We start from the raw sequence: 141887 nt of genomic DNA on the forward strand, positions 1-141887 counted from the left end.
TATCTACTTAACGCTGATAATATACTTCTGCAGAGGCATTATATATTTCATCAGACAAGAACAAAAAGACCTCTGGTTAACACCAAGAGATAGTTTTACTTCTGCCTTGCTCCGTTTACTTCATCAGTAAAAGACTGATGTCAGACCTGGCAGACAGGTCAGCCCTGGCATCTTCGAGCACCAATGAAGAGACTGAGAGGGTGTCTCATGATTCAGATTAGATTTCAATAGAAAAGTCTCCTGCTAATGAACTAAGGAGCAGGTTTTTTTCCTTGGTGTCTTCTTTATGTAGGAAAACTGGGTATTTATTTTAATGTTACTTTTTAATTTTGATATGTATTTATTTTTAAAACAGGGGAACTTTGTAATTTATTTATAATAATTACGTATTTTAAAATCTCACTAGCAATATTGTCCTTCAGTGTACAATCTTAAAATGGGTTCTGGCTCTCATTCTCATAAACGACTTGCTGGCTGGCACTTAGCCTATTTAAACATGTATGCAGGAATGCAATTTTCACCTCCAAGTGTTAAGCATCCCTACTGGTTAAAAATAATCCTTGCAGAGAAACCGTAGCTGATGACTACCCAGATATAAAGGCAGAAATATTTCTGTATTTCTCAGCAATTGCACCAAATGTTTTCCACATCTTTTAGTATATTTTACATAGGTGTGCTATACTAAATAAGTTGATAATAAGTTTCACAAAGTGAAATAGCTGTGGAAAAGAGCCACTCAGCATGGACAAGTGTTAGTAGAAAATGTTTGGGGCAGGAACCTAAACACATATCTTTGGAATCCAGAGAGAACAGAGAATTATAAATACCAACAAAACATCAATATGGCAAAACGACCTTTTGTTCTAGATGAATATGTTCAACAAAGCTCTGAAGTCTGAATCAGATTTAAATAGTCATATCACCAAATTGAGTAAGAATTAAGAAGGTAAATTAATTCCTAAGGGAAATCACTGTAGATCTCATTAGTTCAGGAACAAGATACCTTAAAACTTTTAATTAAAGATAATATTTACTGCAAATGAATAAGAGTTGGCAGGTTTCAGCAGAAACCATAATCTCATTTATGCAAAGTTTTCTTATATTAAGGCAGACATCATTAATCTCATTGGAGATGCCCTCCAGACTGACAGTGCTGTAGCACCGAGGTGATTTCTTACAGAAGTCTTTTTATCTACACAAAAGAAATCTAACTCAAGCAGACACAAACCATAAGAAGGCCTGAGCAATTAGAGATATCACTCTGTGCAAATAGAGTACTGACTTTATCGTGTTAGTGAGGCTCTCATAATGAGCTCACTTCTAACGGGGCCCATCTTCCCACTAGCAGCCAAAAAATTAACAATAACTGGAACTCATATTGCTTAGTTATCTGCACAGCAATCCAGCTCTGGATCTGCTCTGACTTGGAAAGAAATTTAATCTTTTGGAGTCGGAGTCTGCATAAAATTAAGTAGCAAACTGTAGATGAGCTGATGTACTCTGAACAGCTGTTGGAAAGCTCCACATTTCTGTTTCATCGTTGCAAAGAAGCGGTTTCTTTTTACAAGGCTGAATTCATACAAAGGCTTCACGGTGCTAACTGAACTTGTAGTCTGTTTTGTATCTGTGTTCAGAAACTGTAAATAGCTACTGTAAAAAAATACCTAGTTAGGTTTTGGTAGAAGACCGCAAAAAAGTTAACCACACTGAAACAAATACTTTGAGGAGATAAAGCTCCAGGAGGGTAAGAATTTGCAGGATTTTGTATTTGACGTGCTAGTTATGTTAAAGAAAATTCACCTTGCTGGTTTGTAGCGGGTAATAAGTGAACATTCTAGCATACCATGTAATGGATATTAATGAACTGCTGTAATAGAAAAAACAAACTGATCCAGGGCATCTGCCTATTCATCAAAATATAATGACAAGTAATTAATAAATAAGCACTGTATATTACCTTATCACTATGGCACAGCTACTGCTTACTGCATGTCTAGTATCAATACACTCTAGCTTCAGAGGAGTTTTAAAGAGCTTTAAAATCTGTGGATTGAAAGACTAACCACAGTGGAGAGGATGATATTACTACGTTTGTAATACTTTTGTGTGTGGTTTGAAACAAAGCTTGAATTCTCTCTCTGAGCAATAAAAAAGTTCTTTGATAACATCATAACTGGCACAAGATTTCGTTATAAAAAGCCCCAAAGCAGCAGAGTTCACTTCCATGACTACCGCCTGATTTGTTTTATTTGCTAATCTTTCATCAGAAATGTACAAACAGTTCACAGACTTCACCTGGATAATCAATGGGTAACCCTTTTTCTGTCAGGCTTCCCTGCCCACCAGTCAGTCAGTATAAACGTTTTCCCTGTAACAACTGCTCAAACTTGGGAGTGCATCTTAAGGCTGCAATATCACCACTTGCTAGGATCTAAAGAGAAGTCTACATCAGTAGACAGCAAAATCAATGCTTACTCGATTACAGATATTTTTCAAAAATATTGCAGGCTCAGTTCATTCATCTTTTATGTCGGTTTTCCACTTTGGGCCAAATACCAGCAGAGCTGTTTCTGCAGCATGATGGATCTTAGCAGAACGAAGGATCTACTTTCATGACTGCCATATAAATACTCCGATGCTCTTTAATCCTACCTGATTATCCCAAGCACATTTTCTATATTTCCCCTAAAATCTGGGATATTGAAAGAGATGTGAGGAGAGGAAGGAAGAGCCTTCACCTGCCTCTCGGCAGGAGACTCAAGAGAGGAAACAACCCCCAGGCTCACGGCTCTGAGAAACTTTGCCATCTAGACCAGGAGAATTTTGCCAAACACATAAACTTTCCTCCACAATTCTCCCATTTATATGAAGAATGAAGATGACATTCCTATACCTTTGGTTCTTTCAAACTGCCCTCTTTCAGAAGCAAGTTTATATATAACCATAGTTCTCATACACACCCCTACATGTTCACAACCACTCCGCTCTTCGGGAAACATAGATAACGCTACCCATGTATTTGCTCCGTTCTTTTACTGAACCTTGCTTTGACAACCATGCCCAGCGACAGGGTTTGCTGAGCAGTTTCTCCTTTACAGCCGGCTGTGGGACTTGCTTCTTGCTGCCAAGAAGACAAAGAGCTCTTTTCCCCTTTCTGTTTAACCAGTAATCCTAACCATTCTCACCTCCAAAGCCGGTACAGTTAAGCAATACAGAATGAAGTGCTGGCCAGAAGGTAACTACCGTAAAGCCTCAGAAATCGGATATACCTTGTGAGTGCTTGGCTGGTGTGGAGTGACAGGTAATCCCGATCCACAAACGGCTGTGACAGCCACCCACAGCCAAAGCAGCAACTGCGGTCAGATACCCTTCCTCCATCCCGGCCTCAGGTTTTCCTCATTGCTATATTTTGCTGGAACAGCTATTTATGGCTGCTTTTAGCATAGGCCGTTGATGCTTTCCACTGAGGTGCCACTGCTCGTCCCACGGCTCCCGCTCAGGCAAAACCCTGGTTTCCAGCCGCCGGGAAAGGGGAGGCAGCCTGCCTCGCACAACACGGTCGCTTTATTTTACTGCCACCTACTGGAAAAAATATAATAATTTTTAAAATTGCTAAGGACGGGGCAGCGGGCGACAGCGGCGACCCGCAAACGCCTGACAGGAGCCGGGGTGGAGGACGGGCCTACTCCCCGCCGGGGCCTGCAACCCCAAGCCGGACCGGGCCGGGCCCCGCCGCCTCACCGGGCAAAAACGGGGCTCGGGGAGAGGCAGCCCGAGGAGCAGCGTGGGGCTCCACGCGTGGGGCTGCGCCCCGCTCCCCGCCGGGCCCCGCGCCGGTCCCCGGGCCGAACCTTCTGGAGCCGGGCCGCGGCGGCGGCGGCGACGGCTGCCATGGCAACGGCGGTCCCCACCGAGCCCCGCCCCTCTCGGCGTCGTCACAGCCGCGGCGGCCAATAGCGGCGCTGGTAGGCGTCAGGTGGGGAAGCGGGTGTCGCTGTGAGGGAACGGCGGGGCTGGCGGCGCTCACACCGGCGGGGAGCCGCAGCCATGTTCGGGGGCCTGGGGCGTTGCTTCGAGGAGGACCCCTTCTTCCGGTGAGGGGCCCGGCCGGCGCCCTCCCGCGACGCGGGGAGACGGGTCGGGCTGGTGGGCGGCGGCCTCTGGGGCCTCAGCGCCGCGGGGGGGCTGCGAGGTGGCGGGTCGGGGGTGGTGGGTCGGCCGCCGCCTGAAGAAGCGTTTGGAGGGTCTTGTCGCCGTGGGGGACGCGTGCCTGTGCGGGGTTAAAGCGCCGGTGTGGTTCACGGCCGCGCTCCTCCAGTTACCCGAAAGAAACGAACGTGCGGAGGAGTGCCCTTTAAAACTATGTAGGGGTTAAATTGTTGCCAGTGATTTTTAAATACCAGGGTCGTGTCTCTTACTCCCCTCTTCAGTAATGCTTTGTAATGTTTCCTGTCTCATGGCGCAGTGAAGAACTTAATCATAATTTCATAGTGACATCTACTGAGAAAAAAAATCTTCACCTCCATTTCTTTGAGTTTCTTGATGTTGTTTTTTCTTCGGTTTCCTAAAAAGCGGACAGGTGCTGGATGTTCTAGCTTTTCTTTTTTTATTATTTTTTTTTCTATTGACTGTTTCTGAGCTCCTGTTCTTGATGCATACGCTAAAGATAACACCAGCTGGTTTTGCATTAAAACTTTGCAAACCTGTGTGTGAGATCAGTAAAGGCAAACTGTCAGTCCTTGTACTGGTTTCCTGAGTGGATGTTGATGCTTTAGCTCAGCAGGTGGGTTTTTTTTTAATTTCTATGCCATAGGCACAACGGTTGTGCTGGTGGTAGAGCACCTCTATGTACTCAACTCTGAAATCAGTTTATTCCTGGTGGGAATCTTCTTTTGCCACTGAAACTTAAATCTAGGTAGTGTGTCTGTGCAAATGCTCCCCTGGAGTGCTGGAACAGCCAAAACTACTGAATTATCTACTCTGGCCCCATTTGACATCTTTTGTCAGAAACTAATCTGTAGCGGGTGCGAATGGGATGGGAGAACTCAGAGGACCCTCAATTATTTTAGTAAGTACCACGTCTTTAGAAAAACTATGCGGAGCTTAATTACAAGCAAAGATAAGGGGTAATGCTGGTGGGTGGATGAGGGGGCCCTGTGATGTCGGTTTGTTGACTCTATCTCTTAGTTACAGGATATTCTAGCTGAGGCTGCGTTTGTACCTCTTAAAGGAGAATCTACTGCTTCGCTGCAAAAGCACATTCCTAGCGGTGGGACAGTTTCTAAAGCTGTGCAAGATGGATTAGTACACTTGGTTTCTAGGAATATGCACGCTATTATAACAACTCATCGGTTACATGCAGGATACACTATGCAGGAACCTTCGCCATGCAAATCCTCTGCATTAAATTAAAACAATAATGGAAATTCTTGTTTGTAGTAATTTGTTATGTGCTTTTGAAATATCAGTTGCTTTCCTCTTATTTATTCTTTTTATTTATTAATTTTTATTGTAGCCACTAATGTAGTTTAAAATTGTAGGAGAAAAAAAGATTGCAGAAGATAGAGGAAGGGAGCGTGCATGAGAGAGATGAGAGTTGATATTAAGATTCATTTTCTTGGCACTGTCCTTGTAAACCTGTTTTGCATGTAGTTAAGGAAATGAGCTTATTACTTCAGATAAGATTAGCTTCCAAAATAGTGTAATAGTAAGCTTCTGTTGCCTCACAAGGAGAGATTTTCACTGCTGAACTGGAAATAGTGCCTGAGTTAAAAGAAATGTCTCTATCTGTGAGCAGCTGGCCTGGGGAAACATGGGTCAGTCAGCCAAAGTGCTGCCTGGGCCCAGCTGAGTTTCATCCTGAATAGCCTGGACAGGTGCAGAAGTGGTGTCTTCTCTGCCAAGTGCAGTTGGCCTCTGTTTTTAATTTACCAGTGCTCAGCTTTTGTTTTATTGTTCCAGGTGTTATCTCCAGTGTGATTCTGCAACTTCAGGCTTACATAACTTCCTATGTTAAAAAAAATATTAATTTAATAGGAAGTACAGTTTTCAAAAATAATAGACTGAATTTATTGTTTTAGGACACTACTTCAGTGCATGTTCCTGGTCAGTTGAGAATCAAGGAGTAACACTGTACTTTTACTAGAACACCCTGAAAAGGTTTCAGCTGGAACATAGAGCCTTAAACTTTGGAGCTTAAGCCTGAATCATACAAGAGCTTATCAAGTGAGATGCATCTTAGTGAAAATCCTCGCTTGCATATGCATTAGCAGTATCAACCTTTTTAATGTCTTTTTCTCCATATAGTAGACACTTGTTTGAGACTGTAACAGTCTTGGAGGCTGAAGGTTTTTGTTCCCTTTATTGATTCCTGCAAAAACCCGAATGTCATGTTAACTACTTATGAGACAAAATTTTGTTAATGTAGGATAGTGGAACAACAAATGTATTAATTGTATAAATTCATTCAGGGCTTAATTTTGAAAATAACTTACAGTGCTTAACATGGGCACAAATTCTGTGTGCAAACCCTTATAGAACCCACTCTCTTTTTCCCCCACCACTTTTGTGGTATAATAATACAAGCTGTGCTGAAATCCTGTCTGTCTGATCAAAAGTATCTTCCCCCCCTCCTCCCCCCCCTAAAAAAGGTCAAATTTTAAGTCAGATATGATCAATAGTAATTAAACTAGGGTGCTCTCCACCTGTTGCCATCCTAGAAAATCTGTGATTTGAACAAAGAACTTCAGATCTTGCATCCTGTACTGGAGAGACTTTAACTTGTTTAATATATTTTTTTTTTTTTTTTTTTTGTAAGGGTGATATATTTGTTTTGTAGTTATGGTTAGAGTTTCAGTCATCAGAGCCATAAAGGTGATAGGTTTAATTCCTTGGAAATCTTGTCTTCCGCACAGATTCTCTGTTGACGTTCCATTGTTTTTCCCCTACTGAAATTGTAGTATTTCTTTTGAGGCTTGACAACACTGGACCTTTTTATGAATGGCTCCTTAAAATGTCCCTAGAAAATTGGGACATTTTATTTCTGTTCCTAAATATGTCATTCCAGAGCATATGTCTTACTTCCCTATCTCTGATAGTAAGAAGATGTATTTACAAATTGATTCACAGACCTTTACTTTTTTAAAAAACAGCCAACAACAAAACCCCACAGTTTTAGATGCAGGTATGAGTGTACCAAATAGATCTAGCAGAGGTTGAATGGCCAGAGAAATTGAAATAAGGCAAAAAGGACAATTTCACATGGTGTGAAGCATTATTTCATGTCAGGTGAGATGTATTACAGCATGTTATGCACACTGAATTCAACCAGTTTTTATTATCTACATTAAATCTATGGAATCTTGTTTTGCTTATGATGTGTTGTAGATAACTTATTTTATGAGCATCCTACTTCTTTTGAACTGGAAGGGACTGGGGAGAAATTTTGTTACGTGTAAGTTACTGGTGGAATACAGTTCATATTTATTTATGTTTTGATTACCAAACCTGTCTGAAGTTTCTGGTGTCAAGATAGATTTGATGGAAGTATGCATATACTGTAGTAGCGCTTGTGTGCTTCCCTCATCTTGGCTTGTGCAGTGGCTTTTTCCATCTGTTTTTCATCCTGTGAAAAATGAGGGGACACTTGCTGTGTGCAAGCTGCTTATCACAATAGGACTGAAGTTAAAGCTAGCAGTCATGTGAGCGGGGTAGATTAGGGTCTGCTTAATGGCAACGGTAAAGATACTTCTTAACTGTAAAGGTCTGTTTGCATTAGAGTGAGTTAAGTATGTTGTGTAGCTTAAAGGGATGTTGTTGGGTTAAAAAACCTTGTTTGAAAATTAATCCAGTGTTATGTTTGTAACCTTATTTCCTTTTCACCTAAACAGAAAAAATAAATGCAACTTTAGCACAAGAACAGACAGTACAAAGCAAAGAGATCAAAGTGGCCACATGGTGTGGAAACTAGTTTTCATGGGACTGAAGATAAGGGGTGGGGAGAATAGAAAAGCTGTTCAGGAGGCTTTCAAGAGGTGATTGGCTATTGAATAAGTTGGAGGAACAACCTGAAGCTCTTCTTCATGGCGGCATGAGATGTCATGGGAAAGGCTGTGGTGTCCTGGAGAGAACGAGGATGTGAGGTGTCTGGGGAGTGCCAGGAAATTGATAGGAAGGAAGATGAGGTGCAATTAAGTCTGAGCAAACATACCTGGGAAATGACTGTTAACACTAATAAAGTGGCTTTCAGCAGAATAGCAAAGGAGAAAATTAGACTGGAGATGAAGGGAGGAAATGAAGCATGTTTTTTGTTTGAAGTAATAATTTGTAGCCTTGGACCACAGGCTTCGGTAGTGATCATGTATTGTGCTTCTGACAAAATCGTATTTCGTTCCTCCTTTGGCCTCAGTTTGAGATATTTTGTTCTTGTCCAAATTAGAGAATGCAAAGAATTAGGTAATACTGGAGAGCAACTTCAGCAATATTTCACTTGCAAGCCAGGCTTTGGGATTACTGATGGGGTTCTGTAGGTTTTTGGAAACAGGTTGAGTGTATACAAAGAGAAGAGAAGAGCGGGGAAAACTAACAGGAAAGCAAAAAGCCAGTAAGAATCTTTCTGCCTAAGCAGACAAAAGGGATGTGAGAACATGATTTGTGGAGGGAGAGGAAAGGGAAGGCAAAGATGCAATAGTGGGTGACTAAAAGGAGATGAAGCTGGCTTGAATTTAGAGGATGGTATGTGTTTTTGAGCACGTGGGTCAAGGACGATGAAAAGTAGAATGGGAGTAGCCAGCAAAATAAATTTGGGGAGCGAGGGGAAGAATCTCCTGGGACACGATGAGTTCAGTGAGTAGTACTGTGCTAAGCTTTGGAAGGTAAAAGGGGAAAAAATGAGAAAAAAAAAAAAAAAAAAAAACAAACCAGTTCTTTTAATATCGGGGGTTGGAGGTAGAAGTAGTGAGAAATATAAGTCAGTTTTATAGTTCCTGGCAGATAGTAAACATAGGCTGGAGTGAAAGATGTCTGCAAAGGATGGACTATTTTTGGAAATGATGAGGAAAGAAAAAAAGCAATATGGACACTCAAGAGCATAAGAGAGCAATGAATACAGAAGAACTAAAACACCCAACCAACCTGTGAGATGGGAAGAAAAGTGGAAGAAGTGACAATTTGTGAAGAACAGGAGATTGCCTAGTTGGTTCTTTATTCAAATTCTTTATTTTAATAGGACCCATATGGGATGTTTTAAAAATTTCAGATCCATTTTACATAGCTTGGAATAAACCCTGATGACTTTCTATGTGAAATATGTCTTTTTCAGGGATCCTTTTGCCGCACATCATGAATATATGCGGCAGATGATGAGAAGCTTTTCTGATCCTTTTGGACGAGATCCATTTCTCAGTATAACAGATGGTGGGGAGAGAACAGTAGATCGAAGAGCACACCAGGACTCTCAGGTTGCTCTAAGAGGAAATCGCAGAGTAAGTATTTTCTTAATCTCTAAGGATTGCTACATGGAATTTACATTTACTAGTAGTATAGTCGGCTTCACATTTCCATTTCTGTTAAATTTGGTCCAGTGGAAACAGAGGCCTGGCTCAGCTATTGCAACCTTGGTCAGATTATTTCGTCACTGAGTAAAATGTGGATAATATCTCTCTTTGTTCCTTAGTGACCTATTACTCAATGCTGACAAACTTCAGTTAGGACTAATAACAAGTCTGTATGTTATTGAACCTTGACTATACAATATTTAATGAAACAAACTAAACATTTAATAATGTTTAGTTTAATAAATATTACGTATTAAGTGTTTCTATTACAGAAAGGCATTAAAAATGTCCAACGACAGAGCCTTCTGTGAACGCTTATTTCCTTTTTATGCTAACTTTACTTAAAAAGGTACCTTGAAATGTTTATGCCTTCACTCTGCATTTTATCTTGTGTCTAGTTTCTTATGTTAGTTTGATCTAACACAAACCTGTGTTTCAACCACCTAAATAGTATCTACACAGATATTTTAAACCCTGTTTCAACTTTGCAAATGAGAATAAAGGCTTTGCATTCTGTATTTCGTCTGATTCTTAATGTTTCCTCCAGATACAACAATATAAGAATTAAAGATCAGAGAAATTGATATGAAACCCAGTATTTCTGAAACTGAGAAGTTGGCAATGATCTGTGTTTTACATGAAGTATCTTTTTAAACACTCTGGGCATGCAGGACAATTATATCTAACGCTTCTGTAGCTAAACCTTATCTAATTGCTGTATTTAGAAAGGATGTATGTTTGAAGTTGGTTTCTCTCCCTCCACCAGACAAAATATTTTGCAGCTGAATGATCTCTTACTATAACGAATCGCATTTGATTTTTTAAAAAACAGTTGGAGAGAAAACAGATTACAAGGTCTTGTGGAACTCAGCCAGGTTTGGTGTGGGTTGTTCAAACCTAGATAGTTAGAGCTTAATAAACAAAGCTGAAACACGGACTGTCGCCTACAAGTCAAAAGGGTAACTGTCAGATTCTTTCCTCTGTGCTCATACATTGCTGGTTAGTTTCAAATATAGATGTTGCTGTATCTCATTAGGGCATGATCTTTCCTTTACCAAAGCAGATTCTCAGGCCTTGGTTCAGAAGGTGCATAAAAACAGATCAAACTTTTTTCCTTTAGAAAAAGAATGTCAAGCCTTACCCTAATATTTTGTGGGGTTTGTATCCCTTGTTCTTGGCAGTGAGGGGTAAATGTGAGACATAGAAAACCTTTATGTGTGGTTACAGGATTTAAAGGTGCAAGAGCGCTGTGTTATTTTGATAAGCACAAAAGAATTCCACACCTGCTAAAATCTTTCCACTATCTTTTAATCTTCCTCATGTTTCACCTAAGAGTTGTCAGATGTCACAGGAGACTCAACACTGATTATTTGAGCCTTGTTGTAGTCTCAAACTGCTTTTACTGGTTTCCTTCCAGAAATTATTCAAACACTTAAAATAATTAGATTTTTATGTAGGAAAAGATGGATATCTTTATTGCCGTGTAAAATACTTTGTTAAAATTACCTCTACTGATTACTGATACTGTAATTCTATGTTTAAGTAAACTATAGCATGCTGAAAACTGCTTTATAAGGAACAGAATTTGTTGCAACACCTCAATGTGCATTAATATTGTATTCAAATTTGAAAATACTTTTCCTTTCTCAAACAGGTTTGCAGTGTCAGTTTTTAGCCATTTGGAGGGAGGGAAGGGGGAAAGGATATGAGGAGGAGGAGGAATGGGGTAAAACATCTGAAGAGATACTGTCATTTGGTTTTGTTTGGATATCTGATCGTCATATATATGAGGCAACTATTTAACAGCTTTTATAGTATGTATTCTAAAATAGAGTTTATAAACTTTTTATGACTTACAACTTTATTTTTTCCAAGGATACCCTTTTGCATTTGGTATATTCTGTTCTGCCACTACATGTTAGACAGAACTGCAATCAGAGTTCATAAAGGTATTCAAGAATTGGATAATTCCTTCCTTTTGTACTTAGAGTTATTGTAAAGTGTTTGGTTCTTCTGCCTAACCAGTCTTTTCTTTAGGTGGGCTTTTATATAGCTCTCCAGTCTTAGTTTCCTGGAAACGTCGATGTGTTTTCTAGCATCTCATTGCCCTGTCATATAGGGATATTCAATTTCAGTTGGTCAAACAGGAACTGTATTTGCTGGTGTTTATAGCTACATCTATTTATACAACTGCAGAAGATTATAATTTACTCATGGGGGATTTGTCTTCATGTGGTTCTGTATATGATGATAGATTTACCTAGAACTTCTTTGCAATGACCTTTGAAACTTCTGACAAGTTAGACTTCATTTTGTTTATCACAAGGGATATATGGATATTTTACAGAAATATCTTTTTATATTTGCATTAATCTCTTGTAATACATAAAGAGTACTCGTCAACAGGTCAGCTGCATCACTTAACTTTTTAAGCTCTAAAATGGTATGCCATTTAGGTCGCTATGGTATACAAACATTTCTCAACTTCTAGCTTTAAGTGCTTCTAGCACATACATGTGAATATGACTTAAGTGTGGTGACAGCTATCACTTTCCAATATCATTGGTATAAATATATTACTTGTATAGAGCGGAGACTATTTCATATTATATTGTTGTAGCATGCTATAGATTACCAAGGTCCACTTGAGTGACTGTTTTTATTTGATCAGAAATGTTTAATATCACCTGCTGTATATGAAAGTTACTTCTGCTGTGTCTGATAACAGGTATAGTAACTAAAAGACGCTGGTCCTTTTTCTTCCAGGCAACAAGCTGCTCCCTCATGCCCTTTGCAGGCTTTGGTAGAGGGGTTAGTATCTCAGGAGCAATAATCCTTGTAGCTCTTGCTAGCATGTGCATACTGTCTGTATAACCAAAGCATGGACAAAGGCTAGTCTCAGTGTGCTTGCAAACTGCTTTTGTTGGTGTTTAGATATGTGGAACAATATAATTTGAGAAATATTTTTTTAATTATATTTTTTCCTTATTAATTGAAAATGCTGGGGTAGATTAAATATGCTGATATCAAGATTGGAAAAGTTACTACTTAGCAGCTGGCTTTTCTACTTGGCGATGTATCTGTTGGTGCTTTATCTCTGGATATGAATGAAATAATCCCTGGAGAGAGACTCAAAACTTTGAATGCTGCTTGGAGTGTGTTTGTGTCTGTGATACGGATAAGACCTGTAGCACTGGTCACAGCTAGACAGGCCAGCTTCTGAAGACAGAATTTGCACTGGAACTGGGCTTGGAATCATTTTCAGCTGTGGCTTGCAGGGGGTCTGGAATATCTTGTAAAAGATCTGTAAAAAGTTTATTGCTAGGAGCCTCGTGGAGCTTTTTGCATCCTTTGGAAGGCTTTAGAGGGTCCTCAGATTGAAAAGTGGTAGCTTAAAGAGTGTCTCTCACTTGCAGAGCAGGTAAAAATAAGCATGGGTCTTTGAATTTTCAGTTCTAAAAGTATTACTTGCTTAATTATCCCTTCCAGAGGCACAAATTGGCATCTTGCTGTATGCAAAAAGTGTATTAGCTAATCAAAGTTCTTTTGCTATTAACTGCACAGGCTATGGTTTTACTCCCCCTGCCCCAATCTATGGCATGTAGTTCCATAGTTACAGCTGATTACTATGTAATGTCATTGGTCAACATGCAGATTTCTAACTGTAGAATGCAGTTTTCTGGAGTTACTGATACTTGTAATGATTTGATGCCCTAAATGGTGTGTAATTATTGCCCAGAGGTTTTGATAGCCCTTAAGGATTCAGATTTCTTGCTACTCAAGAAACAACTGAAGATTTTCTATACCTGAATTTTACTTATTTTTGTGTGTAAACTGCAGATTTTATTTTTAAACTTTTAAATACATACCTATTTAAATGAATTTATTTAAATTTAATTCTCTATATTTCCAGTAGTTGGAGGAATGTGGGGTGTTTGCTATTGTAATTAGCGCCCTGGTGTTTCGTAGCACCTTAGTAGTGCAAAGGACTGCTATGTGCACCCCAGCAGCCTGCCTCTTCCCAAAGCTGCTGGCTTTTGCAGGGCCCTGGGGAGCTGTTTCCCCTGCTCTTCTCATGGCCTCGTACCTGTGGACCAGAGTGCGGTGGTGGTGCAGCAGCTCTCCTGGGGAGCCACGAGGCATGTGCACGTCTAGAAGCTTACCAACCAACCAACCAGTGTGTGGTGCTCCCTCTTAACTAACTTACTCCAACCACAGCTGCTCATGTGGGAAACCAGGCAGCACAGTAGGGAGTTTGAACGGGTCCTGAGGAAAAGCTCACAGTAGGAGAGGAAAGTCCTGGCGAAAATCATCTTTATCACCACCTGCTGCACTGGAGAGGAGCCCAGAGGAGGATGCTCGTTTGGGACAGCATTGCTGTCTTCCCAGATGGTCACTTAGCAGATTTCACCTCTTCCCTACTTTCTGTCCTCCCATCTCTCTAATTTGTTTGTTTTGTTTTCTTGCAAAAGCAGCTTTTATCAGTATGCTCAGTATATGCCATCAGCTACAGATCCTATTAATAAAATTCTGTGCATGGCAGCCTGTCTTAGTATCTATCCTTTGTGCAACACTGGATCTTCTACTTTCATGTCAAAATAACAAATGAATGTTTTGTTGAATACACCTATAGCATTAAGTAATTAACTGCCCTTGAAAGACCAAGTTATGGTTCTCTGATTTTTCCACACTGGCCTTTTATGAGTAATGTACACTATTTCTGCAAAAGAGCAGCTATATCTGCCGGGATGCATTTTCAGTGTGATTCCATATGCATTAAGGGATCTGCGTAATAGAGGTAGTTTGATCTTCAATAAATTATGAGGTATGGAGGGCCATATAGTACCTTTTACAGCAGAAGCTAGTTAGGTTAGAAGGTATATGGAAATAGTTCTTGTAAATTGGCCACAATATGAGCTTATTTTGATATTTGAGTGTCAAATCTTTCACTTCTGTCTTTCCGGCATCTTTAACTTAACAATCAAGCTCCCCATGCTAGCTTTCGATTTTTCATTTGAAAAGGTGTATTTTGGCTTGTCTATGTCTGTGAAAAACTTTTTTGATGGTCTGATTTGCATTGAAGATGCATGTAAAAAAAAAACCAGCCTCAGAACTTGCAGAGTGAGAAAACTGTTTTAATTTTCATGTCTCTTCTTTTAGCAGGATGCAGATTTTGGGGAACCTTTTTTTGCAATGGACAGGATGATGTCAAATATGAGAAACAGTATGCTGGAAATGCAAAGAAAATTTGTAAGTTTTCTAAAATGTGTTCTAAAATTAATTGTATTGGCGAATGACAGTTGTTTGAAATATTACTCAAAGTACTGCCAAGAAAAAGGTTACTAGTCTCAAGCAGATAGTAAGAATTTTTTTATTCCTCAGACTTTATCATTGTTATAATTCTCTATGCTGTCGCTGATTATTTGCTAACAACAGTACTTTAAATATGCTTGATTCTCTGGGGGTTAGAGCTGTTGTAAGTTATCTGGTCTCTGGCTGTTGCCAGAGCTGACACCTTAAGTGAAGGAGCAGTTTAAAGTGTTACTGTACACTTAAACAACAAAACCACAAACGCCTAAATGCCACCCTACATATAGACCTTCCTCTGATTTTATTTTCAGTACTGCTTCTTTCTTCTCAGTCTCTGAAGATAAACACTGGTATCTATTAAGTGTTGCTGGGTGTATTTACTGTGTTTCACTGGCCTTGTAAAATGGCTTGTAACCATTATTGCTTAAGTCCTAGTTCACCTGAACTCTTTACACACATTATTATATACTGTATGTGGCAAGACTGCTGTTACAGGTTATATCTTCATTGCTAAACTATGCCAGGGTGAGCGTTTGAGCAGTTGCTTATTGCTGCCCATGCTTTTTATCTGTTGTCATGTTTCCTGGCATGGGGAGACCTGTGGCCAGACAAGGCTCGGACAAGAGCGAGGGCAGATCAAATGCCGAAGTCTCTTCCCAACAGGCCGTATCTATGGTGCCAGGACTGAGAGTTAATTTTTCAGAGGGTTATTCTTTTCATAGTAAGATAGTCTCGGATTGTAATAAGTACCTGTTATCCACAAGTTTTAACTTTTATTAATAAGAAGTCTACATCGCTTGTAGGATGACCTGTCCATCCATCCAGATGCACACACATTCAGCTCCTCCTCTGTGATGACCTACTCCAAAGTAGGGGATGAACCACCAAAAGTTTTCCAAGCTTCAGCTCAGACACGCACAGCTCCAGGAGGTGTAAGTAGTGCTGAGATGCAGCAAAAAGGTGGTATGTAATTACTGGAATCCAAACTTATTGGAATAAGTTCATCTATACTAAACCAGAGTTTCCTTCAGGTTGTTTTTACTGGAGACAGTTACTGTTATAATTTAGAAAAATATATGTCTGTTTAAATATTGCTCTATATTAAAGGCTGCTTAGGCTGAAGTGCTGCTTTCTTCCTTGTAATTTGTATGCTTCTAAGTATATGTCTAAATAAATTGTCTGCCTATCAAAGACTGGAAAAATGGAGTGCCAGGACAGCTGATTCTTCAAGGCGGTCTCCAGTGTCTTTTTCTTTGCTATAATTAATCTTCTTGTACATGTAAAATTCTGTCTAAAATGTAAGATAGCAAGAGGCAGTCTATTTGCAAAACATGGCTTCGAATCATCCCCTTTACTGGGGCACTTTTAAATGCTTATGTAATGCTTCAGATGGAGGTGCCCTTTCATTGACTTCCTTGCAGCTGTTGCGTCTAATTCTGCTAAGAAATTTGAATTTGAATTTGAACCCTGAAGCAAGGTTCATGAAAGACTATATGCGAGCGGTAAAGGCCGTTGGGCATGATTGGCTGTGGGTTATGTTCAAGCTCAAGCAGACACTCAGTTATCAAAAAGGTTCTAATAATAATACCTATGAACACAGTGATAAGCGGTTGCCTGGGTTTCAAGCCAGGCAACACGACAACCCAGTAATTAGTTGTCCCTTCATGCTGAGAATATTGGCATCGGCTGTTATTCATTCTGTTGTCAAGGAGAATGTTGAAGACTTGTCTGCATGCTGTATATTTAGACTAGGCTTTTTTTCCTGTATGTATGTTACTTAAGGAGCTTTAGGTGTTCTTGTTTAATCTTCCTGTCTGTTGGCAGAAAGAAAAGAGATTTCATCTGTACTTTATTGGTGTATTTTCAGCCAACGCAGTAAATGAGACATCAGGAAAAGCCTGAAAAACCTAACTTTTGAAAAAGAAAGATATAAAAACTTTGGGGAAGAAAACTGGATTTTTCTTAGATATTTTTACCTTTTTTTTTTGGTTGGAAGGACACTTACTTCCCTTTTTTGTACAGGTTAAGGAGACAAGAAAAGCAGTCAGGGATTCTGAAAGTGGACTGGAAAAAATGGCTATTGGTCATCATATTCATGATCGTGCGCATGTCATTAAAAAATCAAAGAACAGGAAGACTGGTGATGAAGAAATGAACCAAGAATTCATCAACCTGGATGAAAGTATGTCTTTTTATGCAGTTCTCTAAGAGGCTTTACACTGTTGTTTCACATAGCAATTTTGAAGTTGCAATTTGAGACATCTTAAAGGGACTTTTTCAGACAGTCTGAAAGTCTGCAAATCAAGTTTCCGTAGTTGATAGAAATTTGGACAACCTAAGTTTAAGTAACCAGTTAGACTTGAACATACTGTGGTGTTGCAGTTGGTACTGTTTGTTTGTACAACAGCTGCTCATATTTGAGAGTACTTTTAATGATATTTTATGGTTTCAAACAAACTTTTAACAGGATTTTACTTTGTGCTGTGTGTTTGTTTGTGGCTAACATAAAATTCATATTTAAGAGATGTGTTGTTAAAATGTGCGTATACTTTTACAATATAATGACTTTCAGGTTTTTTAATTTTGATCTTCCAAACGTAAGCCTACTGGCAGTGAGCTTTTAGTTGTCTTTTACAGTTACCCTAGAAATAGCTTGCAGGCCATGTGAGGAGTCATGGACCACAAGTTTAAAAAAACACTGTTCAAAAAACCTAATTTTCACTTCATGTTTTTTCCTATCTTGCTTGCATTTATTAAAAATAAGTGAACTTTAACTGTTTTTTAGCTGAGGCCCAGACCTTTGATGAAGAGTGGCAGAAAGAGATTATGAAGTTCAAGCCATCTAGAACTAGATGCAATTTAGAAGCTCCGAAGTACCGAAGTATTCGTCACATACCCAAGCAAGATGCATCAAGAAGGTAAAAATAGTTTCCTACCAGAATAAGGAAATACTTGCAACAGAATGACAATTCAATTCTGAAGCAATCTGTTTATGAACAAACAGTGCTTACTGGCAATCTGAGCAGAAATAGCGTGTTTTATTCCCCCATTTCTCATGATGCCACAATAACAAAATACTGCCTTACACTATTTATCTAAATTTTGAAGAGAATCGGTATTTTTGACTGAGAATTAATTAATGAATTGATAGGCTAAAATGGTGAGTGATTTTTCTGGAGAAATATGCCAGTGCTCTTAGCTCAACTATGTACAAATGTTGTAGCTCCCCCCACAGTCATTAAACTGGGTTAATAGCATTAAGGTATAATCCTTGTTGAGGGCTCGGTTGATCTGTTCTCTTGTGTAAAAGGGAAGACACCTTCCATATAGTTGGAGACAGACGCACCCCTCTCTTCAGGGTTAGATTTCAAATGCGATCTCTTCTAATCCGAGGATCGGGAAGTCTGTGTAGGAACAAGGACTTTATCTGTAAGTGCAGGAGCTCCCCTGTGTAGACTGCTATCCGCCAAGCTTTGGGGTTTTTTCCCCCCCCTCTTATTGACATAGACATCACAACTTCCACTGAAACTTTTGTTGGTTGCATGTTTGGTAGTGAGTGCTACAGAAGGTAAATGCTCCTCTTCTGTAAACTATACAGAGCGCTTTCCTTCTGGTGCCTCTTCAGTTCTTGAGGTTTATTACAGAGGCTACTTTACTTTCCATTTCAGTTTTCAAACTAAGCTGATTCTTCCTTCTCATCCAGTGCACGAGATGAGGAAACAGTCCAACTCTATGCTGGTAACAATGGAAGTTGTTTTGGAGGGACAGTCAAATCTGTTTTACAACTAAAATAACCATACCTCCACATTACTAATTAACAAAATGCATATTCCCCCACCCCCATATCATATGGTGGTTGTGATTGTTGTTGTTGTTTGTTTCAGAGAGAAACCACTTGCGGTTGCAGGTTCCAGGGAGCCCAGAGCTTCTTTGGAGAATCTCAATGTGAAAGGAACACATGTCCCCATCAAAAGCAGCAAAAAATAAATTGCTTCCATTCTCCGTTTGAATGGAGTTTCTTCAGAGGAGATAATGGTGCTGCATTGCTTATGTTTATATAAGTATACACGAATATATGACCAATCTCTGTTTTTTGTTTTAGTTAAGTAATAGCGTGCCTTGCTACTCTGATCTTTTGACAACTGAGTGTTCTTTAAAACTTCAGATCCTTGGTTAAAGCATCTAGTTTCAGTAAATTAAAAACTGACAAACTTCCACTTAAAAGCACTTTAATGGATTATCACTAATTCTGTGGGGTTTTTTTTAAATAAATACTTTTATTTGCAAGATTTTTCTAATACAACTGTACCAGTCCCAGATGTTTTATTAAGCCTGGTAATGAAACTACTTTATCCTCACACTCTATAACTTCCACAAAAAGTAAACTCTCTTTTTATTTTGTGTGGCTGAAGTAATTATTAATTTTCTAGGTTATACAGCAATTAATAGCAATTTGAATACACTATAGCCACTATATGTATCTCTTTAAAATCACATTGTACATTGTTATAGAATTCCCAGATTCACCTTGATTTTAATACAAAGACAAGTGAGAGGAATACTAAAATGACAAATACTTCAAGTAAATTTTCATTTATAGTCATTCTTATGTTCATAAGCTGTGCTTGCATCTCTTATTTTCTGTGCCTAGACTGTCAGTTTTGTATTGCTGATCCTTGGTATGTTTCCTTGGGCGGTGGCCCATTATTTTTCATTCATCAAGATTCTCTGTAGTAGCTTTTAATTATTCTGTAATAATACCACTGTGTTCTAAGAAACTCGGCTGTTACTATTAGGTTTTAATCAGAAAAATATGTGGGAGAAATTAGTTGAGTGGGCGGTAGCTTAACTGGATAAGAAATGATTACACCATTTCTTTTCTTCTAAAAAGCTGGAAGAGCCCTGTGTACGGGAAAGCATTTCCCCCCTCAACTGAGATGAGATGTGTTTGTAAATCTGACACTTGGTCTCCCTTGACCTTGTTGTTGTTGTTGTTCTTTGGTTAAAGAGTCTTCTGTTCTAGAGGAAAGGCAACTGCCTGACTGAGAACAGAAAAGGTCTTTGTATTACAAGTGTTAAGTTTGTGCTGTTTTGTTATGCAGAATTGGTCTCCCCATGTGGTAGCGTAAATAACTTCTGTAGACTATAGCATATAGCATTAGCGCTATAGCATATATTACAAAGCTAAAACTTTATAGTGTAGCCTTTAAAAAAGGCACTATTTATATGATAAAAGAAAATAGCTTTAGTAAGTTAAGATTAATAGTTGTTTGGCCAAAAAGTAAATGCCCTTTAAATCGTATCTTTCTGCAGATTCCCCAGATTATTTAATTCTGTGTTTCTTAACATGCAAAAATAATCAAAAGTACTTTTGTTGAACTCTGACAAGGGAAAGACAATTGCTTCTTTGCTTGTTTAATGCAATGGTCTCCTCCTGGTGTTGCAGCAAATACAAGCGGCAGTGAGTTTATGCTACTGACCCACCCTACGAGCAGCCGAGCTCAGCGGGCGGTAGGGGGGCAGCAACCCCTGCCAGAAGGACAGGCTGAAAGGGTGCGATATCGGAGTCAACCTTGCCAGAACCTGGAATCTAAAGGACACTTTTGCTCCTTAAAAAGTAAGAGTACAACCCTAGGGCCTGATCTTCCATATGCTGAAGACAACATTGATTTTGCAATACCTGTCATTGGGAATATAAGGCCGTGGAGGCATTTTCCGGGTATGTCACTTAAATTTCCCTGTAATAAACAGCAGGAAAGTTTTTCATGTGGCAACTGCAAAACAAATGCTTGATTGGAGGGACACTGCTATTTAACAGAAAATAGCAGAAAACATCTGACAACTGATACTTTTGTCTATGCTTTACTGAGACAAACACATATATGTAATTACTAAAACAAGTACATACTATGGTTTTAAAATCGTAGTGGAAAGAGGCTAATGTTCATTATGGATTACTTTGTTATGCAAAAAATGTTCTAAAATCCAATGCAAAAGAAATTGTTAAACATAGAAACATCTGAAACTATAATTCTTTAATAAAGTTATTTATTATTTATGGTTATTGACTTACTCTACACCACAAAATGACTCGTGCTTTATTTATTTTTGGGCTGTTTTGAAACATTCTTATTTGGGAAACCAGCAGTGATGCCATGAGGGAAAGTATGCCCCTCAGTTTCCAGAAGGAAAACATGTATTTACTAAAAAAAAAAAAATAGTTTGCTAGAAGGAAGCAGATGGGGGTGGGACTTGAGTCTCTGCTTTGGAACTGCTCTTGGAGTCTTCTCTTCTCTGGTATGGAAGACCAACTGTTCCTGGTGTAATCCTAAAAGTGAGAGGTTTTGGGTTTGTTTTTTTGTTTTTTTTTTTTTTTTTTAATATTTGAGAATCTAGGTATGCACTGTAGCTTCCTTGAGCTATGACATGAACCTTAGCTGTCAAATAGATGACATACTATCACACATGTGCTCTTGATACTAAATGTGAGAATTTCATCTTTCATTATGGTGGTTATTAGAGGGAAGCCCCACACAGTAACTGCAAAGAGCTGGGAGGTACTGTTTGCATATATGTAACATAGACTTAATTGACACTTTCTTGCTATTATAACACAACACTCAAAATGTTATAAACTGGTACCTGTGCTCTACCCAGCATTCTCTTACACATCACCAGACTGGGTTCTTCATGCACTGCTGCCATATGGTTCTTTTGATGGGGAGCCCAGCTCTGGATTTGGTACCTCAGACTCTGGCCAAGTTGCTTTTTTGGTATAATCAGCTAATCTTCCTCTGCAGTTACAGCACTGCTCTGATGATTCAATGCCCATTATTAATACAGGCTGGGTGGAGAATAGATGGAGAGCAGCCCTGAGGAGAAGGACTTGGGGGTGTCGGTGGGTGAGAAGCTCCCCAGGAGCCAGCAGTGTGCGCTGGAGCCCAGCGAGCCCCCGGCACCCCGGGCTGCATCCCCCCAGCGTGGCCAGCAGGGCGAGGGGGGGCTGTGCCCCTCTGCTGCGCTCTGCTCTGGGGAGACCCCCCCCCAGTGCTGCCTCCGGCTTGGGGGGTCCCCACAGCAGAAGGCCCCGGAGCTGTTGGAGCGGGGCCAGAGGAGGCCCCGGAGATGCTGGGAGGGCTGGAGCCCCTCTGCTGGGAGGACAGGCTGGGAGAGGTGGGGGGGTTCAGCCTGGAGAAGAGAAGGCTCCGGGGAGACCTCAGAGCCCCTTCCAGTGCCTAAAGGGGCTCCAGGAGAGCTGGGGAGGGACTCTGGGTCAGGGAGGGGAGCCGTGGGACCAGGGGGAACGGTTCGACACTGAAATATCTATTTAGACTAGATATGAGGAAGACATTTTTCACTCTGAGGGCGGTGAGCCCCTGGCGCAGGGTGCCCCAAGAAGCTGTGGCTGCCCCATCCCTGGAGGTGTTCAGGGCCGGGTTGGACGGGGCTGGGAGCGACCTGGGCTGGGGGGAGGTGGCCCTGCCCAGGGCAGGGGGGGGCACTGGATGGGCGTCAAGGTCCCTTCCAACCTAAACCATTCTGTGATTCTATGTCTTCACACACTGTCATCAGTGAGCTTCAGCAGCATAAACCCTAATCACGCTGTCAAGGTCACTAAGTAAAACACTAACAGGCTCAGCCCCCAGAACTCCATAGGGGCACCTTTCCCCTCACCCCCTCCACTCTATCGCGATCCAGTATCGCTGTTTCCCTCAAGCTCTCCTCATCCGCTCTCCGACCACCCCCCCCCTTCGCCTCCCCCGAAGCCGCCGTTTTCCGCCCCGGCGGGGGGAAAACGCAGCGCTCGGCCCGGCCCGGCCCCGCTCCGCATGCGCGGTGCCCCGGAAGCGGCGGCGGGGCGGACGGCGGGGCGGACGGCAGAGCCATGCTGCGGGTGCTGCGGGCCGGCCTGGCGCGGCGGCGCCCGCACCAGCAGCAGCAGCACCACCAGGTACCGGCCGCCGCCGTTTCGTGAGGGGCGGCCGCCGAGCGGGGCGGCGCGGCGCGGGCTGTCCCTGAGGAGGAGACCCCGGGGGACGCGGCCCGGAGGGGCCCGGTGAAGCCTGTGAGGGCCGAGCTGACCGCGGGGAGGCCGGACACAAGATGTCGGTTTCCCCGGTCCCCCCCGGCCCCGCGGCGGCAGGAGGGAGGTGAAGCCGGGCGGGGGAGCTGGGGAGGAGGGGACGGTGGCGGGGAGGGGAGAGACCCGTCGGAAGGCCCCTCAGGGAAACGGGCGGGCACTCGGTCGAATGAACTGGAGGGAAAAGAGGGAAGAGCGGGACCGTACAGCGGGATTGGGATGTGGTGTGGAGGAGCCGCCTGTTTTCTTCCAGTGTGGTGCAGAGGTCTGAGGTGACCCTGCGGGAGCTCGGGAAGGCCCTTTTGCTTTAAACGACCAATTCGCCATAGATTGAGTGGAAGCCGTAGAACAGCAGTTTGACTGGAAGTGTGTTCGTCGGCACAGCGCGCTGTGTTTGCTTTGCTCCCAGCTAAAACAGCCATCTCCCCTTGCCTTTCAGTTTCTCCTGACCTGCCGGCACTGTTCTTCAGGAGCCCTTCCCAATGAGAGGATACGGAACATCGGCATCTCGGCCCACATCGACTCGGGGAAGACGACGTTAACGGAGAGAATCCTCTTCTATACGGGCAGGATAGAGCAAATGCACGAGGTCGGTTTTTGGAGGACTCCAGAGCTGCTCTTTGTGGGCTGAGCGACGTTTCTGTGACTTGTTCGAACACATGATGTAGTGCGTGGGGTGAAGGACTGACACGTGGTGGGCCCAGTGAGGCTCTTCTGGCCAAGCTGGAGAAGGAGTCATAAAAATCTGGTGGTTTCCCTGATAGCCCTTTAAAGATAAGTGGAGGGCAAAGGGATAGAAAGTGATCCCTCATTTACTGCAGTGTTCTTCCTCTTTCAGAACACTTCAAATCTTATTTTAAGACTTACTTCTCCTTTGCCATCTCCATGGTAAATATACAATGGAAGATAGATGTTTCTTTTGACGTAGTCAAAGATGACTGTGAGAAACAGAGAACACAGGGATGTAATTTTTAGCTTCCGGTATCTTAGCCTGTTAAATTCACAGTGAAGCATAATTTGCCTCAGATTTCTGATAACCTTTTTCAGGAGTGATCCTTGGAAGAGCAAAATACATTAAAGTTGCAGATAAAGCTGCAAAAAAACCCGAACTTGTTTGTAGTTCAAGAATTGCAAGCGATTCTGCTGTGTCTGCTTTTCTTCACTGCGTGAAAGATGATGCACAGTATTTAAAGCATCGCTCCTGCACATGCAAAATTCTTAGTAAACTCCCTCAAACTAAGCTTTTTCTTTTTCTTTTTTTCTTTTTTCCTAAGGTGAAAGGTAAGGATGGAGTTGGAGCTGTCATGGATTCAATGGAGCTCGAGCGACAGCGTGGAATCACAATTCAGTCTGCAGCGACATACACCATGTGGAAAGACACCAACATCAACATCATAGACACACCAGGTAACGACAGTTCTGAACACATTAAGATCGCTGTTCCTTCGTGCATACAAAGAGCACGGTGCCATCTTTGTGTTCATTAGTCACTCGAGTTGAGCTAATGTAGCTCTTTTTATATAGCTGGAGACTGAGTCTCTTGGCTGTTGCTCTTTTCTGCAGCTATGAGAAATCAATTCCTGATTACCTTCTATAACAGAGTTTTGTGTTACTCAGGACATGTGGACTTCACAATTGAAGTGGAGAGATCTTTGAGAGTTCTTGATGGAGCTATTCTGGTTCTCTGTGCTGTTGGAGGAGTTCAGTGCCAGACAATAACTGTGAACCGGCAAATGAAACGTTACAGTGTGCCATTTTTAACATTCATCAATAAACTGGACAGATTGGGCTCTAGTCCAACCAGAGCTGTACAGCAATTGAGGTATTGATCACTTAAAATTATTTATGAAATAATTCTAAACTATTCACGTAGCAGATTAATACCAAGAATACTGAAAAGCATTCTCTTGCGGGGTCTGTAGTTGCAGTTTTGGAGGATAATACCTGACTTGAGGTTAAATCTTAATCTGACCCATAACAAGTCTCCATTTTCTCAAGAAAAAAAAAGTGTTAGTGTCAGCCCAGTCTTGCAGTGACTGCGACTGGGGGTTTTGATATTTATTGTGTTGATGGAACTGTATTTGGAGCCACTTTGAAAACAGCCTTTTCGTTTTTCCTGGATCCTGGTAGCAAATGTTCTGTAGCCCACAGCAGAGAGATGACATGGGGTTGGACAGTTTCTAGTTCAGATGCCAGATGTCTTACTCGCTCCCTACCTGCAGTCTTTCTGTGCCTAATTTGATCTGGGAGATAAATGCATTAATATGCATTAAAGGAGAAGCAACTCCTGTAATCAAGTAATTAATCTGAAACCAGTTTGCCCTGCCTTCTTTCCCATGAAAATTGGTCACTGTGTGTGTTGGGATATAGAGGGCTGGCAGTCACTCAGGTTAAAATGCAACTAGGCATTTTTCATCAGCATTGGTAGATTTTGGCACAGTCCAAAGAACACAGGGTAGTGGTAATGTTGTAGGAATGGGATGTTGTTCAAAGACCATCTGGAGCACATATATAGAAATGACTTTTCTCTTGAACTAATTTATATTTGCTCACTTTTTCAGATCCAAGTTAAAACACAATGCAGCTTTTGTTCAGATTCCAATTGGGCTGGAGGGAAACTTTAAAGGAGTTATAGATCTTATTGAAGAAAGAGCTATATATTTTGATGGTGCATTTGGGTAAGTTTTGAAACTTGCATATTTCTTAGCTGGAGCTACTCTGTGTGTGTGCGATGCTACCTATAGTTTCTCTTCAGAGTTGAAAAAGCCTGCTCTTTGGAAAGTTAGGGATGTGATTTGTCCTAGGGCTGAGGTATTGCCCTTCAGCTCTCCAGGTTAGAGCAAAATGATTCTGCAGGGTCAGGTTTAGTGATGGGCAGCTGCAGCATGAGTTGTTGGCTAACTGCAGTAGTGTGAAGGGATGGTAGCCACGCTTGCCACCCTGAGAAATAGGAGACTTGCTTCATAACGGGAACTGATAGCATATATTTGGCAGGAGCTTACTGGGATGAAGATAAGATGTGGGTGAGGTTGTTGAACAGGTTATCCTGCATCCTTGCAAACTCCTGCCGTAAGTGGGAAGAAACTCTCTCCTGCTAAAGCATCAAAGATAACATGTTGATATTCCTAAGTGAACGTTCTTTCAATATCCATGTCAGCAGTGAATTTCTCTTGGTCAGGCTGGTTACCACAATGATAAGTGATCGAAAGGTTGATTCGTGTGGCATTCCTTTAGAGTGGTTATGTTATTTATGCGTGTGTAGGCAGACTGTTCGGTATGATGAAATTCCAGCGGAGTTCAGAGCTGAGGCTGCAGAGAGACGTCGAGAGTTGATTGAATGTGTTGCTAACTCAGATGATCAACTTGGGGAGCTGTTTTTGGAAGAGAAGATTCCTACAGCTGCCGAGCTAAAGGTAACTTTATCATGGTTCTTCTTCCTGTCGCACTGTTACATTGCTCTTTGCTGTCCCTGTCCTCCCTCTCCCTCCATCCCCCAATAAAAATTTCTGTAAGTCTTGAAGAAATTTTGCTTCCTTGAGTTTTCTGGTATGAGAGTCACCTCCCACAGGTGGACTCCCACTTTACTCCCTGTTGAGGGCCCATTCCAGATGTGCTTTTTGGTTTGCATTGGAAAGTCTGAGCTTGTGTGTGCACCTTTCAGGGACCAGCAAATGGCTCAAAGGTACATCTAGTCATTGTTGTCATTCTGGTGCCTTGCTGTGTTACAGCTTGATGGGTATGACTTACTTCATGTCCCACACAAGTCAGTTGCTGAGATGCTGTAAGTTGTCTTTGTGCCTAGGAAATCCTGCCTTACTTTGTATTTGCATTGATTACATCCATCTGAGGTGAAATGATCAATACACTAGAAGGGAACTGGAATGACTTGACTGGGAGACTCCAGAGCAAATGAATCCAGGTCAAAATACAGCTTTCAAGATAGAAGAGGGTTGCATTTCTTGAAAGGGGGAAGAAGTGCTACATGATTAATTTTATGAAACACTTCAGTTATGGAATGGCAAACATACCAACGTAAAGGGATGCTTACAGAAGTAATGAGTAACACCATTTTCCCAACATCAGATGGCTGTAGACTGAAAATTATTTGTTCTTGTGACGGTTTGATGTCACTGTTCCTTCAAGCGCATGTCCACATGATAAAAGGTGGTGGGGAGGCCTAGGAGGATCAGCTACAGCTGTACAGTCTTTGTGCGGGTCCTGTGGCTGTTCCCTCCAGGATGAGATCCGCCTGTGCCGCTCTGTGGAGGCTGGGCAGCAGACTAACGTGGATTCCTTCTTTTAGACTGTTCTGTGTCAGACTTGGCAGTCTGCGTGTACTGTGGCAGGTTGTTACATGGGATAGCAGTCAGTTCTTTAAGGATCGTAGTTGCCTAATGATGCCTCGTGAGTTACTGTGGTGTTGGCTTTAGCCAGGACAGGTGCAAAAGCTTGGCTAACTGGTGCGAGCATAAGAGAGCCTGCGCCGCACGTGGACCTGCTTCTGCTGTGCCGTGAGCGTAAAGGCGATCTGAGGACACGTAGCCTTAGAGAAGAAGTGCTAAGCTGGTTTGCGTTTCCCGCACAGCCCCCTGGGGTACGTGTGTAACTCAAGACAGCGATGTCTAGCTGTTGGCACGCAGCAGTCTGCTGGGCTTTCTGTCTTGGCAAACGGTAGCGTGAGGGAACCACACTGAGGGCTGTATGGGTCGCAGCCTGGTCTCAACGCGGTTGGGTTTTGCCCTTAATGCACGCTTGGTGCAAGGATCTGTGTGATGCATCTTGCTGTTTGCCACCACCTCTTGCTAGTGTTGAGAGTTAACTTGAGCAGTAATCTTCTTGTGCCCGCTGTTAAGAGTTACTAATTAACCAAAAATTGAAACTGCTACAGGAGACTGGTTACTTAATGTCATTAAAAATGAGGTCTGAAGAGCCCGTTGCAGTGGGAGAAGCCTTGTGGGCAGACTGTGTTTTTGAAGAGAGCTGCTGTTGGAGCTAGAACAGCTTGTGTTTGAGCAGTGGCATTGCACGGGGTCTCCTTGGGCCCTGGAGCCTGCTTGACGTGGCGTTTTCTACCTCCTTTTGCTTTTCTTTGCCTGCAGCTGGGTGCTTCGGTTGGTAGCTGAAGAAGACAAGCCAAACTGAGGCATAAATGTCATAAGCAGGAGTTGTTTCTCTGAGTGGAGCCTGCTAGGCCAGCCGAGTTCAAGTCAGATGTGATCACTGAGGTTGCTACTTTAAACATAGCTTTGATATTTAAGTCCTCTTCTAAGTATTCAGCCTGTTAGCAGTGCCTGGTTGCTGCTGCGTGGTAGTCCTTTCCCTGTTAGGGTTTGCAGTGCTTGCTTTCCTGGAAGTTGCCCACGATCTGTTGGGATATAGAGGACTGGCAGTCCCTCAAAGCTGATGCATGTTGCAAGTACCCTTAAGATTTATTTGTTTGATTCTTCATGGCCCCTAAACTTTGATTGCTTTTAACTTTGTTACAGACCTTGGGTTTGGAGGTTGGTTGGTTTTTTATTTTGTTGTTTTTTTTTTTTAAATTGTTTTGGCTGTATGGGTGATTTACTGGTGATTGACGTCTCCAGGAAGAGCATACAGGAATCTGTATGTCCCAACTTGGCTTGAGACACAAAAGCACAAGGGGTTTCTTGGATGTACCAAGAAAATATGTCTTTAAAACCAGGCATTTAGTTATTCCAGTAATCAAATACTGTTTTATGAAGCCTGAGTTATTCCTGTTACAAAGCAGCCCTTCTCACTTTGATAAAGACAGAAATGTAATAGCAATTTTAGAGACCTGTAAGGATCTGTCCCTCACCTGGCAGAGGGAATGGTACTGGTGTGAATACGCTGTGCTGCTGTGAAAGGCGAGAGATTTTTAGCAGGAAGCTATTTTTGATAGCTCCTGCTAGGAGGGAAATCTGTTGCCAAGATAAATTTGTCTATTCAGCATGCCTCTGCTTCCCACTTCTGAAAGCCAATTAATTAAAGCTCTAATGGCTATAGTATTGCAGATGCAGGTTAATTTGTACTAATATGTCCCTGAAGATGGATTTTCTTTCAGTGGCCAGCAGCCAAGTTTCCACTGAAAATATCTTTTTGTGGAAATGATGCTAAGTATCACTCCTGGATGCCACAGTCGTAGCATATGATGTTTGCTGAAGATCAGCTCCTTAAACATCCCCTAATTTGATGCTCTTCATAATGCTACACTCAAGGAATGGATGTGTCTCAGGTACTCAGTGGGGCACTCAGTGACAATAATCTTTATGTAAACATAAAAATTACCTTTTTCCCCAAGATAATTGTTAATGAGGATAAATTGCAGTCATGTTGCTTCATTTGAAAACATGTGGCCAAATAAAAACACCATGCATGAGTACAGCAGTATTTCCAGTGCTCTGGTATATGAGAACAGACATGGGCTAGATGAGCAGAATTACTGATGTTAGATTTTTTTCCTTTCCCATTTTCCTTCTTGTTATTTTTGTGAAGTCATTACAACAACAAATTTAAGGAACCGCTGTTCTCTCTGTTAATTATGAAGATAGCTTAGCTGTCTGTACTCTAAATAACTCCCAGATTAGATGATGTGGATAACTATCTTGGCTATCAAGGAGAATTAATTTCTTTTAGCTTATCAAAGGCGACGGGATCTGCTTTCGGTTAGAGTGAGGGCCTCAGTAAGTGTAGGGAGATGGCATCCTCTAGTGGCAGGGAGAGGTGGGACCGAGGTGGCAATCTTGGCTTCAGTAATTAATTGCAGGGTGGGGAGGGTGGCAAATAGCTTCTGTCCACCTTTGTGGAAAACAGCTGTGATCCCTGTTGTGGAAGCTGTCGGTGCTCAGTTATGCTTTGTAACATCATGTGATGGTTGGGTGAAAGGCAGTGAATAAGCATAAGATTACTGTGCAGCTGATCTTGCTCAGTTTGCTAGGATGTCCTGGAAAGATTCCCAAAAGAGTTGGTGCAACTTCAGCAGATCTGTAGATGAATGTAAATAGGTTCTTCTGTTGTGCTTTTAAAACATTCTTCATCAAAAAATGATGATTCATCGAGCATGGCACTTACCCAGATATTCTTTCCCTACGTAACTTCCTCTTTCAGAAGAGTTTTCAAAAAAAAAAAGATATTGAAGCATCTCATCTTACTTTCACGAATTTAAATGTGCATTTTTTTCCCAAATAAGTAAACAGGGGGAACAAGACATCTAAAACGGAAATGAAGAATCCTGACTTTACCAGCAGAGAATCAAGAATCTTCTTCTGAGTGTTTTGGGATTATTATTATGTTTATTTAAGGCATTTTCATTTTTGAGTTGAATTTAAGGTGAGCGGGAAAAACAAATCTCGCACTTCTCTAGAATTCTGGTGAGCAGGTTTTATGGGAAGCTCTTGTACAGGGGGTTGTACAGGAGGCTGTGGGAGCAGCTGCTTTACTCCGAGAGCAGAGATGACCAGCAAAGAGAGAGAGAGAATCGAGACTGCTGCTTGGTTGGTATTGTGTCAGACTCCTGAAGTTGTTGCAGGAGGAGAGTAATGCACTGATATTTTCCAGCTTGCAATCAGAAGAGCAACACTGAAGAAGTCCTTTACCCCAGTACTGGTGGGAAGTGCTTTAAAGAACAAAGGAGTACAGCCGTTGCTGGATGCTGTCCTGGAATACCTCCCCAATCCTTCAGAGGTTGAGAACTATGCTATTCTTAACCAGGAGTAAGTATATTCATGAGCATACAAAATCATCTTGGAATCAGGTTTCAAAGCAGTGTAATATGTAGCAGGAAACATTACTAACAAAATACATAATTTTGAACAAACTGCCAAAACAAAGTAAGCTCATCTCGCATTTGAGGGTTACTTTTTATACTGGTATTTTTAACACACGTTACATGTTAAATTTGAAAAATTATTATTTGATGAGATAGTTCTTTAGAAATATAATGGCAACCCTTAAAGCCATGCCTACAGTAGAGGAGAGAGCACATCTGAAATGTTTTATTCTTTGGACATGTTTGTCGAAGTAGATGTGCCTTCACAGTTAAGAAGCATGAAACCCAACGTTAGAGCCAGTAAATAGCCCTTAACATTCCAGTCATGGCTTAGGGATGGCCATCAGGTCTTTTTAATGTATTTGAGTGGTTCAGATGATATCGTGATAGCTAAATAGAAATTATGCTAATAATTTCTACTGTGACTTTTATGTTTAAGCTTATGACTTTTTCTCCCAGCAGTTACCTGACTCTTTGAGTCCTCACTGCTGCTCTGCCTCTTGCTGCCTCTAACGTCTGCCTGCTAAGGTAGACTAAAACTTCTCATGTGGCTCACGAGCATTGTCAGAAGAGTTACTGCAATGTCTCTTTCTTCACTCTAAAACTGGACTTGCTCATGAGTTGTGTCTGAGTGTATGATTAATTGCTTTCATGGCAAAATAGTTGGATGATATGAAGGACTAGTGATATTTGTCATAGTTTCGACCTCCTTTTTGGGATCCGCTGCGGTTTCTGTGAGGTACTTTCTGAGTATATGAGAGCTACATATATGAGCATCTTTAAATCTCTACTATAACCTGTGATACTGAAGGCCCTTGGGACTTCCTAAGGTTGGGCTCATGTTTAGAGGAGGCTGCCATGTTTGATTCATAACATAAACTCCCTCTCCATTCCTGTTTTTAAGGGATTCTGAGGAAAAAAACAAGTTCTTATTGAACTCTGCACGAGACGATTCCCAGCCTTTTATAGGCCTCGCTTTTAAACTAGAGGTAAGCTGGTACTGGTTTCCTTTCTAATCCAGCAAAACCAGTAGAGAAGCAAGGCATTTCCTGCGAGAGTTGTTTGTGTACGCAAGTCTGCACTGAGCTATTGGTGGCTTGTCATTGATGCCTGGGAAATGCTGTTTGTTTTGGGGGAAAAGCGTGTATTTAAAGCTTTGTATTTTCAGCGTATCTATTCATGCATGTGATGGCTTTTTTACTTGGTCACTGTGCATATGGTAAAGCTAAACTGGAAGTTTCTAATGAAGGGATGCCCAGGACGTTACCTCGCTGACTTTATTCAACTGCTTGCAAGTTTCCCTTGCTACCAGTGTCTGACTTCTGCAGAGCGGCCGCACAAATTGTACTCACGTTGTGTTAACCCTGAAGGAGAAAGGAAGGTGTCCAGATTCATTGTTTGTGATTTGAGTAGAAAACGGAAAGGGGCCAAACAGATGGTACTATCAAAACTTACGTGGAATGAACTTTAAAATCAGTTTGTTTAAGTTCAATTTAAATTCAACTTCTTTTAAAACAACTGTTTTCAACCATAAAATCCACAAATGTATCAAACATTGCCAAATTTGGAAGTTTTAAAACGGGTTATGTGTCTTAAAATTCTTCATGATTTTCTTAGTGAAAACCTAGGATTTTATTTGCTTATATCAGATACTTTCAGAGAAAAATCCTGGTGTTTGAAGTTGAAAACAATGGAAGATGAGAGCGTTGGAGAGGAAAAAGCACATAGTTTTAACCAAACAAATTGTTTGAAACCTAGAGGGTAGCAGTTCAGATTTTCATACGGAAAGTGGCTGGCCAAATTGCTAGTTAATACCTCTTTGGGAAGGTTTAGGACTGATAAAATTGGAGAAGGAAAGAAAATTGCCAGGAGATGCTAAATTCCATTCCAAAGCCAAGGGAAAGCTGAGACTGTTAAAACCAGTTTAATTTACATGTCCAGTGTGTAAATTCAAAACAGAAACATTTTGTCAGTCAGTGCAGATCATGCTTTGAATAGTAGTGGTCTTGACTCCCAGAAGGTTTATATCTGATTTTTAATGACTTCTGATTCCAGGCTGGCCGTTTTGGGCAGTTAACTTATATTCGAGTTTATCAGGGGATGCTGAAGAAATCTGATTATATCTATAACACCAGGACTGGGAAGAGAGTGCGTGTACAAAGACTTGTCCGTATGCATTCAGACAACATGGAGGTGAGCGTGAGCGGTACAGTCCCCACGGATTGCTTTTTGAGCCACTCTTACTAAATGAGCTTCTCACTATTCAGGTGTCTCTGAACGATGCGATATGTCATATTTCTGGTTTTGTTGTTAATTCATACTTGCCTGTAGCACTTAATAGAGCTTTACAAGAAACCGGAATGATCTCTAGCGTGTTATTTCCACCGAAGTGGAAGAATCTTTGCCCAAGAAGCATTATAAAATGGCTTTGAGGTGATAGCTAAAGAAAGCCAGCTGTGGTATTATCCCCATATTCCATACTTCTGGGAGAGGGGAAATAGGATTGGCAAAAAACACAAAAAAGTTTTCTTCCATGTGATCATTGAATAAAATTCTTAAACCAAAAATTGATTCTCAAACTGCTGCAAATCCTACCCTTTCCTTTTTAAGATTCCTGAACTCTACAGCTGCGTCAGGACTGCCTGAAACATAGTGTTGCTTGCTTCGCATCTGTACACTAGAACAAGTTACCATCCAAGCTGAGGTCTTTTTTTGAATAAGGAGATAAAAGATCTACAGAGCATTTTATCAAAGCTGGAATTTTCAAAGGAGCTTCATTTCAAGCTTTTAAACACAGTATTTATGTATCTTCTTAAAAGCCTGTAATAAATGTTACCTAAATAGTTACCTAAATAGTAGGTTACCTAAATAGTAAACTTTTCTTTCTTAAGGATGTAAATGAAGTTTATGCAGGAGACATATGTGCGCTGTTTGGAATTGATTGTGCTAGTGGGGATACGTTCACTGATAAAACCAGCACTGACATTTCCATGGTGAGTACACCTTTCCATCTGTATGCCTCACGCATTGGAATTTACCAGGATTTTGCTGTAAAAGTTTTTAATCACTTGTTCAGTGATGATATATATGCATATACACATTTTGATGTATATGCAACTGCAAACATTTTTTTGTGATTATTTATTACACCTCAAGGAGCCTGAATATATAGAAGTATGGTATGTGCAAGAGAGATACGCTTGACATCAAATATGACTTCAGTGTTAGCAAACTGTTCTGGGCTGTCAGAAGTGGATGCTGCTACCTAAAAGTATTAAACTACGTATTTGTGTATGGATTTAAATACATCAGTTTTATTTATATATATATTTTTACAAAATCTGATAGGAAACAGTCTTCTAACTAGTGTGAAATCCAGAGATCAGCTCTCATATAGGAAACAGTGTTGGAAGTACTGTGGTTGGCAGTACAGCGTCATTACGTTACATCCCTGTACTAATCCTCAGGAAAGTTACCTAATTTTGTTACACTGTAACATTAGATACAAGCTTAGATAAGTAAAACAGTCATCCTTGTTTGTAACTCAGAATTCTTGCGACCAAACTTTTGGGAGAAATTGCATCACCAGGTGTAGTGGAACTCGATTGTATAACCTCTTCCTTTATGGTTGTTGCAGGAATCCATTCACATCCCTGATCCTGTCATTTCAGTAGCTATGAAGCCTTCCAACAAGGTAGGAGCCTGTAAATCAACCTGTTTCTGACCACGACACTGAGTTACCTTTCCTCTGCTGCTTTTATTATTTTATGTGGGTTAGCAGTTAAATATGGAACCACAGACAAAAATGAGCCATGTTCTAAAATGTTCTATCCAAAGTACTTAAGAAGACATCATTCGGATCACTCAGCATGTGACTGTGTAAGATGGTATCACTTAGCCATAAAGGTGCAGGTCTTTGACCTGGGTAGACATGGACTTGAAGTAACTGGAGGGATAAATAAATACAGTTATAAATGTGTTTATAATAACCAAATAACCTCATGAGAGTAGAAGTGCTAAGCAGTTGATAGGAAAACTTGAGGCCTTTTTGTTGTGTGGCTTCTGGATGTTGAGTTAATGTTTTCTTGTGTGTGTAATTGCTTTTCAGAATGACTTTGATAAATTTTCAAAAGGCCTGAACCGCTTTACAAGGGAAGATCCTACTTTTAGAGTCCATTTTGACGACGAAAGCAAGGAGACCATTGTTTCAGGAATGGGGGAACTGCACTTGGAAATCTATGCCCAGGTAATTTGGAAAGCAGATTCTATGGGCTCTGCTTTTGACCGTTTTCCTGACCAGGAATTCTCCTTCCTTTCTGGCTGAGACCAAAATCTCTCTGCAAATGAGCTAACTGATGCCAGCCTTTACGCCGGATTTCGTAATTAGGTGCCTAAGCGCATGTCAAGTTCACAAGATGTTTGGCGGTGCACAACTCCACCTGCTTTTGTGTAAATCAAGGTTATCGTGTGACAATTTTGAGATCTTGCTAGCAGAAAGCACTATGGCATTAACATGAACAACACTAGCTGCTTAGGGAAGAGCTTAATAACTTAGTCAATTTTTGAAGATTTTTCTCTCCAGTGGTTCCGTTTTCAATTTTAAACTATTTAAATGAAACTGCTGCTTGGAATATCTTTACTTTTTGGTCCAAATCGATAAAAAAAATTGTATTAAGCACTACACTTTGCTTTAGCAGTCTTTGCTTACAATGAATTTTACTGTTAGCCATTTCTTCCAGGAGAGAGAAGTATTCTGTTTCTGTGGTTTTAAATGTATCCCTCCATAATAAGGGATGATGCAGGCAGAAGGGAATAGTTACTTACAGTGATTGATTTCTTTATTTCAAGTTGATGTTTACACTTTATTTTAGTTTAACACAATAGATGTATCTGAAATGTTGACAGAATGAAGAAAAGATGGTTTTTGTCTTGGAAAACTTCAACTTGAGTAAAATAATTAATGCTGTTCCCTTTTCCTGTATCTAAAGCCATAGCACCTAAACAAGGATGACTGCAGAATGACAGTGAATAATTTGTAACATTTAAAAAAAAATAACAAAAAACATCCCACCAAGACCCCAAAAATCAATCCGACCCCAAAAATCAATCCAACCCCAAACCAAAAAACTGGTTAACCCTGATTAAGTTTCTCATTTCAGAAAGACCTGTAAATAAAATAATTTCCAATGTACTGTTCCAGTGGAACAAGTCTGTATTTCATTCTGTTTTTTTTTTTCTGCAGCGAATGGAAAGAGAATACAGTTGCCCTTGCACCATGGGAAAGCCAAAAGTTGCCTTTAGAGAAAACATCTCTGCACCTGTGCCGTAAGTATTTGTTCTGGCAACAGAAGTTTTTAAAATTTATTTTGATGCAAAATCTGATTAGTAGCGGACAAAGTGCCTTTTGGATTATCAGATCAAAGCACAATGTACAGGAAATGTTTAATTAAGGAAGGGCTTTTTTTCTTTGTACCTGGATTGCATATCAACCAACTTATCCGCCCTCCCTTCAAATGTTTATTGTAGTATTTGAGCTTCGTTGTGGTATCAGGTGGTCCGTTATTCCGATGCATGTTTTGGCTGGCGGCTGTCCTGTGTTACTTTAACACCATGCTGTGGGTGCCAGAGAACTGTCATTTGCCAGGGAATGATCTCCTGCGGGTAGAAAATACAACTGTAGAAAGTGAGAAAGTTTTTTCTTTGAACAATATTAAACGGAGTTGACGGCTGTAATACAGCCATACCTGGGCTGGTTATAAGTAGGTTGATCAAGCACAAGTAAGAGTGCCAGGTAAGCACCATAACATGCAGTCCTGCTCAGCTGTCCAAATATCTGAAGTTCTCCTGCAATTTTTTTTCAGCCTGTGTTGTGCTCCATGCTGCTGCAACTACATTTTTCTTTAATTTAGGGAAGTTCTGTAGCTCAAGCATGTTTATGTTGGGTAACCCTCTTACTGTTAGTGCTATTGATATTTCGGGACATCTGCCCTTCACCAAACAAAGCACAACGAAGAACCTATACCTTTGTTCTGCAACAAGTTAGCCACTACTTCTTAGGGATTTTTCTTCAGAGAAACTGAACTAAAACCATCATAGATGCCCCAACTGAGCTGAGAGCGCAGGGGGGTAGGAAGCAGTGGAGCTGGAAGTGGGAGCAAGATCTCTGATTGTTATCAGCGGGTGGTTTATGACAGGAGGTTGCACAATCGAGAACTACTTTTTCAAATTTTCTGCATTCTTCTTATGAAAAGACTTGCTCAGATCACAAAATTAGGACGGAGAATGACATTAGGACATAGGAATGTAAATACTGTTCTGTACCCTAATACTTCTGACATTAGGACATAGGAATTAGGACATAGAATGTAAATACTGTTCTGGGAACCGGTTTCAGCTGCTTTCTTCTGGGAGCTACTAGAGTAGATGATTTCTCTGTGTACTGGTCCACCACTGCTGTCCTCTAGCATAGAAGCACTCTGCAGCTCCAGCTGGAATGCAGCTAAGCAGTGTGGGATGCTGGCAGCTGCTGCTTCCCTTTATCCCTGGCCAGTTTGGCAAGAGTATCTCCCAAGAGGAGAGAGCTGTGAACGACCAGGGTATTGAACCTCTGCCTTCCCAAGGCAGCCTAGAAATAGCTGAATATTACTGTCTGCTGACACAAGGTGGAGACCTGTTGTCTCCTGCCTGCGCAGGGCAGGAGTAGATAAGCTAAGGCTGATAGCGATCGTTGCCCTAACCTCACCCTGTTTGCTAAGCGACTTGCAGGCAGGAGATCTGTGACCACCCCACCATCTACATGTCTGAGTTGGAGGTTACACAGTTGGCAGTCTTAAAGCAAAAAACAACAACAACAAAAAAGGTTTTTTAGAAATAAGACTTTACCTGGGACACCATTTCGTGAAGTAGAATCATGTAGTCAAATTCAAGATATTCATCACTTCTTTTCTGGAAAGACAAGATGAAAAGGGCTGAATTTGGGGCTTCCCCAAATTTTATGCTGCTTTGGTTAGCATAAAAACACTGATATATTTCAGACGAAACTGGCAGCTTGTGTTAACAAATAAAGCAAATGGAGCTTAGTCACTATAACCAAACAAAGAGATACTGGTTTGTATTTCTGTGAACTCCAAAATTGCATTTGAGAGACTGAATGTGAAACTTAAAACTGTGCTAATTTCTACCTTGAAGCAGCTAGATATATCTCAACTTCAGAACTCATTCGGGAACAGAACATGTGATTCTACAATGTGTCAGTTTAACCCAAATAATCCTGAATTGTCAATAGCATAAGACTTGGAACACACTCCAGAGGCCTTACAGTGGGTAACAAGTTATCAGTAATTGTGTGAGCGACAGAATACCCACTGGCCTTTGGCACATACTCTTTATGTATCTATTCTTCAGGGAAAGAAAAGGAACAAAATTACTGAAGAGATGACAGCTGGTTTAGTTTAATAGTCTTCTGCCTGCCTTATCCTTAAATTCCTCTGGTTTGTTAAAGAGGGTTTTAAAACTTGCTTGTGCACAGCCCTGCAGCACCTGTGAACTGCTTTCAGATAGCCATCAGAGGGAGCAAAACACTAACTAATCGTGCTCCCAGAACGAATTTCTGCCTTTCCTTCACACCCAGAACTTCATGGGCCTTCACTGGCTGTTCTGAGTGGCAAAACATTTGGGCTCCAAAAGTCTATTCTGAAGGCAACTGCTGCATTGGGTTTTCTAAATACAAAGTCCTGCTTTATCCTAGCTTACATTAGTAAGTTTCATTGAATTTAAAGTTATCTAAATCCCTTTTGAAGTTATTCTTAACTTGCAGTATGTTTTTTCCAAATAGAACAGAGAAAGAACTGGGAGAATCTATAGAATTCTATTAATTTAAAAGCAAAACCAAAACCTTTGCTCTGATAATAACTGATAAAGCAACTTGCTTTCATAACGTTTAAGTCTGTTCCAGGCAAGAAGTCCGCAAGGCCTGATGACAGTGGCAGCTAAAGACTCAATTAATTTGAATAGCTATAGTGAGATTTGCCAGTCATTTTTATTTCTTAGCTTAGGGCAGATCCAGATCTGCTCAAGATAAACACATAACTTGTAACCACTCAGAAATAAGCAAAAATAGAAAGCACTTTGTCCTGAAGTATTCTGCTGCCTTTCTGTCTCGTGACACGTCTTCCTGAATTCAAATTTCTTATGATAAACTTAGCTCATCGTGCTAATAGAAGTGTAAGAGTTCAACTAAAAATTAATTTTAGGTTCCCTCCTGCCCCCCCTAAAAAATATTAAAAATCAGTAAAAGTAAGTTTAGGAAGAACAAAGTAAAAAAAGCTAATAGTGAGAGTGGAATTACATCAGTATCTTCTTTCTTGATTAGCATTTTGAGGTGAACTAGCAAATGGAGACTGCAGCACTGCAAACAAAAGCAGTGTAGATGGTGTTTTATTGAAGCTGAGGTACAGCCCATTGCTATTTGTCTAGACGTGGCTATTGCAGAGATGTCAAGCAGTATTATTGTGACTCATTGCTAGATCATGGTGTAGATGGAGAGATAAAGGACAATATTCCAATCCATGTTATGCAGATGCAAGAATACTGTCAGCTGGGCTTACATGACAGATAAAAGGCAGGAAAGTAATATAAAACCATAATCAACGTGATGACCTCCGAGTGGAAGAGTCGATTTTCTTAACTAAATAAGCTCAGAATACTGCTCTTGCCAAGGAGACACAGCTTCTATAAGCAAGATTTATGAAGAGAAGGAGTCATCTAAAGAAACACTCAAGCATTCATGATTTGCTTGAGGAAAGGGGTAGGTGGAACAAAAACCAAATGCTGGCTTAAAAAGGAACTGGACCAAGAAATTCAGACACAGTTGAGGTTTCTTGCTTAAGAACTTAGCTTCAGCTGTACTCCAGTACGTGCCACAACTCCTTAGCTCTTCAATGCTATTTTTCTTGCAGGGCATTGATGGTAACTTACCACTTGCTTCACATGTTTAATTTGAGCAAGTTGGAACTTAGTGTTTTCAGTGGAGTTCTGCCATATCACATAGCCAGAGGCGACCCACGCTAGCAGGCGGATGGGCTCCATTTCTGGGGGCACGTTGCCGTAGCTGTCTGGCAAACAAAATGAATAATATACATTAAGTCATGGAGTTGCAGCCATTAACAGAACCTCATCACCTAACATGTCCAGCTCTGGAGCCCCCAGCATAGGAAAGACATGGACCTGTTAGAGCAGTTCTAGAGGAGGGCCACAAAGATGCTCCAAGGGCTGGAGCCCCTCTGCTGGGAGGACAGGCTGAGAGAGTTGGGGGTGTTTAGCTTGGAGAAGAGAAGGCTCCGGGGAGACCCTGGAGCCCCTTCCAGTGCCTAAAGGGGCTCCAGCAGAGCTGGGGAGGGATTTTTTACAAGGGCATTTAGTGATAGGACGAGGGGGAATGGCTTCAAACTGGAAGAGGGGAGACTTAGATGAGATATTAGGAAGAAATTTTCTACTGTGTGGGTAGTGAGCCCCTGGCGCAGGTTGCGCAGAGAACCTGAGGCTGCCCCATCCCTGGAGGTGTTCAAGGCCAGGTTGGACGGGGCTTGGAGCAGCGTGGTCTGGTGGGAGGTGTCCCTGCCCAGGGCAGGGGGGTGGAACTAGATGATCTTCAAGGTCTCTTCCAACCTAAACCATTCTGTGATTCTATTAGTAGGATTTGGTGCTAAAAGCAACTCGCTTACGTTCCTTGCAGTGTCAGAAACCTTCCATATAATCTACACCACCACCGTGTCTATTTCTCTCCCACTTCTTAATATATATTCTACAAGGTCTTCACGGCAGGGGTCGCTCTAAAGGAAGAGCAGACCCTAGTGCTACAGTCAGAGTGTCTGATGTACCATACAGCCACAAACAGTGAGCAGGATACTGGTAAAGGCACAGGTGACAGCGGCAGGTGGTTTTCAAGAAGAGTCACATGCAAATCACGTATAGGTTCTGGATTTCAGAAATGAGGAATAAATTTAGTAGTGCTGTGATTGATGTGCCACATGGAATAACAGCAAGTGAAGCAGCACGTGTTCAGAGCAGGGCTAACAGCCTGAGCCCCTCGACCGTGGCTTGTTTGGAAGGCGCTCCCATATGGATCGTGCACCACCACCAGTTGAGCTCAGGTTTGCTTCTGGCCATGGAGGACATTGTCTCCTTCTCACCCAGACCCCTTCTTTGTACCTGGTATGTTTTCTGCCACAAGCTCTTTTTCCAGGCTCTTGATTCGATGGTAGAATGTGTTATCTGCTTCATCTGTGTTCTTTAGTTCTCCTTCAAGTGTGACTTGCACATCTGGAGCAATGTTGTTGTTGCCCAGATGATAAAGAACCTCAGCAGTGCAGTTAACAGTACTGTCCTGTTACAGAGTTAATTATGTGTATTAATATTTGATTAAATACAGGTATAATATTGGTAATCTGCACTTCTAGAATATGGCTTGTAGAGATTCACAATTCTTTAAGACAAGGTTAAATTCACAGTATTTCTGTGACTATACCATAAGGGCACTTTTCGCAGTGATGTAACGGGCAACGGTGGTGGTGCAGAATGTCACTTGTGCTGTCCAGCTGGAGTAATGGGTTCAAATAACTTCAATCTGAAATTGAATGACACTGAAATATCCTTGTCATCCCTCAAGCATTTTCTTGTGTCACGGTGCTAGGTACCAGATGTTCAGGGCTTTTATGGTGTAGAAAACAGAGGTTCCCTTTTGGTAAAGTTAAGCCTTTTGTTTTGGTTTGGGTTTTTTTTTTTTTACCTGATTTGCAGTATAGAAAAATCTGAAACATGATACCAAGTATTATTAACTGACCTCAGCCAGGATCAGCAGCATAAAGTGATGGCTTTTCATTACACGTCAGTAGTGCCAACTTCTGCCCACAGAATGTATTATTTAAATGAATCTGAACTCACTTTGTCAAGGACATCTTCTAACACCAACTCCAGATAGTACTTATGCCCAACACCATCGATGTCCTAAATAAGAAAAACATTAAGAACACTTATTTTGTAAAATGTTGAATTGCTCTGCATTGTGGAAAAGATTCTAGCTACTGTGAGGCACACTGCCCAGTGCCATTCTCTGCGGGGGCACGTACAGAGCCGGGATGTTCTTTTCTTTCTTTCTGCCGTTTAAAGATCGCTCATTTAACATGCACCTGGTGCAGCATTGGGGTAGTACCTCCTTGTCCATTCCTAGGCCTGGATCCTACTAAATTGCCATATTTGGGCTCCCCGTGTGACTCTCTCCAATGTGCTGCTTGGTAAGAGTCTTAATTGGGTTCCTTATATTAAGTCCATTTTGCACTTCATTATGAATTGTATGATGTCATATATTTTATTTTTTTGATATCTCCAACACTGACTCCAGCAAGCAGGTCAGTTTTGCTGTAACCCCTGTTCTGGCAGGTTTACCAGCAAATCCGGGACAGGACAGGTAGTCGGGAAAAGAGCATTCTCCTCCTGAGTGAGGTCTCTCGGGAGGTTCGTTAGGCACCGACGCCTTGATTGCGCACAGTGGGGAGGGTGCAGTCCTGCAGCAGGGCTGTCTGACAGGCAAGACCATGCAGTGTATTGCGCACTGGTGCAGATCTGCCCCACGGTTAACAGACAACCCAAGGGCGACTGTCACCAGCAGGGCTCATTCCTCCATCCGTTGCAGGGCTGACGCACCTGTGGCCACATGCCATCAGCGCACCTTGGTGCAGAGAGTATGGAATGGGTGTACAGAGCTGGTTTTCCAGCTGTGAGGTGACACATCACAGCAAGGAGATGGCATACGGACAGACCATTTTGTAGGCTGTGCCCTCGCCTGTTGGAGGCAGCCTTGCCCTCATCAGTGCTGTGTGGAGTGGTCGACACGGTGGAGGGAAGGGATGCCATCCACAGGAACCTGGACAGGCTGGAGAGTGGGCCTGTGTGAACCTCATGAAGTTCAACCAGGCCAAGTGCAAGGTTGGGGCAATCCCCAGCACAGCTCCAGGCTGGGTGGAGAATGGTTGGAGAGCAGCCCTGAGGAGAAGGACTTGGAGGTGTCAGTGGATGAGAAGCTCCCCAGGAGCCGGCAGTGTGCGCTGGAGCCCAGCGAGCCCCCGGCACCCCGGGCTGCATCCCCCCAGCGTGGCCAGCAGGGCGAGGGGGGGCTGTGCCCCTCTGCTGCGCTCTGCTCTGGGGAGACCCCCCCCAGTGCTGCCTCCGGCTCGGGGGGTCCCCACAGCAGAAGGCCCCGGAGCTGTTGGAGCGGGGCCAGAGGAGGCCCCAGAGATGCTGGGAGGGCTGGAGCCCCTCTGCTGGGAGGACAGGCTGGGAGAGGTGGGGGGGTCAGCCTGGAGAAGAGAAGGCTCCGGGGAGACCTCTGAGCCCCTTCCAGTGCCTAAAGGGGCTCCAGGAGAGCTGGGGGGGGACTCTGGGTCAGGGAGGGGAGCCATGGGACCAGGGGGAACGGTTCGACACTGAAATATCTATTTAGACTAGATATGAGGAAGACATTTTTCACTCTGAGGGCGGTGAGCCCCTGGGGCAGGGTGCCCCGAGAAGCTGTGGCTGCCCCATCCCTGGGGGTGCTCAAGGCCGGGTTGGACGGGGCTGGGAGCAACCTGGGCTGGGGGGGGCTGTCCCTGCCCAGGGCAGGGGGTGGCACTGGGGGGGCTTCCAGGTGCCTTCCCACCCAAACCATTCTGTGGTTCTGTGAAAGCCTGCCGATCTCTCCCCAAGGAGCCAGGCTGGCCCCTGGGCGAGCAGCTAACCAGACTCCCGCCCCGGCCCCCCCCCCGCCCCTCACCTCCCTGCGGACGCTCCGCAGCTCCCGCAGCGCCAGCCCGCACCCGGGGCTCCCCCGCCGGTAGCAGAGGTAGCCGGTGGCCAGCTCCGCCGCCCGCCTGGCGAGGCCGTGGCTCGGCGGCAGCTCCATGGCGGCGGGACCCGCTTCCTCCTACCGCAGGAAGGGGCCGGGCCGGGGCCGGGGCCGCCTCCTCCTCCCGCCCCGTCCCGCCCGGAGCCGGCGGGGCGAATCGCTGCGGGGACGGGACGGGACACGCGGGGATTGTCCCACTGCCGAGGAGCCGTGTGTGTCACCCCCCCCAGCGTGGGGCACGGCCAGCTGGGACAGCGGGCAGGTATTCCTGAGAAACCTCAGATCCCGCCAGTTTCACTTAAAAAGTTCATAGTCGCGATTTTTCCCGCTAATTATGCCCTTGTTCGGTGCCTGCACCCAACATCAGTGTACTTTGTGGGTGGAAACTGTAGGTATGTGCGGAAGCCACAACAAAAAATACGGCTGTTCAGTCAACAACAAGCAGAAGTCTAAAGGTGAGCAGGCTTTATTAGTGCGCAGAAACAGCTGGTTTTCACTGTTGGGGTTTTTTTTTTTTGAGAGAGATTTAACTCATCGCGATCTCTCAGCTTCCCTCTTGCAAGATGAAGGACCGGTGGTGCTCCCTCTTTGGGCATCGCATATCCTCAGCTGCTGTTTGTGCCGCTGTCGTGGCATTTGGCCGTTGTGGTTACACGTAACCAAATGGAATAAAGCAAAATGCGGAATGGGATCTTTTTCCTGAGAAAACTGCGGTTAGAGCGTGGTTTGCGTAATGAGTAACGTGGTATTCTGGGGGGGGTTGTTTGTTCTCAGGTTTGAATATACGCACAAAAAGCAGACGGGTGGAGCAGGCCAGTATGGCAAAGTTATAGGCGTTCTCGAGCCCCTGGATCCGGAGAACTACACAAAAGTAGAGTTTGAAGACAGAACTGTTGGCACAAATATTCCAAAACAATTTGTGCCCGCTATTGAAAAGGTACAATGTGTGTTGCGTGTGCGTATGAGACGAGAAATCCTGATTCTTGTTGTTTTCCAGCTGTGCCATCCACGTTTACTGTGACTGTCTTGCCCCGGGCAAGGAGGCTTTTCCCATTACCTCAGTGGAAGCAGAATCAAATTTGTGTGGCTTTGCTTAATATCTTACATTCCGAGGTTTTCCACTTAATTTAGAAGCCACTGTTTGTTTTCTTTGGTGCTGTGTGCTCACTCTATTTCCACAGCAGCACTGCGGTACAGACAGTGAGCTTTCCTTCCTGCAGTCAAACAAGCCTCCTCCTGTTCGATCTGCTTTTTAATGGCCCTCTTCTGCTTTTCATTGCGGCCTCACAATTCTCGTCTCTAACCCCGAAATATGTAACTTTTTTTGTGACTTCTCTGAGGCCAGTTATGTAGGAAACTGTAATTAAGCTAGATTTCCTGCATGAATTACCACATATTCTTTCTTTTTCTTCTCTTCTGAGGGCTTCTTCTGTACCTGTCTCTCTAACTGTATCATTTATATGTACTACTTTAAGTAGTACCTCACATAATCTTTCGATTTCTATAATAATGGATCAACCGAAAAGAATTCCTTCATTATTCCATGATGCAACACTAAAAGATTTTTGCCAAATCCTGGAAGAAGCATGCATTCTTAAAGGAATCTTGTTCTTCAGTCGAGTGGTTAGAGTAGTTCTTTCCACATGGGGCATTCTTTCAGTTTTTGGTCATACAGTCTCTTAACAAAGCAAAATCCTGAGTGCATTTCTTTTTCTTGTCCTTTCCTTGTTACGTGATTTCTGTTTTTAAAAAAAATACTAGTATCAAACTGAGGTGCCAAAGAACAATAGTACAAAGTTTTCAAAAGCTTGGGAATGAAAATTTTTCCCCACTGTTATTTTCTTCCATCATTTTATCAGGCGAGAAAGCCCATCGGGTAGATACAGGATTGCTGGGTTTTCTTGTTATTGTTGTTTTGTCCTTTTAAGTTTAATGTCCCTTATAGGCTGTCGTTAATGCTGCTCTTTTGTAAGCTTCATTTTGGTCTACAAACTGCTAACTTTGCGATGTTATTTGACAGGGATTCCGAGAAGCCTGTGAAAAAGGTCTAGTGTCGGGGCACAGGATATCTGGAATACGGTTCGTCCTAGACGATGGTGCCCATCACATGGTGGACTCTAACGAAATCTCTTTCATCAGAGCCGGAGAAGGAGCCCTGAAGCAAGGTATGAAGCTAGTTGTTTGAATGTGTTGTCCTGCTGGCTTCTTTATTGTTGGAGCTAAATTTAATGAGCTCCTTTCTATAGGTTCGTTTGTTGCCTGATGTAGTCACACATGTATTTGTCAAATATGTTTGGCCAGTTGTGTAGAGCAGAATATACACAAGAGTTTATAGAAATTTTGAGGGAGGCACAATAATGCCTTTAGTTCTATGAAGGAAATCCTTTTTCCTAGAATAAAGAAACACCAACAGCTTTATCCTTACACGGGTACGAAAAGAACATTTTATCAAACTGCGTGTCTCCCGGCATTACAGTCTTGGGAATGAAAGGCAGGGAGCGGGAGTTCCACACAGTCTGTTATTGATTTCCCCCACTGGTGTAAGAAACACACAGCATTAGCCACAAAATGCATCTTTGCTATGCATAGGGGTATCCTGAATTATACCAGATTTGTTCTTTGATGTTTGCTTATTTAGTTAAGTGTTTTTTTTTTTTTTTCTCCAGCTATGGAAAATGCCACTGTGCGTATACTTGAGCCCGTTATGGCAGTGGAGGTGATGGCACCCACTGAATTCCAGGGAGCAGTGATAGCTGGAATTAATCGCCGCCACGGAGTGATCACAGGACAGGACGGCACAGAGGGTTACTTTACTCTCTATGCTGAGGTTTGTGTTGTTTGCTGATTCCCGACCTTTTCTTTCCCTGCCTTGCCTTTCGACTCCATTGCTGTTCTACTTGTTGACTAATATGTGTAAATCTGTAGCCAGGTTTTTCAGTGGATAAACACAGCGTTAGATTTTCAGTGGAGAAGCATAACATTAATTCTCAACTTGTGCAGTACTGGTGAACCTATTATAAATCTGTCTTGCTCCAGAGAAGCCAACTTACTAACCTAAAATCACACGGTGCCAGAGAAGGGAACGGAACTTGGGTTTCTTGAGACGGGCTGGCGGTGCTGCCTCAGAGGGAAATAAACCTGTGTGGCAGTACAGGTGCACAGAGTCCGGGGGGAAGATCCTTTTGTCCGCAGTCTTCCTTCAGCTGTTGGCTGCATTACCTGTAATAACTGCAGATAAATGCAAATGACTTGTTGTCGCTGTCCCTTCTTTTATGTCCCTTCTGAAAACGTATTTGTCCTCATGTTAGGTCATACAGAAGTGTACATCAAACAGTCGTGGCAGCGTAAATCGTCTCAAGGAAGCCTTAGCTAACGACAAGCCACACAGTGCATCGCTTCTGCTTTATAAATTGTGTCTAGCGCTGCCCGTCCTGAGATATTTCAGTCTTTACAATCTCTTGCCTGGTGATGCAGACTACTGAATTTGGGATGCTCCGCTATCTGGTGCATTCACGCGCAGAGTTTTTTGGGGTTTCCTGCTGAAAACCCATTGTGAATATAAACTGGTTGAAATAAGAGGTACTTTACAAAAATAGATAATTAGATCAGCACTGTTGACAAAGCAGCAGATTTTACTGACTCTTTACATTGTAATTGAGATTAATTGGACAATAGCCCAAAGTTGATGGAAAAATACCTTTTTACAAGAATAATATGCTTGGATTTTAGGTGCCACTGAATGATATGTTTGGATATGCCACCGAGCTGAGGTCTTGCACAGAGGTGAGTACTCTCAGTACTTTTTGCTAGAACATGTTTATTTCTGTAAATCAAGTATGCTAATTTGCATCATCATACACATAGCATATACAATAGTAAAAGTGATAAAAACCAAACCGAATGCAGAATCGGAAAACAGCCTTAGAGTTTTTATTGTTACTTCAACTGCTTTTTAATTAACGTTGCTATCATTAGCTGTGTCATTTTTGGCCAAAAAAATTCTTTTATACTTCGAGGAAGAGATTCAAATTTGCAAGTAATACAAAGTGATAGGTATCAGTAAAGGTATTAAATTCACAGGCTGGAAAAGTTGAGGCATTTAAGTTACAAATGTCTGCAAGTAGACAAGATTTTTGACAGCAGTGCTCATGTTATTAAGGTGTCCTTTTTTAAGGATATATATGCTCATTGAATGCATTTGAATTGGGTGAGTTTGTGTGTTACTTCACAGATTAGGGCGTGGCCTACTGCTTAAATAGGTTTCTGTGTTTCGCATCCTCACTTTGACTCTTCTTTTCCAACTTTACAGGGAAAGGGTGAATATACGATGGAATACTGTAAATACCAACCATGTTCGCCCAACACTCAAGAAGAAATAATTAACAAATACCTCGAAGCAACAGGACGACTTCCTGCAAAAAAGGGCAAAGCCAAGAGCTGACTTTTTTCCTCTTGAGTGCATTGAACAGTTTTTCACAATCTTCTCTAACAGCTCAGTTGCCCAAGCGATAGGAGCAATCCAGGCTGGCTGGATACATGCCGGCTGCAACGGGACTTGGGCTTGTGATTTCATCAGAATCTCCTTCCTTTGTGGTGTTCTCAGAAGCCACCAGGAGATTACAACGGAATTGTTCCCATGTAAATGCTACTCATTAACAAAATATATCAATGATAAAACACTGATCAGAATTTGTCTTGAAATTTGTCTTAATCCATTTGTATTAAAATAATTTTATTTTTTTTACTTGATACATCATTATTTTGTAATGAGGCTAGTTACTGTTTCTCTGGTTTTGAATCTTTTAAATTTTTAAGAATTTTAGTTTAGGAGATTGTTAACTGCTGGACAGGCAGGGGGGTGAACGGTCGTCCAGTACTGAGCAGTTTTCACATACGTGCTCCAAGCACAAATCCTTTAGCTCCTGCGCTCAGAGCATCCAGACCAGGGAAGGAACGTCAGCTTTCCCTCCCCGTCCCTCAGAAACAATGCTCGGAGCCTCCAAAGTCCCAAGGAACTGGGCAAAGTCATCTGTCAGCGCCACTTGCTTGTCACCGCATCTGCTTGGCGCTGATGGTACAAGGCATTTGAAAAGCGTTGGTAATAATGTATATAGAAGTTAACTCTTTCCAAAACGATGAACAATGTTGATTTATTTTATGTGCTCGCTTTCTTGGCTCTTTGTTAGAAAATCAAAGAAAAGATTCCTTTTCCCAGAATCTTATAATCAAGAGGGCGTGTTGCTGATGATGCTCAGCTTGGGAATCGGTTGAATGGATCTTGCTCGCTCATAGGAGAGAGATAAAACCAGGGTGTTACAGTTCATGTGAGAAAGAGAAGATGCTATCATCAATAATTTTTATTTAATTACTGCCAGAAGATCTATGCTGAATTTTCTTTGCGTGCTCTCGCCTCCTGCCCTACTCAGTTTAACAGCATTTTTGCAGACTTCCAGTAAACAGAGAATGAAGTTCCAGTTCAAAACCAGCTACATTCCTGGCACAGGGCTGCGGTTGATGTTTACCAGACGCAGACAGAGCGGCAATGGCCAGGCGTCTTTTCCTCAGCCCTCACGGAAAGGCAATGAAAATTATTTTAACCTTGAAAAAAGTACAGTGTCAGAGATTTGTCAGGGGCATGGAAATGCTAACTAAACACCGGCATAACGGGGTGTACGAGTATGATGTTGCTTTGGGCCAAATCCTTCTTGATTGGCCTAAACCACGACACCTTTACATTCGGAGCTTTACTTCTGTGAAAGTACCCAGCTGGAACTCGTTTCAAGAAAAGCCCTGCAGGTTCTCTGACATTTGGAGATTTTCTTAACTAAGCAAATATAGCACATTTACCAATATTCAAAGATGTCTTATAAAAGCAGTATGAATGCAAGAAATAAATGGGGCGGTTATTATTTTATTTATATTTATGCCTTTTACGTTATGCTTATTAGAGGCCAGTCGCAATGTGAATTCCTGGCTAACGGATTCTGCCAGATGCCTGCTGGTTCTCCACAAACGTAACGCAGCCGATGAGAGCACAGCCTCGGGTCGCTCAGTGCAGGGACGGCTGAGGCACAGCGGGGCCCGCTCAGCATCGGGGCGAGGGAGAAGATCTGCGGGTAGGGGGAAGGCTCATGGACCGTGGGGGGCAGTGGGAGAAGGACGGAAGCACTAGCAAGAGACTAATTTTGGGGTGCCCTGGATTTAGTTTCTTTGTGTGTGATGGGCTTTTTTTCCTCTTGGCTGTAGAGCCTCTCCCAGGTAGGCTCTGCGTGTGGTTTTCTCACTGTGAACCCATCTGAGCCTCGACTTGGATAATGTCTGCGTTGATTTAACCAAGAATCTCGGCTTGAGTAAAAACTGTAGGATTTGAGGTTCTGATCCACTGCCTGAAATCTTGGCCCTAAAGAAGTTGGTGGAAGTTTTGCCTTCGAATTCCAACAGGTTTGCTACTTATCTGGAAGTTCTTGTGCAGTTTCTTAACTGACATAAGTTTACGTTGCTTATTAGTAGTCAAAGTTACACTGATCTGGCAAGTTTGGGAGTGCCTGATGCTCTGTTCCAGGGCCGGAGGGCAGTGACAAAAACCAGGGAAGGAAACTAAACTAGTGGTTAAATGCATTGCTAAAGTAGAGGCCCAAAGTGCAAAATTTAGGCTATTTGCTTGTTTTATTTCTAAAAAAAAAAACAACTTCATCACCAATTTCTTTAAGAAATGTTGCCATTATAAGCTGTGCTTTCATGCTTTTGATGATGAGAAATGTTTTACCAGCACGAAAGAAAACACCGAGAGTATGTGAAATGCTGCGTCACTGAATTTATTGTAATGCCTATTATGTGCTGCTATAAAAAGCTTCAGTCAGTAAAAGTATATCAGACTAATACACTTGTGTAAAACGCCTGAATTTGGGGGGTTAACAGATCACCCAGGCTAAATATCCCCCAGTTGAAGCTTTCGTGTTGAACACCTTAATCATCGTTACCGATTACAGATCAATGATAGCGCAATATACCACGAGTTATAAAGAAATAACCGTCCCAGAGGGCAGAGACGGTGGCCTGTTCTCCTAAGGAAGGTGTACTTATCAATAGGGAGTTCATCTAACCTGGCAGAAGTCTTGCTAATGGGGAAAAAAGATTTTACAAACTCGAGAGTTTGGCACAATCTCAGTGCACAAAGGCAGAGCAGTGGGTCTGCTGTACACCCAAACGGAGAATTTGGTGTGAAAGGAGAAAAACGTGTTCCTGCAGTGGGACTTCGTTATATTTAGGATGGGTACGAGACATGGCGGTCATTGTCCCCACCAAACCCAAATGTGGAAATCCGTCTGCACAGAGCTTTCCTGTCTTTGCACTTCTGTCTGTTTTCGTTGAAGGTAACAGCAAGAACTGCAAATAGACTAAGACAACATCCTCCGTTTCCGCCTGACAAACACTGCCTTGCAGTGTTCTGGACTGGTGACAGATGTGGGGAGACAACAAAACATGTTTTCCTTACATCAATATTTTCTGAGTTGCCTTCACAAATATGAGAGAAGAAACTTATTTTTATGTAATCTCCCACTGCAGGGAACGGCGGTGCGTCAGCAGGACTAGCGCTGTGCGGATGCTGGTTACTGGCTTCTGTAGGGCCGTGCGGGAAGATGCTTCGCTGCCTACGCTCGTCCACATCCTCTTAAAGGCCGGGCACTGGGAGAAGATGGAAAGTTGGGGTCAAACAGCAGCATCGTGAAAGAAAACTCAACCTCGGCCCGGCATAATGGTATTTGTTTTATTGGGGATGTAAATTAAAAAGCAGACTGTATCTATCCCAAACAATAATAAAAAAAAATTTAGTAGACAAATATTTCTTAGTGACAGATCAATACTTTTCTCAAGATTCGTATCCAAATATATTAACTTTGCTTACAAACTACATTACTCTAAGTAACAGTATGTTAGAGACAAAAAATCAACTTGTGTATGTTTATCTGTGCATATATGTAGTAGCAAAGTTTTTCGGTAGTACTGTATAACATGAGTCTTGCAGTTTAAGAAATTAGAGGAATTAATTTTGGAACAAAACAGACTAGTGAAAGCATTCAAATTCACTGTTTGACTGGTATAGAAAAATTATCACAGCTCCAGGTCTATTAACACAAGGATTTTCTCATTTAATACATTTACGTAAACGTGACGATCTCTTTTAAAAATTTTCATGTAAAATCCCAGCAGCTGATCCAGATTCCATTCCAGATCCATCTTCGAGCCCCTGATTGTCTGAAGCACAGAAGTATTTCACTTTCAGAGGGTGACCAGGAAGCCAGGTGAGGCGCATGTGACATGAAATAATTTCCTGGAGAACAGATTTAAAAATACATGTATTTTATCATCTTTGTTATGTTCCTCTGTTGATGAAAGAAGGTATTATACACATATGCTCTCTTACCTGTGTTGGGATTTCATGGAGTAGGACAGTGTAGTCAAACTCAATAAAATCATCTTTCCTTACCTGGGCATGTATCAAAAAGAAAAAAAGTGATCAAGAACACAAGTTATATTGATGAAGTTTAGAGTCTACTCTGGTTTACTTGACTGCATTTAGCTTGCTCAGGGAGCGAGATGCATAGGGCTCGAGATGGTGGTTGGCTGGAGGGAGACAGGATTTTATGTGAAGAGACAGGAAATTAGGAGCACTTCCTGCATAAAAACGGGGAATGCGGTAACTGCAGCGTGGCTCAGCAGTCAGACTGTTCTCTGACATGAAACTAGGCTGACTGAGATGCTAATTAATTGAGTTTAACCCTCAAATAAGTGTGAGAATCTAATCTGACCATTAACCTCTCCTTCAGAGAAATCTCGTTCTAAATAACAAGGGCGTAAAACCCAAATGCTGTCTATCGATCACGGGTGACTGAGGGAAACAGAGCTTTGGGAACTCCTATTCTATATGCTGCAGGTGTAATGTTCCCCAGAGAGCGCGCATCAGGTGCTAGACTGATGCAAACCACGAAAACCAAATTTTGTCCAAATGAGTAAAATTATTCCACCAAAACCCGAACAAAATACTTGTCCAGAGGTGAGGATACTTGTACGGAGAAGCCACAGAGATTTTGGGAGAATTAGACACATTACAGACAGCGCGAGATGTTGATGGTTGTTTTATTCTCTGCTGCTTGGTCGACTGTCTGTTAGCTTCTGTAACGCAGACATGTAATTTCCACTCCGCTTACCCACTGCTTCACAGACTTGACTTGTGCCATGAAGTAACCCAAGTTCTCTGTTGACTTTTCCCACATGATGTAACTGCTGCCAGCAACAGCCAAAGCCCACGCTGGCTCCAGGGCAGGTTCAATATTGCCATAGCTGTCTGCGAGGGAGAAAGAGTAATACAAAAATGATTAATCCTGGCTGTTCAGCAGAAAAATGATACACCACGGAGCACTTCTGCCTGGCGTAGCACTGTTCCTGGGAAGCAACTCTTCCCTCCGACGTGTTACAGTCTTGAACAGAGAACTGAAATTGCCAAGAGATGTTATTCATAGCATCCCCACAGGGAGATGAGAAACCCAATATCCAGGATAGCGGAGGGTCCTTACCTAGCTGGGAGGAAAAGAGGGACTGGGGCACTCTGTTTCCAGAGTGGAAAAAATTCTGTTAGTCATCCCTTGTGAATTTCCAGCTGCCGCGGGGAAAGGTGTGTGGGTTAAGGCAGTTGTTATTACTTGAGGACGTTCTGTGTTTACTTGAATATAAAATTGCATAGGTTTGCATTTAAATCCCAAACACCTTCACAACGTTGTGTTGACTACTGTTGTCGATAAACGCAGCAAGTTTGTTTTCTCCCCAAGAACCACTGGCAGGGCGGCATTGTTTTGAGAGTTAGCCCTATGGTTTTAGGGTGCTACTGTAAATATATGTATCTCCTTTTTAAAATGTGTGTACGTTTGCTTATGTTCTTAAAAGTGCCCTGAGTCTTTGAGATAAAATGAAACACAATGCATTATTTGGAGGAATATACCTGGAATATTGTTTCCAATTATTGGTTTGGTTTGGTGCCTAATTTTTTGGTAAAGTCTGTTGTCCTCCTCCTGGAGTTGCTTCTGGTCTTTGGTATGCATGCACTTGATACTGACAACAGGCGGAGACTTTGTCTTGGGATACAACACTGTAGCAAGGCAGCTCCCGGCATTTTCCTGTAAAAGTAGGATTTAAAACAGTTATCTTTAATTGAGATTTTATTTACCAGCAACACATTCTGTAAAAAGCTCTTGGTAGTAACATGTGAAGTATGCAGGTAGAGTACATACATGTCTTCATGAGACGCTTTGTATGAAGCTGTACAGGGGTCAAGATAGTCTTCAGATGGATATAATGTTTTTTCCAGAAAAGTAAATAGGTTAAAACCACAAAGCTAAAGTGATTTAACAGAAGCTTTTAATTTAAGTATAGCAGAAATGCACTAATTCATCTTGGAAATATGTTTGAGAGTTCTCAAGAAATAACATTAATTGATAACAGGGAGTTTCATTGTATCATACTTCAGCCTTAAAACAAAAATAATCTAATGCTTCATATTAAATTCTGAAAATAATCTGAATTTCATAAAAAGTGTAATGGAAAAGCAGATGCTTACTGTCAAATTGCTAATGACAACTGTCTGACAGAATGAATGGAGAGGGAGGTTTATAATTAAAAAGAAGACACAACTGTCATCTCTTTATTCTCATTTTGGTGTGCGGACACAGCAGGAGCTACAGCTGGATAATGAGGACCATGCTGTCACACTGAGCTCACACCATTGCAGAGTTCTGCTCAGGCGCTTGGTTGCCTGACGTGACTTAAACGAGACAATCTCTTCAGGCACTGAGCGAAGCAGGTAGCTGCAGCGCTCCGACCACCGGGACCCCGACGCAGGCAGAGGACTGATTAGGGGAGACACTCGGGTGATGCTAAGAGCAAACCACGCCCCATGCGGGACCGGCAGGTAGAAGCATAATGGTAAGTCTTTCCATTGTGAAAGATCAATTTACGAAAGCACTTAAATGTACCCTGTTTTGGAGATGTTGAAGTTTGTTTAACGCACGCGGTCAGAAGAAGCATGGAGGACCATAAACTCACCCCGCTTTTGTAGTCTTCGGTAGTGAACTGCAGGTAATACTTGTGCCCAGCGTCTGGGATGCTCTGGAAGAGAGAAGGGTTCAGCCATCAGTGTAACTATAGCCTTTACGTACTGTACCTTGCTGAGGTGTTGCTGTGAGCACTGCGGAGGAAAACGAGGGTGCCACGGCTCCCTCACGGCCTTGCAGCATCAGGAAAGTGCTCAGATGAGATGCGCTGAGACAACCCTAGGAGCAAACACAAGGCGTCTTAACAACAACAACAATAAATAACCTTTACATTAAGGGATTTTAAAGCCTTTCCTCACAGAGATATGCAAGAAGAAAAATGCAGCTTAAAGTCCTTCACAGGACAGATTGATGCTGAGTAACTTTAATGAAATTGCGAATTGGTGTTCAGCTTCCAAGGAGGTATTGTTTGCACAGGCTATCAGAGTGCCCTTGGATATATATATGAATCAAATCTTGCTGACCAATTCACAGCTGAACAGGAATTACACACACTAATTTAATCTTAGGGATGCAAACCTTTCTATTTTTTTTTCTGTTGTGACTGGAAAGAGACTAATTTTGCTACACAGCATGTCAGAGCAGGATTCTGTCCTGTCTGCTTTGTTTCGCCCTGAAAATACCGGTCATTAAGTTGCTCAATCAACTATCTGAGATTGTGCTTGTTAAGGAAAAATAAAAGAATACTCCTTGCTGAAGGGAAGCAGCTGATAGCACTTCATGTAGCACAAAACATCAGAAAAGCCTTAGAAATGTACACCTTTGAAATATGTAATTTTCTTGGATTTGTTTGTTTTTTCTTCCCTGTTGCTGACAGAAATGGTTTAGTTAAATTGTATTTTTGGTGTGGGATATCCCAGACTGTCCTGGCCCCAAGCATGCTGAAACAGAAACTAGCTTTTAATGTTGGCCATGAAAAATATTAATTACCCTGAAACAGGATTAATGTCTCATTGAACAGTGTAAGAGCAGAGCCTAATAAAAAGTATTTGCATTATCTGCTCTTTACTTCATTAGTCAGGCTCATATTTTCCTACCAACTTTTAAATTCACTTTTGAAATTTCTGTATTTATTTTTGAGTGGGGAGTCCAAGTAATGAATAGTGTGGAAAAGGTTATATTTATTCAACCAATTGCTTGTAAAATGACATTTTGTGTCGTTTAACTGTTTGGTACATTTCCAAGCCTTTCCTTTGGTTAAATCGGCCAGAAAAAACTGAAAGAAAAGAAGTCTTTTTGTGTGCTTTACTGTGATTTATAAGACAAGCTTTCTGATATACAAGCCTTTCTGTATATACAAGACACTACTCTGTCTGAAAGTTTGTTCCTTTTGCCTATATTACCTGGTTTGGTAAAAGGTGTTCTCTCTTCTCATAAACCTTTTCTATTTGCTACTGGTGTAGGGTATATTGTTACACAGGGGCACGTGTGAGACTGCATGTAGAAAATGCCTTTTACTGGAGAATGTAAGCTGCCTTTTAAAGTGTACGTTTAAGTCAAATTACTGTATTCCAGCAACAGCACCGATTTGTTAGTCTCATTTGGTTTTAAATACAATGCTCTGCAGATAAACAGGAGGGGAATTCTGGCTGTTTGCACAATTTTGAAGATTAGAACCCAAAGCAAACGTGTGCATGTTTTATTTATCTAAACTTGGGCCTTTGTGTTCCCATCATACCTTCTTCCAGGAAGCCATTAATAGCACAATGTTAGCAAAGTTTCATTGTGAGGGCAAGGCCATCAGCCCAGCACCTGCCTTTAGTACATACACGGCGTTATACGCTGCAGATAAGAGGCCAAATTGGTTTAGTCACTTGCTCTACTCTCATGAAATCCCCTCTTGGAGCTTTACAACGAGGCCAGTCTGGAGCTGGACCCAGTTGACACCGTGAAGGGAATGGAGAGAGGAGAAACTAAGCTCTGATTTAAGGGATGATAGTGGATGGGGTTTCCTGCTGAACCATTTCCTCAAGGGGCACAGCACAGCAGCCTGACTGCACACTCCCAGTTACAACATCAGGGTCTTAACGTCGGTAACAGAAGCTCTTTCATAGTTAAGCAGGATCTTTTCTGTCCAGCATATTCAGTCATTTAAAATATGTTCAAATTTTCTTCCAGTATTATTTGTTCTTGCATTGGTGTCACTCTCTGCTAAACAACAACAAAAAAACCCCAAACATTTTTATAGCTGTGGTAACTTTGAGAATAGTTTTTGATCAGATTCTGACAAAATATCTCAGCAGTTTCATTGCATTTGCTTGATATTGAGCACTAATGAAGAAAACAAAATCAATTGGGAACCCATAAACTTATTACTCGGTCTCTGATTCTTCTCACAAGGATATAGAAAAGCTACATGAGTAATGACTTGCTAAATACTCACTTCAAAAACAATACATAATTCTGTGCTTATGGCGTTTTTGAAGTAGATGATACTCTCTCTTCACTTGCAACAACTCCAGCATAGCAGTAATACTCCCCCAGAAAGCTTTCAAGAGCTTTTTTTTTCAGCTAAAATATATATTCAGCACGGGTACACGTAGAGCTTCTGTGATCTTACCAGGGAGAGCGAGAAGGTACGTCTGGCATGAAATCATTTTAACTTTTACAAAAGTATTTCTAGTTTCTAAGAAAAACATCACTTTTATTTCCACTGTTACTTGCCACTATTATCCCAAAACTCATCACTGTAAACCACCACAAGTGTGAGTTAAATAAGAGCTCAGAAATATTAGACATCAGACAAGGACGGCTGGCTGAAAGCAGCCAAAGATAAAAGTGTCCAAAAGAGAAGAAAACAAGTGAGTAATTCATTTTTCCACTGAATATCTGGGTCACGGGATTGTTTTATTTCCGGGCTCAAAATTAATGCAACTTCCATGACAGATTTTTAGTACTGTGAAGGCCAGAATAGAAATGTAAGAGCAGTTCATTCCAGGTCCCAAAGGAGGTTGTTTTGCAATTGGTTTACACTGCTCTAACTCCCCACTGGTGCGGAAAGGGGTGATCCCTCTCTCACCCCTTGCCACGGGCTTCCATCGCTTCACCTCTGTCTTTCCCCACCAGCATTTCTTCCCTGGGACCAGTTTTGAGTTGCTGGATCAGAGGGCTGACCTGTTCACTAAGCGCGGAGAAGCTGGCGCTGCTGGGAGAGGAGCGAGAGAGGTGTCCTTCGGGGGCTTGCCTAAGGGGATTCCCACCTCCCAGCCCTGCCACCGCCCCGCGAGCCAGCCCAGATGGCCTGTGGCTTCTGGAGACACTGATCCACAAACAGCCAGGTGAGCTCTTGGGCTGCCCCAGGCAAGAGGGAAAAGCCAGCAGAGGTGGCTGTTTTCTCTGCCTCTCTGTATCTAGCTTTCCCTAGACAATTTACCTACCCTGCCACTGATTTTACCTTCCACACCCTAACGTGGGGTCCTGTCTGTTGGAAATAAGTAGAAGTCTTTTAGCTGACTTCTAATATTAGGACCACAGTCCTGATGTTAAACTGTTTTGTATCAAGATGAGCTTGTGAAGAGAAATACCCATCTGTAAAGTTGTATTTTGTAGTCCCATTTAAGCCAACGTTGCAGTTTAGCCAAGAGATTACCTAGCTCTACCTTTACACTTCACCTCCTGGTTCACCTGCCTACTGCTCGGTTAGGATTCCCAGCACGGCTTGGTATGGCAGACTGCTACGTCAGTGTTTTGAAAGTTTCCCTCTTGAATTCTAGGATCTTCAGCTGGCACCCACTAATACTTCTCAAAAGTGTATTTTGAAGTGCAGCTGTCAACAATTCCATGAGATGCATGCTACCGTTTCCTAGAAGATACTCACTTAAGAAAAAACCCACATCAATGAGAAGGGACAACAAAAAGAAAACTGCAGCCAATGGCAAGGTAGGAATTATTATATGTTTGGTACATCTCTGCCATTTGCTGCTAGGAGAGAAAAGCACTGAAGTCGCATTTTACCTGAACTTGAAAAATCCTTCACATCTAACAGAGTTACCATACTGGTAACTGTCTCCAGTCCTGTTTCTAATTACCACAGTTTCACTGGCTAGTGGGCTAATAACGTTAGTTTTAAAATACAGTGTTCATGATTAAATTCCATGATATAGTTATCTTATTTTTACTAGATCCAGAAATATACTAGCCTTTTTTAAAAACAAAAAAAAATATTGAAAAAAACACCCCAAAACAAACAAACAAAACTCCAAACCTCCAACATTTCTTTCCCTTGCATTCACATAATATAGCACATTCCTTCCAGGAAATTCTTTTCATTTTTTTACAGTGGAGGACAGGAAAGAAGGAAGTGACCATGTCTAGTACATTTCTACTCGTTTTCACAGACCATGCAAAGAAAAAGGGGAAATAAACTGCAGACAGGGGTTACAGCAAGCTCCTACAGCATCAAGTACTGTGAGGAAATAATAAGGCATTTCACTTCTCTATAAGGAACCAATGTTTTTCTTTCCCATATTAAAAGGCAGGTGGCTGATGGTGGAAAAAGTCCCTTCGCCTCCCCACAACCAAAACTACCTTGCAAATATTCAGTTACGCTGGGGTTGAAAAGAGGATCTGCACTGACCTCTTACTTCTGATACGTCTCTTTACAAGACCAGTGCATTGCTTCCAGTAGCACACACTGCTCCCAGCGGCCATGCTGTAGCTCTTAAATGAGGCACAAGCATTTGTATATGTAAATATATACACATGCACATTATCCAATAAATACAACAGGAGAACTTGTAGGTTTCAAGAGAAGTATCAAATATCATAGTAAATTTCTGTCACAGATGTTTGCAGCGATTTCATAGGAAGAATGAAAAGTCACACTAGCACATCCATCCTCAGCATCAATCACGCTACATGTTTACTGAGGTTTTGGGGATTGATGATGAGTGTAGGTAACAGTTACCTAAAGGCTACGGTCTCAGATAAATCTGTAGCAGGACATTGTGTTTGCATTCCCAGACAGGCAGCATGACCAATGCTATCTTTTAGCCTTGCATTACACAAAGCAATACAGAAATTCCAAATTGTTATGCAGTAGTTCGTGTTTTGCCAAATTTAATTGGAAATTATTCTGGTCTCTTAAATATTGTGTGCAACTCAAACAGGCTTCAAATTGTTTTGGAACCACTGTCAACTGGGATATGAGTGAAAGATTGGGGGTCAAGTTCAATGTTGTAAGGACCGCAGTGGTACATCCTAAGCATTTAAGCCTGGCTTGGAACTTCTTTCTTGAAAGGGAAGATTTTACACTACAGAATATTTTTCTCAATTTTAGGAGTGAGGGCCTGGATTGAACAAGCTGTGCAGATGCCGAAGGACAAACGTAAGATCTCCTTTTCAGGTGCCACAACTGTGAAAAGTGGAATCCAGTGCTGCATTTGGCACTTCAGACTGTGAATCCAGAACAAGCAGCCCTTGCTTTAGGGACCTGCCCAGCACTAGCCTAGAGAGAAAGACTAGGATGAGAGGGCTGGTCTTAAATCTCATCCACTGTGACAGCTTAGACCTTCCTCAGCTCTGCAGCAAGGTGGTGCTTTCCTTCCAGGATCTACATCCTTGGGTGAACGTTCTCCAGAAGTTTTTGCCTGTTCTCTTACTTTCAGAAACTGAATAAGCTGTAAAAAAAACCCCAAACAAACCTGTAGCCAAAGGAAGAGAAGGGCTGCAGTGGCACAGTGCTTGCAGGCAGCAGCCCTGCCAGTCGGGGCACGGGGTGCAGGTACACCGGGGATGCCCTGGGCACCTCCTCGAGCATCCCTAACAAGCTCTCCGTGACATGAAAGTTCTGCTCCTGTAGCTGCTCCTATCTAGGATTCTCACCCCTTTTTGTCACCTCAATTTGGTAAGTTTTTTTGGAAGATAAAGGCATGTTTTCTGATGGGAACTGTGTCACCTTTTGTTGAGCTCTCGGTCTCCAGAGATAGAAAGCCGAAGTCCTTTCTGTCCCTACTCACACAAAGTAGATGGTTGCTCCAGAAGCGACTCTGCTGAAAATGATTACTTATCTAACTTTTCTTTCCATCATGTGCCCACCACGTGCCTCAGTTTCCTCTTTCCCTCATCTGTTCTTTTGATTCTAGGTCGGGGCGCTCGTAGCAACCTTGACCAACATGCGGGCCGCTGGGCTTGGATTTGGGGGATGTTTAAATCATTAGTGAGTTAATGTCCTTTTGAGGTGGATCCTCACTTCTCTCTGTGGGGACCTGGTGCCCTGAGCCCCCCTGAGAAAGGGGTGGCAAGACAGCGGTGCCCAGAGGGGACCCGGTGCCCCAGGCTCCCTGAGGGAAGGGGTGGCAGGACAGCAGTCCCTTGAGGGGACTTGGTGCCCCGAGCCCCCTGAGTGAAGGGGCGGCGGGACAGTGGCCCCCTGAGGGGACCCAGTGCCCCAAGCTCCCTGAGGGAAGGGGTGGCAGGATAGCAGCCCCCTGAGTGGGCCCAGTGCTCTGAGTCCCCCGAGGGAAGGGGCAGCGGGACAGTGGTCCCCTGAGGGAACACGATGCCCCGAGCCCCCCTGAGGAAGGGGCGGCAGGACAGTGACCCCTTGAGGGGACCCAGTGCCCCAAGCTCCCCGAGGGAAGGGGATCAGGACAGCAGTGCCCTGAGGGGACCTGGTGCTCTGAGCCCCCCTGAGGGAAGGGGCAGTGGGAGAGCGGCCCCCTGAGGGATGCGGGAAGGTGCCCAGTGCCCAGCGTGGGGCCGCGCTAAACTCAGGGCGGCTCAGCTCCGCACCACCGCCCTGCTCTTCTTCTTCTAATAATTATTATTACTTGTACTCTTCCCAGCGTCGCCGTAAAGACAGCGCCTGCCCGCCCGGGGACCCCCTCTCCCGCCCCAGCCCCGCCGCAGCCAACACCCCCCCCCGCCCCGGCGGCTGTCCCCTACCTTCAGCGTGGCTTTGCGGACCTGCCCCAGCGCCTGCAGCGCCCCGGGGGACGCCGCCTGGAAGTTGAGGTAGTGCAGGGCCACCCGCGCCGCCCCCGCGGCCAGGCGGCTGCTGGGGTTCAGCTCCCGCTCGGCGCCCGGCGCCGCCGCCGCCAGCAGCAGCGGGCTGAGGCGGAGGAGGAGGAGGAAGGCGGCGGGCGGCGCGACGCTGAGCCCCTGCATGGTGCTGAGAGGCGGCGGGTGACCGAGGCGGCTCCGCACTGAGGCGGGCTCCGCCGCGGGCCGGTACTAATAGCGGGGGGCCCGGCCCGCTACCTCCCGCCCTCCCTCCGCCCGCTGTCAGTGCCGGGAAGCGCTCGGGGAAACTGTCCCTTCGGCTACTCCCCTTCCTCTCAGCCCTCCCACCTGCTTCAGCCCGGCTGGGGGCCTTGAGGGGAGCCGGGGGAGTCTGAAGGGAGCCGGGGGGCTTGAGGAGGGCCAGGGGGGTCTGAAGGGAGCCGGGGGGCTTGAGGGGGGCCAGGGGGGTCTGAAGGGAGCCGGGGGGCTTGAGGGGGGCCGGGGGTGGTGGTCTGAGGGGAGCCGGGGGGGGGTCTGAGGGGAGCCATGGGGGCTGAAATGAAAACTTCCTGGCAAACCCAAAAAGCAGGAAAAAAAGAAACTGTTTTATTACAGTTCACTGTTCATCTTCATAGCCTGATGCAGACAGGTCTGTAATACTTTTTGCAGATCGCTCTTTTTCAGGCATTGAGGCCTCATGTGAAAAACTGTGTAACTTCATAACTGTAAGAGCTTTCCCAAGAGAAACAGACACACAAGAAAGTCTCACACACCAAAAATGATCGCTGTAATCCAGCTACCAAGAAGATGCTCAATTCATATAGTATAGTTAAAGTTATGACCCTCCAGTGTTAAATTCATCCAAGATTAATTCCAAAGGCTAATACATTCATATTTGCCAAGAGCAAGGGGGTTATTTAATTCTGGAACAGTTTCTGGTGAATAAGGAATTAAGGCTGTTGTAAAAATAGTGCTGTTAGATGAGAAGACTCTTTCATCTTCATCATTTTTCAGGTGAATTCATTTTGAGAACTGAGTCCTTATACTAAATGCCCTTTTTAATCATAGAAGTTTTTTACCCCTTATCAGCTGTCTCTTAAATTTTCTGTATTTAAAAGCATCACTCAGGCTTCAGTCATGTTAGCTTTCTCAGAATTTTAGATTCTACCAGAAATAGGATTACTGCCCTACCATGAGAGCAAACTAGTCTATATTCCAAAAAACCCCTAGTTCCAAGAACTAGCCTGAGACCCCCTGGTCCCCTCGGCCAGGAGAGGTGCTCATGTGAGGTGAGCGACTGTCGCTTCAAGACAGATGTGCAATTATAATAACAGAGAGCAGATACAAGTAATTATGTGGAAAAAACCCCAAACATTTATCTCTTTCTCAGTGTTACAACAACTCAACACTTCCCAAAACTAAACGGGCTTGCTCAGAGAGAAACACACTTTCCCTGAGATACAGCTGAAATATTCCAAAAATTATGCATGAGAAGCAGAAGGAAGCATTCCTCCCTGAAATAAATCTTACTACGTGAAGTTTTTTGGAACCAGTACGGTTGTATGTCTCATAGTGTGAAAAAAATGAACTGAGACAGCAGCCCGGTGGCCAGATTCCCTTAAGATGATTTTTAGGACACAAGTGGGCTTGCTGCCTTGCTACTCCTGGAAGCATCTCTTTGGGAAAGACTGAATGTAGTGTAACATAAAAGACCGCAATACTTCCCAGGTCAAAAATGCTTGGTTTTTTTAATGACCTAGTCTATTACCATCCGCGCAGATGGGTGTTAGTTATGCGCAGCTGGGAATCTATTTTTATGTTTCTGCATGTGTATTGGGGCAAGCTTCTGGCCTGGAACATCAGAGAAGTAAATCAGAACTCTGGTTAAAGACTTGCACAGCCTCTCATGGAGCATTAACTTGCCTTTATTACTGTAACGCTTTTTCATAGAACTTGAAATTCAGTATTTTTGAGGCTTTCCTACGTGAGGGAGAGGATTATTACAATGAAAGCATAACATTCTTTATTACACCGTTTTCTGTGCCATCCAGCTAATTTAATTGCCCTGACTTTGTTGGTGATTACAATTATCCTTATTGAAATACTTCCAGTAAGTAACAGTTTGTATCATCACATTCTCTTGCACACTGTTTTCTTTCTTTCTGTTGGGGCAGAAGATGCAGACATAGTTCCTCCCTTTTATCTTACCTTCCCAGAAACCCTGTGCTGTTTCTGCTTTGTCCCTTCTGCAACTTTCTTTATTCCTTTTTGTTGCTGGTTAACAAATTCTTTGTTACACATTCTTTGTAACAAATTCTGGAGCACCTCAAGAGAAATGGGCCATGTTTTGGGTGCAAATGTAAGATGAAGACAGCTGTATCAGGTCAGGCCAAGGGCTCCTCTAGCCCAGTGTCCTTTAACAGCGCCTGTCCTCCTACCCTAGCATGATTGTTTTTCTGTAATACACAATGGTTCTAGACAGAATTACAAACATGTTCATTCCCCATCTCTTTCTTTGCCATTATTTAGCTTTTTGTCTTCATCCCCAGAGAGTCTGTGTATCCTGTGTGGTAGTTTCCTCTGGGACGACTTGTATTAGGGAGATAATATAATTTGTTCTGGGGAACCAATCGTACTAGAAGACGGTAAAGTTTTCATAAATTCAGACAATTTCAGTAAGTTCAGCATCCAGGAAAAGTGTGCAGCTATGCAGTTTGGGGTTTTTTTGCCTTCAGTCTTAATTGACAGTGTCAATAACTTATGCAGCAAATTAAGTTTCTTTTCTCTAATTTAGGGGCCAAACTTCTCATCTGTACCTGAGTTATATCCCATATAGAAAGGTTAACTTTAGATTAATTTGACATCTCTCCGAGTTTTACAGCGCACTGCTTTACTTAACATCATACCTGGAGTCACACAATTGCTTAATAGAGGGTAATGGCATTTTTAATATATTTTTGGAGGGAAGTGTTTATAAAATTTTGCAGAGGGAGCAGGCTAATTTTTTCCTTATTGAAACACTTGCCTTGTTTGTCTCTAATATTTTCTCTTTAGCTAGAAGAAACCAAGATCCAGTCTTTTCTCATTTATCCTCGCTGTGATGACAGCTCCGAAGTTACTTTTAAAACAAAATACAAAGCGTGAGTCTCCTTAGCTGACACAGGAGATCTAAGCAGCACCAATTGTTTCCTGATGCTATCAGTTCGCTTCATGCACTTCATTTCTCACAGCAGCGCTCTGGAGGTAGAACGAGCGGCTGAGGATGTCACTGGAGTGGAGGAAGCACAGGCCATAGAACGGCGAGCAGCGAGGTGGTGAGAAAAACTTTGGTGCAGGGTAACAGAGGGTGGGGAGGGAGGAGGTGAGGACTGCAAAGGACCAGCTTCTCCAACTCATGACCTTGGTGTACTCATGTGCTGCAGCTGTCCCTGGTCAGCGAAAGAAGTTAAAACTACCCTGCGCAGAGGTTTCACACTCACGGTTTTGATGCCTTAGGTTTTGTGGGAGTTCAGAGGCTTAAATGAGAGCCAAGAGCTTAAAAAGAGGTGACAGTTAAAAAAGAGGTAAGAGCTTAAAGCAAAGTAAGAATTTAAAAAGAAGTAGGAACTTAAAGAGAAATAAGAGCTTAAAGAGAAGAACTTGTAGATCTGTGTCTTTGTCACTCATGCTGGAAAAGCCTGCAAACTCCTGATGCCTGAACCGTGAGGCTTTGAACCTATCCGTAACTTTCTAGGTACTTCCTTTTCCCTCTTATGTTCTCCTCCTTTTCCTGCTTTTTCGGTCACTGTCGCTGTCAGTGATATGGTTGTTTCCTTCCTCCCAAGTGCAACAAAGAGGTTGTGAGTAACCAAGACCTGAGGGTCAGTACAAGGACAGAGAACCTCTATCACAAAGCAGGGACAAGAAGGAATTTCCATGGCAATTTCCTAAATTGCTGTAGAGATTACGTTGCTATAATTTGCTGTTGATCGAATGTGACTCTTAATTTACAAAGAAGCATTTTGACTTGGGAAAATAAAAGCTCAAATGCTGAACAGGTCTAGGTCAGGGCTGGGGGGTGTTCCTAAATATGTACAAACACAGGCATTTGCTGCTTCCACAACATTTAGAAAATGTATTTATTTTAAACCCTGATTTTATGTATCCCTTAAAAGCCAAAAGTACATCCTCTAACAGCCAGGCCTCAAGCTAGGCTCTCCTCACTTGCTTCAGACTTTGGTGACAGTAAAAACGAAGCTCTACAGCATGTAATATCTGAACAAAAGGAGCCAGAGTGAGTGATCTAACTTGAAGTGACATCTATATTCCCGTTAGCTAGAATGCAGGGCATGTGGGTTTTGTCCTTCTAGTATATCTTTTTACTTCTCATCCCATTTGACTTGGTCCAGATTCATAGAGGACGGTAGTCATGTAAGTTACATGTTCATAACCTCTCTCACTTTTCCCTTCTCCGTTCTTCTTTAACAAACTGTACATTATAACAAATTTCCGAACATGAACATTGTGTGGTGGTTTGCATCATGCTTATGTCACATCTGACTTGGACCCTTTAGAAATGGAAATGAGGGTTGTTTCAGGCAGCTGGTCTAAAAAGCATTCTGAGGTTTTCATTTTCTTACCATCTTCTTTCATACATCAAATGCTTGTTTAGAGGCCAGTTATTCCTAATTTGTTTCATATTTGAAGACTATTTCTATATCCTTTGTAAGCATTTTACAACAGACCTCACTGGCTCATAATCACTAACAGATGACTGTAATATAATACAATGAATTTGGACAAACTTCCGTTTATTTTGTTTTGCAACTTTTCCAGTTCTAACTTCATCATCTTGCTGTAGTTAAAAACAAGCTCTGTTACTTGATTTTAAGTGAATTGTTTATGGCTTCCCCCTCCCTCCCCCCCCCCAGTTATGGCTTGATTTTATTCTCAATAATTAATCCCAAGAGCTTATTTTCTGTGTAATTAGTCTCCAAATTTTTTGCTGGATAAATCAAGCTTTGAATAGGTGATCTTGTAATGCATTGCTGGGCTGACCTTGCCTATGGTAAAGCACAGGCATAAAAATATGTATATTAGTTTTAGTGTGGCCCTTTTCTTTCCAAGGAAACTTGGTTTTGAATGCTTCTGACTATTTTTAAATCTTTCTGGTTATGGATAGGATTTTTTTAAAAAGACAAATGTGTATTCAGCATCAGCAGTGACAGAGGCCCTTCTTGCATACCCAGGTAACAGAATTTTCCCAACGGATTTTATATATGTGACTCAACACAGACTGTGTTTCCTGCAGGTGTTAGTGCTCCAAATGTATGAGATGCTGTATTCTTACAAAAGGGCAGGCTATGTTAAAGCCAAAATGAAGTCTCTTATGTTTTGAGTGAGTGTACAATAGACAAGATTTCTAAAAACCCGTGTATCGTGCGTGTCAATTGGCCTATGGGGAAGTTTGCTGCGTAGCTGTAATAGTTCCACAGGGAACTAACAGAAGAATAAACAAGGAGAGAGAAAGCAGTTGAAGCCAATAAATGCTCACTGTGACATGAATTACCTTCATGGTCTTTGACTTGGTCTCCTGTTAAACTTATGGGATTGTTTTTGACCAGAATTGTTAGAGCCAGGAAAGGAAGAAAAGTGAAAGGACTTGAAAGCCATCACTTAAATGCAAGTTATTTGCGTCAGTACAGGAATACCACTTGACATCTAAGGGATTGCAATATCTGTGTCCATTGAGAAGGTCGAGTAAACCCTTCTGGGCAAAAACCTGCAGATTGATCGATGCCGTCTGTTTCCATTGTTTTGTATATTTTTATATTGCTTTTAAAATGCACGCCAACATCCTATAAAAGTGAAACAGTCACAAGTAAGCTTCGGAGCTCTCTTTGAGCTGCTCCTGTGTTGTTGACAAACTTTTCCAGTGAACTATCCATCAGGACTTCTGGTCTTGTTGCTTGGAGGCTCCTCCAGTTCCGAAGTGATGTTTGATGGTGTAAATAATCTTTAATCTCCCATTCTACTCTCTTTCCCTAAGGTCTTTGAAACCAAGTGCCTTTTTTTTCAATACCTACTCTAGCTTTAGTGTATCAAATCAATACCTTTTACAGTGTCACACGTTTAAGTGCAGAAAAAAACTTTGTGAACCCAGTGAAACAGAGAAGCACAGTAATTCTCAAGCACATGAGCATTTATAGGATCCTCTTTTAGTGTACTTCCCCAAATATGAACAGTGGCTGCGGTATAAATGTGCTAGCATCAATTCTAGTAACACGAAGCACGTGCAATTTGGATCCTCTCCCTTTAATGGTGGTATCATATGTACCTGGGGAATTCAGCATGAAACTCCGTGTCACTGGGCTGCATTTTCAGCCGTTTCAAGCGACTAATGCAATACACACCACTGATTCTTCGGGTTTTTTTTGATGGCGTATTTCATAATAGAACCACTTTTAAAGTCATCTACCTTGGGGAATAGTCACAAAGCTAAGATTTACCACATTTACCGCTATTTTTAGTTTCTTAACCTTTATCAAGTGTACAAGACCGATGCCACACGTGTTGCGGTGCTGGCTCCTCTGGAGTGAGTCTGGCAGAAAAGTGTTGATATGAAAGGCTTGGAGAGTGTTTCTTGGGATGGACTTTGCTTGGGGCTTACTGGCTTGAGAAATGAGACAGGCTTATAGCAGACGACTAAATTTAAGAAACAAATAATGGAATCAAAAACTATATTTTGCTAGAAAATTGGAATATAGATGAAATGACCTAAACCCAAGGACAGTGAAAGGCCATATATTATAGCCAGGGAGAGTAAATCATTGCAGATTATTATCACTGTTATTCTGACATTAAGAAGGAGACACAGAACATTTTGCTAACATATTTGGATAATTTGATTATGGGACAGGTATGGAACAGAGAAATCTTAGTTTATAGACTGGCCTCAGCAAACAAATCCCTTACATGCCCAGAGACATAGAATCACACAGAGCCAAGAATAAACACAAGCAATAAATAATGCCTATTAATGAACTGAAATCACAATTCTGCCTTGTAAATGTAACTGTAACAAATGGATCTTGGATGCATGCTCAGGCCTGTTTAAAAATAAACAGAAATTAAAGTGGCCATTTAAAGATGAAGCGCTGATAGGAATACACACCTATTTGAGTGTTTTGTACCACTGATGGCTGTCACAGAGGAAGTCAGCCGTAAGCTTGGGCAGAGCCGTGACGTTTGGTTAGAGTCTTTCCTTCCTTTGTACAGCTCTTACGGCCGTGCTGCCCCTCAGGAGGTGTCTGGACAGTGCTCCAGATCTCCAAAAGACGGGGTCTACAATGAAGCCTCTAAAGCAGTTATTGTATGAAATTCCTCCAGGCAGGTCCGGAAGGATGCTAAGTCACGACCCCTCGCCCCCCACACAAACTATTTTAATTTGTTTGAGGCTAACATTTACTCATAGCTGATAGCAATAAAAAATCCCCTTGAAATACCGGCTTTTTTGACACTGATTTTATAAAGATTCAATGTATGTCACTGTTAAATAACTATTGCAACAGAACAATAATTTTTGAAGTGTTCAGTTGCACAATGTTTAAACAAGGCATTAAATATTTGCACAATAAGGGAATGACGCCTCAGTTAATGTTTTAAATAAGGTGGGGACAAATGAGTGAGTTCAAACACGAAATTCTACAACATTGTATCACAAACCGTCTTTCCTGCAAGGTGACGTGTTTGACAGGATCCAGCACGAGTAACAATTGAGAGGAAACACATTTTCCATGTCTCGCTCCCTATATCCTCCCATTTGTCCTCTCCTTTGTGACCACTGTTCTCTCTGTCCATGGCAGCAACTGATTCCAGGGGTCTGCTCTCCCCGGGAGTCACGGATGCTGAGCTGTAAGGTCCCTGGCTCGTATCCTTGAAAGCCAAAGCACTGGTAGGAGCACAGCTGGGGACAATCCCAAGCTGTCACTCCTGAACTGATTGTCCTGGGCAAACAGGCCTAAAAGGTGATCCTAGTTTATATATTTATTAATAATTTCTGACATCTCTCAGACAAAAGATGAAACGCACACACACAAAATACTCCTCATTGAAAGGTTCCGTTGATTAGCTAAGGATGTTATTCAGGCTGGAAAATAGGTAGAATTTACTGTTAATTCGCTGGTAGGAAGAAGTTTTGTTGCAGGGAGACATTTCAGAGATTGATTGATTTATGTGTGGCATTTTGTCTTCACATACTGAATTTTGTGCTTGCTTTTCTTTTTAAGTTTAGCTCAACATTAAATACTGTAATCTGTATTCATGTTAGTAGATATATTACCCAATTTTCACCTCACACCTATAAAATGGTGTGATGACAATTTGCAGGTCACTAATTTTACTCTTCTGCAGGGTTTCCTGTAACACCAGATGATGCAGTCCTGGAGCAGATTGACCACCCTGATAGCAATAAAGGCAGGTTACTCTTCAGGAGCTTCTAAAACCATCTCACAGAACAAATCAAAATCCATATTGTGATTTTTTTTTCATTGCGAGGTTCATATTTAGTTATTGGAGATACTACTTATGTGGCTTAAAAAAAACACTGGAACTATATTTTTACACTAAGCATGAGGTGAATATGGAATGAAATCATTAGAGCAATTGTCTCCAGTTCTTTAAGTCATTCATAGAGATATTATCTCCTTTACATACTAATGAATGGTTTGTTTTCTCAGCACGTCTCTCATTGGTCAATGACAGTTTTCTAATCACTGCTCCATCTCATGATAATCTCATTTTCTCAGTTCTGATTAGAAATAATTCCTTCTTTGTCCTTTTCTGCATCACCGTATGTTCCCAGAACTTCTGAGAAAATGATCTTTTTTTCTTGATTAGTCATACTGTTTTGACAAATACGTACTTGTTTCCTCACGTAAATGTATAAGAACGATTGTGTTTATTTCTCCCCATTGCGTAGCTGCACTTAGTCAGCAGGGTGATGGCAGAGTCAAAATGAAAATCTCTCTGTTAGGTTTAAGGATTAAAGAAAATAGGGAGAAAGAACATCGCTTACAAAGCACAGAGTTCAGCATGGCCAATGTGGTACTTTTCATGAGCATTGTAGTCACCGAAACACTGTTTATACTGAAAAAAATCCAAGTGACAACCGAAAGCTATGATCTCAGCGGTGGCTTTGATCCCGCGGTAAGACCGACTAAAATATTTTCAGCCATTTAAAGCTCAAGGAAAAAACAGTTTGTGAAGAACAGTGGAAGAGCACTAAACAGTAATTTTCAGCAACATTAACTCCAGTTGGAGACACTACGAGGAGAAAGTTCTTCAACTTTCATTGCTGTTAAATTTAAGTGAGCTTGTGTAATCTGGCAAATCTCTGCTGCCACGAGCTGAACGCTGCACAAGGGCATCACGCTATGACAGGGAGTGAGCTGACCACTTGTGCAGTTACCTCTCACTATGTGACATTGTAAAAATGGTTTTTACTGAATATGCTGAACTAGACGTTGATGTTTAGTATTTTTCCTTTATATTAAGAGCTTCTATGAGAAATAGAGCAAATGAAAATGGGCAATCTTTCATGTCATGCATAGTCTAAATGGTAGTTCTGGTCTGGGAAAATAAACATTTGGTATATTCAAATGTTTGATATATTTTATCAGATTTTTGGGGAAATCTACACCCTAGTCTCTAATTTTACACATCAGCAGATTGGTAGGTCAAAACCTAAGATTTTTATGGAACTTTACTCATATTTTACTGATGGGGAATGTGATATTTAATCAGTTTCCCTGGAAATGATTGGCATATTGGTATAGATCAGATGTTTATGTCCAGGTCCTGCATAAACCACAGACCTGTTTTTTGGTTGGGATTTGTTTTTGCATATCTAGATCTAGACATAACAGCATTGAGCAGTCATCGGGTTTCTCCTCCAATTTGTAGAACACATTATTTTTCGGCTGGTGACCAGCCTTTCTAGCACTGTGTTTGTTATCACCACCAAAATGCACCTAACTCATTAGCTAAGCTTCTCCTGACAGGGAATACAGTGTGATCTGGGAAATTATTCTGCTGTTTCACCAAATCCAGGTGAAATGCCAGGGATTTGGGTTTGATAGCCTCCCAAGCCTTTAAGAAAATGCAATTTATGGCAAAAAACAGATTAATATTTTATATTTTACAGATGCAAATTTGACATTTTCTGTTGGGACATCTCTGTTTCTCCTGCTGACACTAATACATTAGCAATGAAACCTTGGGATATGGCAAGTTCTGATCAGAAGTGGTATGCGATGCATCAAACACAACTCTGTGCCATTTTCCTTTTATGGGGGAGCTGCTTTTTAATGTCAGACTGTCGGTACGGAATCAATGTTAGAGGGAGATGTGCGGTTTGGGTTACAATGTAAAACTATGTCGAGGATGGTTTTGCTAATTTTTTGGAAGAAAAAATGCATCCACAATTGTGGAATTTTATTCTTCCTGATATAATTGTTATTAGGTGTTATTATAATGTGCTGAAGTATTTGTGTTGACATCTCAGATGAAAAGATTTGCTGCCAGTCTAAGAGCCTGATGCTATAATCTTCTGTTAGGTAGGATTGGGCTTCAGATCTGTAATACATTCACAAACTAAACATATTGCCACATGTATATGAAGAAAAAAAAATATATTTTGACAGAGGCATAACACACACCGTTGAAGTACTGCTGTGAACATTGTGTTTAAGATTTCCTTCCTGAATCCCTGATCACATCCACCCTTTCCTTTTGAGAGAATTTTTAATTGCGGGTAGTATTCCATTCTTGGTCTTGTCCAAACAAATCTGGAAGATCTAAGGGAAATTATTGTGTAAAAGAAAAAGGGGGAGAACTTTTACTTTTTTCTGTGTAAGACATGACGATTGCAGAGTTTTCCATACAGATAGCTCAAACCCATATTGACATTTTGTTTTGCCTTTTTTTAATAGTCCTGGCTGACCTTGCTTCCGAAGGGGAATGTGAAAAACAATAGCAGGGGAGCGAATGCTGAGCGTATTTAAGGCACAATAATGGGAAATGCTGATGACCTCCCATTGCCACTGAGTCCTTTTCCTTTCCCTGGCAAAACCTATGGCTCGTCCCCACCACCGCACTACTGGCCCCTGGGTACATGAGCCTCTTCAACAAGGTAATTGTTACCAATATTAAAAACATATATATTCTAGTGGTAACATATTAAGGGTAAGATAAAATCTCATCACAAGACGAAGATAAACTTTAAAATTACGCATAATTTGCTGCTTATGCTAGAGACAGGCTAATTTTTAATAGCGGTTTTCTCTCAGTAGCATCTTCCCGTTTAATTTCTAATGAATGCTTGGTTAAGTACTATTAGCGCTCACTTTGAATAAAAACACTGCTGATTGTATACATGGATTTTTCCTCTTGACATTTGTGAATCTACAAAGCAGGAGATTAGGTTCAAGAAGTCTGCTATCCATTGGCTTCTGTACAATAATAGATCAATTTTAATTGTAATAACTGGACTTTTGTACTGACCTGAGTTAAAGTGAAAGTGTTTTCCAAAGTAACTTGATGTAGCACAGTCACGATTTAAATTGAGAAGCGGAATACAAGTTCCTTTGTCGCTGTTGTTTCTGTATATTCTGCTACGCCATAGTCTGGAGGCTTTCTCCAGAAGGTTGAGCATGTATTTTTAACTGTTATAACTTTGTCACAATGCACAAGCTGCAGACAGAGATGGAGAAAATTAAAGTACTTCCATAGTAGCTGAGGATTTTCAGCAGTCAGTGCTTGGCCCTGCACGGATTGAAATTGCAGGTGTGCCCAGAGAAAGCACAGGCGAGGCAGAACGTGTTCATGGACAGAGAGGAGAAGGCAGGGGATTCTATAAAGCACTGGTGAGAGCAATGGCATTTTGCCTAGTATCATCACCGCAGACAGCAAAAGCCGGGAGGACGCTACTCTGAAACCATGGGCATAAATGCAATCCCCGTTTTGCACTCTGAACATTTGTCAGTATGGAAGCCTACAGATTTAACCTCGAATTACTCATGCAGAGATTTCATTCAGCCTTCTAGGTGGAGCCCAATGTAACTATGTGGTTTTGCAGTACTAAATCGGTGAAGTGTGACCTTGTTTAAAAAAAAAAGTCTCGGTTGTGCACGTGCCCCATTGTGAACACTGGCACTGCTTGGGGACTGGTTGTAGGAGCAGAGTGAAGTCTCACATCTGCCTGTGTTTTACCATAACTGAATTAGGAATAAAAAGACACAAAGAAACACGCTGCATACAAAGGTAGAAAGAAACACCTCTAGCTGGTTTTCCCAAGTGATATTACAAACCAGGCACCCTTACTAACTTCTGGGGTAGCCAAATAAAAATGTTCTTTCGTATGCAACCTTGCAACTATGAAGAAACCCAAAATCTACTGGAATAGATTAGTTTTTGCTAAGATTATACAGCTGTTATGATTTAGGTATTTATTTTTAATAATTTATTTTTTCTAGCCTTCTGGATTCTAATAAGCAACTTTGCATATTTGTAGTAAATGCAGGATTTTAGAAGGAGCAGAGTAAATTTGACTTAGGCATAAAAGCTTGTTTCTTAACAAGACACTTAGAATGGAGTGGGTTTTGACATTAATATTTCACTTATGAAGGCAGCCTATTGACTGAAAGAGGAAATGCCTGGCCATCCCAGTGAAAGAGTCACAAGCCACTTGCTCCTAAGTCAAACAGATTTTTGGCAGGAATGGTCTAACTGCTCATGGTAAGTGTGGTAGAAAACATTTTCTTATACCATTAATGAAGGTTCCTGAAAATTGAAGTCCGTATCATGACGTGACGCAACTGAAATTAAAGAAAGTTTTAAATGAGCTAGAGAAGGTAACAGAAATCTGCTGTTATATTACAAATATACGAGATGGTGGAAGATCAACACCAAAAATCACAGACAGTGGGATGGGAACGGACCTGAGGAAGTCACGTAGCCCATCTCTCACTGACTGACTCTCCTGAGAATAAAGTTTATTGTTTATCACAGGAAAAACCATGGGTTTGTCAGGGTAAAAGTTATAACAACCTTAACTTATGATATTGCCCCTGATCTTGGCCCACAATTTGTATGACCCTGGTGCGGACTGCATACATGTGTTTGTGCGTGTTTGTAGACATATGTATTTACCAGATACTACAGATATTGTCAAGTCTGTAGGTAGCTATATCTGTTTAAATTCTTTGTTAGACACTGTGCAATTATATCTGCCAATACAATTCCTCTCTGTTTTGTTCATGAGGTTTCACTGTGAGGATTTGGTATGACAATGTTTTTTTCTAAAAGCTCGCTTTCAATCACGGCGTCATGAGAGAGCTTGAGAAGGGAATGGAATTTTAGATAGGAAAGTAAAGGTACAATCTAACCTATTGAGATATTTGTAATCCATCCTGACCAGTAGCATATAATATTTTCCACTAGTTCTGTGAAGTGTTAGGCAAATGAATTTTTTTCCCTTCAGTTATTTTTGCTGTGTTTCCATCTACCAGCAAAGTAAAGAGGGAGCATGAGTTTCAGACAGTCTTGTTCAGGATAGTCTTGCTGACATTTTAAGCAATTCAGGTTTCCCTGACTGATTTGCCCAATTAAATAAAAACACAGAATTGAAAAATATGTTGGGTATTTTTGCATTTTTCTGAAGTAGGCTGCGGTAGACTTTTCTCAGACTGAAAAAAAAGGCGACCTGTTTAATAAGCCAGCATGTGTCCAGGCTCTGAAGCAGCTTTGCAGTTGTTCATCAGAAAAGGAACTGCAGACATTAACTCCTTGGTTTTACCCCTGTTTTTTCTTGCTTATTCCCTATCTGAGAGGTGATGAGAACAACCAGCAGCCCCTTAGGTGGGAGTGCAGGAGCATCCGACAAGCCGCAGGAGTGAGTTGCTGTTTGGGAGCTGGACTTTTGATGAACTGTTGTTGGGCTCTACAGTTTATGCAAAGACAACAGCATCAACAGTAAACTGTCACTTCGGGGCCAACATTTAGTGCTAACTCAGAGAAACTGCAGGATTGCCGTGGCAGATATTAATAGTAAGCATACAAAATAAATCTTGAAAGAGGAGCATACCTTAGTTTAACAATGCCTGGTTGCTAAATCTATTTGCCGAGTACCCAGTGCATGCATAAATGAAAAAAGCATTGCAACAGCACAAAGATATTCTTACGCATTCAACACATCGTGCTGCGTCAGCAAGACCATTTACCACCGGACGCGTTTTCTTTTCTTACAGACCCCCTCTGCCCAAACTGTGACAAAGCTAGGTGCTGCGTACATCAAGGTTGGGGTGGTACAGTTGTAGGCAGAAACATGATTGTAGGCTTCAGCAAAGGGTCCCCCTCACCTTCCAGGGAGCCAATTATGACATTTGGAGCCTGTTTATTTTTCTGACTTCCTTGAAGACATGTGTTGTGAGCAGTGATTCATCCACCAGTTCTTCCCAGTCCTGTGGGACCTGTGAAAGGGTTGTTTAAAATCATTGTGTTTCTTTTCCATTTCCTGGAAGCACTCGGTGTTTGGGGCAGGTTGCTGGGCTACACGCCGCTGCTGGACACCTTCCACAGCCGCACTGGGGCCAGGGCTGTCTATTGAAATGTTATCTCCTGGGTGTAACGTCCGTGACATTATCTCCCTAAAAATCCGAGCCCTTCAGTTTTGTAGGAAAATTACTTTTCCTATGGGGGACACAGGGTCTGAGGCTGTCTGTGGGAAATATTCTCACAGTCTGTGGGATAAAGGCTGGGAATGTGCTGAGAACAGCATTGCTCTTTCAGGTGTCGGTATAAGAAGCTTATAAAAAACCTTTGGTCTTGCTTGTTGAGCAGAAAGTGCAGTAAAATTGGAGCCGGGGCTAGAAAAAACTACACTAGAAGCTGAAAGGATGTTGGGACAGATCAGGATGGAGGCAGCAGGGTCCTTTACGGAAGATCCCTATAAAGAGTCACGCTTGAGTGAAAGCTTTTATCAAGGTGTTTTGGTTTGCTGTTATTTACATTCACAAAAAAGCAAAGTCTGGAAAGCGTGGAATCCTAAACCCGAGGGCTGTGTTTTCTGCTAAAGCCTCTTTTGCAGACTCCTTCTTGCAGGGTTATTGCAATGAGTGCAGGGCTCCTGGCTTTGCTTTCTTTTTCTGTGGAGCACAGTAGTTTTCAGCAGCAAGTGAGTAATGCTGCCTTCACCTGTGTCCAGGCTGAACTTGAGTGCTGTGTATCACACACGTCTTGTCTAAAGCTCTGCTGCTGCCCGAGGATCAGTACTCCATCCTACCCCTCACCGCAGGGATTTTTGATGCTGCAGCTCTGCCTGGGCTGATGCATTTAGTAATTACCTAATAACCAATCTGCTAGTGGTAATAACCACCAATGTCACTTTATTTTGGGCCAGTTCTTCACAAGGCTTACAGCAGATAGGGATCTCGGGATGCTGGAAATGTTTTTCACTTTGTCAGTCAAAATATTTTGGCATGTGTAATACTTTTAATAACCATGACAGATCTGTTCGAGCATACTAATATGCCGAGAAGAATTTGCTCAATGCTCAGCAAGAAAAGCAGAGCTGAGCGCGGTAACAGGCAGCCTTTAAACGAAGAGAAAACTTGAATATGTAGATTTTAGGCAAAAATTTATACAAAGGTGAAGAATTATGATTAGTTTGCAGTGTGACTTTGGTACATGTGAATTGACTTTGGAAAATGAGATTTTTGACTCCTAAGCAGTGCAGATTTTTAACACCTGACTATCAAAGCTATGTTTTTGCTCAGTGTGAATAGTTGTGACATTTGTTCACTAAATCATCTAAATCTAAACAGTAAAACATCTAAATCTTACTCAGACATACAGGTCTAGATCCTCAGTTGCACAGAGGTGCCTTTCAGGATCCAGGACTAATTTATTGGAGAAAAACGTAATCTTTGGGAAAGCATATACACACTACTCTGGGCAGAGGAATGAACAAGGACAATGCCACTTTTTATGAAATATAATGACATTAAAAATATCATTGTAAAATGTTCCTTTTAAAAAAAAAAAAACAACCATATGATCCTGGCTCCTTTGTGAGGTGAGCCCTGTGTCTGCAGCTTGGCTGCAAGAGGAGAAGGAAGCATGGATGCTCTGTGCTTGCTGGTGCCAGACCAGGGTTTCGATGCCAGTGCCTTGATCCACCCCTCTCACCTCCTACTCTACATCTACGGACTCTCTAATTCCCTGGAATAATCAGATTTTAAGAAATTATAAGAGCACTAATCGTTTGTTTCTTCTCTTTTTGTAGTGATGTACACTCCCACGCAGCACAGAAAGGCCATCCAAAATAACACGGTCGTTACCAAGGCTTGGAAAGACTTGGGGGGATGCATTCCCCAAAGAAATTAAGAGTCAGTTCTTGTTCACCAGCGAGTTCTATGTAAATTGGATAGCAGGGCATTTAATTGGAGATCTCGGAGCCTAAGTCTGCCCCAAAGCACTTATTGTTTAGAGTGTAACTATAAGCTGGACGAAGTGTGATTTTATACAGTTTGCCAAGGGAAGCAAACACTCCAGATCTTGTGCGAGGGCCAGGATGCGATATTATTCCTTGGCATCATTCTCAAAAGGAGGGTTTTTATCTGTTCCCTTTCCTGAGTTCAGTTTTCTCTTTCCATTTCACGTTCCTTATAGTTTTACAAAGCAGTATGCTTGGCATTAGTTGTTAGATGTTAGATAGCTGAAATAAAAGTGTCATAGCAGTTCACTGCCATGTTGTATTTTATTTGAATGCTTTGTGGTTGCAGATCTCATTGGTATGTCCCGTGAATGGACTGCTCAAATTCCCAGAAAAAATTTTGCATTTGCTTTCCAGATAAGAGAAAAGAAGAAAATTTGTATTTTGTTTCTCTTCAATTTCTTCTAAACTAAGACTGCATCTAATGGTTACCACGCAGACCCTGGGCTAGATCGGTGTGAGGAAAGAATGTGCAAGCATCTCTGCAAGGAGATGTGCAAGGATGTGTTGTTGGATGTGCAGGGGAACTCTGAAGAGGGAGCTGGAGTTCACCCCAGCTCTGCACAGGGTGCAGAGCCTGCGGGCAGGGCAGCAAAGGAAGCTGAAGCTGTTCTTCACGGCACATGCAGTCACTGACACACAGAGCACCTGCGACGGAGGGAATTCCAACAGCTTGGGATAGGTGAAGCCAGTACAGGCCCTTTCCAAACCATCCCTCCTAGGCCAAAGGGGAACACTGGGAATGTTGAGGGGACAAAGAGGAGTGCTCAGAAGTTTCCCGTACAGGCGACTGCATGGTGTGAGCTCTGCGCTGGAGGTCAGCTTTCTCTTCAGTCTTGGGCTCTGGTTAAAAAAAGCAAACAACTTGTTATAGCTTGGAACGTCTGATATCTGCACGTCTGAATGGTGTGGAATCAAAACAGAGTTCACAGGAGATGGCCAAAGCAGTTCAGCATAGTGTGAGTTGCCTTACTCATCCATGTGAGATCCTGGTTTATATGTCCAGTTATGGTAATTTAAATATTAGCGTTATTGGGAATTTCATTCCTGATGGAAGCAGGGAGAGGGAAGGTCACGGCCTTCCCATGTCACTGGGATCAGTTTCTTGTTGTGTTGCCCTACTGCTGGTGTTAAGAAATTGATATAATTTAGGATTTGCCTAAATGGAAGAAGTTAATATATACATAAAACAACTTGTAAGTGAAAGGTTATACAAGCATAGCATAATTTCCAATAAGAACCATCTCAGAACATTTGCTTACGCTCAAAGAAGTTTACTTTCAAAGAAGTCTTTGTTCTTTTTCTATTTTCTGAAAGGAACTACCCAGAGCACAGGAACAACTGTGCTTTGCTGTTCAGGTTGCAAACAGGTGACAGGCACAACACGATTTTTCCTACCTGCATGAGTCAAAGAAGGACACCTCGCTTGGCAGCGAGGGTCAGGAGCGTGTGCCTTCTCTACTCAGCCCTGGTCCTGGACAGAGCTCGGGCAGTTCCCCAGCTCTGGGTGCTGGGCCGTTCCCCAATTCTGGCCATATGGGAGGAAGGGAGGGAGAGAGGGACCACGTCTTTTGGCCAGCTGGTGTACGGGGCCCTTGGGACTATGGTGTTTGCTTCTCCAGGCACTCACAGATATGAACTCATGTCTCCATTGTAGAAGGAGAGTATTTAAAAACTTCATACAGAAATATATGCAATATACACATTTTACATACCATCGATGGACATACACATAACAATACATGCTATACATACAAAGCGTGCAGTATATACCGTGAAAGGATGCATGCATGCCACTACGTCATCCTCTCCACTTGTCCCTACGTTGTAGAAAGTAGGTGAGTCCCATTGAAGAAACAAAGTGTCTTAACATAAGGTAGAATTTTCCTGGCTGACAAAGCTAGAATGACCCTTCATTGAAACTCTGGCCCGGGGATAATGTTAGCTTTAACGCACATTTACTCAGTATTGATTACCTCCGTGTACAGCAGTCGTGAGATGTCTATAGTGCCAGGAAACGTTAGTGTAATATTTCAGTTAGTCACCCATATAACCGGTATTTATTCACTTGTCATTTATGTAGAAGAACATGAACCTACTTGATTTTTTTTTCTAATGCTATGAATAATATTTATGAAGTTGTTTGTACTTCAAAACCACAAGGTGGTGAACTCCGAGATATAAAAATGCAAAGACTTGTAATCTCTAAAGAATGAAAGTGTGAAATCAAGGGTTGAGCAAGATGCTTCTAAAGGAAACAATATATTTTCTGAATTATATTGCAAGTGATTTTCTTGCTGTGCAGAATAATTTTTCATTCACTCTTTGAAGGAAAGTGAAAAAGAAAACAGTGCATTTCATCCCTTTCTCCAGCCCTTTGCTTTAACAAATGCTTAGGCAGAAGATCTTGTCCTTGTATTTTTGATTATCAGTTTGGGAAATTTTTTCCTCCCCTCTCCAGGTAGATAAACTGCTAGTTTCCAATTCTTTGCCAATGAGGAAGAATTATGTTTTTTTAATTTTTTTTCCCTCTTTTTTCTTCTAAATGAGAGGAGTTTGTGATTTTTTCCCATGTTATCACTTTCTTGAGGTCATGAAACAGAGCAAAGCCTCACACTCTGAGATAAAGCTGGATATGTGAAGAAGACCCAGAATTATTGGAACAATACTGATTTTGCATTCTTGGCTTTATTTTGAAACGTCTCAATCTGGGAAGAATATTTAACATACACATGTCAAATACAGGTATAGAATATTTCTTTTTTTTTTAAGAAATTAATTGGTGAAACTACATCAAGCTTGTCTTGATTCTTTGCTGCTCTTTGTGTACAGTCATGCAGGATCGGTGAATTCTGTGAATTCCTGAAGTGGATGAAATATCTACTTATGCTGTGCCACCCGCCAAAAGCGTTGCAGCTAGAATAAGAATTCATGTAAATGCTGGAGCAAGGGAGCAAAGGGGAAGCGACCATAAATCAGGAAGCTAAAAATGGATGGCAGGGTGTCTCCTGGAATAACAATTGCTGGATAAGAGTGTATGTAAAGCAGGGCAATAGTTATCAGGGTGTTGTCAGGAAAGAGCTGGTGCTCCGCAGCAGGTTGTACCTAGATAAAGAGGACCTCAAGCAGAAGGTTGCCCAGTGGAAGAGATGTTTCAAACAAATACACTTAACAGGTCAAAAGTGGAAAGCTGTTCCTCAGATCTAGGGCCTAGGAGAGATGGTGAGAAGCGAATTGCACAAAAGTGAGAGGACTCGATTGCAAGGGAAGGAGCAATCAGGTGTATCAATTAATCACAAAATTTGGGGAACAACAGTGCCACTGAATAAAGTGGAAAGTTCTTCTTGCTTGGAAAGTTCTGCTCAACTCTGGGCTGCAGCCTAGAGAGAGGAGGAAAGAAAAAACAACCCACCTTACCCACGTCTTGGGATCTCTCCAGAAAAGTTCGGTAACTTGAGGGCAGAGGAAATGCCTGATGAGGAACTGCTTGATGTGCATAAAATATTCAGCCTCGGGGGGGAGAGAAAACGGACTTTGACAGGAGATCTGCTTTTGGAATCCCAGTAGCTGAGGGAGACGAATACAGAGCTAGGTGGGGACACCACAAAGCTTTATGCTGCAGTTAGAAAGGAGAGGTTCTTGTTGGGTACTTAGAATGTATGACAGCCTGCTAGCCAAATTACTGGGTGGTAGTAATATACATCAACTTAAGAACAGAATGATGACTGTGTGGTGAACTATGCACATTATATACTTACAGGGCTATTAAGGGCATACTGCAGGGCCTGCACTGGAGTCAGTGGGAAAGAGTTTCTTTCTCCTATCTGTTTCTGCATTTCTATATCCTTTCATTTCAAAAGACTGAAAAGTCTCGCCCTGGTGACAAAGAGCGCCTTTGCACCGCTCTCACTTGGTCTTCGGCCAAAGGGAGGGAAACAAAGTCCTTGTCAAGGGTGTGAACTTCCTTGATTCCCAGGGCCGCTGGGCCAGTGAGTGGTGGCAGCATGTTGCACCAACCGTTGAGCATTTTATTCAAAATCAAAGCTTCCTCTGAAATTGGTTATAAAATACAGCATGTCCATCCTGCTGAAAGAAACAGTAGACTTTTAAAAATGTTTGAATGTTATGAGAATGTGTATTTTCACTGACAGAGTATCCAGTAAATGCTTTGGTCATTTCGGACACTTTATTATTTGGCTCTAGACGCATACAGGTATGCTAAGCAGTCTCTGATAAGCTTTTTGTTTTCCTTAGAAGGCATGTTAGACATAATAGCTGTTTCCAAAGTGAAAAACACTGAACTTCTCCAGGTTACACTCAGGAAAGCAACATGATGAGAGAGCTGAATTAAGCTCTGGAGTATACACGCAGTGCCCTCCTGCAGAGTCCTTGAAATTCCACAGCTCCTCTCACTCCATCCCAGCTCTGCCAGGACGCACGGAGAAAGTGGGAAGCGATCTCTGAGCAATGCAATAAAGCTACAAGACCCAGCAGCTGGGAAACGGGCCGGCTTCAAAATTACACCTGGGCAGACGAGCCCATGAAAAACAGAAAAACTATGCAGAAATGGTGATTTCTGAGGAAAGGTGATAGATCCAGAGGCTTTTTCCAGGGAGGAGTTATTACATACGTGTGCTGTGGCTGCCACATGTAGAGTTACACCCCTCAGCAATGCTTTGGCCCGTGTGTGCACAGGAATCGGCCTCTGCCTGTGTTTCTGCCTGCCTCGGGGCTCTGTGCCCCTCGCTTTGGTCTGCATTGGCGCATTAGTGCCCCCGGGAGCACAGGCACCAAGCACCCACCTCTTCATGAAGGGTCAGTATTGGCAGTAAGAGCAAACTCGTCTCCAGGTGTCGAAAGCGGACAGCTCGGGCAAAGGGGTTCAGAAAGGAAAGAGTTAGAGGTCTCCTGTGTTGCGTTATTTCAAACGCTAGCCTGTTCACAGGAAGTTAATTAGCAGGTATTTTAGCAGTCTGCACTGACTCTTTTTTTTACAGCCTGCTAGGTCTAAGTACTCGGGTAGTAATACTAAAAAGAAGCCTCCTGAAATTACTGGCTTGGCTGAGAAGCTATGCAACATGAATGATGCTCACACACTCTCACTGCAGGTATTTTTGTTATACATTACCTGAGCAGATTTGGCTATTAGAGATACAGCCTGGTACCCACTGGACTTAGGGAACAGCCAGGGGCTTTAAGTAATGTTGGGAAATACCCAAGAGCAATCTTTCTTGATGAGTATGCGTAGAAAAAGGAGCAATAAACCCGCAAGACGCAGAGCTGTGGTTTGTTGCCTGACTCAGCTGAGAGGGGAGGAGGTGTTTGCTTTGGCAGAATATCCTTTTGAATCTCAGGAGGTTCCTTAGGCCAAGATCTTTGGTCTTGGATAGATTTATGGTGCAAAAATGCTTCCTCAGCCTTTTTCCAGCTGTTTACAGAAATTAGACATGTCTTAAGGAGATTATGTACACACGTCCAATAATATTTGAGTGAGACAGGAAGAGTACAGGACACAGAAAGCTTTGTAATAACACATTCCTTACCACATGAAGTGATTAAAAAAAAAATCTGTATGCCTATGTACGATAGATCTTTCATAACAGGTTGCTAATGCATGTTGGAGGCAAAGCACAAGATTTTTCTTTCAGAGAATGGATAATAGTCTAATGATGGTGAAGTAAATTTAATCATGTTAAATGCAGTTACTGCTTCTTTGCAATTTTGTCATATTTTGAAGCGCCTTCACTGAAGATGGTAATAACTTAGAAGAACTAAACTCTGAAAGATAATCGTTGTTTCACGTGAGTATTTACTATCCAGAGGTTTCAGTGGACTTGATTGATCTGGGCAATGCAAAAAGGTGAGGCCACAAGCACAAGAATTTTATAGCACCTATAAAGTGCTGTATATAGTTTTTGCTCAATTTTATGCTGTTAAACTAAGCATTTGGTATCATATGGCACTTTAAGCACTTTGATTTATGTTAAGACAGGAATTGCATCTGTAATAAACATTCTAAAGTATGAGTTTAAGAGCAATCTACTGTATTTATTTGTGACATAAACACTCACCTGCAATGCATTTGAGAATCATCTTAGACTTAACTCACACTGCACATTACAGCCATTAAGCCTCAGGCACAGCAAGGTCATATCCAAGGTGAAGACGGAAGTGACTGGGAAGAAAGGGGTGGCATGGCAAATATTTTGAGATAGCAAAAGGAAAAATATTCTTTTTCTCCTGTTAAATATTCCAGATACGTGAATGTAATTTCTTATTCTACGATCAAGGGTCCTATGTTATACCAAACAAGATAAAGTACAAATCCAGTCTTGTATAATATAAAATATTTAAGCACACAGACAAGAAAATAGCATGAAAAACCCACTGGCATCTTTGAAAATGAATATAATAAAATTGCATGTGTTTCAGGTTTACAAAAACTCCTTCAAGGATGACTGAATGCACAGAAACCCTTTGTTGTACCGGAACCTGCCACGACTGTGCTCCATATAAAGAACCTTCCCACCATTACATTCACTATTTTGGTATTGAATTAATTATGCTTAGTTGAACCTGCTTAAAAGTAACATAAAGTAATAATTTTCAAATTATTTAGATAGCTTTTTAAATAGCTTAAATAGCTGAATTATAGAATCATAGAATTACAGAATGGTTTAGGTTGGAAAGGACCTTGAAGATCACCGAGTTCCAACCCAACTGCCATAGGCAGGGACACCTCCCACTAGACCAGGTTGCCCAAGGCCACGTCCAGCCTGGCCTTGAACACCTCCAGGGATGGGACCTCAACAACCTCTCTGGGCAACCTATTCCAATCCTTCCAACTTCACATATTTTTGCATGATAGTGATAGAGTGGGAGAGTGGCAATAATGTAATTGATATTATAAGGGATTATATTTGATATTATAAGGGATTATAATTGATATTATAAGGGACAAGGCTTCATTGGCAAAGCGGGACATTAACCCTACTGCATTTATTTCTTAGGAAATCATAGAATAAATGACAGATCTCTGGTCTCCCAAAAGCAGGCAGAGGAGTGGACAAGAAAAAGTAAGACATGTTACAAAATCATGAACTTGAAGTTTTCAGTGTCACACGGCTCATTTGGGTAATGAGTTAAATAGAAAAGACAGATTCAGGACTCTTTAGTATAAATAATAAAATTAGAGAGAGATTATTAAACAGTATTCAACCTTTGAGGTGATATGTGCTGAACTATCCTTGTCTTACTGTTTTTAAGGAAAGGAGAGAGATACTGTCTTTTTATGTTTGCTGCATACTGATGCAATGGTGGCACACTGAATTTCTTACAGTAAGGAAGACTTGGACTGTAATGCTACAGAGACTGACATAAACTAAAATCAGACAAGAAGATGGGATAACAGTGCTTAAAATCCTACTGCTGAGTTTACAGGGGGTCAAGATGATATTCTTTGCCGAGTATTTATTTTTCCAGGAAACCTTTGTCATCATACTTGGCAGAGACAACCTGCCACGGTTGTCAGAAGCTCTCAAAAATACTTTTACAGAGTGCATTGTTTTGGTCTTTAGTGTACAAAACACTGCAACAAAAGTACCCAGGATGAAATCCTGATCCACGAGTCAGCTTGAAAGATTGCAGGATTTTTTGTGCCAGTTAATTGATTAATGAAGTCAACCTAACAAGAACTTTGGTGAGGATATCCCCAAAGCCTCTGGCAGCTGTTCACTTCCATTCTGCCCATTGGCATACACAGCTGAATCTGGACATAATATTATCATCCTACATCACAAATTGCAGATCAATAGTTCACTTGCTATGTGGTTTTGCCTATTACTTTGATTATGGAGCTAGAAAGGCTTTTTGAGATTTTCTTTATTCCTCGCTGATAAAACTGATCAAAAGTTACGTGAGAGGTTCTGTGGGATCCTTTTGTCAAAGTGCTGGCATCATGTCACTGCCTATATGAGTTACACATGAGATTGATTTGAAATTGATATGACAGTATTATAGTTTAAAGAATAAAATCAAAGTATTAGTGCTTAAGACAATGATAAAGCATTAAAATGGCACTTCTGAGTGTGTGCCGGTTACCCCTCTTTCAGCTTTAACTACCACTTCTCTATATTCACCTGTGCCTTCTGAACCAATCTTTAAAAATAGTTACAGGGAGATCTTTCTGATGATAATATTCTGGCACTCTACAGATTTGTTAAGTTGAACTCTGCTGGGTACAGCAGCCTGGAATTGGCACCTGTCATTTTATGGAGTAGGCTGCACAGCTGATTTCTTGTTGGTGAGGGTTATCTGCCTTGACCCACAACATAATGTCTCAGGAATTCCTGTGGATAAGATTATGCTTGAAATGGAGGAGAGGGGTCTTGGGGAAGTATCTGTGAGCCACGGAGATGTCAGTTCTGTTGGCCTGTATTTCTGATCAGAGCGAGCTGGGGCTCACTTCGCCCTTACCAACGATGAATCCAGCTGCGTCCCGAGGTTTCTAGCATTGTCTTTCTGAGAATGGCGGTGGGAGGGTAGTCTGGGGACTCTGGCCTTTTGCAACAGCCATATTTGTGTCCTGGAGGGAAACTAGCGTGTACGCATGAATAAAAGACATTTTCTGTGCATCAGAGAGACCTCGGACTGGGTGGTATGACAATGATCTGGAATGATCAGGCTCTTTAGATAAGAAAAAGACTACATTTATCTTCTGTACACAAGCTTTTGCTAGATATAACTTTACTTTCCAAAGTTATCCCTTTATCTGTGTATATAAACTATCTCCTTTTAATTACGCCCCCTATGAAACTCGAGGTGATCTGCACGGCCACGCATTACCTTTGAGCTCCCTCAAGCGGCGATGAAACCCTCACGGTTTCACAGGTGCTTCTGCAACGAAGCCTTGCAGTTTAAGACCATGTTTTTAAGAGCAACTATAGTAAAGTGAAAGAGCTGCCCCAATTTCAAGGAATCTGGACTAGTTTGGGGCAGTTGAAAATGTGACCCGATAATTTCATAACATAGTTCTCTTTTGACAGATCTGTTGAAAGACACATATTGAGTGAAAAGTAAGCATTTTATGCCCAATAGTAGCTCGCAGCAGATGCACTACAAGCATGTTTTGAAAACTTATTTTGATTTTCTTGAATGGTTACTGGCCGAATTACTGACAGAGTAGCTGGAAAGTGGACCTCTTGGTTCACAGCATGTCAGGTAAAATGCAATGGTTTTCTTTCTATCATCCGGAAAAGGTAAATAAATCCTTTGGCTTAAATAACAAGTATTTCTGCCCTTGTTAAGAGCATATTTTAATTAAAAAGCACCATCTGCCACTTGACAACATGCACAAATGATTCAGGTAATGTTTGGTGTAAGAGGATGAAATTTGACAGAAGGATGGACCTTTTAACAGTAAATAAGTAGCATTTTCAAGGGTTTGTCTAATATGGGAAGACCTTTTTGGACCAAACAGCTCAAGTAAAATTACTTTAATAGCTGAAAGGAGCATAATGGAGCAATTTCACAAGCTTTTGCATTTCCCTGGGCGATTATTGTAGGGCTTATTGCCATCTACACATTTAATTTTCTTTTTTTTTTTAGTTTGCTGTTGCTGACAAGAGGTTTATTCCTCTTGAATGTCTCAAGTAAATACTAATATAAACCAAGGAAGCCTAGCCATGTGAGGAGGAAGGCTGGCGAAGCCACAGGGGCCCGTCGAGGTGGCAGCACTGGCCGAGGTGGCTCCTTGGCACCTCCAGCGCCAGGCGGGGAGCATGAGGAGGGGGCAAACCTGCCTGCAGGAGACACAAAAGCACCTCCCGCATTTTACATTTTAAATCAACCAGAGGCAAGAGAGGCAACCTTCCCCCATGGAGCTCAGTCGCCATTTGACAACAAGCCTGCCTTTTCGTTCCCTTTAAATAGAAGAGGAGGCTACAGGTGCTAACACCTGAAATAACGCCCTGCCAGCTGTGTGCCTACCACACCGTTTTGTCACTACCGCAATGCTGGGCACACTTTATATTGCCAATGCCCTCATGCAACCGGGAGGCTTATGTAGGGGTACCTCTCTGGGGGATTTTAAGGAGTTTAGTGCCACCATTACGGTCCTGTTTTAACTCAGAAGCCTCATTAGTTGTAATATCTGACGCTGAGGATTTAACACGTCGTACTTGAATGAATTCCTCCCTCCTCACAGTCGTGGCGGCTCCGAGGGAGCCGAGGCCCGCCGCCGCGGCAGGCCGCGCGCCCCGGTGCCATGGCAACCAGCCGCAGCGCATTGTGGGCCGAGCCCGCCACCGCCCACCTGACGCGCCCGGCGCTCACGTGACGGCCGCTCACGTGATAGCGGCAGCGATGGCGGAGGAGGAGCGGGCGCTGCTGGGTCCCGCCGGCGGCGACGATGGCGGCGGCGGTTCTCTGGGCTCTCCCGGCTCTCCCCGTGCCCTGCCCGCCGTCTGCGACCCGCGGCGCCTGCCGCACCGCCTCCTCGTCCTCGCGCTCATGTGCTTCCTGGGTTTCGGTGGGTGGTGGTGGTGGTGGCGGCGGGCGGGGGTGGCGGGGCCTGGGGTGGTGCGGCCGAGCTCTGAGGCCTCCCCTTCTCCTTGCAGGCAGCTACTTCTGCTACGACAACCCGGCGGCGCTCCAAACCCAGATTCAACGGGTGAGTAGGTGTCTGGGGCGGGAAAGGGGTCATGGAGACCGGGGAGGTACGGGCCAGGTCAGGAAGTGTACTTGTTTCTACTTGGATACTTGTTCTGGGTCTCTGTGATTACTTTTTTTTTTTTAATTCCCCCCCCTTCTTTATGTAGGATATGAAGGTGAACACGGCTCAGTTCATGGCCCTCTATGCCTGGTACTCCTGGCCCAATGTGGTTCTTTGCTTCTTTGGAGGTTTTCTGATAGACAGAGTATTTGGAATACGGTAAGTGTGATGTTGGTCTCACTCATGTTCAGCGGATGGTAGACTTAAAGTGCATGTGAAGTATAGCCTTTATAATACAATTTTTTTTCAAATTGTAATAAGCTTTTTTCAAGTATTTTTTTTGCATGATCTAGGAATTTCCTCTGGTATAAATGAGCTTCCTTCCCTTCATGGCTTAAATAAAGTGGCATTCAAAAATGCCAGCCTGTACTACCTCCTTTTAAGGAAGCTGTCCAGCTGTAGCATTTATTGTGGAGACCTTTTATCAGTCTCCCCTTGTTTTCTTACTGTAGGTCTAGTATAGTGTTTTGTTGGAAAAAAAGAGTCTAACTATGCATTAAGTGATTTTATTTTTCTTGCAGGTTGGGCACTATAATATTTAGTGTCTTTGTTTGTGTTGGGCAGGTAAGTGCAAAGGAGAGGGTGAAGGATGGTATGTGTCTGAAGGTTCTCTACTAGGGGTGGGGAAAAAGCCCGGATGGCTTTGTGCGTAGTAGTGCGTGTTACAGTGGGGGGATAGGCAGGTGGAGAGAACCGAAATGGGAAAACCCTGATTTTTATTGCTGTAGTTGGGAACAGGTGGGATAACTGGGAACTGAGGACCCTGAAAGATGAGCGAAATAAGAATGGAAAGGAACCAAATGGTTTATCCGTTTGATGTGAAACTACGATGTAGGTGTATTTGGGTAGAGTATGATGACAAAGGTGAAGCGTGACTTGAGCCTCTAGAGGTGTTTTCTGAGTGCAGTTTCAGGGTGGGCCAGGCTGGACGTTGTGTAGCCAGCAGGATGATGAATAAGGCGGAGGGAGTAAAGGCAAAAATCTCTGATTAGGAAGTGGGTGTGAAGTATATCTGCAGGTCTGAGAAGGGAAAAGCATTTTTGTTTTTCTTTTGGGGGGGTTCTAGTTTGTTCTATACTTCAAATGTAAAATTATAACTTTTCCTTAAATGTTTGTGGCAGGTAATTTTTGCTTTGGGAGCACTACTTAATACTTTCTGGCTGATGGACATGGGCAGGTTTGTATTTGGGTAAGTCTAGAAGAGTAGAGTGTGTGCTTTCTGAGGTAAGGACTGTCTTTCTGGGTCCTAGAAAACTGCCTAAACCACGCACGTGTTTACATTCAGAGACAAAATAGTTGGATGTTGAGGCATCTATAAAGTTGAGGCGTGCAAGACCTTCAGTTGTATTCCCAGTCTAACTTCAAGTTAGAAAACAAAAACTAGGACTTTGCTGGTTGTTGAATTAGAACACAGGAAGTTCCGTTCAAATACACGGAAACACTTCTTTACGGTGAGGGTGACAGAGCACTGGCACAGGCTGCCCAGGGAGGTGGTGGAGTCCCCTTCCCTGGAGATTTTCAAGACCCGCCTGGATGCAGTCCTGAGTAATGTGCTCCGGGCAGTCCTGCTTTGGCAGGGGAGTTGGACTAGATGATCGCTAGAGGTCCCTTCCAACTCTGACAACTCTGTGATTCTGTGAATTCAGAAATTATGAAACTGGCCAAGTAAAGACATGCAGTAAGCTGATAAAACTGTGTTAGTCCTCCTTTTCTCTTAATTCTTACTTTCCTGAGTAAAAAGAATTCTTAGCAACAGTAAATGCTACAGGGCTCCTAGGGTGGTGAAAAATTAGAGTAAATGTCAGAAGAACTACCTTCAAGTTGTGAATGTGCCACAGCATAAAAATGTTAGAAAATGTGACTGACTGTATTGGGGTGTGGGCAGATGACTCTGTTAAATTCAGATTCTGGGGAAGATGCCTGGTTTTGATTTCATTTGGGTCAGGATCTGTACCACCTGGTTCTTTAATGAAGAGAAATGAGAAGCTGCTGCCCGTTGATTTAATTTCTGTAAATGACCAAAGGCAATTATTATTGTTCCTCGACTATTTAATATGCCTTGAACTCTTAATTATTGTTAAGACACTTCAGTTCTCTTTCCAATTGTCTTTAAGAACTTTGATTACTTGCATATATGCATTAGATCTACCTGTAGATAGATACATTTCTCTGAAATGCTGTCATCTTGGTATTGGCAGCAACTGTCTGCTGCTTTGTTGCTTTGCATGTTGCAAGTAATGTGTTTTCTTTTGTGCCTTCCTTCATTTTTAGGATAGGTGGAGAGTCCTTAGCAGTGGCACAAAACACGTATGCAGTCAGTTGGTTTAAAGGCAAGGAGTTAAACCTTGTGTTTGGACTACAACTAAGCATGGCAAGAATTGTAAGTGTAATACTTTATAGCTTTAATTCATAGACTTTAAGGTGTGTGGCTTGTCTCGGCAGTGAGACAGGTGAAAAAGAACATTTCTAGTGTGCCCTAGGGAGTTTTAATTAAAAATTGATATGAAATTTAAATTTAAAATGTTAAAAATTTTGTGGTGGATAGACAAAGGATACACGAGGAAGTGGGTTGATAAGGTTCCTTAGAACCCGTCAAACTTCTAAAGATGCCTGGTGGTTGTACTACTGTAGATTACTGGGTGGGACAGTCGCAGTGCTGCATTTCATCAGACTTACTGATTCTGGGCATCTCATAAAATGCTGGCTTAATGGAGTGTAGCTTGTGGCTCAGGGGCTAAGTGCAGGCTCTGGTAAATGAGCTGGGATGGCTGCTTGAAGAACTCCCGTCCATATCTGCTGTTGTGGGATGGTTTTGTCCCTGTTGCTAGTTCTGATAGGAACTGTGTGACTGCATCTCAGCTGCGCCGTTTTGGTTTGATGTAATCACTTAAACTGCTGCTTGAGGTGGGTTTACACCAAGCCGTGGGTGAAGAGAGTGGGGGCATGCCTCTCCTGTTAGGGGTCCTCTGCAGCAGCCTGTGGTATCTTAAACCACTGCAGGTATTTACCTCGGTAACAGAGTTAGCTTGTCACAGCTGGGTCTGGGCTGATGTTCAGGCTGTTGCTAATTAGCAGTTGCCTCATCTCAGCTGAACTGTAGTTAACTGTCTGTTGTTAGCCTGGGGATTGCAGCCATGGATCCCTTCTCTAGGGGGAGAAGGTGGTGGTGGGGGGAAAGTGGTTCTTCCTGGTGCCTATCAGGTGGGAATCCTCTTTGAATCCTGTTTGCTTTAACATGTGGTATTAAATTCCTCTTGGTTTATGAGCTAATGCAGTGTGTGATGTAGATTTACAGTGCTTCTAGTGACTCCATCAAAACACCGTTAAAGTTGTATAAAATTTCAGTTTGTGACTGTATATTATTGTTGCAATGGTTAATTTGTTAAACACTGACCCAACCAGCAGGGAATAATTTTGTCATTGTTGCTGGTGGTTTATGTTCCCTGTGTAGCATTTTACCTGTTTGTTTTAAACACCGTGCAATAAGCAGTCTGCCTAATGTTCCTTTTGAATCCATGTAACTGTGAAATACGTTCTTCACATGAGTCTGTTCTGCCTAGGGGAGCACAGTGAACATGAATATCATGGGATGGATATACTCTAGAGTTCGAGATCTTCTGGGGTATACTGGTCCCAGTACTCTTGGGTTAACTCTCATGATAGGTCAGTAATACTTTGAATTGATGTCACCTGCTGTTTTAGGCTTCTGAATTTGAACAGCATGTGTATGTGTTAATGATTTCTTACTAACTTGAAAGTAGGGCGAATATATGTGAGACTAGGAAGAGCAATTCAAATACTGTTTGTATCAATGGCCGATGTTCTCGTGTAGAGTGTGTGATTTACTGCGTCTGGTGAAATGCTGTGTGATTTTTGTGGTTGCCAAATTCAAGTTTGTATCTTACGGAGAGGAAACATTATACATGCTTTGACTAAAAGACAGGATTGAAAAAAAACTTCTGAAAGGTGTCATGTCAAAGCTTGCTCGGAACTGTTAGATGTGTAAAAGTGAAATTTCAACTGCTTTAGGATCTTTGTTCCTTTCCTTAAGAGCCATGGGTATTAAGGCCCAGGCTTTGTTTCTGTCATTACAAGGTACAGCTCAGGAGCTTGGCTGTGCTGAGTGGGGGTGGTGGTAGTGTTTTAAATAAAATAAATGTAGCTACATGTTTGTACTCTAGTTCAAGGCAGGTGTCTCTCATGTGGCAGGTTTCAGTATTTACTTTATTCTTTGAATTGAACAGCTATTAAGTCTTATACGTAAAGACAAACTGGTGTTAAACTTAGATCATATTAGATATGTAAAGGTACGCTACGCTAATTGTGCCTCCAAATTACTACTCAAGTCAACAGCTAAATGTGTCACATTGCCTTCTTGCAGGTGGTGTAACGTGTCTCTTTTCACTGACCTGTGCGTTAATCCTCGCTTATCTGGACAAGAGGGCGCAGAAGCTGCTTTGTAAAGAGCAGGGGAAAACGGGTGAGTGGCGTGGCTGAACCTGCCTTGGGCTTCATTCTTTCATTCTGGAGCAGACCCTTCCAGTCACTCTGTGCAGGTTTGCATTTTGTGTAATTCAGTGGCTGCTCGTTAACATCTTTTTCACAGTTAAAGCTATAACTTTTAGTTCATTTTTATATCAGTAGGAAGCTTTGTAGCTTTAAACAGTAGTTTACAGGCAGATGCAGTATCATCTGTTTTTCTTTATAAAGCATGTGGAGAGCCTCCCAGTTCACACCAATTTGATCCATGCCATTGCCTCTGGTACTTCTTTTTGTTGGAATTGGTCTTATTTCCTTTAATAGGTGTGCAAAACCATGCAGCTCTTCTCCATCAATGTGTGATGTTTTGAGTTTTCTGGGGGGGGAGGGATTTAGACCAATTAAAAAACCTAAATTTGAGATCTGAGTAAAAGCATATAATATGAGGCTTCAGAGGTGAATTTTGCTAGCTGATTAAACATTTTCTTGAAAAAGTGGTTTGTATTTAATTCTGCTGCAGAAAGACTTTCAGAGGCTTTAGGGAACTTGTACATCCAGCTTAATACAAGAGAGACAATTTGTTCTTGACTCTGGCATTGTTGATTTAGGACTTGTATATTCTTAACTGACTCTCACTCTGTAAACTTTAAACGAGAGAGTAGATAGTGTCAGGAATGTGTGCTTTAGACTTGAGATCACCTTAATGTTTATTCAGTGTGGATGGATTTCAGGTATGCTTATGCTCACTGGAACAATGTTGTCTCTTTCTCTACTCCAGGTGAAGTGATTAAGCTAACGGATGTGAAGGACTTCTCTTTGTCCCTGTGGCTTATATTTGTAATCTGTGTCTGTTACTATGCAGCGGTTTTTCCTTTCATTGGACTTGGAAAGTAAGTCTCTCGCTTATGTAGCTATTCCCCTTGAATTTGGCCAGGGTTTTAACTAGCTGCTTGTAAAGGGAGAGGCGCGGGCTAATATTTAAGAATCCCAGACGGCTACAGAGACACTGGTCTCCCGGCAAGGCTGTGCTGTGGTTTGTCGTTTCTTCTGTGGCATTGTTTGCTATACTTGTGATACAAAACAACTCTAACAGTTTTCTCATCTGCTGAGCTTTGTGGAAAGTACCGTTGCTTGGCATAGACTGAGTTGTCAGAACTCAAAAGCATAATGCGTGCTCTGTTTCCTGATTAAAACTTGATACAGATTTAAAGCGTGGCGTGAGTTTTGGTGTGGAAAGCTGTGGACAGCTGTCATGTGGCATTCCTTCCACACTCATAAGCTATGGACTTGCAGTCCTGAGTAACGTGCTCCGGGCAATCGTTCTTTGTCAGGGGAGTTGGACTAGATGATCTCTAGAGGTCCCTTCCAACTCTGAAGATTCCGTGAGTGTGAGGTGGGGGCTTAAATGGAGTTACAATTTCGGAACTGAAATTCTCTTACTGTGCTGACTTTGGTATATATGAAGCTGAAACTTGAAGGATTTTGAACCATGACTTGATCTAATAGCTCACTCAGATGGGCTTTGAATATACTTGGAATTAGAAACGGATCTTTTGAGCTTAATGCATGTTTTATGGGAGATGAAAAAGTCTGAGATGATTTGGAGAGACCTTCCAGTCAGTGATGCAGGTGCCTATTTTTGGCTTGTGCTTGTATTCTACATGTTCTCACTTTGGTCTCTTACCGTATGCACATGGCTGATGTCTCATTGTTGGGTTACATGTTGGTTATGTACTTTGGAGGTTTTCCGCAAAGTGTTGTTTGAATAGTCCTTAGGCAAAAATTTGTAGAGTCTGATAATAAGCTCCTAAATGCCTTATAAATGAGGATCTGTGATGGGATGTTTACGTCAAAGCTATATAGGTATATTTAAGTGTTTCCTATAAACTAGGTTTCTGTGTCTTTACTTTGTCTAGCTTAATTTTTCTTTTTTATCATAAAGTATGCATTTTCTGAAATATGTGTTTTTTTTTTTTTTAGGGTTTTCTTTATTGAGAAATTCAGATTCTCATCTCAAGAAGCAAGTGCAATTAACAGGTACATTGTGGTTGAGTTAACAAGTAACTATTGCTGTGTTCTAGGGGGCGTTTGTATCTCTGGGCTCTGACCATGTGGGAAGAGATTTGGGATCTACTGTTGGAGGTGGTGACTTGCATTTAAGTGAACAGATTTCACATGGCCCAAGGCATAATAGGGAGGTGTGGGGATTTGTTTAAATAGAAATGTTCTAGGTGTTCCCATTGAGGAATCGGAAAGAAAAGGCTCTGTCTGTAGGGTATTAGTTTGGTATTCGGTGATTCTGTTCTGAGTGATAGAAACAGTTTAAGAGCAGCACTAAATGAACTAAATTTTCCTAGTTTGAAGATGAATTTGTGATGGAGCAAAAAACCAAACAAATAAAAACCACCACCAACAAACACACTCGCTGGTATATGATTCCAAGAGCTCTTAGTATGTCACTATTTCCTTGGATGTCGAATGTTTTCATGTCCTCAGACCTTTTGGGAATTTTGAGTTCTGGAGTCTGTTGTTTAGGGTTTGGTTGTTCGTTCTTGCCGTGGTTTTTCTTACGGCCTCACGAGTAAGAAGAGAATATGGTGTTTTATCTGGAGAAGCTTGTATTGTGTAACGCCTACGGCTGTCCGTGGCTAGATAGTGTTCAGTTCTCTTGTTTTTATTCTTTTGTAGTATTGTGTATATCATATCGGCGCCCATGTCCCCAGTCTTTGGATTCCTGGTGGATAAACTTGGAAAGAATATCATCTGGGTTTTATGTGCTGTAGTAACTACACTTGCTTCTCACATTATGTTGGCTTTTACCTTTTGGAACCCCTGGATAGCAATGGTAACTAATTCTCTGAGACTTATAGCTAAATGTGATAAAATAAGAAATGGAGTTGATGGTGAATTATTCGGCATAAGTTGCCACTGTCTTCTGACTGTTTAGGTAGTCCTCAAAGCCTATTTTGATGTCGCTGACTTTAAGAAGGATATACTTTGTGAAACTGAGTTTAAAACTAAAGATGGTGAAAAAGCAAAGAATGCATAATACAGGCAAGATTACTATGGGCTATCTGTGGCCTAAAGATAACACTTTTTGGGTTTTGGTGTTTTGTGGAGGGAGGCAGTAGTTATGCACGTGTGTTTTGAAGTGGAAAAGACTGGCTGCTGCAGTCTGCAGCAGTAATTCCATAGTTTAGTGCAAAAGGGCATTCAGCTGCTTAGGAAGGATGGGATTAGACCGGAGGGCTGTGTGGAGTGGCGATTCCTCGTCCCTTCGGAGATGGCCTCAATTCATCCCAGTATCTGTGGTTCAGTGGTGCCGTGTTGCAGAGGTCTGCTCTCGTGCTTCACGGACACTCCTTACATTAGCTATTGCTAGATTACTCTGCTAGCTGCTCCCTTTTCTCCTAAAACTTGTTCTTTTGGTGTAGTTCTGAAGCTGATTACTATTACTTAAACTGTCTCTAATGTGCTGTATTGGATTGCGGTAAACGTCAATAAAAATATTTGTTATTAACTTCCCCTTCCTGGAGCAGATTCCCTGAGAAACTGTTTTTGAACTGAGGTTTCCAGGCTTAAATACGGGGCTCACCAGTGTAGCAGGGTTTAAAAACAGGTTCTTTGTTTTTCAGGTATCTTTCTAGTGAGTTGCAGCATTGCTCTCTCTCCCTCTAGGTATTCAAGTCAGGCTCTTTACTCGCTGCTAATTAGACAGGGTTTAGTTTGTGAGTTGCTCCTGGAAAAAAAGTTCCATCTCCTAAATGTGCATATTTTATTTAGAACAGTATTGCAAAAAGTGTTACTTTGGCTCTTTTTTTTTTTCTTTCCCTTTTGGGAGAAGGGGAAAACCAATATGTTCATTTATTAGAACTTTACAGCAAAAATGCATCTTGTCTAACACCTCTTTACTTATTTGTCTTTCACCAGTGTTTGCTGGGAGTGGCCTACTCGTTGCTTGCCTGTGCCCTGTGGCCCATGGTGGCCTTTGTTGTCCCGGAACACCAGTTGGGAACTGCTTATGGTTTGTAAGTACTTAAATCTGTCTGTGCCGCTCGACAGCGAGCGTGTCCCGATACTATTGCACCACTGAATATCGGGCAGTTCCAACACATTAATGGTTCCTAATTCCCCCAAGTTCATTCCAGCAGGAAGTCTTGCGTCGTTTCAGGATGTGAGTGTGTGGTAGAGCACAGGGCTGTGGTGGATGCGCAGAGACTTCCGCACACATGCGGAGTCATGACTCTGTCATGTTCATAACAAATGAGGAGAAGTTAATCTTACTGTTTGTTCAGTGCCTCTAATGATTTTTTTTCTTCAAAAATAAACTTCTGCGCAATGGTAATCCCTTGTTTCTGTGTCAGCATGCAGTCTATCCAGAATCTCGGTCTGGCAATTATCGCTATAGCAGCTGGGATGATTCTGGACACAAGAGGATACTTGTTTCTTGAAGTCTTCTTCAGTGCTTGTGTTTGCTGTAAGTACTAAAAACTCTGAAAGTGGATTCTGTACATTCAGGAAGCTTTATTAGGCTTTTTTTTTCTCTGTATTTCTTGTAAAACAGTAACAGCTCGTTTCTTACCGTTAGATGGAGGCTTCAGCTGGGGCAACGTTGAAAGTAACTCAAACCTAGTCAAGTGTTTTGTGGTTTTCTTGAAGCGATTTAGTGTAAGTAGTTTCAGTGTTTAAAAAAAAAAAAAGTGAGTAAAAGTGTAGATGAGTGATACTCCTAAAGGCTATGTTTATGAGGGCTGTTATTAATGTAACTAAAATAACCTTTTCTGAGTTATCGTGCTACTTATGAGCATAGTGGAATTTTCAAAAGCAGTTAAGACATGCTGCAGGCAAAAGTCTCCCCTCAATTACAATTGTCATGAATAATCTTAGTTGTTTGGTTGTATGTTAAGCTGTTCTTCTATTATTGTTGTAATTTATTGTCAGCTAAAACTGTTCCCTGTTTGTTTTAGTGTCACTGATAGCTGTGGTCATGCTGTATTTTGTCAATCACCTCACAGGTAAGTGTTTTCAGCTTCTCTTGATACTTGTTTTTATCATAATTCTTGATGTTATCAAGCCGAACTGCTTACAGGTGGTGTTGTATGGTCCTGTGTCAGGTGCTGTAGCTCACGGCTTTGGTACCAGGAGCATCTCTCGATGAGGCCTCTCCTTGTAACATCGCCTTTGTAGATGCTGCAGTGTGTAATTCCCTGAACCTTGCTGTGATGTTAAATCTCGCCAGCAGGGCAGTGGTACCTGTCCCTTCAGCTGACATGAACAAACGTGTGGCATATTCTGCAACTTTTTCTAAACTGTGTATGAAACTTGACTGTATATGTATCTGCAAATATAAAAACTTAATTCTGTAAACTTTCCTTCAAATAGCAGTGTTCTTTCACAACTGCTTTTCTGAAGCAGTGACTACTGAAAGGTCTGGAAAGGCTATTACTTTGTTGCTTTCAAAGTTGCTTCCGCTTTCTTTAGTTTTATGGGGTGTTATGGTGAGTTGTAAAGAAACTTCACTGTTACTGAACGGAAAACTGGATCAGGCTGGAGAGCTTAGTTTGGGTCCTGGTTTTGCTTGCTCGGTTGATGATGAACACGTTGCTCTTTCTCTTTACCTGGTTTCTGCTTTTGTAAAATGACTCCACTGATTTCTTTTGTCAAGTGCTCTGAGAAATTCTGTAATGAGATATGATATCAAAAATTTTAAATGTTAAAAGTTTCAAAGTGTATATTTCTTCTGTTGCAGGTGGTGATCTCAACTGGTCTGCGAAGAAAAGAGAAAAACTACAAAAAGTAGCTGCAACTGAGTAAGTATAAAGAACAGTGTCCATAGGAAATGTTTAACCTGAAGTAATTAAGTAGATTACTGTCTGAAGTCAGTCTCTTTTGTAGGTCTGCCATTTGTATTGAATGTTATTTTCTTTCTTACCAGTTAGTAGAATTTCATATTCCTGCCTCCTGTGGATGAATAACTAGAGGAAGTAGCAGTTAACCAGGTGTCCTTTCCTGCACTCTTCCCTGCCACTTTTCTTTATTTCAGTGGCCTTCCAACTGAGTGGAACTGAAGTGTGTTTAAAAAAAAAAAATATGTTATATTGCTTATTTAAAAATGTGCTTATTTATATGGTGTGTACCTGACCCGGTCAGCAGCAAACATTACAATGCATGGACCAATTTTTTTAAGTGTCATTAAAAGCTAAATGTCTGTTCAGTAGAAACTACACTCCTGTCACTTCCCCTCCTGTTTCAGCTTGCTCCTCTTGCAGTCTTATTTAGGAATCTTAATTCAACTTGTCTCTGGGCTTGAGTCTAAATTGCTAATGTGAAACTCAGTTTGTGGTCAGATCTGTCTCGTAAATGTTATTGATTAGAGTGAAAAGTTTCCATTTTTAGAAAGCAAATGGGGCAGGGGTATTTCCATACAGAGGAATCCCCTCCTTTTAAAATGAAATGGAGCGCTTGAGGCAGGCTTAGGGCAGAAATTGTCAAGATAAGAAAAAATTTTGACAGTTCATCCAGTTAAGCATTCTGTGGGAGACTTGTAGGTGCTGCTTTCCTTGCTACAGAAATGAGGACAGTGACGCTCTTCAGAACAGTAACTTAAAAAAATGCCCTTCCTTGGTCGTGACGAGTTAAGTGTCCACTGCTGTGCATAGCCCTAACAGCTGGAGTTGGGTACTCTTGCTCTTTGAGTGGTGTTTGAGCAAACATGAAGGTATCGGTCACCTGCTCTTGGGATGTTCTCGGGCACTGCGTTTGTCCCCTCTGCACAGTAGAAAGTTTACTTGTTATTTGTTTGCTCTCCAAGAAAGCCAAATGAGGGGTAAAGCTCTCGATGGGTATCATATGCTGTACAAGGGAGTCAGACACTGGATTAGTCTTAGAACCTCCAAAATAATTGCCTTGTAGTGGGGGAAGAGGGAAGAAAAAGCATTGTATGGCAAAGTCCATTAAGAGATGTCACCTCAAAGGCAAAACAAGAGACCCTTCCACGCCAGCTTCTCCGTTATCTACTTAGCTGGGTAGGAATTTTTTTTTTTTTTTTAAGTAGACATAATGTAAAATCTGTCTGTCAGACTGAGTTGGGGCAGCTTAGTTTGTCCTGATGATCATGTTGAAGATGCTTCTTCTAGTGCTGTCTCAGCACCCAAAAATTATGTTGCCTTTTCCTAATTCTAATTAGTGCTGTGAGGATTACAAATATGTGCCTTGGAGAATGTATGAAGTCTCGGTTAATTCATTGATTACTTCTTTTTAAATATATTTAAAGCAAATCCTTAATTTCCTTAAGGATAGAACAAGTCTAAGAAATCTGAGGTCCTCCTCTGATCTAAATTTGTTTTGGTGAAATTGTGATTGAGAGCTGTTGGAGAGGGCAGAGTATGTGTGTTTCATGACTCTATTCATAGTTTAACATTTCTCATGTGAAAGAGTAAGTCAGTATGCAGCGAGTCGCAGCTTTCAAGATAACATCTGTAGCATTCAAGCTGCTTGTGTGTGAACAACACAGAATTTTTCTTTTGAAATGCTTTTTGTTCTGACCCAGTTCAGCTCAGTGAGGCTCTTCAGGCGAATGAGCTTCAAGACCTGTAATGTTGTTGGAATTCTTTACTTCTTAACTACCTTTCACCTGCGGATATTATACATCTCACAGCTTATAAGTTTGTTCCAAATAAATACTTTGATAACAAGACGTCTCTTATAAAGGGACTTCATGGACTTCTCTAAAACCGGACTGTGTAACTGTCCATATGATAATAATTGAGTTAGTATCAAATAAACAAGGTCAACGAGGTCTAGCTGGGTGACTTGTGGGGTTTAACGTAGTTTGGTTTCTTGTCCTAATTTGTGGGCTTTCTGTACCTCAGTGCTGAGGAAACGAAAACCTCGCTGGACCTGGTGAGCATGCTACCTTAGTTGTGATCCAGCCAAAAGGTCGCAGCCAGATTTTAATACAAATGCAAGAAAAAAAACCCCAACACCTTGTAGCCAGGAGTAAAGGAATTCTGTATCCGAATAAAGCTGCTTTTCAATCTGCCTGGCCCCTGTGGGATGCGCGTAACGCTTCCAGTATTTACTGTGGAAGATGGCTTTGTATTAGGGTTTGCTGTGGGATACAGTGTCTTAGAACAATATTTTCAGTAATTTTTATTACAATGTTTTTTGCAGAAAAGAAATTTGAATAGCAAATATCATCCAGAAGTGGGGAGCGTTTGATCAGCATCATGGCAACTTGAAGAATTATAGTGTTGTTTAGTTTGGTGGTCAGCACTGGACAGTAGTTCTTTGGAAAAGAAACTAACGTGCTGGGGATTTTACCGTAAATGGCTAAATTTTATGCTTTGTAACCAGTTTTAACTAATGCCAAATCATCTCTTAATTTGAGCAGAATGGGTTTACAGCGTTTTACGCTGTGTTTAAGCTCTGCCGTTGGAGAGGGTACTCTGCAACCCAAGACAAACCTGTTCATCTTGGGATAAAGACTCGTATAAAGCGTCTTCTACATGCAGCGCTACCGTTTTGGTGGGGGTGGAGACTTCTTAACGTAACGGCATTTTACCTTCTGTAATAAGGCTCATTGCTTTACAGAGCTTAGAAACGGGTCACAGTTACTACTTTTGTCACTGTCTTAATGCAAACCACTGTCTTAAGTGTATTTAGAGCGACAACGCTCTGGTCACATAGTGACTCTTGTAGGAGACTGCTGTTAATTCTGAAGACTGCTGAGCAGTCTTTTGTTTGCATTTTTCACAATTGATTCTTTTTGTATTGTAATCTTTATTTTAAGGAGTGAAAGCTTGTTTAATAAAGAGATAGTAAAAACTGTTACGAAAGCTCACTGAGCGTGTTGTAATCTGTGAAAACCAAAAGGTTTATCTTTCTACTGAAGTCTTGCAATCTAAATAAAAGGAAACTGCAGAAAACAGCCTCTCTCTTTCTTTACGCTGAATTAGAGTAATCCATATGCATCTCTTAATCTCTTTTAATCTGATATCCAGTATTCATCTGTAAATGTTACAAGCTGCTTCTAGTTATTAAAAGTAGAACTTGTGTGCATACGCAAGATAAAGTTGCTTGGGTTTGCACTCCTCAGTGCAAATATCTTAAACCAATTTTCTTTTCCAGAGCAGAAGAACAAGAGAGACTCAGACGTCAAAATGAAGATGACTTGGCTAAATTACAGCCAAAAGCTGATGACTTTAGTTTAAGGAATAAATACCTCTCCAAACTAGGCGCTCAGGTATTAGTAACAAAGTAGGGGTGTTAATAAGGAAGAGCAGAACCATGAGATGTTTATTTTGTGTGTTGTTTGAAATGGCCAACAAATCAACCTCCGATTAGAATGCTAAATGTGTGTGCTCAGAAATGAAGCCTCACCAATGGAAATTAAAAATCTAATGAAGAGAATGAATCAAGGGCTGGCGGATCGAATAAGTTGAGGAGCAGGCTTCTTACGATGCGTGATTTTTTTTTTTTTTTAATTTTATTTTTTTTGCAGCTACCAGATAATTACTCTTCCTATTTATCGACAATGGTGCACAGAAGCGTGTTGAAATAGCATCTTGCCCCACTTGCGAAAGCAGAAATACATTGAAGTTCCTACTACACAAAGCTGTTTCCAGTACTGACAACTGCCACAGCAAAAGCAGAATGATGCAGCATGCTTTTCTGCAAGCATAGATCCTATTTTTAAAATACTTGGCTTAAGCTCTCCCTCCGCACCGTGGGTAAATAACGCAGGTACCAATGAAGGACCATCTGGCTGTTTATTTGAACCCGTGAGCTCTGTACTACGCCCTCCCGTCTCGAATACCCAGCGAGTAGCTCGAGCCGATGGAAATGTGGAAGCTTTGTCTTGGTAATCCAATTGCTGTGAAAGTGAGCCTCCACGTAGGTATGGGTTATTTATCCCCCCAGGTTGGACAGCTTGATTACCACGTTGGAAATGGTCTGTTTCATTTTTCTTATAGGAAAAAAACAAACAAACAAAAAAAAACAAACAAACAAAAAAAAAACCAACCAAACAAACAAACTTAAGGAAGGCCTACCTTTTTATTTTGGTCCTAGCAAGTATTTCGGAGGAAACCAAACGATACGATTTCATTGTTGCCGCTCAAAAAACGCTAGCCCTGGGATTTAAAACCAGGTCACAGGCTTAGCAGTAAACCTCATGCAAGTCCTGATTAATGTGAAAACTGGGGTATTTTTAAGAGGTGGCGACTGAAAATGATGAGAAGGTTTAAATGCGAGAACTGAAGTTGGGCGTTCAGTGGAAAAATGTTCAATTTCATAATGAAATGTAACGCTTTCCCCTCATTCCCGTGGAAGGCGTGTTGCTGAATAGCTAGTTACTAGCATCTACCCCCGAACGTGTTTTTCATTGTTTTTAGTCATGGTAGACAAACTATTCCTCAACTAAGCTGATCTTACTTTAAAAGGCAAGAGCATCTGGCTTTGGGGGGCAGTAGCTGCAGCGAACGCAGAGCGGCCGTACAGGTGGAGGATAGGGCACGCGGGGGTGAGCCAGCGTTCCTCGGCTGACTTCAGGGAGTCCTCGTGTGCCGCGAAACGCTTAAGAGCCTCTGATGAATTGCTTGACTGCAGAGAAAGTAATTTGTTATAGTGAAAGCGTTACATTATACCTGTAATTTCTTTTTTTTTTTTTTTTTGCCTACAGTAATTTAAGCAGACCCTCTGGAACTCATGGTCGTAAGGTTATTTTTTTCTAAAGATACTTTTCAGCGGCGATTTCTTTCACGTTGCTGAAAGGCTAAGATCATCTTCCTGCAAGACTAAGCCAGGACTGTTTTGGTTCGTAGTTCTGCGTTCTGATCTAGGAAAATCAAGTAGCCGGTTGTGAACTGTGCCGAGCTTACCGCCGACGGGGAGCGGTACCCTGACCTGTCGTAATTTTTATTGGTGCTCTCTGGGCTCCCTTTGAGAACCAAACACCCTCAGCTCTGAGACTGGTTGATGCAAGATGGTTTATTTCTCCTTGTAGACTTGTGAATTCTGAGTCTTTTTTTAATAAAAGCTTTAAACGGATACTGGCACCTGTATTTTTCTTAGCTGACTGTTTAGTGATGCGCTGTTGCCCGTGGTGGTTGTTGGGACTTATACATGCGTATGTTTGGGGGTTTTTCTTAAACAAGCACGACTTCTGCTTTCTGCTGAGAAATACATAGAGTTTCTGGGGAAGTGCATCTTTGAGTATCCAAAGGTGAAGTTTCTCCCAGTTCCCCTCAGAGGGGTTGATGTATTTTTCTCTCTTGGGGAGGGAGGGAATTAGATTCTTGTACTTCTGTTGCTCTTCATCTCCTTCAGCTGCCTGCTTCTCCTCTCCTGATGTGCGACGGTTGTAGGTAACTCTTCGGCTGTTACCCGTGGGTCGGCATTTCGCGTGTGACATGACAGGCACTAACTGTGAACTTAACGTCTCACCAAAAGTTTGTTTTCAGTTCCTAAATTCTCTGCACCCTTGAGCATCTTGCTGAAGTACTGTGGTGGACTTCTGTAGATGATACAACTTCCCACGTCAGCTCCACTGCAAACGCCCTGGCCTTTCCTCTCTGAAGGATTTTGGCCCATTGGTTTCCTTTACCTTTTTTATTTGTGGATGCGGAGCATAGGAGCCATCTGGCTTTTGTACCCTTATTCCCCAATAATTTTCTGGTAGGACAGAGCCTTCCTCTTGCTGTTGCCGGCCGCCTTACGTCCAGCCCTGCCTTCAAAAGTCTCGCTGTTGTGTTTGCCCTTCAGACTTTTCAACGCATACTTCGTAGGTTCAGGTCGATCATCGAGAGGAAAATGGTTTTTGTGAGTTCTGAAATGCGTTTTCTTTTTGATATTGAAAATCTGGTTGTGATCGTTTGCGGGGGGGAGGGGGGATACGGGCAGCAGCGAGCGGGCTGCCTGCCTTGGCCGGGGGGGCACTGCCTGAGCACGGGCTGCTGGAGCGCGATTTGGCGGTCTTTGCGCGAGTCCTGTTTGCAGTGAATTTGGAATGGCTCGAGCTGCAAGCTGCTTATCTCGGTAAGACTGCCTTTTTACCCCTGCAAACCTCCCCTCAACGGCTTTGGCCCTCACCAGCCTGAGCAGCTGCTGGTACGGTATGGCTTTCCTGGCTGTTTTGTTTTGTTTTGTTTTAAATACGGAGTTTATAGGTTGGGCTCTGTTTCTGCACTGCAGTGGTTTGACTAAATTCTGCTGGTGGTTACGCACGCTTGCCCGGAGATGTTTATAGGAGACTTAGTAAATATAGTAGTAAACAGTTCAACACGGTATTTTATTAAATTTATCTGGGTGAGTTTCTGAGGGAGGTGTAAATTGTGGAGAATATAAATGGTGTTGCCCATCTCTGCTATGGCTTCTGCTGCTCATGTGGGGTACCCCAAATATGGGGGACTCCCAGAGCTGCTGTGGCTTTTGGGTGGTTCTGTTCCTTTCCGTTGGGTGTGGGGGTTTGTGTTGGTTTTGCTGTGTGTGGTTTTTTTTTTTTTTTTTTTCCTTTTTTTGACATGTCTTTCCTTTGGGGGTTATTGCTCGTTGTTTCAATAGGTTTTCTCGTAAAATAAAATAAAATAAAATTGGTTAATATTCTACTGTGTATGTTACCACTGTAGGTGCTCTCTTGTTACTTCTCCTGTTGTGCAGATGGTGGAGCGAAGAGGCAAAGCGGAGCTGTTCAAACGAGCTGCAGCTCTGAGGAACGTGAAAATCTCTTATTCCTCGTGTGTTCACGCTGTGTTCGGTTGGATGGGGCAGATGTGCATTGGTGTGAACGGGAAGCCAGAAGGTCCTAGACTTAAGCACACACAGCGCGCTCTTTCATGCAGACTTCTTCAAAAGGAAATGTTTGAAGCACAGGAATAATCTGTAATTATTTAAACTTCCTGGGCATGTGAGTCACGCAGTATCTCTTTCAAACATTCAGTGATGGAGTAGCCACCCAAGCATGTGGTGCTCCACACCTCGTGGTGTTCTCCATGTATGTACGCAAACATTTTTGCCCGTTTGAGATTTTTTTTTTTTTTTTTTTTCGTAAATACTGGTCACTAAGAAGAACGTTTCTGCCATGGAGGTAGTACTTACCAACAAGGTTTTTATCCTCCAGGAAGTTTTATAACAGCAACAACAGCGAACTCTTCTTCATCCCGAACCTCCCAAGCAGCCCGTCTTTGACGGGGCCCCCGAGCGAACCAGCAGCGGTGGGTTTGTCCATCGTCGCCCGTGAGGGACTGTGCCGAAACCAGCTTGCGTGGGCTCTGCTGAACAGCTGTGAGGAGCGGTGGATTCCCCTTGTTACCAACCTCTGCTGCGTTTCAATCAACAGATTGGAAATCCAAGCTGCTCTGTCTCATCGCCAAGCCTGCGGCTGCTGAACGTTAGAGAAAGAAGCGGCGTTGGCCTCGGCTGACTGGGCGGCTTCCTCTGGGTTCCCTGGTTGAGTTTGCCCCAGTTGCTGGGGTGGTTGCACCAACCAGGGTTGTTGGAACGACAACGGGTGGGGAAGAAAGCAAATGCGCTTCTGCCCGGAGTTCCGATGGAGGGGAGCTGGAAGGGCTGAAGTAAAGGGTTTGGATTTCGTTTTATTTAAATAAGGAGAAAATGTTTATAAAATATGTCAAAGTAGTTCTGTCTATTTAGTCTGGGCTCTGGCTCCTGTCAGCGTATGTAAAACTGGATAGCTGAAGCAGTCACCATGTCCTGGCCATCTGCTCTGCCCTTCTGAGCGAAGCTGCCACTGCTGTTGCAGAGATGACTTGAAAAACATTATTTTTTTTTTTTTTTTTCTCCAAGTTCCTTCAAGTTGAGTATTATGAAGAGGTTATGAACAAACGGGATCCAGTTTCTTGGCTTTCCCTAAGCTTGCTTTCTGCTACCGTGTCTCTGCTGCTTCCCAGGCGTACACCGTGACTGCTTTTCTACCTTTTTTTTTTTTTTTTTTTCTGATTCTGATGCTTGTGTGGATGTGGCCAGTCAGTGTCCCAGCTTGAGCATTTGTTGTCAGCCTCTAAGACAATTCCTCTTACTCTTGTAGTGTTTTCTAGGTCTCGTATGGCTGGCAGCTCCTCTCTGCTTGGTCATCGTCCTTCCTGCAAAACCCCTCCAGCCCACACTAGGTAGTGATGTAAGTAACTTACATGTCTTAAAATCGGTCACTCTCCTGCTTGGCTTTTGAATTATTCTACCAACTTCTTTGTAATCTGCTTTATGTAACTTGAGCAGCAAACTTTCACTCGGGTGCCTCTTGATATTTTGATCCTTTGAGGAAGTGTTTTGTGTGAGGAGGATGCGATGTTTGTGGTATTGTCAGGGTATGAGCTGCCCGGGCTGCTGGGGGATGCTCACCCTCCGAAGGTAGGGGAGATGCGTCTGGACTGGTGGATGAAATCAGGAGGGAAGAGGTGAGAATTGTAGTTTATCCCATCAAATGCTCCTGTTTTCTGGGTTGTCTGTCACTAGAGGTCAGTACCGCAACATTACTATGCGAGAAATGTGTTCTGTAATGGGACAAAAAGTCTGATTTCAAGGCTGCAACTGCTGTCGTTCATTACTGTCACTTATTTACATGATTTTGGAGGTTGGTTGCCAAAGACAAATATTAATGCCAACAGTCTTCAGCAGGAAGAGGTCGCCTTTATTTCTTCCCATGCAAATAAAACAGGGCAGGGTAATAAAGTGACCAAACTTGCCATTTTTAAAGCTGAATCACAGAATGGTTGAGGTTGGAAGGGACCTCAGGAGTTCACCTAGTCCTGCTTGAGCAATCATAAATGTGTATGTCTGATTTTCTGAAACACTGGCTCATTTGTGTCCTCTGCCAGATGCCCGAGGCTGCCCTGGTTTGCTGCTCAGACTCTGCTGCAGTTGCCTTTGCTGCAATTTTTGGAAAAAGTGCCCGTTCCCCACAGCTTTATTGGATAATCTGGTGGAGATGCTGATTAACTCTGACCCAGCCCAGGGCAGAACTAACCAAAGCTGCTGCCATCCCACCTAATACAAATCACAGAATGGTTTGGGTTGGAAGGGACCCTAAAGCCCCCCCCAGTGCCACCCCCTGCCCCGGGCAGGGACACCTCCCCCCAGCCCAGGTTGCTCCCAGCCCCGTCCAACCCGGCCTTGAACCCCTCCAGGGATGGCACAGCCACAGCTTCTCGGGGCAACCCGGGCCAGGGGCTCACTGCCCACACAGGCAAGAATTTCTTCCCAATATCTAGTCTAAATAGATATTTCAGTGTCAAACCGTTCCCCCTGGTCCCACGGCTCCCCTCCCTGACCCAGAGTCCCTCCCCAGCTCTCCTGGAGCCCCTTTAGGCACTGGAATGGGCTCTGAGGTCTCACCGGAGCCTTCTCTTCTCCAGGCTGACCCCCCCCACCTCTCCCAGCCTGTCCTCCCAGCAGAGGGGCTCCAGCCCTCCCAGCATCTCCGGGGCCTCCTCTGGCCCCGCTCTGACAGCTCTGTGTCCTTCTGCTGTGGGGACCCCCCGAGCCGGAGGCAGCACTGGGGGGGGGTCTCCCCAGAGCAGAGCGCAGCAGAGGGGCACAGCCCCCCCTCGCCCTGCTGGCCACGCTGGGGGGATGCAGCCCGGGGTGCCGGGGGCTCGCTGGGCTCCAGCGCACACTGCCGGCTCATGGTGAGCTTCTCACCCCCCAGCACCCCCAAGTCCTTCTCCTCAGGGCTGCTCTCCAACCATTCTCCATCCAGCCTGGAGCTGTGCTGGGGATTGCCCCGACCCACATGCAGGACCTTGCTCTTGGCCTGGTTGAACTTCATGAGGTTCACACGGGCCCACCTCTCCAGCCTGTCCGGGTCCCTGTGGATGACATCCCTTCCCTCCAGCATGTTGACCGTGCCACACAGGTTGGTGTCGTCAGCAAATTTGCTGAGGGTGCACTCAATCCCGCTGTCCGTGTTGCTGACAAGGATGTTAAACAGCATGAATGCAGTAAACCAAACCAGAGCTGTCGACTGGCAGCTTTGGCATCCTCAGCAAAAAGCCTTTTGACCCCAATCAGATGTGTTTTGTGGAGCCTGAAGTTGCATAAAATGATGTAGGTTTAAAATCTAGCTGGAGCGATCCCTGCTGTCGTCCATTATATATATGAAGCAAAGTTATTTACAACAACTCTCTCTCCAAAAAATCCAACCCTCTTGATTGGATGGGAAAGGAAGGAGTGGTCAAAAGAGTTCTCAAGTTTTGCAGTCTAAGACCTAAATCATGTCCTCCATAGAGAAGTGTCATGTATGCTCAGTGGTTTCCTATGTGGCTGGGTACAGGTCATGCTGCTGATCCCTTTCCTGATCAGGGCTTGGTGTTCCCATCCCCAAACTCTCTCATCTTCTGTAATTTCGCTTCTATCAGGAGCTCATTCTGTTGATAGAGTCTTGATGGGTTGCAGCAGGATAGTGAATTTTCTGCAGCATGGAGTCTCGGTCTAACCAGGTAGTTACGAGCTCCAAAACTCTCCGTTCTCTTAAATTGCTTCCAAGCTGGGTAAATTCTTGGTCTTCTCCGTTTCTTTGGGAGTGACTTGGTCCATGTCGGTTAGGCTGCTGGCCTGGGAATAGTTCACGTTGGAGATCGGTGCGCTATTCAGTGTGCTACCGAGCAGTTTTGGGGTGCAGCTTTGTCTGATCCTGCTGGAAAGGTGCCCCTGGAGAGGTTTCAGCTGAGTCCTGTAGCTGGAGCTGACCTTTGGAGAACGCCTACGCATCCTTCCTAGGATGTCCGTGGAATTAGGGCTGAAATCTCTTTGTTCTGCAAGCAAAAGGTGGGGCCTTCCAGCAAACAGAGGGAAGGAAATAGTTCCTGTTCTGTTTCCTCCGAACAAGCAAATTTTACTATTTCTGGTATTTTTATAGACCATCTGCGGATCTGCAAACATCAGGCTGTTCCTCAAATTATTAAAATCTATGTTACTATAGTATCTTAATTAATTGACTTCTTTACGTGTTTACAAAGCTCTGTCTGTAGATATAAACCAGCTGTTAATGTCAGTAATTCAGAAATAGTGGAGTTGGCATCCTGCATTTCTCCTGTCAGCTGCAACGATGATTGAACATAACCGGCCACTTCCAATTAAGGTAAGTGGAGTAACTGCCTTATAGCAGCTGGGGTGAAATGGCTCGCTTATGGCTGTTGCGAATTGATCAAAAAAATCTCAGATGTCACTTAAATACTTATGGGAAATTGGTTAAGCTACTTAATACTAAAGACTTCTTTTAATTCTACTTTATTCACAAGCCAGCGAATGTCTTACAGGTGATCGTCACGTTTTTATTTATTTAGATTATTTTGTGGGTTTAGATACATATATTTGGGGGGTTATTTTCTAACGCAGCGCTGGGAACAGATCAGCTTAGATCTGTTGGTCAAGGTGAGGTCTGTTGAGGAATTATCTCTTAAAACGCTTTCGGAGAGTTCCCCGTTGGCCTCTTCCAGGCTGGGAGGTTTTGGGTGGCCGTTGGGCCGTCTCTTCCACTCAGTCATTTCTGAGTAAATCAAACCTGCGAACCTGAGTTTAAAAACCATCCCGTTTGGCTTTGCCATTGTTTTAACGCGAGCTGGTTGGCTCGGGGTGACCCTCGTTTACTGTCCTGCATTTCAGACCTACCCCGAAAGTGAGGTTAAGAGTAAAACCTCACTTGTGACGCTGAGGCTGTCAGAAGCTATATTGCTTATAAAAAGAGCTCCCAAAAGCAGATTTTTTCCAGTCTTTGTATATAAAACTCACTTAAAATAGTTTTTAGTGAGACTAGAGGTGATATCGCAGCGTATGAAATCTGTCAGAGATGATTGATACACATAGGAGAAGCTGAGTGAAAACTGAAGGAAAGATATGGCATTGCCAGGCTTCATTTAAATACGAGAGCTATGCATTTAGATTGATTTATTTTTATGCCAATAGGTTCTGACATAAATATAGTGATATATAATGTATTGACTATAATGTCAACATTATTTTAAAGCTGACTCGAGGAAAAATATCTCATTGTTAGTGCTGAAATATAATGCTTTGTTCTGCTGAAGGGGAAAGCCTATGATCAAATAACCTCTTTCTTAAGACCTTTTGTAACGGCTCTTAAAATGAGTGAGTAACAGCAGAGGTGACCTGTCTCGGGGCACTCTGTGTCCTGAAATTGTTTTGGGACTTTGAGGGCAATAGCAGACTATGAACAGGAGAAGCACATCCCGTAGCTGTGCCCAGTCCCACAGCTCATGCCTTTGCCCTCTGTTTTTGAAGTATCCTAAATGCGCATCCACAGCAGGCAGCAGGTTGGCCACCATAGAATGGCTTGGGTTGGAAGGGACCTTAAAAATCATCTAGTTCCAACCCCCTTGCCCTGGGCAGGGACACCTCCCACCAGACCAGGTTGCTGGTGTTATGTTGGCCATTGGGTTTTAATGCTAATTGCAGTTTTATACCACGCAACGTGCATGTTGCACTATGTCAGACTGCTGGGTTACAAGTGTGTTGGCGATGTGCTATTGCCCTCAGCCCATGCAAAGATGTCAAATTGACGTTACTGGAATTTTGCTTTGAGGTCTTTAATTTTTTTTTTTACTTGTTTTGGAGCTAACCTTGCTAGAGGTGGAGGAACTACTAGGTGTTTTGGGGTGAAAGGATAGCTATTCATTGAATGAACAGTCTGATGCAAAGGGAATTCACCCTTTTTCTTTACTGCCTCTGCTCTTTGCCTCCCACTCTGAATTTCCCAGGTCAAATCTCTGGATATTGAGGTGATGTGACCTTCAGGACCAGGTTAATTGGTGTTGGCTGTAGCCATTGGAAGCCAGGGGGAACTGCAGGCTCACTGTGGGTCCACCTTTCTCAGGTCTGTTGGTCGCAGGCAGGAATCTTCCATCCCGCTTCTGACTTAAATCCACTTCTTCCAAATCCTTCTGCAACCAATATAAAACAAACAAATGAAAAACCCAAGCAAAAAAAAAAACCAAAAAAAAACCCAAAAAAACCCCAAACCCAAAACACTAAAGCCTGAAAAGTTTCTTTTTCATTAAAAGCACTTAGGAGTGTTCAGTCGACCGATGCCTTCGCGTGCGCTGAGTGTAGCTATGAGAGGCTCGTGGTGTGGTCCTGCTGTAGCCCCTGGACTATAATGGCAGAGAGAGATTGAGTTAGCTGAAGGCTTTTCTTCTATTGAGTGTATTTTTTCTCAGCTTGCATTTAGACTGCTTAAATTATGGAAAACTGTATCAGTTTAGCTTAAGTCTACCTTTGCAAGTTTTACAAGCTTTCATCCCTTTTTACCCTTAGCCTCTTTCTACTAACTCATTCTGAGGGTGTGTAATGTGTCAAAGTGGTGGTGGCTCATTGCTCGGTGTTGCAGCCAAGCACTGTCTGCAGCTTTGCTTGGAACCTGCTGTTGGTGTGCCACTTTGGAAAAGCCCCTTAGATGGGTGAAGTTGGGTTTCTTGACTTAGGTGGCCTCCAGGTGCAGATGTGCTGAGCACCCACAGCTCCAGCAGTGGCCGGTAAGAGCTCCACCTGGTTATCACCTCTGCAAATCACTGCTGGGTAACTTCATCCCAGCACCCACAACTCATGTCTACGTTGGTTTGTGGTTGCCTTCGTCCCACTGGAAGGGAAGGGCAGTGAGGAGCAGGGCTCAGCAGAGGACTCGTGGCTTCCCAGACGCATAGGGAGCCCTTGCAGCGGGGCCGGGGCGCTGCCAGCTGCCCGGGAGAGTGGGGATGCTCCAGAGCGATGCTTCCACCTGGGGCTGCTCCTGCCTTAACCACTGGATTATACATTAATAATTTCCTACGTGCATCACGGCGTATGACCGTAACGGCATTATGGCCACTTCTGTCACGCTATACCTATACATTTTGGTACATTGGCAAATGTCACATTTCTATTCACGTATGAATTGTTTTAAATGTGTCAAATGGAGAGTGCTATGCATAGATGTAAGGTTTTTCCCTTTACACGAAACTGTTTTTTTCTTCCTTTCTCATTTTCATCCAGCATCTTTTTTTACTTTCACTTTGTACAGGCTGCTGATATAAAGGGTTTATTCATGAGGTTAACCTAATTACTGTCGTCAGAAACAAAGCCTGTTTCTACAGTGAATATCCTTTTGATATCCATCATCTGAATATTGCCTAATAAAGTTAGCAAATGGCCTCCAAATGAACCAAAATGATTCAGTATCTCATCTAGCAAAGAATGTATTATGGTTTTACCGATACTGACAGAAATGTTTAAAATTCTCAATGCATTGCTTTGCTCGTGGATTAATATGCATTTTTTCTGTCTTGAGATGAAAAACACCGTCTGGATTTAATGCAACACTTGCAAAATTGCTGATGTGAGTCTCTGTTAAAGCTATTTTATATACACACTGGAGAGTTTACCGGAGACAACCGGAAAGTTCACTTTGAGTAGCTCCGATACTTGTAACCAGTAACTAAAATGTATTCATGGAGTCACAAGACCAAAAGGCATGAATTTAAGTGCCTTCGTGTATTTTTCTTGTGCGGCACAAAGGTGATACATTTTTCATGTAAGCAAAGCTCCTTGGAGTTGAGTGTGCTCGGGGGAGATAATTAAGGAAGATCAATATATACCGATTGATTGAGTTTTGACCTGAGTATACGCTCTCTTTCTGCATATCGTGATGGCCAAGCCTTAGACTGGGTGTGCTGGTGGATGCGTCCCTGGGCTGGCTGAGCTGCTGCGGGAGTTGTCTCGTAAGACTGTTGGGTTGACATGGGGAATAGTTTACATTTATTCAGATTTCCCTGGCTTTCCTGTGAGTATTGGTTTAAAAACCCGACATAAAAGCCCGTTTCAGTCCTTCCTAGTATTTGTCTCGAGACAAATACTCCTTGCTCTACCCCTTCATGGCTCTCTTCTTTCTGGGGAGAAACAGAAGTGGTAAGTGAAGACAAAAATGACCTTTTTTTTTTTTTTTTTCTGTAAAGATCATCATTCTATTAAGTGAATTCTTGGATAACAAAATTTAGATTTAGCTTGCCTTCTCTGAAGCAGAAGCCCAGCTAATCCCGTTAAAAAGCGCATAACCAGCAGATTTCAGTGTTCTCGCTGCTGCCTACCTCCTTGATTCTTGCAGCTATTCATCGAGAAGACTGAGGCAGACTTTGTGTCCTTTATCTTCTGTTTCTCCTTGGTCTGGAACTTTTATAAATAATTTAACTTAATTATCATACATTTGTATTGAAAAATATTAGTTTACAGAAGAACACTGCAGTACGTGCACTGACGAACTGCCTCGTTCCACCGAGTGCAAAAATCCGGCATTAAGCGATGATGATGTTCGACGCGTCCAAAGGAAAATCATTATTTCAGTTACTTCTTAAATAGCTCTCTGGTTCGGAAAGAGTATTTGAGTTAATGGTAGTTTGGCATCATTATGTATTAATGGGCTCCATCTGATTTATTTTTTCTGGCAGTTATCCGCTTGCCCGATGTATTACGCCTGGCCGTTCCATTTCCCCTGCTATTGAGTGGTAGATGGTGGATTAGTACCTCGAGCCAACGAGAGAGGCTGCATGGGAACGTAATGGGATCCCGCATCATTTTTAATGGTGAGTTATGGACTGTCACGCAGAATATCTGGACACACTTAATAACTTTCTGATGACAACTGCAACGGAGGTAGAGGTACGTGTTGTCCCTGAGCTGCTAGAGAGGCAGGCTCCTGCTCGCCAGATGCTGTTACGCCGCGCTGAGTTGCCTTTGTAGATATTTTTGTAATTACAAACTTTTTCCAAGCTCCAGTAGTGCTTAAATAAAAAATGGATCCTGTGGAATTATATCGCTGAATATTAAAGTCGGTATTTATTTGCAAGAGTCACTTTGGGGTGCCTAATTTGTCCGCGAGAGCAAGCTTTTCTGCTCAGGCTGCAAAATGGTGCAATAAAAATCTGTGATTGATGTTTATTATCAGATTAAATGGTTTAGCTGTGGGGATCAAAGTTATAAATTACAGCCCTCCCCAAGCTGTGATTGGCCACCGGAGATCTTTGGAAGTGCCAGCGTTTTTTAATGAGATCGTATATTTTCAAGCCTCTAACAGTATCAACTTTTGTAGTTTATTGAAACTGCGTTTAAAATAACAGCTTACCGGGTGTCAAAAATATTGGATACATTTTGTATTGGCTTGGTCAAACATCCCAGAGGATGGGACATTTAACTCACCCACGTGAGTTAAAAGCTGGGATTTTGATTCCCAAGCAAAGTCTGAGGACTTAAGGAGCGTGAGGAATGCCATCTTCTGGCTCTACGCTGGTGGAATTTCTGCTGCTTCTGTTTTTTGGCCATTTCACTATAAACATGAGACCTCAACGTGTAGCAAACGCAGATGCTCTCCCTTGGGCTGCCGCCCAGGCACGCTGCAAAGGAGAACCGTAACCGGGTTATTCACAGAAATTAAACGTTTCCATTCCCGAGTCTTATGGAGAGACTACAGCGTTAGTGTAGTATCTGTTGGATCCAAGTTTAATGGTCAGCTTTTTCCCTGTTGGGAGACCAGCCCCGGTGACGCCAACATTTTCCCCCACTGTTCGTCAAAGTAGAGGAAACTGGAGATTGCTCTAAATGACAGAAAAACGTAAACACCCTGATATTATTTGGTTATAGCTGATAGGGCATGCCCTAAATATCAAAAGCATAATATTCAAATAATGGACATTTGATGAAAGGAATACCGAAATAACCTTGTTAGATTGCTCTTAAACTCTCTATCTGAAAACTAGCAGTCAAAGAATAGCTAAAATTTTGTCTGCCCTTAGACTAAATTATATTTTGTTACTTGCTATGGGAGATTTATAATTGGGGTAAAATCTTAGCTGCGAAAGCATTAATCTCAAGTACACTGTTGTAGCATCAAAAGCACGACATTGTCCTCCTGTCCTCAGGACATTCTTTGTTAGAAAATCATTTGTTTTACTCACAGGAGGTCTTTTCTCTTTTTGTATTAAAAAGTTGGGCCTTTTTTCCCTTGTGGCTGCATTTACTCTCAGGAGATTCTGATTAAGCAGCTCAGTTCAAAAGAGTTTTCACTGTTACGGTCATTTTGGAGGGGAGAGGGAACATCATTAGGTGTGCTGTGGGTATTGGAGCCGCTCAGCTGGGGGGGAGTTTCAAAGCAGGCTGTCTTCTTCCATTCCTCCTGCGTCAGCACATGGGAAACTCTTCCCTGGGCACAAGGATAAACGAGGGGCTTTTTCAAAGGTGAGAAAATATTTAAAGTGATGTAAAAGTATCATAGAATGGTTTGGGTGGGAAGGGACCTTAAATCCTATCCAGTGCCACCCCCTGCCCTGGGCAGGGACACCTCCCCCCAGCCCAGGGTGCTCCCAGCCCCGTCCAACCCGGCCTTGAACACCTCCAGGGATGGGGCAGCCACAGCTTCTCGGGGCACCCTGCCCCAGGGGCTCACCGCCCCCACAGCCAAGAAGTTCTTCCCGATATCTCATCTCAATCTCCCCTCTTTCAGTGTCAAACCGTTCCCCCTGGTCCCACGGCTCCCCTCCCTGACCCAGAGTCCCTCCCCAGCGCTCCTGGAGCCCCTTTAGGCACTGGAAGGGGCTCTGAGGTCTCCCCGGAGCCTTCTCTTCCCCAGGCTGACCCCCCCACCTCTCCCAGCCTGTCCTCCCAGCAGAGGGGCTCCAGCCCTCCCAGCATCTCCGGGGCCTCCTCTGGCCCCGCTCCAACAGCTCCGTGGCCTTCTGCTGTTGGGGCTTGATGTAAATCGATGTATCAATTGATTTGCAGCCAGTCATGCAGGTGTTATTTCCCTTGCTGTACTGATGTGGGAAGGACTTGCCCCAAGCCCTCCTCAGGCGCGGGGGCATCCTCATTTCTGCAGCCTTCTCGGTGTCTCCTTGCTTTAGCATCGCAGGAAGGACATCGCCGAATTAAGTAACGCTTACTGTAATTACGAGAGGTTCATATACGGAGCGATTTGGTCTGTTGTTGAGTCAAATTGGTCTGGTTTCATTTCTTAAATCGTTTTTTAAAGGGTAAAATGAGCAGAGGCAATCTGCGACTGCTGTGGTGGGGGAAAAACCCGGTGCGCAGCAGAGATCTGCGCTCAGCGACTGGGCGCTGGCGTGGGGCTGCCAAGGACGCCGGCGTTCCCTCGCTGCGAGGAGCGGCCCTTGCTGCTGTAATTGCACCTTTACCTTGCAAGCCCTGGTGGAAAATAATTAAATTTCATAAAAGCCTGTCTCGTTTTGAGCCCCTGAGGGCGTCAATTAAATGTAATAATGGTAACTGCAGCTTTTAAGCTAATATGTAGGGTTTGTTTGGTTTTTTTTTTTTTTTAAAGAAATGAAGTGAAGTCTTTTGCACAGCATGGAGCTGAAGGCTTCATTTCCACGTTGCCCTCGCTGTAAGCAGCACTCCTGTAAAGTCTCGGGAGGAGCTGTTTGTGCCCAAGAAACAGAGGTGGGAAGATGTTCAGGGTCTTCTTTGGTGGCCAAAGGCAGGTCGTGGAGGTACCAAGCGTGCCCATCCCTTCACGTTGCTTAGCCGGGATACGCCATATGTGATAACCTTGACCTGACCCGAGCCAGCTCTTGCAACTCATCATCGAGCGTCTTTAGGAATAAGCCACCACAGATTCTTTCTTTATGTATTTATTTTCCCCTAGGATCTCGCCACAAAGGAATGCACCCCCACCCCATGCTCAGATGCGACGCAGGGATTTCCATACCTTGGGATATCTGCTTTAAAAATAAATTGGGGTGGAATATGCACCCGCTCTGGTGGTTGGCCCCTTTGGAGAAGGGGGTGGTTGTTGCTGGGCTGCGGCTCCCTTAGCAGCGGCAGGAGCTGCTTTATGGGAGCATTCGAGAATCGGCATACACCTTCTGCAAGGTTGCATCAGAGGGAAATAAAACACCGAAATTATCCTAATAAATTATAATAATTGTGCCTGGCAGCATGCGGTAATTTAAAATAGATTAATCTAACAAGCTTTAGATATGAATAAATAATAAACATCTTCATGCATTGGGAATCCTATTCTACTTAGTTCTGAATGAATATTAATTACCCCTCATAAACCCAATGCAAAAATCGATCCGAGTGGAGAAGGCACAAGGTATTAAGTATACCAAATTGGACAGAGCCCAAATGAATATTCTCATCATCAATTAAAGTCGGATTACACCGCCGCTCGACTGTCGCCGGCTGCCTGGTGATGAGAAGCAGGTTTTAACCGGGGGTCTGGGCTGTTGGGGTTTATATTCAATTTGTATCGCTTGTTCCTGGCAGGGCTGGGTGGTTGGCTTACTGCTGGGTGGGATGGCTCAGGACTTACCTGCTGTCCCGGTGAGAATGGAGGAAGCCACAGGCGATGCTGGCACGTCCTCCATCCCGCCTGCATGTAAATCCGTGGAGCTGAGTATCGGGGGTCTCACCTCCTGGCTTCTGCAGGGGTAATACCGGAGGGAAAAACTTTGTCGCCTGCCAAAATGACCCCTCGGGCCGTGGTGACATTGGGTAGGGAGAGCGGCCATCCCAGGTGCCCATTGCTCTGTCCCTCCTGTGTGCAACTGGAGCAAAACTGAAGACCTGCTCGGTTTTGAGTTGGAACATATGGAAGATGGATGAGAGGGAACATCTGCACCATCTGCTGTAGGGGAGCTCGATCCTTCATCCTCGCACCTTGCCGCGTTGCTGTTGTGTTTGGATGATATCCTTCATTCCCTCCCGTTATCGCCGTTCTCCGCAGGCCAAGTCTTTCTTCAGCACAATGCTTTGCTTAGCAGTAGACTGCACGGGGAGCTCCTCGATGGAAATTTCCTCTGCTGCCTTTTTCTGCGCGTGGCTTGGGCAAATACATTTTGCTGGTACAAGTGACCATCTTGGTTTTGGTAGGGAAAAAAAAATTACGCTGTGTGCCAGAGTGTGAAACGAGGTGGGGAGGAAAATTGGGGTGTTTGGAGATGCAATGTCACACTCGGGGCCAAGGCAGAGAGCTACTGGGAGATGCTGGCTGCGGCGGGGGGCTTGGTACGGCAGGAGTGATGCTCCTGTGGGCAATTGCTAGGTAAAACTGGGTTTGTGTAGGGGAGGGGAGAGCCTGAGGCAGGCGTGTTGCGAGCCATCCCCTGGGGATGGCGTTTTGCATCTTGGTTTAAATTGTAGAGCTTTGCAGAGTTAAATGAAGGTCACCGCCTGTAAAAAGTGACAGGGACGTTTTAAGACATATCGTAAAATAAACTGTAGCCTAGAAAAAAGCTTATGATGGTATCTGCTGCAGGCTTTGGCCTCCGTTTTAAAGCTGCCTTGATCTTTTAACATGGAAGAGATTCGCCGCTGTTGTACCATGTCTGAGGTCTGCAGATACCGTACTTTAAAGTGTTTAGAGGCTGCTGGTGTCCTCGGGGTTTAAAGATAAGGGGGGAGGAGATTGGAGGGAGGAGGAAAGGAGAAATATTTCTGTGTGTCTTCCTGAGCCGGGCCACTGAAGTGTGCACGTAAAGGGCGTAAGGGAGAGCACGTGAAAAGGGAATGGATGAAGAACACCGCGGGGGATGTCACTCCTCTCCCTGGGGTCTGTTCGCCTACAGTTTTTTCTGGGACCTGGGAATCCCAAATGCCGCTGGTTTGGTTGGTCCAATATTCGAAGCGACGTGGTTGTCCAGTGCTGTAGAGAGGTGGAGTGACACCACGTATGTGTGCCAGGGGGTGAGTGTTCTTGTGCGGCATAAAAACGTGTTGGCTGGGAATTGTACAGGAATCTTTATGCTTTTCCTCTGCCCGCGTTGTCACTCTTCAGCAAGTAGAAAGGTCTTCTCCATCTACTGCACGTAGGAAGAGTTACAAGCTAATTAAAAAAAAAAAAAAAATCAGCCCCCGAATCTAAATAGTTCCCATTTCCCCAGAAACCAGCAATTAGCGGATATCTGTCTTGCTTTCACCTACAGCTTAAATACCAAAGAAATATCTTCCCTACTTGCAGCAAAATTTGAGAAGCATTAGCAATCAGCTTTCCACGCTGTCTTCCGTGTTAGAGGTGGATGGACAAATACAGCAACGTTTGCTCCAGTTTATGAACTGGGTCTCTGCACGCATCCTTTTTTGAATACTTAATAAAAGTCCCTTTACAAGAGAAAAGAATTTTTAAATGGAAATGTGAGACCTGAATTTCAACATGCACAGAGAACCACCCTGGTGTCGGCAGGCCAGGAATTAGACTTAAAATAAGATAACAGACGCTTTGAAGAACTTGAAAATAGAGGGGTTGTTTTAATGTTTGGATGAATTTGATGGGTTTGTGTATTTCTGCTTACGGATATTTTTTGAATTTGCTGACAGGTCCTACTGAGATTACACGTTCTTTGGGTTAGTGCCTTTTGCGAGGGTTGTGAAGAGCCGAGGAAAATACCCTTTTGTACACAAATGGGCTTGCTGAACAAAAGCACTGCATAAAAAGATGACAAAAGGAGTAGATGATCTATGGGCCCGTTTCCCTTCTGCTTAGAGCCTGCAATGGTGACGTTTACTATTTGTCACCCTAGGGACAAATTCTAGCAGTGACAGGTACACATTTTTGCCAAACCTGACTTTTTTCCACGTCATTTAATAAGTTTCCCCAACTAGCAGATATTGCATTTGTGGGGAAGAAGGAAAAAATCAGTATTAAATCTGTGGAGTCCAGGCACGGACAAAGGTTCATTGAGCTTTGGACTGAGACCAGTAGATGCCGTCTCTTCAGATCCTCTAAAAATGATAGATTTAGGTGAGATATTAGGAAGAAATTCTTGGCTGTGAGGCTGGTGAGCCCCTGGCACAGGTTGCCCCGAGAAGCTGTGGCTGCCCCATCCCTGGGGGTGTTCAAGACCAGGTTGGACGGGGCTGGGAGCAACCTGGGCTGGGGGGAGGTGTCCCTGCCCGGGGCAGGGGGGTTGGAACAAGATGATCTTCAAGGTCCCTTCCAACCTAAACCATTCTATGATCTCCTCCCCAGGGGAAGTTTTCCCACTCCCTGCCCCCGGAAGCAGAGGGATGGAGGATCCAGGAGAGGAGCAGGCAATGGCTTACAGAACATCCTGAAAGGCACTCACCTGGGGTAGGTAACTGATATCTGATATCTAATATTGCTGTGGCATCTCCTTGGTGAACCCAAGTATGCTCTAAAATCCAGAACACCTGTGGGCGCAGAATTGCCAGTTGGTGGCTGGCTTCCAGCTGGTTTGTTTTCATTGCTCTGGTTGTGATGTTTTGTGCATATTTAGAAGCATCCGTGGCACAGGAGGCAACGATGGTGTCAGCCCTCGTGCCCTTGCAGCAGCTTCGCAGCAACCATGTGCTCCCAAAAGCCACCATTGATGACAGATAGTCAGCAATATAAAAACAAGGAAAAAGAGGGGAGAGTACACAAAATGGGAGTTTTTAAGACTGGAAGACTTTAAGACTGGCCTTTAACACCTCCAGGGATGGGGCAGCCGCAGCTTCTCGGAGCAACTTGCGCCAGGGGCTCACCACCCTCAGAGTGAAAAATTTCTTCCTAATATCTACTCTAAATCTCCCCTCTTCCAGTTTGAAGCCATTCCCCCTCGTCCTATCACTACATGCCTTTTGTGAAAAGTCTCTCCCCAGCTCTCCTGGAGCCCCTTTAGGCACTGGAAGGGGCTCTGAGGTCTCCCCGGAGCCTTTTCTCCAGGCTGACCCCCCCCACCTCTCCCAGCCTGCCCTCCCAGCAGAGGGGCTCCAGCCCTCCCAGCATCTCTGGGGCCTCTTCTGGCCCTGCTCCAACAGGTCCATGTCTTTCCTATACTGGGGACTCCAGAGCTGGACATAGTACTCCAGGTGGGGTCTCACCACAGTAGAGTAGAGGGGCACAGTCCCCCCTCATCCTTGTGGCTCTCCTATGGACACGCTCCAGCAGGTCCGTGTCCTTCTTCTGTTGGGGACTCCAGAGCTGGATGCAGTACTGCAGGTGAGGTCTCACAAGAGTGGAGCAGAGGGGCAGAATGCCCTCCCTTGACCTGCTGACCCCACTTCTGATGCAGCCCAGGATGCGGGTGGTTTTCTGGGCTGTGATCGCTCATTGCTGGCTCATGTTGAGCTTCCCATCAATAAGCACCCCCAGTCCATCCACTCAGGGCTGCTCTCGATCCATCGCTTTACAACTGTCTTTAGAGGATGCTTCATTGTAGCTTAAAGCATTAGTTAAACATATGGCTCAGGGTTTTTTTTTTTAAGATGGGGAGAGCTGGAGGGAGGACTGAGTTGCAGCAGCTCATGTGGATATCACAGCATCTGCACTGCTGGGGGATGTGAGGCAAACCAGCCGAAGCATGTACAAAACACAGCAAATTTTAAACACGCTTATAATGTAGCTTGTTTTCATCCAGGGTTTTCTGGAAACACCCTAAATCTGGCAGATCCAATTAAAAAAAAAAAAAAATCATTCTTGTCCTCCATGCTAATGTGGAAACCACCAGCCATTTTGTACAGTGCAGGGACACGGCTTGATGTCAGGGGGACAGAAATCACTGGTGGGCATTTTTTTTTTTTTCACTCAGTGCATGGTGGTGTGAGCGGTCGCTGCTCGCCGCCTTGGCCCCTGCTTGAGTCAAACCGCCGCGGCCGAGCCACGCTTGCCGCAGCGCGATGGGTACGCTCTTGGGCTGTTTCCCAGGAGAAGGCTGTTGGAGCGCAGTCTGCAGCTGGTGAACCTGGCATTTACAGGGCATCATCCCGAAAGCCCCGTGTAATCTGTGGTACGGTACCGGGAAGAACGTAAGGAGCAGCAATACGGGCTAGCTGGGGACTTTTAAAAGCATTTTTATATAGATGCATTACCAAGGACTTCAGAGGGATCGCACGTCGGTCTTTGCTGAAAAGAGAACAAAGTATTATGAGTTTGACCCGTCTGGAGAAGCAGTTCCTTTGCCTGGCTGCTAGGCAAGATTTAAATCCTGCTGCCGTAGTGCATTGATCCCAAATAATTGCTGTAATAGCAGTCCCGGTGTAAACAGTGAGTGGGTTTCTGTCACTCAAGTAATGGAATTACATGTGGTTTTTCTGTGAAAGGCTTTATCCCGCAGCTCGGTGTTGTCTCCCCAGGATGAGGAAGCTCCTTGCTCTGAGCCTGGGCGGTATGAGACCACATCTCCCAGGAAAAACGAATTAGGGGTAAAGATGGGGGGAGGACAGGTTTTAAGGCATCAGGGTAGTTACTTCTGTTAGACAATAAGATAAGGGGTTATTGCTCGTGTTGTAGGCTGTGATTCCAACAATGTCTCATGGTTTCCCTTTGTCCAGACTCCTTGAGCGTAACACCCAGTGCGATTTCCCCTTTTACTGAGTAGCTGTTCTCCAGCTTAGCGTGGTGCTCTTCAGTTGATCATCTATAAATCGCGCAGGTTTTGATTAGGAAAAGTCAGTAGCATCTTTCTCTTCCGTCCCTGTCCTACTCTATTTTGTGACCAAATAGAGACCGTTTCTTGCTCTTCCCATGGGAATATCCCCTTTATTTATGTTGGTTTACATTTCTCAATTTCTAGGGTGAGAAGTTAACAGAATTTGTAAGGTGAAAAAAAAGTAGTTTATGAACCAAAGGTCCAAGTTCAAGAATAAGAAGCACATCATGCCAGCTCAGCAAAGTGAGCTTTGCTCTGCCAGAGCTTTGGGACCTTAGCTTCTTTTTTCTTTCTTTATGTTTTTAAATGAACATGAGGCACTGTTGAATGGCCCAGCACTCAGCCCTGTCTTTGGGCAAGTGAGAAACAAATCTGTGACACCTGCAGGTCTGTCTGAGAGTTTCGTAGAGATATTTACCCTTTGGCAGAAAGCAAGTGAAGAAGATTCTAGCACAAAAATAGGACTCGTAAGCAGCCCCAAAGGGAAATCATTACAAAACCAGAGCAGTCACAGCGTCTCCGCATGTAATGAATGGCTTTTACTTGAGAGAGTGATGTGCAATATAACAATAACCAGCAAAATGTGTACTCTCGGGTGATAAATTCTCAGTAATGTGGAGCTCTAAACAGTTAACACAGTTCACCAAGTCTTTATAAAGTGTGGAAAGTATACTTAGAGTATATAGATGTGTTTTCTACAGTGCAGTAGCTTCACATGGTTCAATCTGCTGCATACGGGCAATTTGCATGTGATTTAGTGCAGTATTTATGTCAGGCATTTCCTGTTGGTCTAAGTAAATGAAGTAGTGCTGGCAATCCTTTCATTATTAATACCGCCAGAAGTAATGATTTTGTATACCGAGTTGCGGGGTTTCAGCGAGCGGATCCCTAGTTAGTGTAATGTGTTTGACCTTCACGCTTGGCAGGGTGAGCTCTGATAGTCTATCTGTTGTGTAATTGCCTTTTGATTATTATTCACCGACCCTGGTATTGTTTAATGGGCAGTTTAGTATCTTGCTTGTGAGCTTTGGTTCATAACCACGTCTCTACTGAACATCGGGCTATTTTGTCCTTAGTGAAATCACCATAGTAACATTGCAGGGAAAATAGTGTGCCTTATGGTTTTACCCTATGCTGAAATATCAGGGTTGGCTAATATTTTTTTTTTTTTTTTTTTTACTTTTGTCCACCTCTCGTCTTTAGCACTTGCGGAGGCCAGAAGAAGTTGTACCTTTGGCTTCAGGATGATTGTGGTTTCTCCTGTGGATGTGGATGCGGTTGGTCTGTGCAAGACCCTGTGATGCTCGTGGAGCGCAGGAGCGTGTTGTGTAGCCGCTCCTTATACCGCGCTGCTCTCGATCCCCTGGGCTGACTGCTATCAGCAAGATGAAAGATAGTCCTTGCTTCAAATAACTGGGAATCGAATGGCACAAACCCAAACCCTGTTTTACGCACGGGCGATTGAGAAACTGAAGAGTAAACTCATTTCAGGGTACAGCGTAGAGTGTTGGGGTTGTGTTGTGCCGCCCTGTGGGTTTGCATCCTGCAGAAAGTCTCTGCTCTTTGGGTCCTGTGTTGTTCTCGTTAATTGATCTCCATGTTTAAGAAGCACTTGTCTGTTTAAATGGCTGTCTCTGAAGGTAAACTTATTTTCCCCCTTTCTTTCAAGCAGACTAAGGAATTTAGTTCCCCACCAGATCTGTGCGTTTTGGGGGCAATATGACCGCCATTATGTTGGCAACGATTGCTGAGCTCTGTTGCCTTCAGTTTCAAAAGCATAAGCAGCACAAACGATGCTCTTTCACCCAACGCGGCACATGGTGACCAAGAGCATCTTTGTCCCGGGGAGGAGCGGGGTCTGTGGTCAGTTGGCCCGTCCCGGTGCTGCAACGGCGGGTGCCCGTAGGTGCTGCGTGCGTTTTCCCCGTACCCAGCTGTGGGGCTTCGGCGTGGGTTTCCCTGCTGTTAAAGCACACTCCGCTGTGTTACGTGAAACGAGAGAAAGCTCTTGTTCAATAATACATTGATAAGTTAAACTCTGTGATTCTGAAAATAATAATTGGGTTGCCAGTATGTGTTTAAACAAGGGATAAATTATACGTGGGGTTTGGCATGCAATTTCACCCCTACTGGTCCAGAAACTCATTACAAAAGTAGGAGCGATCGCTAGCCAAGATTTCCAGCTTCCATTCTCTTTCCAATAAGACTTTATACTATTGTGTTATAATCTTTGGCTGATATCAGCATGTATCGTGCCCTAACTGCCACGGGTGATAAAACATTTGACAGGTTTCCGCATCCCTGTTAAATAAAACCCAGTAACTGTAAATCATCCGAAGCAACGTCCCTTGGCTGGGTACAGAGCACGTTGTTTTTCAGCCTGAACCTCTCTGAGATGTGAGAGGTGATACTGCGTGTCCCCCAGCCCCGGGCAGCATTGCCCCCTTCCTCAGAAATACTGGGGATGCTTTCAGAAGCCCTTATGGTTGCTGTTATGGCTCCTAAGTGAGGGGGATCCTCCCGCAGTGATTTTTCTGGAGAAGTCCTGCTGTGCAGGTGACCAGCCCAGTGTGGCCAAGCCACGGTGGGAGGCTCCTCCGCAAACCTTAATTCCTTCCCTACCCCTCTCCCCCGGCAAGTAGAAATCATCTGCTGTCCTTGAGTTATTTTGCTTTGATATGGAGGAGAATACATTAAATGTGTTCCTTAGACTATGGATGACTAGCGGGTCAAAAACGTGATGGCATATTTGTTTCTGATCCAAAAAAAAAAAAAAAATTACTCTCTGGGGTGTATGTTGAGAGGTATCATACGTACAGCTTCCACAAACAGAGCAGAGCTTTGGCAGGGGTTAGAAATCCCTCTTTGGCGTGATGATTTGTGACCGTGTTGCTGTGTTATTGGGTTGTCAACTTGAAAGAAAAAATACCCTTCTGCTTTCATTTATTACGCCTGGAAAAAGGGCCCCCGTTGGTCTCCTTGCTCTTGTCTTGATTCATCACGACGTGTAACCCCGAAGTGCGCGGGGAGGGCTGGCTGCGTGCTGGGATCTCTGCTCCCCTCCTAAATACTTCTGTAAGTTATGGTTTCACTTACGACAAAATGGGAGGCGAAACCTGGCCTCTTCCAGCTGCTCGCTTGCCATTTTTGAGGTATTTATGGGAGAAAATGGAAGCCATGTCTTTGAGGAAGAAGGGTAGGATATCAGCTGGGACAATCGGCCTTGTAGAAATTTGTGTGTGTGGGGGGGGGGGAATGGGTCACTCTGGGCTACCTTTGGCTTGAATTTTCCCTATCCTGTGCAGAAAAATGCTAGTGGAAGACATGAGCCCAAAATCATTAACAAAACCTTCTGCAGACCGTACGTTGGCACAGATGGGCGTTTTGCTTCAGTTCTTGATTAATCGAAGACAGAAGTGTGTGTTTCCCTGCTCCTTATGAAGAGAAACTGTTCCACGGAGAGCAGTAAAGCTTGTTTTGGTGCTTGCAGCGAAAGCTCTTCTCCCAGAGCAGCTTGCTTGGTGGTGTGACCAAGGTCGAGTCTGCAAGCGTGGGACGGGGCCGGAGTGGGGCCGGCTGCTGCGAGTCGTGGAGGCAGGGGGCACACGGCTCCTGTCAGAGCAAATATCTGTGCCAGGAGTCTGTAGTTTGGGTTGAAATAGTTTGATCTGTAGGTCGATAATAGAAAAGCATTAATAGCAGGGTATTTACTCATATTCGCTGTTACAAAAATAGTATTCTGTGTTACTCCTTCTTATTGCCTTTCTTTCGCTTACTGTTCTTCTTATTGCCTTTCTTTGTGTTGTGGGAGATGTATTTTTAATAGTCTGCTTCAGCAAACAGGTGTCAATTTACAAAAGCTCCGCTATATACCTATATATATAGCATAGTAAAGTATATATATAGTAACGTATACATACTTTTCATTAGTTCCTCTTTTAAGCCTGGGTGCTTTGGGTTGCTTGCATAACTCAACATTAGTGAAATCTATCCAGGCAACACATCGAAAGAGATTCCCTTAGCATAAATGTATTCGAAATGGGGTTTAAACATCCTGCAGAAAAAAAAATGTACTGCGTGCGATTTCATTCCCAGGTCACGTTAAGTGCAATTACATTTATGTGGCTCTGAATCAGTTTCCTTAAATATCTGGGTTATATATTTAACTTCCCAATGAAATGGCTTATGCTGTAAATATTGAGGCCATCCAGGGTGATTAAATATTAAAAATGACATTTAAAGAAAGCCCCAGTTGCTGTGCAAGCTGAGCTTTCCTGGATTTTGGCAAAGTGCAAGCCACTGGTGCTTTTTTTTCTGCGGAAAAAAGCAAGAAATCCCCCAGGAAATCCCACCCAGGGGTTATGGGTGGGTGCGAGAGCCCTCCGTGCCCCTAGGACAAGGGCAACAGATCCCGAGCTTTAATGTTTCCTTACCTTCCCCTTGCTCAACCAGCATCTGACCAAAAATTTTGAGCATCACAGAAACAGAAAAAAAAAAAAAAACCAAACAAACAAATCCCAGGTCTTGAGGGCAGTCATGGTGGTGGGAATGGCTTTGGTGAGCTCAACGAGGGGGAGAAAGACTCTATTTTACTGTCAGCTTGCCAGGGGTTTCTCCTGCAGGGACTTGTGGCATTCAGCCTGTGAGGCTTGATGTGGTCGTGCCATCAGGCAGTAGATTTACTAGGTGAGTTTCCAAAGAGCAAACCAGGACCAAAACACCCCAAACCCGCAGCGGAAATGCTTTCCCCTGACACACGTGCTGAGCTGTGACGAGTCGGGCAGTGGGATCACTATTTTATAAGGCACTCGGTAAATTCAATCTTATTTTGCATAGCGTCTCTCCAGCAGCTGGCCTGAAGAAAATATATATAGAACAATTACAACAGTTCATTCAAACACTGCAGAAAATGAAACAGATTTAAGGAGAAACCTTACAACAGCCTACTGGCTTCAGGTATCGCAAGGTAATTCATTCCCCCACAAGGAGCATAGTAATAAAGACTAAAGCTCTCCTGCCCAGGGTTTGACTTCCAGAGGTCAGGACTTTCACGAGGAGAGAAGTTGCAGAGTAATAATTCAGGGAGAAGGCGCCTTGCCCGAATACAAAGTCTCTCTATCTGTAATAAAAACCCAGTGCATGCGCAGCCCTTGGCTCCGTTGTAATCAGAATTAAATAGCCTGACAAGATACTGTTGATTTTTCAAAATTCCATTTAGACTGTACCGTTAAATTCCACAACCGACCTAAATGTGAAGAGGAGGATGGGGAGGGAGGGGGGGTCTGGGCGCAGTGTACCCAGGGTGGTACCCAAACCGGGGGGTCTCGTGCAGGCAGTAGGAAGGGAGGGGGTTATGGTCCAGGTCTGCCTTGTCTGGCTCCGATGTGGCCACAGGGGTACACCCCAAATCCAGCCCGGGCTCCCTGAGGCCTTCCCCTGGCAAGGAGGTGAGCAGAGGCACCAGGAAAGCGCTTTTCCGCACCATCCGGTGCCACAGAGCATAACTTTCTTAATTACCCTCTCTTGACACGGCTTACTGTTTGTCGGTCTTGAAATAAAGTAGTATTAAAAGTCAGAAATTTATGGGATCTGCGCGCCTGTGGGAAGGCTGTAATTTCAGGCCATTGATTTAAAGGGATATAAATCAGGAGGGAAAAATAAATAGAGCAGATGTCAACTTTAAGATTGCAGGTGACATGCGTTTTATTTGGTTGGGATTTTTTTGGAAGAGCGTACAGCCATCGTTTGCTTTAAGCGGAAATGATACAAATGGGCTGCACGCTGATCTCTGTCCGAGTGGGAATGAGCTCCTGACCACATCTCATTCGTTATCCTGCAAAACCCAAAGGGTGTCTGGGAAGCTCGTCAGTTTGAAGATAAGTTGCTGCCTCTGCCGTCTCTCGTGACTCCGAGGTGCTTGTAGTTGACTTTGTTCAGCAAGGTAAACCTGTTGTAAGCGGAATGAAGGAGGCGCCGCATAAAAAGGCTCGGGATGCCTTTGCGTGTTGGTCCTGTGACTGTTGTGTTCACCAAAGCAGAGTGTGCGGAGAGGACAGAGAAATCTGTGGCTTCCAAACAAAACAAAAAAAAAAAGAAACCAACCCAAAACCAAACCCTAAAAAACCCCAAACGTACAAATGACAGCTATCACACAGAAGCCATGTACCGAATCTGAAAATACCCAACACAGCTAAAATTCTGAAGTAAATTTTACAAACCATGGGAGAGAATAAAAAAGTTGGTTTCCTTCCATGTGGGTGGTGAAATTCAATACAAATGTGCTCATATTAATGGCTTAAGTGACATACGGTGAATGCATGCTAATTTTAACTTTCCATCTGGAAACATCCCTAGTTAAATGGTGAAGTGTCCTCATCATACTTTCTTTCAGTCGGTAGGTACTTGAGGCTTTTGGAAACTTCAGATTTGAAAAGATATTTGCAGAGTGGCTGAAAACTGCTTACTAAGCCAGTATTAACGTGCACGTTAGACTTATGGGTTTACCTATGGACCTGGAGGTGTGCAAAGCCAGGGGCAGAGGAGTGCTCCTCGGTACGTCTGCTGGATCACTTATATTATTTGTGACAACCTGTTACGTCCCCAGAGGTCAAGAAACATGAATGCATGCCCCCTTCAATGGGTTCCCATCAAGGACAGTCACGAAGAAGGACTTTTCTCGACTCAACACATTTTTTTTCAAAACCCCTGACATGTCTTGACTCAGAAGGTGAGTTGCCACTTAGATTTATCCACCAACGGTCTTGGGAGAGACTTTCGTAATAAAAGTCAGTATCTGAGATTAGTGAGAGGTTTTGTTTAGGTTCCTGTTGGGTGCCGGATTGCTTTCCAGCTGAGAGCAGATACTCAGTTTTGGCCTGGATCTCGCACTACAATATAGGGCTGCCTACAGCTCCCGGTGTTTTCTTTTATTATATTTTTCCCCCCAGTATTTAATTCCTTTAGCCGCTCGTTAAAATCGTGAACAGAATTTTTCATACCTTTTTATGCCAAATGATCTTTAAATCTGCAAGAGAACTGTGGGCTTTTTATGTTATTGCCGAGGTTGCACTGAACCGCGCTCCATCCGCGTCTCCGGTAACACTTCCCAAAGCTGGAGATAACATTTCCAAAGCCTGCTCTGAAGTGAACCTTTTCTTTTGGTTGCTCTAGCAGATCAGCCAGGTCTGCGTACAAGCCCAAGCTGGGAACCATGGGAATGTAAGATAAATTAAAGATGATCAAGCACTTTCCAGCTTCCCGGGGTGAAGGGCAAGTTGGGACACCACAACTAAGTAATTGCTCCTGGGTTATATAGGACATTTGTAGTATAGTAGGTACTTGAACCCATGTATGAGGCAAGTTTCTTATAATTGCATCTTCAGCAGGCTGTGGATAAATCTGTTGCTTAACCGTCAATGGGATAATGGACTTAACTGTTCCCTGCCCTCCTCAGAGAGTAGGATTCAATGTTACTACGACCACAAAAGCAGCAGATAATAGTGATTCTTCTTGCCTCCCCTCATTGCAGCTATGAGGGTTTGAAGGTGGACGTAGTCTACTGCACGTCCTCCAGATTGGTAATAACAAGCAGTAGCGCTGATGGTCTGACCATGGGTGTGGGAAGCCCTAGTGCATAACCCGCTTTTAATGAGAAAGCATCAGTGGAAGACTTATTGATTTGTTGGTATCGAGAGGCTCTGCCACGTCTGTTGGCAGCGGCAACGTGGTGCGTGTGGTTCCCCCTGCGCAAGGACTGGAAGTTGATGTCGGCTTGTCATATCTGTGCTTTTAGGAAGACTGTAATGGAAAAGGGAACAGATGTTGTGACTAATTGTCTTTTTTTGTTCATTTAAGCTTCTCATCTCAAATGTCAAAGTATTAAAATCTCAATCCAGGAAGTTACAGTAGGAGAATCGAGCTCATAAGCAAAAATTTTGCTGTGGCTACTGCTGTGTGTATTTCTCTGCAACTGATTTTTTTTTTTTTTTTTTTTTTTGTTACAGGACTTGAATTCTATTTCTTAACTCTGTTAAATGAATATCCAAATACGACGCACCCTTGAACCAGAACCACTATGTCCCTTCAAGAGCACGTAAGTAGATTGCAACGTACTGCAAGCTTGCACCGGGGGTTTGGGCTGAGGTGAGGGGCTTACTGCTGAGTTTTCCTGAGCCACAAATGAGCTGAAGGTGCTTGTAGGCAAATCTCCTCCCCTGAGGATGTCCTCTGCACCACATCCATGCAGCTCATCAAATGGAATACCTGAGAGTGTTTACTGAGCTGCCGGGTCCTTTCTGCAGTTGGCTGGAGAGATCATTTCACAGTTTGTCCCCGAGATGCGGGAGGGATGGTACCAACGCGCTTCTCCTGCACCCCCTGCCCCATTTTCCCTGTCCCAAGGGGACAGCCAAATGCCACTGGTTTGGGATAAGTTTCTTCTATTTGAGTTGAAAACTTGGTAAAAAGTTACGCTAACAGGTTTGAACTTTCTAGTATTGCAGTAGAAGAAAAACCTGTTGTTTTTTCTTGGGCCCAAGCCAACCTCATGCAGTTCAACAAGGCCAAGTGCAAGGTCCTACATCTGGGTCGGGGCAATCCCAAGCACAAATCCAGGCTGGGCAGGGAATGGCTGGAGGGCAGCCCTGAGGAGAAGGACCTGGGGGTGCTGACTGATGAGAAGCTCAACATGAGCCAGCAGTGTGCAATTGCAGCCCAGAAGGCCAACTGTATCCTGGGCTGCATCAGAAGTGTGGCCAGCAGGTCAAGGGAGGTGATTCTGCCCCTCTGCTCCACTCTCGTGAGACCCCACCTGGAGTACTGCATCCAGCTCTGGAGTCCCCAACAGAAGAAGGACACGGACCTGCTGGAGCGTGTCCAGAGGAGAGCCACGAGGATGATGCGAGGGCTGGAGCACCTCTCCTACGAGGAGAGGCTGAAAGAGTTGGGGCTGTTCAGCCTGGAGAAGAGAAGGCTCCGGGGAGATCTTATTGCGGCCTTCCAGTCCCTAAAGGGGCCTACAGGAGAGCTGGGGAGGGGCTTTTTACTGGGGCATGTAGCGATAGGATGAGGGGGAATGGCTTTAAACTGGAAGAGGGCAGGTTCAGATTGAACATTAGGAAGAAGTTTTTCATTGTGAGGGTGGTGCGGCACTGGGACAGGTTGCCCAGAGAGGTTGTTGAGGTCCCATCCCTGGAGGTGTTCAAGGCCAGGCTGGACGTGGCCTTGGGCAACCTGGTCTAGTGGGAGGTGTCCCTGCCTATGGCAGGGGGGTTGGAACTCGATGATCTTCAAGGTCCTTTCCAACCTAAACCATTCTGTGATTCTACGTTTCTATGATTCTATGTTATGAATATGTGGGGAGGGAACATGCAACATTCAAGGTGAATTCTGCAAGAAGCCACTGAAACCTTGGCGGTGGGGAGCACGGAGGAGCCCCTGAGTCCTCCCCTCCTAGCTAGAAAGCACCTACAAGTTGGTTTTTATTGACTGACCCTTTTTTTTCTGAGGTATGTGTGGTTTTCTGCTCTCTTCAGCCCCCACTCCCTTACGAAGCAGCCCATAAGGTGGTTGCGTGTGAGCCAGCCTCCTGCTCGGCTTTGCTGGCCGCAAAGGTCACTGACGTGTTTCATTGCCAACATTTAATTAGCCACAACCCAATAAAGCGATGTTTTGACGTGCTGGGAGGCAAGCATCATTTTTGTGCGGTGAGAAAACTGTTCTTTTGCCTGGTCTGTGCGCTCGGCAGAAGTAAATCCGATCATCAGTATTAACGGGGGCTTAATTAATGGCAGACTTTCTTCTGCTGGTCACTCTCCCTCCACTCCTCGGTACCTTAAAGAAGAGGCTAAATAACATCCACCTCTCCCCAAATCTGCGGATATCGCCTTTGCCCCGATGCCACCCACCCCATCAGTCAGCACTGCGGCCCCCGCTCCTGCCGGTCTGCTGCCCGCAGGCAAGAGCTATCGATTAACTTTCTGCCGTTAACTAAGCACACGCAAGATGGAAAACGCTAGCTTGCTTTTAATAAATGCATTTGAGTAAATGCTTTTGATAACACTGAGATATATACATGTTGGGGTTTTTTTCTTCTAAGGATCTCTGATACTGCAGAATCTCCTGGGGTTGTTAATACAGTTTAAACACAAAACTGAGCTGGGTAATAGTATATAAAATAATCCAAACACTGCTATTTTACACGTGAAGTTGCCTCTGGCTTTGTTCCAGTATAAATCTACCTGGCTATTAAATCTGCCGTGACTGATGCAGTCCTTATTTTTCAAGGATGCATTAAGGCAACTGTGATTGAAAGATGACATAAAAATTATGTGGTGTTACTGCCGAGATATCTCTGATTATAGCTGCCTTTTACATCTTCTGTAAATTCCTGTGTTTGCTGTGTTATTTCCCTGCAAGGGTTTCTAAGTATTAAATTAATTTGGCAGCGTGAGGTTCTAAGAAACGGAAGATATTCGTGTGCCAAGAAAAACTGTAAACACAGCCTTATCTGAACTTCATATCCTCCTCAGAAGCCTTGTTCCTGCGGTAGGTGAGTAGCTCGAGGAAAGGACCTAATTCAGGATGCAGTTGTGGGACTGTTGACTGATTGCAAGAGGAGGCGTCACAGCGGAAATTGATTTGCTTTAGTTAAAGTTAATTTTTTCTTCTGTGGTTTCCCTGAAAATCTAGGGTTTATCCATAGGACATTGCAGAATATATGCGTCTATACGCACGCGTGCCTCGTTTGTGAGCTACTTCTGTGGGGTCTGTCTTTCCTCTGATGGTCGGGACGCGGAGCAGCACCAGTAGGATTTTAGTTTATTTAAGATGCAAATGGGGGAGGTCACTCAGGTTTTTATAAATGGCTTTCTGGCTCACCCCAGGACTGTGGCAGCCTGGTTCAGGAGGGTGACATCAAGTAAGAGGTGAAGGTTGGAACAGTGTAATTGAAAAATAAGGCAAACGCAGCATCTGGTTTGCTTTCTGCTGCAGCGTGAGACCTCACCTCTACCTTGCTAAATAGCTCTTAAGAGAGATTATCATTAAAATCTGGCGGTGACTCAACTGGAGTACATCTGCACGGTGTGAAATCAAATCTTTAGTTGAGTGCGGAACACTTGGATCAGCTGACTGCCTGGTTCGTGGGTTTAAAAAAAGGTTAAAAAAAAAAAAAAAATCTACAGAAACGATATTAAATAAACCCCATTTTCAGTGCCAAGTTGGAATGGTGAAGGTCACTGCAGCGATTCCGCCTTTGGCGAGCGAGCAGGAAGGAGCAGTGGCTGGGTGCCCCGGCTGCCTCCCGCCATGGCTCCTGTTCGCCCTCGCACCCCTGGGAACCAGCTCAGGAAATGACGAATTGCTGCAATCCTGTTTTTTCCCACTCTCGGTGCATGTAGAAATACACCCCTGCTACAGAAAACCCTTCCCGGGGCTGTGCCTCTTCCCAGGGCTGGATGCTCGTGGGAACGAGAGGGGGGCATGGGCTGGAGCGGATTGACCGAACCCCACCGATTAACACATGAAAAGAGCGTTTGCTCTTTTAATAATAATTAAATTAAATTGCTCTTTTAATAATCATTAAATTAAATAATAATTAAAGAATAATTTTAATGAGATATAGGACATACAGACTAGTTAATAACCCATTCTGTTTGTGTTTGAATAACATGCGTTTCATTGCCTTTGCATGTTTTATGTAGCAGAAATTTTTCTTACGGTTAGAAAATTAAGTGATGTATTGACTGTGACTATAAATTCTTACATTGTTGGATTGCTTAAAACAATTCAATCACTATAATGAACAAAGAATTATTGCCTGATGAAGAACATAAGTGATTTTTTTTTTTTTTCCTGATCGTAATGTCAGAACTTGGGTATTTAAGATCAACAATGTGTTCTTTTAAAATTTCAAAGCTGTCGGCTTCCAAGTTGTGCATCCACAGGACCAGGAATGTCCTTGGTATGGAAGGCTTCATAGAGCGATGCTTGGTATGGTTGTGCCTCATAGGGTTAGACACCAAAATCACACCTTGCGGTTATTCTGGCCCACCAGAGCTAATTGGCAAGTGCAAATGGAAAACAGTGGCTGCTGGCAAAGAGCTATCCTTTATCATCCTTGCAGTGATCTCTTCTTGGGGTCTATCTCCTGTCACTACATTTCTCCTCTTCTTCACGTTCAGTGATAAAACAGAAGAAAAAAAAGAAAAAGCTGTAAATGGTTGAACAGAAAATAGCGGAATACCATTTTTCTGTATACACATTCACTGAATATTTAAATGAAAAAATCCTCTTTTTAGATACTGCAGATTTTTTTCTAAGAAGTATTATTTCCAGTCATCTCAATTCAAGTGTATTAAATACAGCCCAAGTAGTTACTGTTCTTCTGTGTGATAACAATCCAAAGAAGCTAACATGCTTGCAACTATTTTTTCCAGCAGAAATAAACCTGAATTTTGTGGATACTGAAAGTTATGAGCTTGATGTGTGCAATGAGGCAGAATGCTCATTTTTTTTTTTTTTAGGTACTTACTCATTTAGTAGTTGAAAACAAGAAATGATGGATGAACAGTCCTGTCTTTGAATAAATATTATTCCATTTCCCTCACTAATTCTTGACCTACTTCAAAATATCTTGTTACAAAGATTAGGTCATTAATTATGTTTTTTAAAAAATAATCCCATTACACATCCTGTCTTTAAAGAAGTAACTTGTGGAAATGTAGAAGCTTGGGAGTAATGGTTTTAATTTTCATCATGGCTTTAATTCTTCATGAAAGACTTGTTTTTTGTCACCATAAAGCAGACCATGCTCTTTGCTTTAGAGGCGTGCAGCAAACTGTGACCCCTATTTAAAGTTACGAGTCGCTGCTGTTCAACAGCTCTTTTAATGTGGTCCCTGCTTTGCAGAGATGTGGTGCTGATATCTTCTGTATCCTGTTGGTGAGGAAACATGGAGCTGCTTGGGTTGGCGAGAGGCACGATCGCCGTTTCTGCAGGTTGTGCTGGGGGTGGCTCCTGGGAAGTCACTCGAAAAGCCGGCGGTTCATCCAAAGCATGGCCTTCAGCAAGACCGTGCTCACGCACGTGAGAAGGGCCAGTGGGTGTGCAAGCAACGATACAGTATGTGGTTGAAGTGTGCCAGACATGCTGTTTGCACCAAGCAATGCCATTTCTGTGGGCTCAGCCCCATCTCTGAACCCAACGCCCGTTGAGGTGAGTAGTAGACCATAGTTTGTCTGCTATTAATAGTGAAAAAAGACGTGTTTGAAGATGTGTCTCAGTGCAATGAAGCCATAAATGTCACATGGGCTGTAGTGCTGGTTGACAGGATGCTCTTATGAAGAACTTTGCATGTATTTTGGAATCAGTTTCAGGAGATCTGTCCCTGTGCAAACACTGTCTCTGGCATTTTCTCCTTCACTAGTAAGGCCATAAGTTTCCTTTTGAGGCTCGTAGGTCTCCAGAAGCTTTACCGCACATTAAAAATGCACACTTCTTAGATTCCTGCTTCATCACCTTGGCAGCTGCTATTGAGCTGCCACGCGGAAGGGGAGGGATGGTTTTGCCGCATGTCAAGCAGTCGGCTAAAAATGCCTCGGCTCGACGGGGGGTGCTCTGAAAGAAGGCTTTGCAGCACAGCGCTAATCGCTTCGGGAGGAAAGATTGAATACTCTTCAGCTGGGAGGGGAAATTATAAATACAGATATCAGAGCAAACACATTTTTGATGACAGAAGCTTTAAGACCCCTGAGAGGCGAGAGATCCAAGTCATGATAGGCGCACCTCATCTCTAAAATTAATTGAAGGGCAAATGAGAGGGAAGGCTAGTGTCTGTGGAGTCCTTGGTGTGACATATTGTTGCTGAATTCCTGGGAAACGTGTAGGACTGTCTTAATAATGAGCTTCCAAAAAAGCCGAAAGGATTCGATTCAGGGAGAAAGAAGAGATAAGAATGATTAGGTGGCTGAGAAGCCCAGTGGAGGGGGTAATTGCTCACTATAATTGAGGAGGAAGATCAAAAGAACTTGACACGAATGCTTGACTTAAAACAGTGGGAGGAATTATGTAGAGACTTCATAAAAAGTAATTAATAAGGGAAAATTTTCTGTCTGTTTTGTGGCTGGGAGAAGTCATTTAGACATTTTGCTGGTCCAAAGACCTTTTGCTCTTTACCCTATAGAAAGGTAATTCATCGTCCCTCCAGTCATACCTGAGAATCTGGTGTAGGGCGGTCTGGCTGCTTGCTCTTTGGTAGAGGAGCACGCCACGCTTCATGGTGCATCAGCTTATGGAAGACTACATCGAACGACATGTAAACTACTAAATTACTGTTTATACCCTAATACCTAATGGACCAAAACTGTAGAGTTGGGTAGTTTTGAAGGTTTGAAAACAGTGTTACAAAAAAAGATGGGGGGAAAGAAAGTTCAGGAAGAGACGTACAGGGGAATAAAACCTCTCGTTGACATTTTCAAGCTGTGGAACTGCTAAATTAAAGGCTAGAGTCTGACGTGCTTGCTTATATTGAGTGAGCACTTTGGTCCTGTTGCTTTTAGTGTACTGATGCATGCTCATGGTATTTTATTCCTTGAGGTACTTAAAATCCCTGTTTCTGTGAATCACTTGAGGAATAATCCTGCTTAATATGAGGAGAAGTATTGGAAAACAGCAAGGCTGTTTATGTACATTCAGGTGATCTCAAAGTATTGGGTTTCTGTCCTTTACCAGTGACTTTGGCATTACTTATCACTCTAAAGAGGTTTAAGCATTCGTTTTCACTTGGGCAAAATTTACCATTGGCTCCCTTATAAGAAAAATAGATGTTAGTTCAGAAGCTTGCAAAGTAACAGTTTCACGCTAGCTGTCCAAACGCTGTACAAGCCCTGCGACTGGTACGGGGGTGTGTGATGGGCAGGAAGATTTAAGGATTTTTCTTTATGACCAGAGGGACGTAGACCTGATCTGAAATAAGGACAGTGTGCAAAGGACTTTTAGAAAGCGCACGAGGTAATTGGAAAACAAAGATGAGTGATGATTTGGGTGACTTCCCTCGTGCAGGTATGATTTAGTTGCATCCAGAGATGCACTGAGGTGGGAAATGATGCCGTCCTTCCCTTTCAAGTCAGGAGCCAAACTGGCAAGAGGCTCCCGCGAGCCCTTTCCAGCATGTCACGGAGCAAGTGTGCTGCTCCACGGGGACGGGAAGGTTTTGCCTGAAAGGAAAAACATGCCATCACCAAGGCTAATAAATATGTTGTTTCAGTGTCATATAAGTTAGCCCAGGCACCTTCCTTCAGGGTGCCTGCGGCTTTTGAAGTCTTAATTTATGTTACAAGTCCCAAATAGCTAAGATCAGCTCATGGGAAAGAAAGCAAAGATGTTCCCGTTCGTTGCATTGTTTAACAACCTCATTTACAAGGTACTTTGAGATGGTCCAGTGGGATAACCCCTGTGCGTGTACCTGAGGGCAGACGGCCTGAGCTGCCTCCCAAAACTCAGCAAGACTCTTACACAACTCTCCCCTGCCCACAATATACATAGTCCCTCCCAATAGCAGTGTTTTATTCAGATGTTGCCAAGAAATTGGCCAAAAAAATCCAAGCGTTTTTGAGAGAGACTGGCAATTGTAGATGGCTAAATATGTTAAAAGTGCATTTACCTACTGCCCTGGGTCAGAGCTATTCCTTTTCCTTTGCCTGGTGTTGCACTGGAGCTCTGGGGGACTCTGATCACATCATGATTTGTGTGTGAAGAGTTCATAGTCTCACGGGGACTCTTCAGAAGGAATTATTTCTTATTAAGGGGGGGATTGAAAGTCTATTTTGGACATTACACATTGAACCCTTAATGTGTAACACGTATTACACTCACCGATCCAAAAGACTGTTCATAATTTTCCAAAGAGAAAATTGTAGTTTCTTTGCTGCTTCTCTGCTTGGATATTCCCTAGTTTTACTCATTTTCTGGATTGTCAGTTCAGCGTTTGAGAGTTTTACAACTTGTAGAAGTCTCCTGCGGAGCAGGGGCACAGTGGTTAATCACTGTAACTCTCACCTTTTCCCGTTCCCCAAAAAATGTTCAGATCCTGCCACTGAAGCATTACTTGGGAGGACAAATGCTTCCGTTGGTGCCATCAGCATTTCCCCCATGTGAAACCAATATGCAGATCTTCTGGTGCTTATTGTCTTTTTCTGGGAAGGTCTGGTTAGAAGAGCGGTTGCTTTAGACATTTCCCCTCTGCAATGTAAGAACTTGCTGTCTTTCAACTCTTTGTCTTGGCTGTGTCCTCCTGACTGATGGCATGTCTTCACCTCCATAGGTCTGGATCACCTCCTCATCTTGTATTTCTTCTGAGGAGTGCAGATGGGACCAGAGCACCCAGCCTTCTGCTGTTGTCCCCTCCCAGCTCTGAACGGAGGGTTTCCTAAGCAGTTTTCTAACAACAACGAGCAAGGAAGTCGGTGAGACGTGCCCTGCGTCCTATATATGTGTGTGCATGTATATACATACACCTACACACAGAAATCGAGACAAAGACCTTGTACGTATGTAGATGTGTGAGTATATATAAAAGTCTATGTACACACAAATATAAACCAGACATCATCCTAGAAAATGACTTGTGCTCCCTCTTGGCGGAGGTACTCTTCCCTTTTTTTTCTCTGTTCAATCTCTTTTCCACAGCAGCCACCATGCCGTAAGTGCTTTCAGAGATGAGCGTTGCACTTTGGGCTGGATGGGAGGGTAACGAGGGACTTGTGTAGGACTCCTTCTGGAGGTGAAAATCAAAGGAATATGCCACTTTTTATTTCCCTCGGAAAGAATTTATGCACATTGTTCGGAAGACAAAGGCAGATCAGTAGACTGCGGATGATGGTGGTATTTGAGATCACAGCTTGACTTTGGGTGCTTATTTTCATTTTCTTTTTTAATGTTGTAAGAGAAGCGCCGCTCGTCCGCAGTGCTGGTGCAGAGAGGGGGTCGTGGATGCATCTGCATCCGCTCCCTTCTCCTGAAGATAAAGCACACGACTGATAAAAAGCTGTGTCACCCACTTTTCAGAGCTCCAGCGCACACCTTCTCAAAAAGTCTGTAGAGCTTTAATATATTATTTTACATGTTTTTGCAGATCTGACCTGCATTTTCCCTGCTGCAGCAGAACGGACAAGTGCTCACCCCCCGAGTGATGGGCACTTCGGGCACCCAAGAGCGGCCACTTCCCAACCTGCTGCCCCCAAACCCCCCTGTCCTGGAGGGGAGACAGCGCTTGGGGTAAGGAGCTGCTGTGGCTGTCCTGGCACACCTCAGCGTGCACACATGCCTTCCTCCATTCCCTTGGATTTAATTCCTGTGTGGCAGCAAGATCAGGGCTGCATTACAAGCATTTAAAATTGAGGATTTTGTGATGCACACATGTATTTTTAACAGGGCGTTGAGTTCACTTTTTGGATTCGAAATGGTTTTGCTACCCGCTATCTCTTGGCTCAAGCTGGCCTGGGAGCCCCAACTGGCGTTTGTGGTTGCGGCATCCTCAGCTGACAGCAGGAGACCATTTGCTCTCATTCTTTGCATCTTCGTGTCTGGAAAGCAGATCGTATTCTGGGAAATGGTAAGTGGCACTGAGAACAGAATAAGGAGACCGGGGGCAAGTTGTCTCTGTGCACAGGAAAAAGTTAATAAATGATGTGACAGGGTGGAGTAGTATGAACATAAGTCTCCTTTGATCTTCACCGCTGGCTTACGAATCGTGCGAATTTAAACAAATTTGATTATACCTCAGTCTATTAGTGATACACGCTGTCGTTACAGGTCTTTTGCATTTCTGTTTATAGAGCCCTATTTAACATACAACAGTCAAACTGTCATCAGTCAGTCAGAGATTTATTGCTCCAACCACAGTTCATCACGTATCTTACTTCTTCCCAGACACTTCCGGGTTTGTATATGAATCTTTATCGTTCACTAATGAGAGTTGTGGGGATTTGCAAAAGTGAGATCTAGTTCACCTTGGCATTGATGAAATGTCAGTAGCAATAAATACAGCACTTGCTTTGCAGTGGCGGAGAGGTCGTTTCCTCAACGAGC

The 141887-nt window shown here is 43.2% G+C and overlaps 5 protein-coding genes and 1 long non-coding RNA gene across 10 annotated transcripts; 4 read left to right on the forward strand and 2 right to left on the reverse strand.

Annotated features, from left to right (window-relative positions):
* Window positions 1–4000: 4000 nt before the first annotated feature.
* Window positions 4001–20922, forward strand: MLF1 (myeloid leukemia factor 1). 3 transcript variants are annotated; one of them, XM_082486969.1, is made up of 9 exons: window positions 4001–4094; window positions 9320–9482; window positions 12321–12365; window positions 14715–14804; window positions 15668–15796; window positions 16887–17046; window positions 17650–17782; window positions 18533–18602; window positions 18749–20922. In XM_082486969.1, exons 1-9 carry the CDS (start codon window positions 4048–4050, stop codon window positions 18923–18925), a joined length of 1014 nt encoding a protein of 337 aa, XP_082343095.1. In that variant the 5' UTR covers window positions 4001–4047; the 3' UTR covers window positions 18926–20922. The 3 variants fall into 3 exon arrangements, with proteins under 3 accessions (XP_082343095.1, XP_082343096.1, XP_082343097.1); XM_082486970.1 differs by lacking the exon at window positions 18533–18602; XM_082486971.1 differs by lacking the exons at window positions 12321–12365; window positions 18533–18602 and having other exon boundaries at window positions 14718–14804.
* Window positions 20923–22693: 1771 nt separating this feature from the next.
* GFM1 (G elongation factor mitochondrial 1) lies at window positions 22694–48336 on the forward strand (the record flags this gene model as incomplete). Its single annotated transcript, XM_082487361.1, is given in 19 exon segments — window positions 22694–22736; window positions 22739–22815; window positions 23384–23533; window positions 24219–24351; window positions 24562–24766; window positions 25506–25622; window positions 26207–26357; window positions 30502–30656; window positions 31617–31701; window positions 32768–32905; window positions 33604–33705; window positions 34350–34406; window positions 34821–34958; window positions 35955–36037; window positions 44367–44529; window positions 45613–45757; window positions 46259–46419; window positions 47322–47375; window positions 47902–48336. Coding segments are annotated over 19 exon segments (2289 nt in total). The 3' UTR covers window positions 48034–48336.
* LXN (latexin) lies at window positions 35625–43680 on the reverse strand. Its single transcript, XM_082486957.1, has 6 exons — window positions 43521–43680; window positions 41654–41716; window positions 40922–41096; window positions 39689–39825; window positions 37595–37657; window positions 35625–36367 (listed from the first exon to the last, which is right to left on the reverse strand). Exons 1-6 carry the CDS (start codon window positions 43647–43649, stop codon window positions 36272–36274), a joined length of 663 nt encoding a protein of 220 aa, XP_082343083.1. The 5' UTR covers window positions 43650–43680; the 3' UTR covers window positions 35625–36271.
* Window positions 48337–50127: 1791 nt separating the features above from the next.
* Window positions 50128–61830, reverse strand: LOC309675062 (ovocalyxin-32-like). Of its 3 annotated transcripts, none has more exons than XM_082487269.1 (7): window positions 61583–61830; window positions 54690–54752; window positions 53590–53764; window positions 52802–52938; window positions 52018–52080; window positions 51756–51924; window positions 50128–51278 (listed from the first exon to the last, which is right to left on the reverse strand). In XM_082487269.1, the coding sequence occupies exons 1-6, from the start codon at window positions 61802–61804 to the stop codon at window positions 51775–51777; spliced, it is 810 nt and encodes a 269-aa protein (XP_082343395.1). In that variant the 5' UTR covers window positions 61805–61830; the 3' UTR covers window positions 50128–51278; window positions 51756–51774. The 3 variants fall into 3 exon arrangements, with proteins under 3 accessions (XP_082343395.1, XP_082343396.1, XP_082343397.1); XM_082487270.1 differs by having other exon boundaries at window positions 51750–51924; XM_082487271.1 differs by lacking the exon at window positions 50128–51278 and having other exon boundaries at window positions 51347–51924; window positions 61583–61819.
* LOC309675064 lies at window positions 54519–60100 on the forward strand. Its single transcript, XR_014269447.1, has 4 exons — window positions 54519–54569; window positions 57764–57975; window positions 58411–58576; window positions 59976–60100. It is a non-coding gene; the product is annotated as an uncharacterized lncRNA (long non-coding RNA).
* Window positions 61831–88531: 26701 nt separating the features above from the next.
* MFSD1 (major facilitator superfamily domain containing 1) lies at window positions 88532–103398 on the forward strand. Its single transcript, XM_082487050.1, has 17 exons — window positions 88532–88698; window positions 88787–88839; window positions 88988–89100; window positions 89463–89505; window positions 90063–90130; window positions 91213–91321; window positions 92502–92604; window positions 93323–93421; window positions 94199–94310; window positions 95401–95457; window positions 96109–96265; window positions 97351–97448; window positions 97785–97897; window positions 98388–98435; window positions 99170–99230; window positions 102550–102664; window positions 102923–103398. The coding sequence occupies exons 1-17, from the start codon at window positions 88533–88535 to the stop codon at window positions 102980–102982; spliced, it is 1575 nt and encodes a 524-aa protein (XP_082343176.1). The 5' UTR covers window position 88532; the 3' UTR covers window positions 102983–103398.
* Window positions 103399–141887: the final 38489 nt, after the last annotated feature.

This window comes from Vanellus vanellus, assembly GCF_965231255.1.
Source record: "Vanellus vanellus genome assembly, chromosome: 8".
Lineage (NCBI taxonomy): Eukaryota > Metazoa > Chordata > Aves > Charadriiformes > Charadriidae > Vanellus > Vanellus vanellus.

Bases quoted from the DNA above. Each gene is read 5' to 3' on its own strand.
- LOC309675062 (XM_082487269.1), bottom strand. From the start codon at position 61,804: ATGCAGGGGCTCAGCGTCGCGCCGCCCGCCGCCTTCCTCCTCCTCCTC. The intron at 54,753-61,582 runs GTAGGGGACAGC...TCTCTCTTCCAG, and splicing joins TCCGCAAAGCCACGCTGAAG to AGCATCCCAGACGCTGGGCA. The intron at 52,939-53,589 runs GTATATTCCTCC...TCTCCCTCGCAG, and splicing joins AATTGGAAACAATATTCCAG to ACAGCTATGGCAATATTGAA.
- MLF1 (XM_082486969.1), top strand. From the start codon at position 4,048: ATGTTCGGGGGCCTGGGGCGTTGCTTCGAGGAGGACCCCTTCTTCCG. The intron at 12,366-14,714 runs GTTAGTATCTCA...CTCTTCTTTTAG, and splicing joins TTGCAGGCTTTGGTAGAGGG to CAGGATGCAGATTTTGGGGA. The intron at 17,783-18,532 runs GTAAAAATAGTT...TTTCCATTTCAG, and splicing joins AAGCAAGATGCATCAAGAAG to TTTTCAAACTAAGCTGATTC.
- LXN (XM_082486957.1), bottom strand. From the start codon at position 43,649: ATGGAGCTGCCGCCGAGCCACGGCCTCGCCAGGCGGGCGGCGGAGCTG. The intron at 41,097-41,653 runs GTGAGTTCAGAT...ACTCTGTAACAG, and splicing joins TAGAAGATGTCCTTGACAAA to GACAGTACTGTTAACTGCAC. The intron at 37,658-39,688 runs GTAAGTTACCAT...TTGTCTTTCCAG, and splicing joins TTAAACATGTGAAGCAAGTG to AAAAGAAGTGATGAATATCT.
- MFSD1 (XM_082487050.1), top strand. From the start codon at position 88,533: ATGGCGGAGGAGGAGCGGGCGCTGCTGGGTCCCGCCGGCGGCGACGAT. The intron at 90,131-91,212 runs GTAAGTCTAGAA...CTTCATTTTTAG, and splicing joins ATGGGCAGGTTTGTATTTGG to GATAGGTGGAGAGTCCTTAG. The intron at 102,665-102,922 runs GTATTAGTAACA...TTTTTTTTGCAG, and splicing joins TCTCCAAACTAGGCGCTCAG to CTACCAGATAATTACTCTTC.